Below are 102,093 nucleotides of genomic sequence, written 5' to 3'. Positions count from 1 at the left end.
ACACTGAACCTACTTAAAATGTGACAAAACAGAAAGAAACAATGCAAATGAAACTCTCACTCACAACAAAGCTGATTCAACGGAAACTATAACGGAACTAAAACTAGCAAATGTCATTTGAAAAGTGAAGGTGACATTTAAGAAAATAAAGCAAAAATAAAACTGATAGTATTGGTAAAACTATAGCAACCCTGGTGGATGCTTATACAGCACAGTCATGCCTTCATAAGCATTTATTAAGAGGAGTTATGAACAACTTAGAGACGGACTTCATGTTCTGATGTTGAGTGTTTGTGGTGTTGTAAATCTCAACTCTGCTACCAAAAATGCAAACCGTGTGGAGACGCAATATAAGTTTTTGAGGAAGAAATCATTTCCTTCTGCTGATACTGAATGGACACCTCCCACTGTCCACTCCCACAGATGTGCTTGTATATCGGAGTTGGATGTTTCTTTGTAACCACAGGCCTCTCGCTAGATCCCCGATTTCTGCTTTAGACTCTTGTTTTGGATCAAAATGTGTTTCTTGATGCAGGACACCTCTTTTATGTTTTTGGCCTGGTCAGAGAGAATGAGCCGCTGATTGGCGTATGTTATCCAGCTTTAGTTTGGAACAAATTGACTCCTCCTTTCTCCCAAAAGACCAACAGGAATGAAAACACACAAGGCAGCGAGGAGGAAGCATTTCTGAGATGCCATGAAGATAAATGCTTGAATTCTTTAACTGTGAAAATTAAGGACTAGACAAAGTGTAACATCTGATTGTTTTGGTTTGCATTAAACCGCTTTTAAAGTTTACTGTAGTTCTTATCATGTCAGTGTCATTTGGTGTAAAACTGCTAAAAAGATATCAAATCTGACAGATGTTTGACCTCATCTGTCACAAACTTCACCATGGAAAAAATGTTCAAGATAACCCAAGTTACTCTGCAAGCAAAGCATGAAGCAATTAAGTCAGCATTATTTCCAGCCTCTTTGAGTTTCAGAACATCAGTTTGCTTGTTAACCTTCAATATAAGTCTGAGCTGGGTTGTGTTGACATTGGCTTTGGCAGGCTCTGAGTCAGCCTCAGTAGAAGAGACATGCCTGTTTGCTTTGGACTTCACTCTGCTACATTATCTACAGGCGGCATCAGCTCTCGACATGCAGTAAGTGGCATGCAAAAGGACAAACCTCCAAACCTGGATGTTTCAGTGCATGCTATTCCCACCTTCCCCTCTCATCTCTCACGTCAGTGCAGAAGTCACGACCTGAGAGTAAAACCCCTCCGCCTGATTGGTGCATCACTGCTGTCAAATTGAATCCTCCACGGGATTAACTTCTCTCTAATTGATGTGGTTCTCCGCAAGTTCCTGTTTGTTCTCATTTAGGCAACATAGTTGCTGTGGAGTTGCTGCACTGCAATTCTCAGGGATCACTTGTCAGTCAAACAGTGTGGGTGACACTGTGATGTCTTATTATTTCGATTTTCAGTTGGTGAATTTCTGTGGGTGCCATTCATCTGTTTATTCCAATGAAACTGCTGTTTCTGCTGTAAAACAAGACACGTTGGTGTGTGCCAGAAGAGTTTTCCCAAGAAAACACAAGCAGAGCTGCAAATGTAAAAGCTTTCATGTATTCAGGCACTCACTGGTGACATCATCTTGCACTGAGTGACCTGGTTATACGGCTTTTCACCTGAATCATCAATGTCGCTTATTCCATGAATAAACTAGTTTAGAGATTATTCCTGCCTACTTGTGGCATCCCAACTACAATTTTAAAGTTTTTTAAACATAAAATTGTGTCGCTCTACACAGTCATAGCTTACCTGTCATAGAGATAAAAGAAATGAAGATCTCAAAAGTTATATGTAGGCCTACTGTACCATCATATTGTTGACATTGTAGGCAAATATACTTTTAATGTGTCCATTAAAAAGTACTGAATGTGTCTCCTGGAGTCTGAGTTTGAGCAAATGACAATAAGTCAGAGGAGTAAAATGTTTGCATGCAACAGTAACAACAGACTGTGATGTTTTCCTTCACAATAAACTCAAACGAAGTTAGGAAATAAAATACTTAAAGTTACTCCACTAACAAGGTTAAAAAACTGTATAATATGTTGTGCATGTACTGTAAAAGAATCCTCTGAGATTCAGATCGAACACATGTAACACTGTCTGTGATCACACACAGCTGTCAGAGAGGGTTGAAGGTGGGTCTCTGAGGCCATAAGCTGGGGTCAGGAGAGCAGTGTACTGTGCTGGTGCCAGGGTGAGAGTCAAACAGTCAGTCCTGGAGAAAGAAAGGCCGTTCAGTCAGGACACACACAGACAGCTGGAAGAGGGATAAGGGATAGTGGGTTTTTTGTTGCTGTGTGAACAGCCTGCTGCCCACTTTGCAGTGTGTGTGTGTGTGTGTGTGTGTGTGTGTGTGTGTAAATGTTCATGTTCACAAGAAAGACAAAGAATCACCTTCACCCTCTTTTGCATCACTGAGATTAAGAATCACTTTTCAAGAGTGCCCTGGCCAATTAAACAATATGTGTCACAAAAATCACGATTAAACAAAAATGTGTTGAATCATAAATAAAATAAAGAATTAGCTACATAAAAGGTCCCATCATAGAAACAACTCAAGAAGAAACAAGTGGCCCCTTAAATAGCAACATAGCAGCTGAAAATCTTTTTTTACTGACCTCTAGTGATTTAACTTCTCACCTTCCTGCAGTGATGTAAAAATGTCCCCCAGGGTGTGTCAGTACACTGTGACATCATTGTTAGGTATGCAGGTGCCACATCTGACAACAGCCTGCTACAACCATCTGGGATGCTGGGTGTGATCACTCACCTACACCACACCTATCTGACTGATTTCCACATCCCATCTCTTTTTACATTTCAGAGTAAATGCTTTGTAAATAATATAATTAATTTAAGCATTGTAGCTTTTGTGTCTCTCCCATCATTTTATGCTCTTATGAGCCCGTCATGACAGAACATACAAATCATACGGACGGACAGCAGAGAAGTAATGTATGCTGCTGTCATTGGAGAAGTTTCTGCGGAAGTTTTGATTCTTTTATAACTGTGAAAACCTGTCACCATCAGGATTTATAAGCCTGACATAATTCCGCGTGGCCACTGCTGCTCCAAATCACAAATGTCTTACGGCCACCTGTCAAGCCTGCAGGGACTGAGAATTTGATATTCAAAACAGATTTTTTTGGTTGAGTATCATTTTAATGGAAGATCTCCATTATGTCACTCACTGAGGCCACCATCTAGTTGTAACCTGTTGAATACTTCAGGAAGTAGGATTACCAGTGCTCTAGATAATTATCCTGAAGACTGACTAATTCTGTTGAATTGTTGCTTAAACCTGAGTATTAGCATGTTGTTTAACAAATGTCTTGAAGTAGTATCGCTGATGTCTCACCCTTCAGAATGTATAACAAGTAACTTTCAGTCACCTAATTTTAAAGCCTTTCAAAACATCCCACTGATTTTTCATCTGTTAACTGAAGACATGTTATTTTGGGGGAAATGTCAACTTTGCTAAGTATTAAATAACACTGAAAGGAGGAAGAGGGAGGATGACATACAGTAGTCTATATGACAAAGCCAATGAGACCTTTAAGGCTCTAGGTTATGTTGTGTTGTTCTGTACTGTGAAAACCCTACATACTGTAGTTTGTATGCCTCCCCTCGAACCATTAACCACGTCCCCAAGCCACATTCCATTCACAGTAGGCTACATATAACATCTAATTAGATTTACATTAACTCTTTGTAGGAAGGCTCTTACACACTAACCTGACTATCAAGGAAACATGTTTAGTGGCTGGAGGACAGCAACTTAACTGAGGATAAGTTCTCTCATATTTAGAGTTAGCTTAGCTTCCTCAGAGGTTTGGTAACCTTCGTACTTCCTTTAAAAGGTCTGTGCTAGAAAACATTATACTGACGATTTATTTTGGATTTTTTTATTATTCTTTGTTAATATTTTGGGAAATATATGCTTTTTTGCTCTTTTGGTGAGAGTTAGATGAGAAGATTAACACCACTCTCATGTTTGTACGCTAAATATGAAGCAGGAGCCAGCAGGCGCTTAGCTTAGCTTAGCTTAGCAAAGACTGGAAACGGGGTAACAAACAGAGAGCAGCAGAACCGCGAACACATAGAATCCCCGACCCTAGCACATTTGCCTATTTACCGTCAAGACCAAGCACAGAAAAACTGAGACGCGTAAAGAAAAACTGTGACTTGCAAACCAGAAGTAAGAAACGCAAACCAAAAGACAGGCAACACAGTCACACTGAGGCTGGGATTTTCGATGCACATTTCTTTGCATTTCACATTGTAGCTCTTTGTCATATTTTGGAATAATAGTAATTTTGGGTTGCAGTTTTTGTTGGATGGTTTGCGATCCCACATTTCTTTGCGTTTTTGTTAACAGACAAAATGAACCCCATACCCTCAGCTCTACGGAGCTTTATCGTGTCTTTCAGTTCCTTTTTTTGGTTTTCCAGCAACTTTTGTTTCTCTCTCACCGCTCTCATTAGTGTCATTGTCAGCCGCAGCAGGCAGCGATTTTCAGCAGAAAGGTTATACTGTACATTACCTGCCCTGCACCAAATGGCACACAAAGTTAGTTAAAATCTGCCTATATCAGCACCTTGTAAAGCTCAATAGTTAATACAGTATAATCTCATTTGTTTCATTTGTACCCAAACAGAAACGTAAAAAAGTGGTGGTTTTAGAGAGCGCAGGAACTGCTTCTTGGCCTGGGCAAAGTGATTTCCTGGAAGATTCCAGGGAAGCATGTTGCTTATGATCCCCATTGCACAGCAAGTACATTAAGTCAAAGTTGAACCAGAGGGTTTGTCTGTAAACTGTGATGGATGTTTGGTAATATCTTTCCACTCATCTTTGTTGTCACCACCAAAACAATTTTGCTGCTTATGTTTCTTCTTCTTCTTTTTAGCAATATAGCCAAGTTCCCAAATAACTTGTTGAGTACCGTGCTATTATTTTACTTACAAACAATGACCAAAAATAAGAACCAAGTTGTAATAAACTTATCCTTTAAGGGTACATGTGGGTTAAAATAAGGGTACCCAACCTTTATGACATCAAAGTTATCCAGAGTGATAATCACGACTCCAGTCCGGTTTACCCCTTGTTTGCTCCAGTCACCTTCTTTTGGGAAGGTTTCTAGTGGTTGATATGGTTTAGAACAAAATGCAACTATAGCACAGTTTCTCAGCCTTTTCCCATTAAGACCCAACACTACAGCAACTGATTTCCAGTGATTTCTACTGATTGAAAGTAAATTACACACAATTCATTCCTCAGCTCGCCACAGACCCCCACCAGTGAGATGCTGCCTGGACGCCAGCTTGCCCCAGAAGTCATTGCACGGCTTATTTGGTTTTGTGGCCTGACCGGCGGAGCAGATGATTCCTCGGGTCCAGCGCTGAGCAAGACTTTCACCCTCTCCTCCTCTGTGAGAAATGCGCTGTGGTCACCCTGCTTTGTTACTCCCACTGACTGGAACACTATTGTCATGGAAATCTCTGTTGTGTTTTGCTTGTGTGAGTGTGTGTGTGTGTGTGTGCATGTAATACCCTACAGTGGGGTGGGACAGACTACTGAGAGAGCCAAGAACAGCACAGCGCAGGTCTAATATTGCCTACCGCAGTCCTTTCATCCCTCCCTCCATTGCACCTCATCTTTCTCCCCTCCTTCACCACCCACCCTCCATCCTCACCATCCCCTCATCCGCCCTAATGCCCTCCAAAACTACAGAGAGAGGCCAAGAGTCTGGACTGGGCAGGAAATCACCAGGGTGCACCCCTCCCTAAAAGCTGGGGGGGTCCTTCAGATCTGGTTTGTGTCGTTGCTCTGTCCAGCTGATAGGGTGGAGCTCTCCTTCCAGGGTTTATTGTGTCACTACATGAAGCCAGGAAACAAATTGCATCAGTTTGAATGCACACATGCATGAAAAATGCAAAACAGGTTTTTTGTATCTTTTCCTCAGTGGAGAATATGACAAATACTCCACACAGTGATGATGTTCTGCTTATTGGCAGGCAGTTGTTTTTACAAGTTTCAGTCCTTGTTATTTTCGAAGGCGGGTTTGTGATTAAGGTGAAAAGTTGTGCAAGTTCCCCCTGTTGATTTTGGAGAATGAAGGCACCAAACTGTAACATGACCAGAGGAAGTGTGGTCCTGAGGTGGTCCTGAAAGTGTATGAGCAGGGTGAGGTGGTGGTCAGATCGGGGAGGGCCGGGGTTCGACACACACAGAGACGTGGTATGCAGGACCTGACTGGGAAGTTATTTTAAGGAAGAGCCCTCCTGGAAATTCACTCAGAGCTGTCTGCCTCCACTGCTTTTCATCACTGATGTTCAGGCCACCACATAACAATTTGAAGACATACAGTGGATGGAAAAAACTGTGTTCCTCAAAAAGATGTTGAATTTAACTTTACAATGTGTACAGCATGTCAGTTTACCAAACAGAATGCACTTTAAATTCGCAACAAGTACTGAATATACAACTATTAATGTACTGCAAAGGAACGCTCGAGTGATCACTTGAGTCATTTTGGCTTGGACTGTTGAACTATTTTAACAAACATTGTTACACAACTGGCGTAGAATGTGAAAGATAATCTTCTACAATCTTTACATGTGATAATAACTAATTTTTTTTGGCCACTTGAGGAAAGCAATACAAGCTGTAAACACATCACGGACATGTCACCTTAAAAATTTGTTAGAGAACGTGTTAGCAAACACTTGCCTATTTACAGATTCAGCAAACACGGAGCAATTTATTTAGAGGTGTGTTTCTGGCTAACAAACATAAGTCCATTATTTACTCTTCATCTAGCTCTGTTTTGGTTTCCAGCAACTTCTAAGGGACTTTAGTTGGCTTTACAGCTGCTGAATGCTCCACGATGTTCAACAGCCAGTTGCTAGCTTTGTCTGCCACTTGGTGCTGGGCAGGTACAGCGTACAGTGAGTTTAACAGAGCTTTTTCGCTGAATCCAGCTGCCTTTTGCGGCTGGAAAGGAGGTTGATGAGAGCGGTGAGAATGAACCAAAACACGTAAGCTGCAGACTGTCAAGCCAAAACAATAAGCTGAAAGACACTAAAAATCTCTGTAGACCTGAGGGGAACTGCAGAGTCAGGTGATGTGGGTTCATCACAAAGAGTGACACTTTATATGTGATAAAAACATTGACACTATTGTGTTTAAAGCTGCTCTGTGTTATATGCACTATGTACATGTACTGTATATAACACTGTATAAGTGAAAAGTGAACAAATATTCATTTTCAGTCATGTTTCATTTTTATTCTGTTGTTACAGCTTTTTAAGAATTTAATGTCTTGATATTTTTACTAAGTACATTATAAAGAGTGTTTCAACTTACCATACTGAGATGAATGACATAACAAGGGAAAGAAGTTATATAAGAAAAAAGGCCAAGAACACATCTGACTGTAAAACAGCTGTTAAAGAAAGAAAGAAAGAAAGAAAGAAAGAAAGAAAGAAAGAAAGAAAGAAAGAAAGAAAGAAAGAAAGAAAGAAAAAGTTAAAGTGAAGAAAAAACCTGAAGTATGTAAAAAAGTGGGTGGACAACGTGAGAAATGAATGAATACATTAATGAAGTCACTAATGTTAAAAGTAACAAATTATTGACAATTATTTTGCATAAATTGATACACTGAATCAAGGCCAATAGCAAAGTGTTATCATATGTTCTTCAGATTCAGACTGTCCGGTATGTACAGCATGTTTAACTTGTGTGACTTTAAAACAGCCATGTTCATTCCTTTTGTTTTCTCTATGATGTTGCCGCAGCAACTGCTTTTCCACATTAGTGCTTCCAATATTCACAAGAATATTTATTGACACTTCTACTATAAAAGCTCTCTGGACGTTACAAACACCAGGAATGTGACTTGTTTACAAAGTGGGTGGATGTTTTCTCTCCTGCCATGGAGGAGGTTTCACTGGGATCTGTCTAATTACTGGCAATATATGTTCACAGTTTAGCCTCCAACCATCCAGGAATGCTTAAAACCACAATCAGAGGGAGTGTGGGGAAGAAAAAATCACCGAGCTGCAGACTGGAGGGGAAAAATGTTGGCGTCCCTCCACAGCCGAACAACCAAGGCAGAACGTTTTTTTTTTCTTCTTATCTTTTTCCCCTTGCTCTGTGTTTGGGCTCTGACATTTGCTCAGGGCGTGATGTGAGCAGATTAACCACGTCAGCGCGTACACCCCGGCATTGTATGTCACATATTTGTGCACTGTTTGATAATGCTATCTGGGACTTGTATTTTCCTACTTTAAATTTCAAGTGTTACGGGCCAACTTATTAAACTTTGTTCTCTTCCCTGAAATGACAAAGAGATATTACAGTTCTGGGCTGGGCTGCTGGACAACTTCCTGTGTAATTCTTTTTTGTTTTGTTTTTGTTTTTTTGACTTTCCTCTCATCAAGCAGCCTTTTCAAAATAAGTATCTGTGGTGTAAATCATATCTGGTGATGGTAATAACATTTGCTAATGGAATATAACTTTTCCATCTTTTAAGAAGATGACCTCAAAGTGAGTGCTTTGCCTGAAAAAAAAAATTGCTCTCAGATGCTAACAATCAGGGCTCTGCATTTTTTTTCTTTCATCATCAATAATAATGCAAATGGGAGAAGCATCTCATGCAATGTTCATGCCAAAGTCTTTCTTCTCATGCATTTTGACCAACTAGCTGCCTGCAGGAAGCTGACTGATTCTCAGATTTGGATGTTTTGTCTATGAGGGGATGAGCAGAATTTCCTTCCAACATTAGATATCCACCATTTCAAAACTGAGTCAAACTCTTACCGAAACACTCTGGGCAATGAAAGTAAAACTCACTAAACATGAATGATGTTGTACTGTATGAAATCATCTGTTCTATATTGTATATTAGGGAGCAGTTAATCGCCGTACATAGATGTCTGTGTTGTTGGAATAAAACCTTTTAATCACACTTGGCTGTATACTTTCTACAGTCTGATGTTAGTTTTCCAATGTTGACGTTTGCTCTGTCCATTTCACGGACAGATTACACCATCCCAGGGGGAGATGGGGGTGGGGGCAGTTTGGTATGAGACAGTCTGACAGAAGTGGATGGCTGAGACTGAGTCATAATTAGCACAGTCCTTCCTGTGTCTGCTTAATACATGCATTTTCCTTCTTCTCTTAAATTAAAGGGAAATGTAAGAATATTTATTGGCTGTACAACCATAACACATCTGCAGGGGTTTCTTGATCATTAACAGTGATCCAATGTTGTTGGGGGGTTTTTGGCCAGTTCTTCCCACTTATAGTACTTGAAGTTACAGAACACAATGTTACAAAGCAGACCATTGCGCAGCCACTTCCTGGTCAACTTGCTGCTGATGCCGGTTTGTTAAACGTTACGTTAAGCTGAACTGTTTGTGCAGTTTTATTATCTATAAATAGCCAATGTACTAACTGTACAGATGTTAGCTGTGGCTAGCCTGCACCATTTGCACGGACTGCGTGCGGAGTCTGCCTGTATGAGTTGATGAGACAGCTCAGACTGTGACTCCCTTTGTATTTCCCTTCGGACCCCTCCCCATTTTTCTTGACCCTATGTTCATTTGGTGGAGTCATTAAGCTCTAGGATTAGCACAAACGTTTCTCGAAAGTTGAAAAATTCTCAACTTGCCTCAACTTTGCGCTGCTTTCAGCCAATTTGTATCTTTTCACATCCACTCGCATCTTTCCACTGACTTCATATGCATTCACGCTGCATCCAAAAATCACTTTGTATTCAGTCTCAACACACGTTGGGTGAGGTTGTGGCTCATTTTCCATTTAGTTTGTGTAGTAGTACCAATCACAAGAAGATGGTTCGTGTCTGCAAGTTTCAGAATTGAAAAAAATGCCACTAAGATACACTGTGCTGTTTACGTCAACTGGCACTGTACGATAAACATCTACAGGGATTTCCAAAACTTTCCCAAATCTCTACACAACCAAAATGTCACAACCAATAGTCACATTGGACAGGATATGAGAATAAGACAAACACAGGGGTTTACCCTTTAAGCTGCTTGTCTCTTGTTGTGATAATGTGATTTTTTGTTTTTACAAGGCTAGGACACTGAAGAGGGGTTGAGGGTTTTCAGAGTCTTGCAGTGTCGAATATGAAGAGGATGTGTCAAAGGTTGTCGATAGTCAAGCTCAGGCACTGTCATGAAACTCACCTGACAGCTTCCAATAAAATGTTGAGATAATACTTTTTTGTGGCTTTTCTTTCCTAAAGCGGGAATGTTGTTTACAGGGATTGAACAGCGTCTCAGGAATGCAGACTGTGTTCTGAGGAAATGGTTGTTGACTCCAGAGGGAACTTCTACAGTCTGGCTGCAGACCCAGAGGGGACTGGCTGACAGGGACAGATTTTAGCACAAGGAGCATGTTGAACTGTTCCTTTCACATTAACAGATAATGTGATGATATAACATACCTGTTTATAACTTCTATAAACATCATCTGAGAATCATTTGTGCTCGGTCTGATACACACCAGATCAGCTAACTATGGAGACTGGTTAAAAAATAACATGACTTGTTGCCTCTTAGAAATTGCAAAAATCACTAACAACTTTTAAAGCTAGGCTTTAAACAGATAAAATGAGCATGAGTCTACAACTTTATGGCCTAAATCTTGCCTCGGATTGATTGAGAAACTGATTTAGGTGGATAGTTCAGAAGAATTGCCAGTCACAATGACAGCCACGCAATTAGTGTGATCATCCAGTTAAGTGAAGGAAGGGTTCGTGTCAGACTGTCAGGCATGTGTTGTTCAGCCTACTTGAAGTTACGTCTGTCTCAGTCAGAATCACCCGTGGTGACTTGTGGGATGGCTTTACCAGCTTCTGTGATGGAAGCAAGTGGTTCTCATTTCAACAGTGCTCAACCTCCTGTTGAGGAGCCTTTCCAAGCAGTTGGTGGATAGATGAGAGTGGTGCTGGTTAACCAGTTGCTCCTTCATATCTTTCTTGTGGGTCGCAGAGAATATTAGGTGGTTATAAACTCGCTGTTAATGAGCAAACAAGATGCTTTAATTTCTTCCAGATTTAATGTTTGAGTGGTTTTATTGTGCTTTTTGTATCTCAGTTGCCACTGAAACATACTTGTAGCAATCTTGAAGTGATCTTTTCAACACTGACTTCAACATTACAACTTAAAAGATATTTTTTAGATCAGGATATCATTAAACTACCTCTTGGCTCCCAAATGGTGAAATGACCCATCATCTCCAATCAAAACATCATCGTCACTTCCTATTGTGTATCTTATCTCTGCAAGACGTAACTCACATCATTCTCCCTCATTCTCTATCTCACATTTTTCTCTTGTAGTCACTGTATTTGTCTTAATATCTTTCGGTGTTTTTTTCCCCATCATTTCTTTCATTCGTGATCAACCAGGGTCACAGGAGTATCATCGGGGCACTATGGCATTTTATGACTACACGATTTGACTATATAATATTTAAAACAGGAATTTTGGATGGAATATCACTTTAGACTTTAAAAGGTTGGCAGTCGTATTGGATCCTTCAACACTTCATCACTTCAACAGCTCATTAGATGTGCAATCTCCAGCAGCTGTTCAGGAGCCGTCAGGTTGCAGGATGTGATCTGAAATTTCCACAAGTTCAAGTCTTTTTTGTTGCTTGCAGACACAGCAATGTTTGAACCACATCTTAGTTTCCGCTTGTGCTCTTATTTGCTGAAACCCCATGAACTTTCTCAACTTCACATGAATGTGTTATATACTTGTAGCCCTCTCTGGATGAATTTGGGTCAACAGAAAACAACAGGAAAATGTCCTACTCCAAATCTCAAAAATTATGATACATTTAGCAGGGCTGTATTCGAGTCCACTTAAGTCAAGTCCAAGACAAGTCCGAGACTGAGCAGTTTCAAGACGAGTCCAAATCGGGCTCAAGACCAAGTCAACGCCAAGACCAAAGACCAAAGAAACAAAACAATGTCCATTCAGTATTCTTCATACTGTTGTCTTACTGTTGTTCATAGTGAGAGTCAACTGTAAAACAGCTTCTGTCACTCAATACAGTCCTTTGGATTTAGAAAAGTCTGAAACTTTTTTATTATTATTTTCTAAAATTGGGATTACAAAAATATAATTAAATTAGAAACAAAATATTATTGTAAAAGGCTACAAGCTAGGTATGGAAGTATGAATGTTATCTATATCTTTCCACACATTTGTGCATAAAACTATGACTGTAAGTCAGAAAAGAGAATAGTTGGTTGTCACATCACACACTAAGGAAAATAACTTGCATTAAGAATTTTGAATCTTTATGGGGAATTGACACTGAAAACAAGTCAACTGGACAGTCCAAAGACTGTGATAGGCAAGACCAAGGGCCGAGACTGAGTCAAGCACGATTTAAAACACCCACAAGACCAAGACAAGTTCAAGAAAATAGACAAACTGTCTCTAGACTGAACACAGCTCTGACACTTAGTCTCATAAAGTTTTCATCAAAATGTGTTAATTAGCATGTAATGCTGTAAAAATACAACTACTGTGGCCACTGACATTCTACGCTTACTTTATGTGCATTTCACAACTTAGGACACTGTTGCGAAGTTTAATTTTGCTTTCTGAAATAGATTGGACGTTCAAATGTGTATGGAAAAGGAATTTAGTTATATAACAAAGGTGACGGTTGATAAAAGGTTTATAAAGATACAGAAGTGCTCAGATTAGAACTACCACCACTGCAGTTTCCATGTGATGACTCAGCAGTGCTAAGACTAAACTTTCGTCTTAGTCAATTAAAGACTGCAGTCCGCATTTTGTGTCCTGGCAGAATAGCTTACAGACCTTGTATTTGTCTGATCTAAGCCTGAGCTGTCTCTCTTTATTTTCCCAGCAGTCCCTGCAATTTAGCTACCGGGTGTCTGACTCGCTTGCTATCTAAAGATCTTTGGATTTCACAATCTCTTCACTTCCCTGCAGAAAAACAAGTCTTTGCCATGTGACCTCCTGAAAACGCTCAGCAGAGAAACTATTCACACACAACACATGCATTACCTGTCCGGGCCTGTGGCAAGGAAAAGATTTCATCATTTTAAAGCAAAACACACCAGCACGCACACACGTATACATTCACAACCCAATTAGACATCTGTAAAAGTACCAGGATTCGTGTATCACATGTTTTCCTCCCAGGTACAAATTCTGTAAGAGCAAACCAAAAGGACAGGGATTACTGTGTGTATAAAGTATGTTATCTTGAAATGCACTCTAATGAGACAGCACTCTGGCACACAAGGCAATGGGTATTTCCTACTGTCATTCATAACTAAAAACCAGTTGGAGGAGTTTGTCACACCCTGTATTCTGATGTCACATTAACATACTGCCTCACAGTTAGGGATCTGTGGTTTAGAACCATTAGCACATGCATATACAATATGTATATACAATATAATGCTGGTTCATGAATTTGGTAGATAAGTCCATAAAATCAGTTTTCTTTCCACTGTCTGTGGAGCTGCTTCAGGCTGTACTTGTTGGCTCTTGTTTTTCATTTTGCCAAAGAATTGTTCATGTCGATTAATGCTGAGTGGACTATCCTAAGAGCAAATCGATGAGTCACTATTCAAATATCTGTTTTTATTGTGCAGCAGAGGGAACAGAGAATACATTTTCATGATACATCCTGTCCTCTGTGGACACCACTGATGTCACCCAGCGGTGACAACCATGTTGAGGCTGTTGTGGCCTGATTAACTTGTCAGGAGTTATAGTTGAAAAAAAAAACAGCACCAGCAAAACATTTTGTTGGGACTTTCCGGAAGAATGTGGAAGCATTTTGGGTCCAACCCACTGGAATGTCCTCTCTCGTAGCCAGGCAAAGTGTTAGAGACCAGCTTGGCTTTGGATCGGAATATAGGGTGTTTTTTTTTGCATCTGTACTAGGTGTGTATAAGAAAACAAGTGTTAATGTGAACCTAAGATGGATACTTTTATCCAAAGTGCCCTCCCGGGCCATCAAATCAAACATTCATTGTAACAGTGGAGCCAGTGGAGATGTGACCTTGGTTACACCAAAGTCTGCCTACAGATAGTTTATAGGGTATTTGTAACATCTCAACAGCTTATTAGTCGAGATTACAGAACAAATACTGAGTGGCAGTGGTGTATGAGTTGTAATTATTATTATTAAGAGTAATTATTAAGAGTTCTGTGCAGCTGACACAAATGGTACTGACACTGCCAAGGTGAAAAGTCCCATTTCCAATGCCTTCACCAAGCCATTTGTTGTCTAAGCATGTTTTCACTTGTACTGTGGGGCAGGCAAGACATATGTTTTAGGTGGAATGACTAACTCCAATATGGAATTGCTACTGGGTAGAAGAAAGCCCCTCAGCCACCTGATGTGCACTTTTTTGATGGGTCTGGCAATAACATCTGGATCCAGTCAGTCTGAAGTCTGGGTCACCCCTCCCCCTTATCAATGTGTAAGTGGAGGGCAATAAGACAGCGAGGTGAAGGAGGGCAGACAGAAAGACAGAGACAGACACAGAATTAGATACAAAGACAGCCATACCTTTCATCTAACGCCATCATCAGGTACGGCCTCACTTTTGTGTTTAGTGCTAATTAGCAAATGTTAGTGTGCTAACACAATTAACCAAGATGGTGAACATGCAAAAAATCTGCATGTCAGCATTGTCATAGTCACAATGTTGCTGACGTTAGCATTTAGCTCAAAGCACAGCTGTGTACAGCCTCGCAAAGCTGCCAGCATGGCTAAAGACTCTTAGTCTCATTTCATGTTTTTAACTGTTTTCATTCATTCTTTCCATTTATTTAACTGGAACTTAATGAACCCTTGTCATCTATAAATTAAACTATTAGCTGACATGTCAAACACTGACTGAATTTAGGCAACACGAGTTCTACTAACTACATCTGCATACCATGTACTGTTTATTTTCTAAGGGCTTTGATTCAGGATGAAGAATGAATGTTCAAGTTAAGAAGAAACATGACTCATTGTTTGCTGAGAGACTTGGTTCCCTGCACACATGTGTCAGTTTATAACAGTTTAGAAATAAATAACCCATTTTCTGGAGAGGTTTCAAATTTGCTTCACAAAGTGACAGCTTAGCATTTTACAGGAGCTGTATGACCCCCAAGGGGTCCCAATATATATATTGAGGGGTCACAACATGATTAAAGGAAAAGGGAGGAAATTCAACTTTTCTGTTGCATCAAATCATGTTTTTCTGACTCTATCTCATTTTGTTGTGAAATGTTTCTACCTCTTCAGGCCTTCAAAAATCCTTCAAATGAATCAATCTGAGAAAGAAAGAATTACTCTTTGGTTGACAACTCATGTCCACACTAAAAGGCCACATAACCTGGGTTTTATGGTCACAAGTAGACAGGCCTATTGCTTCTAGGTATCTAGGAGGTGTCTGGATAATACCATATGTTTCTGCATAAAATTGAATGAGAAAAACATTTATCATGACCTCTCTGGAAAGGTCAAAATAAGACTTTTCCATGATTGCTCATATCAGAAATTCAGTGAATGGGCAATAATCACCCCCATAGTCTTGCAACGCCAGGATTCCTCTACCAAACTAACTCAGTAGAGCCACTAATCTGTTTTGAATGTTGGCTTTTGGCCCCTGCAGCAAGCAGCAGGAGCAGGAGGAGGAGGGATTACCAAACCCACCATGTGTGTTGATTGGACCATCTGTTGTCTTTGTTTCCTTCAGATTTTCAGGGAGGAGGACGCTATAATCCTCTGCGCCGTGGAGGTCAAGTCCGTGTCAGTCCAGTCAGTCCAGGAGTGAGACAACAATCCCGTCTGGTCATCCATGAAAGTGATAGCAACGACACATTCTTAAATCAAGTATCCTTTTTATTGTTGTACATACAGACCACATACTTTAGGTAAGCTTACTTAAATGGGTGGGAAATTTGACATTTAAAACTTGGAATCTTGACGTGTTTGAAAAAGTCATGTGTGATTCATGTCTGCAGTCAAACCATTGATGCAGACAGCTGTAATGCTGCTGGGACCTAAACACATTTGCTGCTGTGCTCTGGAGCTCAGACTGATTTTTCATTAAGGGAAACAAATGAGGACTATGGGTACGCCGTGTCCTCTGAGGTATCCTGTCGAGGGGCTGGAGGTGCAGTTTTCCTCCCCAGACTATGCAGACATGAAACTGCTCCTTTCCTTCACTCAGCATCTTGTTTTTTCTTTTTTTCTTTTATAGACATCTGCTGGCACTTTGGGCTATAACGCTTTTACCATATGCCCCTGCAGCAGCACTGCAGACCTAAAAGAAATCCACGCTTTCCCCTTTAGACGGGTCAGTTGCTTTGGAAGTTTAGGACATGAAAAGAAGTTAAGAATGTGCTAAGTAATGTAAATGTGACTTGCAACATGACACCCAAACATGACCAGATCAGTAGCAAAATGTACATTACAGTGTGATAACTGAAATAATGCTTTGCTTCCAGATATTTTGAGTTTTTTATGACACAACTTCCATTTTCGCACCACGCTGGAGCCGTTTCAAGAACTGTTCCCTTGTCCTGGAAAAGAGGTAGTTAGCTCATCCAGGCTTCAGCTGTGTCTGATGGAAAAAGCCTAAAAGAAGGCAAAGTTAACTGGTTTTCATCTCCCCCACTTCCTCGCTCACACAAATTGGGTTGCTGCGAAGAAGTGCAATGTTAGCATTATTTTGGCAATACCTCAAGTTTTTGGAACTTTTTCTAAGGTGTCATTTTACTGCCTTTCTGCTTCACTAATACTCTGTGGTGTACATCGTAGAAGTGTGTGGCAGACAAACTTAATTAGACTGAAAATAGCTCCTAAATTTGCTTTCACCACTCTAATTAGTGTGGTGATTTATGCTTTACATTTAAATTTTCATTCCTCTGTCAGTCTTGGGTTTCTAAGTGATCTTGATGATGTCTCCTCATGGCACATGTCATGAAGGTGACATCATCCTGCTGCTCCAGTTGCATACCAAAACCTGAGAGAGCCTGAAACATTACCATCAGACCCAGGCAAGGGGTTCAAATATAAACATCTAGATTTTCTTTTTAAATTGAAAAGACCGCAAGCCATCAAGTGCATCTGTAAAGTGCACTGATACTTTGTTCTTGACAGCCACTGGAGCAACTGTGATCCTTTAGCATCACTGTATGTCGACACAAAGGAACTGTTACTATAAAGGTACAAACTAGTGTTGTTAAGACACCTGTTGTCAGGGTGAAAACAGAAGAGGGAGCTCAATATTCACGAAGTCTATGCCAACACCTCATTCACTTTAACAACAGAGCTGATGATTTGAGCCGTCCAAATGAAATGTTTGCTTCAGAAACATCTGGAACACATTAAAGAGAAACGCCTGGGTTTCACTTTAACATATTATTCTAGTCTATAGTTTGGCATCTATCAGCTGTCTCCAAGAATTAACCCAGCAGGAGAGCCTCACTCATATCAGGAAACTTTCAATAAAATGTTCTTAGACTAAAAGTTAATATCAGAATGGGTTTAAACCCATAAGAACGAGTCTCATAAGTTCAAATAACTATACTTAAACAAGAATAAATATTGAAACAAGGCCAAGAGTCTACAGCCATGCTAGTGGCTCTGTGAGGGTATACTTATGGGCACAGTGGTGCTTTGAGCTAAATGCTAATTAGCACTAAACACAGTACAACTGAGGGAATATCAGTAGTTCTGCAGGTCATTAATCAAAATATTGGACAAATTAAATGTTTGACCTGATGGTGTTAGATGATAAATTAAGGGTTCGCAAAAGTTAGTAGAATTCATCCGCTAGGGACCTTAAATATCTGTAGCAAATTTCACAGATATCCATCCAGTAACTGTCTACATATTTTACTCAAAACCAAAACTGTCAACCTCAGTGGTGGCACTGGAGGAAAGGTCAGGGGATCACAAACCTCAGTAGCCTTCATCTTGTGGGGAACAGAAATGCCATGGCTAAAATATAGTAACACGTGCTTTCTGCTCAAAACATACAGATAATAGACCTAACAGATTGCCTACTCCAACCCAAACCTTGAATTTGATGTTAAAAATTCTGCTCTATTCAGACTTCTGGCAAGATGTGCACATATTTCTGTCATTAATTTTCATATAATGTCACTGTCTCAGAATGTTTACATGCATGCAGAATTTTGGATAACAACTTTGTTATCACTTGTACTTGCTCTTGTACTTGTTTTGGATATATTCAGGACAAACTGTTTGTGTGTGTCATCACAAATATCGTGATGAGAGTAATGATAGAAGAAACTGTAGTGGATGCATGCTTCAGTGTCCCAGTTTTTCATCAGTGTTTCCTCTGAAAATGATTTGTGTTTTTTTATACTTGAGGTAGGGGTTATATGGGTTATTGTTAGCAAAATATGATGCTCACATGTTCCAACTATAACACAGAATACTTGAATAGTCTAGATATAATGTGTGCATGGAAACAAACTGACAATGCTGCTATAGTATCAAATGGTACTTCAAATGATTACTGATTGATATTCCAGTTATACAAATCCACAAAGAAGAGAAAGACAGTAAGTGATCACCATCATTACTTTTATTAAGACTTTTAGGTCCCCTTCCCTTAAATCAAGTGACAAATTACTTACTGAAAATCACCATCTGTTATTTCAGAGACTGAAACTAAAGCGTTACTGCAACTCACCAGGTCACACATCCATGTTAAGATACAATCACTTGTGTGAAATGTCTGGCATTTAACTTATCATGCAGCTTTGAAACATGAGAGGAGAGTGTCATTATGAAACCTGATTGGGGCTGCAAGCACTTCTCTGAATGGTTCTTCTCTCGTTCTGCACCTTGCATGTCTTTCTTTTGCCCAAAATCTGTCTTTGCCTTTGGTCTCCTTTGCAGTTTCTTTGTGGAATGTTTCTTTACTTTTTCCAAATGATGTCTTCACATTTTCCTCAGAGTAGAACAGATTCAATTACAAAACCAGAGAGCACATTCACTTTCACTACAACCATACAGAGTAAAAAAGGAAGCCCAGTAGAAAATGTCTGACTTCTTTGGTCTTGGAGAAACTGCGATGAGTGCAAATGCTGACAGAAATTAAAAAAAATAAAATGCAGAAGTACGAAAAGCAAACATTTGTTCAAAAATAAACAAACATAAACAACACCACATTTAGACAGCAATGAGTTAAAGACTGCAGATGTGGACTGAACAGTACCAGTAACTGATACGACATATCTCATATCTGAGTCACGCACATACAGGGACCGTTTGTTTACTGAGAAACCTGCACTCTGAATCAGCGCTTCTTTGTTATGGGAGAACCATTATATGGTTCTCACTTCAAATTCTGAAACTTACAAAACAGACACAGATGTCACAAAATCATTTTTCCTTTCACTTTTCATCCACAACTAAACACACCACTGAGAGATCAAACCCTCTTCCATCAAAATGAAGAATCAGTGTCTCACAACTGACACATGGACACTGGGAATTGCTTGAGGAAAGGCGTGTGAAGCTCACAAAAACAGTCCCTACACTTCTTGAGGTAATGCTTATAATTGCAACGCAGACTCCATAAAAACCTCTAAGGTTAACACGACGCTAAAGATAGTCTCATCAAACCACAAGTTGCCATGAAATGTTTCTCTCGTTAAGCAGGATGAGTAATTACTGAGTTATTGGAACAACTCTTATTTAGAAATAAACACTCACTCAAACCAAATACAATAGGGAAATGGCAAGTTGATGTTCTGCCTCAGACAACTAGTTAACCCACTTCAACTATCTGACTACTTTTCATACTAGCTGACTGGATAAACCTGCTGCTACATACGAAGGCATCACTTTTTGTTTTTCACTGTGGAAAAGGGGATTGATCAGCACAGTAGTTGACTCATTTCACTCGCTCACGCACACATAAACGCACCCCTACATTATGACCCACTAGTATATAAAAACATGTGCAAACTTGTTTCTAAATACAACTCATTCCAAAAAAGTTGCCCTATAAAACACAAAGCATGCTACAGACAAATGGTCCATTTAAAAGTATTTTCATTCCATCAGAATGCCTCAGATCCTTAAAGGTACTTGCTGAATGAAGAAAGTAAGAAAATGACATTACTAAACTGAATTACATGGTAACAGTGAGTCGTCCACATGGTGCAAAGTTCAGACAGACATTTGTGACCTGTTCTAAGAGATATCAGAGAAACTGACATGAATAAATGTCATGATGTTGGAGAGAAGGGGACCATTTTAAAACAGAACCCGTTTCATGGCGTGTGTTACACTATAGAATATTCAACTATAGATTCGCTATGAATTTGAAACCTATATTCTTATGTTAATGTTACAAACACCTTAAATTATGTAAAATAAACAATATGCTGTGACATTGCCTATGTGATGTGTATGTCAGAACTAAAAGGTACAGTAGGTCTCTAAAAAAACAAAAAATGTGACTTTGAATCCATCAAAGCGAAAGACTGACTTTGTCTTTCCAGTAACTACTGCTTCATTTATCTGCAAGTCTTTTCAAACTGAACCAAACAGGACCAACACAAAACGCCTTGATAAAAGAGTCAAGACTTCTCTTGTGTGATTTTTGGCATCTTGAACTGGGCAGCAGTTCGGTGTCTTTACAGACAGTCGTACATGCGCAGGGTGCGCTCCAGTTGCTGGACAACACGTTGGTAAAAGGCTATCTGCTCCTTGAGGTAGGCCTGCATCATGTCTTTGAAGTCCACCTCTCGCTGCTGATGGAAGTGGCTCATCTCTGCCTGAAGGGCAAACCCAACAGTCCGGCAGCGTTTCCTAATGCCGTCGGCCTCGTCTTGGTCCATCTTCCCTTCGTCACTCATCCGCTGGCTCTCCTTCACCTTGGCAAAGGCACCTGGGTTAACAGAAAAAGTTATATTATTTCAGGAGGCTGCTTAGAGGCCAAAATGAACACTACAAGTTAAAAGGTCAGTTCACCCAAAAGACAAAAAAACAAAACATCTCGTTCTCATTTACCTCTAGTGGTGTGTTAGTTAGTTTCGAGTTAGTTCTGAGATATCCATCTCTGAGGTTATGCCTCCACCCAAATACAACAAAAATATTTCATCACTTACACATACTGGTTGTTTTATTTCTTAGCTTTTCAGATTTTCTTCTCTTAATATTTCTGGCTCCATCCCAGTTGTTTGTTTTTACGGAAACATTCTGTACTGGTTGCTCTGGATAATTCACAGAACACACTGTCAACAGTTTTCATATAGGGACTACTTCCTACCAGTATAGTCACTATGACAACTGTTGAAAGTGTTCAGGGGACTGATTGTTGCTGCTGTTTGCTGTTAAATTTTGAATTAACATTTTTTATGCTGTGAGCAGCACAAATCAGTTTCTATGCACCACCATTGTATTGGGGTGAAAGCATAAATCTTAAACAGACAGATACAACCAAACTGGGTAAATACAACCAAAACTACCTGAATGGCTACATAAGTGAGAAATTATGGGGGTTTTTTGTATTTGGTTGGACTGACCTTTTAATGTCATTATCAACTAAATAGTCACTATTTTCAGACAATTTATAGTCACTGAAAAGCCGTAAAATGTGCTTCTGATAAAAGGATAACACAAAAACCCTAAAACAAAAGTTGTAATAAAAGTTACATATAATTCAAAAAAACCTCTCAGATCTCAGATTTGTATTGCTCTTTGGGTGGGTCTCTTTTACTGTACGTTGTGGTATATGAAGAAAAGAAACTGCTACAGTAATGTTATGCCAATATCTCAGCAGTAAAGACCAACATCGTAACTTTTCCCCCAGATATTAACTACTGCAAAGCTGTACCCTTTATAGGTAGAGCAGAGAACACGCCACACAATTACTTTTTGTTTCATTGCATACCAAACGTCTAGTTTCAACCACAGTCACCCAGACTGCCATGATGTCACTTTCCAAGTTAAGAACATGGCAACCTAATGGCTGCATTTCCCATCAGATTAGTGAGTCTTTCTCAATCTCATACCAGCTGAGCTCGAAACCAGCAAGACTGATTTTAGTCAAACATCACGTAGATAAAGCTAGCTAGCAGAACTAGTTAGACATGCTAGTTGTTCTGTCTTTAATGTATCCGCTGCAGTATACAGGTTTTATCCATTAACTCTATCTGTGAGTTCATGCTGCCCTGGATTTTGTATGGAATTCCTGGCAGAAGTCTGGGAAAGCATGAACAGCAATTCCACTCTGTTCCAGCGAGGAGGCGTATGGAGGTCTGTGGTGCTGACCTACATTCATGTATTCTGTTTTCCATATGAGAGGAGAATGTGCATCACCAGATAGCATGTCTGTGGGACATAAAGGAAAGGTGCTCGTGGTTGTGTGTATGCGTGTGGAGTGAGAAATAATGGAGCGTTAAATCAACATTTTTGGATCAGCTAATGCAAAATCTCATCACAAAGAAAGTTTGATGTGCTCTACCTCACAGCAAAAATCTGCTCTCTAACTTGATGCAAAACTATGCCATTACAGCCGCAAAACACAGGTTTAAAAAAGAAAAAAATGTGACATAATTAAAAAGCAAGGCTGTTTACGTTTTCTTCTATTGTAAAACTCAATTCCTCTTTCAACATGTTTGGATCAGCTAATGCAAAATCTCATCCCAAAGACAGCTTGATGCGCTCTTCCTCGCAGCTAAATCTGCTAACTAACTTGATGCAAAACTATACTATTAAAGCCACAAAATACAAGCTACAAAAAGAAAAACTGTGAAAGAATAAAAGGCAAAGCTGTGTAGGTTTCCTACTATTCTAAAAAACAATAAGCTTTCTGCCTCTTTTTCCCAGGTTAACAAATGCTCTATGAGACATGGCCAGTGGTCTGGAAAGTCACCAGATTTGTTTATCTTGCCCAACCAGACTGGCTACCACGTTTTATGGCTGGGGCCAAAGAAAGAATTGAACTATTTCACATGTGACAGCTTCATGGGTCTGTGCTGAGTAGACATTAGTACTCTGTAGGGGATTAAGAAGGGGTGAGAGGAGAGGAGAGGAGGACGACAGTGTTTAGGGGAGCTTAAAACACACACATGGCTTTCTAGCAGGGTTTCTGCAGGGTTCACCAAGTTAAATTTAAGACCTTTTTAATACAACACAGAATACAGACAATATGGCCTAGAATTATTTATTATTATATCGTTTTTTTTCAATACTTCCAAGCAGTATATAAAAATAGTTCCTAATGATATAAATAATTAAATCAAGCGACCTGGACCCACATATGTGGCAGGAAAGTGGGTGAGTGGATAAACCATTTAGAAAATCATTAATACATTAAGTTAATTTAAGGTGTCGCTAAACTCAACACTTGCCCATTATGACAGAATGAGCTTTCTGCCCACTGTAGCTAGCTGTAGCGGCAGTGTTAGCCACAGGTCTGATGGTGCTGACTGAAACTCCACAAAAAAAGGATTGAACAGCCTCCTGCAGCACAATCCACTGTTACAACAATACCACCTTTAGTTCATAAGTGTGTAATGTCCCCCGACAAGCCCTTTTTTGAGGGGACTGAATTCCATGCTTTTTAAGACCTTTCAAGACCAATAAATACCCTGCCTAGTTGAATAAGTCATACAGTATGTGCAAATATGAGACAGAGAGAAAAAGAATGAGGACAGTCGAGATTAACTATGACCACAAGCCTCCGGGCGACTAAACTCAGGCATCTGCTATATTCCCCATTCCCACAGCCCTCCCTGGGCGCGAGGTCAGGAAGTATAGCACTTCTCTACGTCTACATCAGTCTTCTATCCGTTTGACACAAACATGAAATTTAAGAACAGATATGTCCCTTTTTAAGTTATTTGTTTTTGTTTACAGAGACAGGGCACTTGTGTGCTTGTATTTATGTATTAGTGGGGATGACATTTCCAAATTCCCTATGGCTGAGTTCCTTTTTAAGCAAAGCCAGCATTATTTTTCTCCACAGACTGCTGATTTTTTTAAGAACATTAGAACACAGCAGTTTTAAGACAAGTGTGTGTCTAATTTTAACTCATTCTCATCTGGGACCAGTCAGCGCTAATTAAATCATTCTTCCTGTTTAATCATAAGGTGGAGGCATTATTAGACTGGAGTGGAGCCAGTTTGACCCCTGTAAATATAACATGGCCTGGTAGGTGGTGTGCTAGTATCAACTGTTTGACAAGAGATTTTACTGGAATGGGTGTCTTTAGGAAGCCATGTAGCATGACTTAATTCATCAGAGTAACTAGTAAGCTGAAAGTCAACAGTCAAAATGTTTTTTCATATTCAAAATCCAACTTCTTACAGTATTGTAGCCCATGGTTGTGCTGTGCTGTTTTATTTGTCTTACAAAGTAACTAGCCTTTTTATCTTCCTCTGGCAATAATAATTATATTTCCAAAACAAAGACATTAGGAAGCTGTTATTTGGGATGAACTGAAATGACCCCAGCATTACAAATCAACATATGCTTCCTCAAAAGTTGTACTTTCCCTTTAGAGGTTAAGTTGAATAATATCTCCAATTATGAAAAATATTGTTTATTGCTTCACAATCCTCTCGAGGTATGTGAGTTTGTGTGGGTGTGAGGAGTGAAACAGTGTTGGGCTAATATGTGAAAGCGTAGCCACTAGTATGTAATGACTTCACTGCTGCAATGCAAACCACAAAACACACAACACTCCCATTTTTCCTTTAAGACTTGGAACTGGGCTAAAAAAAATTTTTTTTGCAAAGTAAAAGTAAAAAATATTTGGCCGGTAATGGCATGACATTTTAAAATCCAAGATAATGTGCTATGGTTTGGTGAATCAAGTGACTGAAATAGCCATTACGCGTGTACATTATAATATACTATAGTACCTTATATATACCCTTAAACTGCTTTAAATCCAAATATTGACAAGAAAATGTGGTGTAGTATTCCATTTCGAATTTGCATAATCAGAATGACTCAACAGTGCACTGTAAAATAAACTAATCTGTGAATTTGGTTTAGTGACTTCAAACACAGGAAGACCTAACGTGACTGAGTGAGATTAGTGGGTGTTATTCACATTGGAGTGGACAGACAAGTAAACAGAAACATTTTTCAACTGAGGACAAATGAGGCTTGTCACCATAACACACTGACCATTAGTAAAGGGCTCTGAGTGTGTGTGTGAGATTGTGTGTGAGTGTGTGGAGGGGCTGACGTCTGTGTCTAGCACCACAGTGAACTGATGAGATATTTGTTTTCTGTTGATCTCTCAAAAAATGTGAATGAAAATTGGAACAGAAAAAAGACTTCTTACTGCAACATATTGATGTTACTCTTAGCTGAGGTCTTATAGACCACAAGAAAGTGCCATGGAGTCTATGGGAAATAGGCAACGCTAGAGGCTGGGTGACGTAGGGAACTCACAGGGTTAAGGTTAGTTGGTGAGCTAGTGAGCTAATACACTAGCAAGTCAAAAAATATGCTAGTGCTAATCAGTCACAATAGCTCTCTGGGCCTCTTTCTATTTTCTTTGTATTGTGGTGTCATTTTCTTCTCAAGATTGTACAACATTTCATTAAATAATAAGTTATTGAATAGGGGGAAAAAAGCTTAGCTAGGAGAGCTAGCTAGCTGACAATTAGTTAGCTAGCTAGATAACTGCTGTGTCTCAATTCACGTTCCTCCGTACATACACTTGCTATTTTGAGTGCATATGTGCGTTCATACTAACAAATAAGGCAAAATGCAGTGCACTATGAGTATCCAGATGGTGTACTCATAACGGTCAAAAAGCTGAGTGTTGAACGCTAATGGATATATTATTCGAACTGGATACTGGACCCAATGATGATTCCAATGAGAACTGCTCACCTGGCGCATACGCTAAAAAAGTTTTCTAGCTTCCGGCTTTACTTCCGGGGTGTGCTGCCCACTGAATACGTGCAGTAGTGTTTCTCCCGCTGGCCCCGCCCGCGAGTTCCTGCTCGGCCCGTGGACTTTACATTGTGATGTCGTCACGGATGTTTAAATCGGAATCCGAATTGCGACGCAGCATAACTGTCAGTTAACTGGCATTAACTTTCAGTTAGCAAGCTTGTTAGCTTGGTCTCTAATTGGAAAATAAGTTCACACAGTTAATTCAAAAGACATATTTGTATCATTGACTCCTGTCTCATAACTATTCCTCATTTGTGGAGAAGTTTATACTCTGACAGAGGAAGGTCAAGTAAAAGTGGATGGAGCAACACAGCTAATAAGCTACGATAGCTTTCTCTATTTTGGACTCTGTGGCTTTCCGTTCCGTCAAAGGTGAGCACTGTCAAGAAGGCACAAATTTCGACTGTTAAAGTTCACTAAAGTTGAACTTGAAGCAAAAAATAGTGCATATTTACTTCTCCCCCACGAGTGAAATTAGTCTACTAATTGCCGTGATTCCATTAAAATTCATTGATTTCACTTCAAAATGTTGCCATTTCAAATGCTGGTATTATCTTTGGTCGATAATGACAAGACAGATCAAGGTAAATACTGACATTTAATCTTGACGGAGGAGAGGAGAGGAAAGGAGAAAAGGAAAGGAAGGGAAAAGACAGGACAGGAAAGAAACAACATGTGCAGAAGCGCTAAAAAAAAAATTGAGAGGAAAGGGAGGTTTTAGAAGAGAAGAAAAGAGAAGAAGAAAAACTGAGACACAGCTTCAAGAATGCATGACAGGGTCAAAAGGACTCAGCAATATCTGCCAGTGTTTAAAGTGGGCCTTAAAAGCCCAGAGGATACACAAACATGAAAAAACCCACTGCTGAGTAAGCTAACAGTAATAGTGTTTACAGCAGCCAATCAGATACACAGATAAAAACAGAGCTGGAGTCCATATCCTGAACTGAAATGAGCTCAGCCGGTTTTAGTCATCTCAAGTATCTTTTGTCCACTTATCTTCAAGGCTAATTTTTACTCTGAAGAGTGGCTATGGGACACTGAAACAAATATTTCCAATTCTTTGATTTTTTTTATTACTTCAGGGATCAGGAATGTTCAAAACAGAACCACCCTCTCTAGCCTGCACAGGGAATTAGTTACCAGAAATTTTTCATCTGTGACCGGGCAACTTCCTCTGCACGCTCAATATTACTTTGTGAACGGCCACTACGTTTTTGACCATGACTTCAACTGTTACACTTGCAGAAATAAGACACAGAGCTTGCAACAGCTCCAAAGCTCATACTGAAGTTTTTAATTGAAGCAATGCAAAAAGATGTTCAATAGATGTTCTTTTTCTAATATGAGAGAATCTTATCCAAAACTATTATATACCGCACTTCACTTCACAGATGGTGTTATAAATCCCACGCTTGTGTCAGACATGTTCCTATCAAGATGCACTTGTTTATTAAAAGAGATATGCTCAGCACTGATCTTGAAGGGAAGTACAATTCATCTCCACTGCTAATAGCCCTGTTAGTTTATTACACAACGTTCCTCTGCAGGGGGATTTATTTCATCCTTTTTCATCTCAGATTTCCTATATTTGTATGGAAAAAAAAGGGTGCTGTCACAGCGAAATCAAAAGTTGAACTGCATATGGATACAAATATTTGGGATTTCCAGCCACCATTTGGAACTAAATGACCAGCTTTATTATGGTTTTGGCTTTTCAAATTCAGCCAACCTCACAAAGTTAAGACATTAAAAACACATCTAAAGTACACAAGTAAAACAAATGACCTGTATCAACATTAACTGTGACATTATAATTCCTTTGTATAACTTATTTTTATTACTTTAATCTTTGTGAGACAAGAGTTGTGATGTCCTGAAATCCCTCCGGGTCTAAAGGCTTTCTGTTCTGTTTCTGATTGTGACATCAAATTCATTTATAGAAATTCAGCTCTGTTGTCATGGAACAGATGTATTATTTCCTCTGTGTGTTTGCCCTGTAACTTTTGTCAACTGAGAAGTGTTGCAATGGCTTGATAGAGACAGCACTAATCAAAAATGTAAGATGTTCCTATGATGAAAGACGTTTGGCTGATCAGAATGCTAGTTGTACTTGCCATCACAATAACTTCATCCCTGCAATGTGGATGTCCAACGATTGGGAGACTGATGGGGTAAATACTGCCTTTCAACTTAACACAAAGAAGATTAAGTTTTAGTTCTGGGATACTTTAGCTGCACTTTAGCTGCACTGGGGGACTTAATGGACAGAGCCAGAAAAACAATTAATCTGTGAGCTAACTGGTGAACATGATGCCAAAGAATGAATTGATCAAAACATGAACAAATACAGATGGCACTGACTTCTATTTTCCATTTATTCATGGCAATGTAAGCATTTGGAGAGTCAACCTCCAAAACCACTTAGCCTGTAAAGCGTCGACAGGGAGTGAAGCCTTTCCCAACATGCACTGAGCAAGAGGCTGGGTACACCCTGCACAGGTTGTCAGTCTATCACAAGGCTGAAACATACAGACAGACAAACATGCACATCTATAGGCATCTTGAGGTTTTCTAGTTAACCCAACCTGCCTTTCTTTGGGCCTGAGGAAACCCATGCAGACAGAGGAAGACCATGCAAACCCCACACAGAAAGCCTCCAGCTGGCTTGGTCAGCTCCAGCTGTGAGGCGATGGTGCTAACCACCATTTTCACACTGAAAATAGCACTGCGTTTAAGCAGCAATCATTTATTTTTGGCCACTTGGGGGCAGTGGAACAAGCTGAAAACACAAAGCTGTTATATCAAACATGTTAGCATGCAGCTGCCTATTCACACATCCAGCAGATACAGAGCAACATTAACATGCATTTGGAGTTGTGTTTTATCTCTGTTGTGGTCTCTTCTTCTTCTTGAGAAAAATATCTTGCTCTTTAGCTGCTAAATGCTTCACTCTTTTCAACAGCTAGTTGCTAACTTTGCCTGTTCACCATTTGGTGCTGGGCAGGTAGCATACAGAGAGTTTATCACAGCTTTTTTTTTTTTAAACTAAAAACCACTACCTGCTTCACCTGGAAACAGGGATAATGAGAGCAGTGAGAACAAAACAGAAAAGTTGTGGGTCGTAAAACCAAAACAATGAGCTGAAGGACACCAATAAGCCCCCAATCTTACCATGGATGAGTGCTTACATGCACTTTATTGGCTAATGGCCAAATGACGTTGCCTTGCGTTGAGGCAAAATTTAAGCAAGATTCAACTTGGCAGAAGCCGATGCCAATGCAGTGGTCCCATTGAAATGGGCCTTTTTCAGTCTAATGCCACTTAGCCACAAAATCTGTGGAGGAGGGAGGTGTCGGTGGTAAAGACTGCGTTCTTGGAGACATCTGTAATCTCCTTCAGTGTGAAATTGCACTGGGCCAACACAGACAGGAATGCAGAAGCATGTGGACAGACAGTGTGTGTGAAGACGAAGGCCTAGCCTTTGTCAAGATTTATGAGTATGCAAACAGGAGAGAGAAAACATTTGCTCTCCATAGTCACCACAGTCAGCACAGGGGACTGTAGCCAACAAAATAACATGCGATCAACATTCACAAGGTAACGTGACTGGGCCACTGCACGCTTCTGAAACCCAAGCCTGGTTTCACATATACAGGTTTGTCTACCTGCTGACAGCGCCGTATTTTCTTGTGTGTCGTAACCAGTGTATGGAATGTTAATCTGTAACATGTCGGTCTGACAATATACACACGCCATGAGCTCCTGGTCAAAGACATTCATGTGTGTATGCAGGCGCAATCCCAAAACCTGAAGTTAGACGACCCTCTGTTATCGGTGCAGATCAAGGGGGCACACACATTTCCTCAGAACTGGCAACAAAATATCTTTTCCTTCAAACTAATAGAGCCTGCATGTATTTTTGTAATGTGTTGCCATATAGAGGACAACTAACCTCTTGTCCAGATTAAAAGTCTGGCTGGCGTCCCAGGAGAGCTAGCTCATTCTCAAACTGAATAATGCTCTGCTCTGGTGTGGGTTTTATTACACTATCAGCAATAGCTGATGGGGGGAGAGACAAACCACCACACTTTCTATAATTTAGAACAATCGAAATGCCAAAAAAACGAGTCAAGATAAAAGGAGAACAGCTAAAGTCTGTTGCATTTTATTTAGAAAAATGCACTGCAGATTACCACAGCACATTTGTCATAGCTTTTGCTTTGGTTTTATGTAATTTATAACCTTCTTCAGGATTTATTCCAGTGTGGCCTTTTCTAGATAACCCACAAGTTCAATTTAATGTAGAAAGTCATCATTGTTTTGGTTCGTTCACAAGAATTTAACAGTGATTGTTGCCTTACTTTCCACAACACGTCATTCTCTGGACAGAGATGGTGCACATCCAGACCTCATGCAGAGCCAGCGCCTCAGATCTCATCTTACACAACATGTGATCAGATCAGACTGAACTGATACCCACACAGCAGGCGGGTTAGTTTCACTCTATTGTGTACCCTTTGGTGTTTCTTCAAAGCTTCAAGAGGTGGTTTTGTCTCAGATTAGTGAGTCCGTTGTTATCAGGTACAAAATCTACACAATACACATTTAATATTTCAGACCAAATTGATACCAGACCAGCATTGCTCGTTTTATGATTATGTACAATAATTCAAAATAAGTATTACTCATTCAACAGGAGACAGCACAATACAATTCAGAGACCAGGATTGACAACAAACAAGTAACTGTAACAGGCAATGCGGTTGTAGCGGCAGTGCTAGCATCTGCCTCTCACCCAAACGCCTCAGAGGCCCTCTATTCTATAGCAGTGCAATGTAATTAACCCTTCAGGTCAAGATTTTCAATTGTATTCAAACGAGATCAAGGTACAGTAGTGCACTGTTAACAGTCTAAGCCTTCGGACCAGACTAGATTTATTTTCTCTATAATTAAAGCCAGGCCGCTGCCCAGACCGCCAATTTTGATATGGGTGTCTTTAAGTGGAACCAGGAGGGAAAAAGATGAAAAGAAGAAGACAGACGTGATGAGGATAACAAAACAGAGGTGAAGCTTTTGTGACAGACTGACCTCCAGATTGAGCAACAGCAGAGGCCAAAATAGAAGAGACTCAAAGATCTGTCGAGTAAAAGCCAAAACACGACAGAGAAAATGGGAGAAAGACATGTATGGAACACACCCTGATATTTTTCTGACATTACCGAAAATGTTCTCTTCCCTTGATCCATTTTATCAAGGCCACATGCAGTCACTGTCCAACACCACATCTCAAAGACAGTTAACATTCCTGCAGCTCACATGCTCACCAGGATCACAGTTAGAAAGCAGCTCCTATAGACCTCAGTGAAGGGCAAAGTCAGCCAGGAAAGAAGCAATGAGGAGATGAAGAGGAGGAGGAGTGCACCGGAAAAGGTTGACCTCAGTTCTGTATGTTCCGAGTGTTGCCACAGCTGTATCTGGTTCAGCAGAACACAAGTCACATTAAGGGGAGTTATCTGGCAGGCAGGGAATACTCAGCAGAGGAAAAAGGTCTCTGCCTGCACAAAAACACTGCTGCACAACCTCCCCGTGTGCAGTATTCGCTGTCTCTTGGCTATTCAATTCTATTGCGAATAAGTTAATTTTGGTATCGTCACCAAAATTATTTTTTTATTCCTTACGGAGTCTCCGCTGGTTACCTGGCAACCTATCGCTGGCAACAAGACTCCAGGAAGCTACTGCAGACGGCCAAAAAATAGTCTGACACAGCAAACGAGATATAACGTGTTAATTGGTGAGCTTTAGAGTTGCTGGTAGGAGGATTTTGTTACCTTTGGACAGAGCCAGGCTGGCTGTTTCCGCCTGCTTCCAGCCTTTATGCTAAGCTAAGCTAAGCTAAGCGTCTCCCGGCTCCAGGAGAGTGATATCAATCTTCTCATCTAACTCTCAGCAAGAAAGTGAATAGATGTATTTCCCAAAATGAAACTATTCCTTTAACAAAATAAGCAAAACTTTTCATCATCCTTTGAGGGTAAAACCCCTGAAATACCTGTATACTTTCTCTCTCTTCATTTCCTCCTAGTTTTGATAATGTTCCTTTAAAGTGACACCATGTAACTTGTGGCTATGGTTGAAAAGTACAAGATAATCATAAAACATACGGAGTGTAACAGTAGCACAAGTAGAGACGCGTCATAAAGCCAGAACACTGACTCAGTAATGTCACTTACACAGCAATATCCAGCTAAACTTCAGCTAACATTAGCATCGAGCAGGAGTGTGTGTTATTGCTTCATTTGGAAGATGAAGAACATGTTATTTCTTCTTTCAAACATTACACAGTGTTACTTTAAAAGGTCAGTCACCAAAATTTCCACCTTCGTCATCCCAATATAATGGGAGTGAATGAAATTTCCTCTGTGCTGCTCCAAGCATTGAAAAATTTTATTTCAGAGCCAGATAGCTCAAATCTTCGGCATGTGAAACTAAAACTATCTGCATGGCCTTACACCACCAGGGTTCATTAATAATGATAAGTGTTTGTGATTTGGGGGGACTGACCCTTTAATGACATTCAGATGGCTTTGTTTTTCTCATGTATTCCTGCGTGGAGTGACTGCCTGTAACTAGCTGAACTGTATCACGAATGTGATAATGAGCGCCAGCTGTTAGAAGGCGATAACATTTACCAACAGCATTATTCCACACTGGTAGCAGCCCATTCCTTCCCCCTGAACTAACCCCAATCAGCTGATACGGTTATTTGTTTGAGAGCTGACACAGAATGCCGATATGCCGGTGCTCTGACTGTCTTGGACCAAAATCTAACAAGGCTCACTGGAGAACTAATATTTCCCAGTGGGGTTTATGAAAATCAGCCATCACAAACACAACCATGACAGTTACAGGACAATGGCATGCTTTATGATTTTAGGTCAATAAGGTTACTGATAAAAAAAACAGCTGCTGACAGGAATATGTTTGAAGTTAATAAAAGATAACATTGATATACAGTATATCGTGACGATGCAACCACTGGAAAAAGGATAAAGATGTCAACAAGCGAGTCTCTGAGAACCATCAAATTAAAAGACCACAGGAATGACTGCTGAGCACCAAGTATGTCAGCAAAATAAATTAAAAAAAAACTTTATTTCAAGGATTACAACTTTATATCCTACTGTGATACTTTATGTTCACTCAAGGCTGAACTGTGAATTTACCAGTTTCATCAGTTCAAAAGATATTCAATTACACTTTGAACCTACAGAACTAACCAAAATACTGAGGAAGGCCAAGGTCACAAAGGTTAAGCTAACCTGATAACAAGCCTTATTCCGACTGCCCAGTCCAGAAGCCACATCCCTGCCTAGGTCACTCAGGTGTCCTTGTCACATGATGGCTGCTGGTTGTAACATTACACTGCAACAAAGCTCTTGCCTGTTTGTCTCATCAAACTTTTAACAGAACCCAGAGGAATCTTAGGTGAACATCCACAACAAAAGCAAACAGAAATTAAACATAATAGTAATGTTAGGTAAATAGTTGGATCATTTCCAGTCTCTGATGTCAGCTGTTGTAGAAACACTTTGCATAATGTCAGTAATATTATTAAATAGAGCTTTTGATATAAAAACAAAGTGACACCTACTCTTAAAAAGTAAGCTCCTTGATGCATACACAGTTTGAAATATATATACTTAAGAGATATTGACTATTACACTTCGATGTAATTTCCTTTAGAATATGATCAGAATTAGTGCTGCAACTAACGATTTTTTTCATTATCGATCTGCCGATTATTTTCTCAATTAATTGTTTAATCTATAAAATGTTTAAGAAGATGAAATGCCATTTACAATTCCTCCTAGCCCACTGGGATGTCTTTACTTTGCTTGTTTTGCGCGACCAACAGTGGGAAACCTAAAGATATTAAATTTACTGTCATATAGGACAAAGAACAGCAGCAAATCCTCACATCTGAGAGGCTAAAACCAGAGAATGTTTGGCATTTTTGCTTGAAAAATGACTGAAACGATTAATCAATTATCAAAATAGTTGCCGACAAATTTTCTGTCGAACGACTAATCGATCGATTGATTAATCATGCAGATCTAATCGGTATATAGGGTTGACACCTGACAAGGGATGAATAAATTATTTATCTAATACTCCACCACCTTCTCTTCAAAAACCTGTTTGCAAAGTATTTGTTGAGAATGTGGTAGAGTGTGTGTGTGTGTGTGTGTGTGGGGCTGGGTGGGGATCAAGGAGGTGGAGCGTATTACCTCAGTTGCTCTGACCTAATATTCACCCCCATACTAACACTATGTTTCATTCTTGGGTTCAAATGGTGCATGTGTGAGGGGAAAGGAGATGCTGGAAGCAAAACCCAACCGAATCTGTCATCCAGTTTGTTCCCATTACACTGAGTGTGTTATTCTTAATAATTACTGAAGCTTTTGCAACACTTTCCCAGTGTAGCTGCTGCTTGTCTCAATTGTAGGATGTGCCAGCACTATGCAGCTGGGAGACCTGTTACAAAGTTATTATTGGTTCATTAATAATCTCCCAGAACCTTGTAGAGCCGTCTCCCTTCAACACAGCCATATCTTCTGATAAATTCTAATTGATGTGACATGAAAAGCCCATTATGTGGGCTGATGGCTGGAAAAAGTTATAATTTTGTCGTTTCAATAGGGAGCTGTCTTTGGACATTCAGTTAAAATATGAATGAAGCTGCAGGAATACAAATCGGATGGGAGGCTGAGGATACATCCAAACATCTGTGTTGATTGTGAACGTAATCATCATCAACATTTGTGATTTCCCTTTAATGGAGTTTGCATGCAGGACATCAGAGAAATCTCTCACACACTGAAACTACTCAGGGGCAATTTTACCTTTCTGTAGATGAATAATGTCGGGGAAGTTGGCGAGCAGGCCTTGGTAGAGCGACAGTTTGTCCAGCATATGGAAGAGGTCATACTTAGGTTGCTCTGCAAACATCTCTCCAATGTTCTCATAGGTGCGGCCTGTATGGGAGATGGCGTTGTTGAAGGTGTCTGAACTGTGGGGAGGGTCCAGCATGAACGCCTGGCTGATAGACTGGAAGGCATTTCCCAGCCGCTGGAACTCCTTCCTGAACCCACCCAGGTGCTTACGCACCAGCTCCGAGGCGACATGTGTGAGCTGCATCACACTGTCATCCATTTTCTTAGCGAAGGCCTTGAAGGAGTCGACCCGCTCCTCTACGTCCTGAAGGTCCTGGTGCTCGTTAGGGATCTGGAGAGTCAGCATGAAATGGGCACCCACCATCTCGTCCTTCTCCGCCCGTCTCTTGCCCAGTTTCCACTGCTTGTCATCAGCACACATCAGAAAGTGCTCAAAGCCTTCATACTGGGAGAGGACTGGGTGACTGGTCATGTGGTTCATCCACAGTATCAGTCGTCTCTTACGCTTCTCGATGAAGTCTTCCTCAAATCGCCCCGTGGCCTGCTTCTCAGGCAGGTGAGGCACGGAGATAACAGTGAACTTGTGCAGTAAGCGGTTGTACAGCCAGTCAAAGTGTTTGTAGCGCCTGTAGACGGGATGCCCCGTGTGGCTCGGCGTGACCCGGTATGAAATGTACGTCTTGATGCCCTTGAACTTTGTCTGTTTAGTGGGGTCTTCGATGGAGCAGGAGAACGGCTGTGGGCTCTCCTTCCACCGGGGCCCCAGGGGACCCATATCGATGGTGTACGACTCAGCTATCTTTGCCATCATGGGTACATCACCCAACACGAACGCTTCTACCCCTGAGCGGACAAAGCTGGAAAATCTGTTCAAGTTCCTGCCCACCATGCTGCCTTTCCTGGAGCTGGAGATGCTGTCCTGTCTCTCCATGTGTGGTTTGGCCCGGTAGTGCACATTGGGGTTGTTGGACAGTGGGCTCTGATTGGCATGTCCATTGGCACCAGGGCTCCTAGAGGGGTCAGCATCGTCCACCACTGTCGATCTGTCGTCCCAGTCGTCCCAGTCATCGTCGTCGTCGTCATAGTAACTCTGCTGCAAATGCAGAGGGGTGATTGGGGTTGAGGGGAAATAGGAGGAGTCATTTCCTAAAGATCCTGCCGGGCTTATGGAGCAGTCAGTCACGTTGGAGTTTGAGCGAGTGCGAATAATTTCCACATAGGACGCAGGGAAGAGACCCCTCTCTCCTCGGCTGTTCTCCCCCTGAAACCAGCCGTCCACTGAGTTCTCATCAAAGATAACCAGTTCCTCATTCTCCTGGATGCTGATCTCCTCTTTGTTTTCACTTAGAAAAGTGTAGATTGCTTTGGCTTTCACTGACATTTTGATACTCCAGTGGGTCCTAAAGCAACAAATTCTACATGCACATAGTGCCTAGTTTATATTGATGCCACTGTCTTGATGCATGCCGTGTTGGAAACATCTAGACACTAGCTCACTGTAATATTTAAACTCATCTCAAATTACATGGCAGCTGTTGGAGCAAGTGTGCAACAGCACAGCAGGAACTGTGCAAACTTTAATGATCTGACACTTAAACACAGGAGAAGTCAACAGTTATGCAAATGTTATTCTATCACTTCTATCCGCCAAAAAAAAAAAAGTCTAAAATATGCAGACTGTGACCACTAGCATCCTCAGCCCATTGAGTCGATCGCTCTATTGTCTTATTATCTATTATGCCTAAAAGTCTAACAATACCTTCAGGCTACACAGGCTCTATAACACATTAACTCCCTCATAACAGACTCTCTACCTCCTTACACATCACAAACACAGCAGGTTCAAAAACAAAACTGGTTTCACCGAAGAGCTTCTCCAAAAGCACCGAGGGAGGTTTTAATCCTCAGAAACTGGTCTGCAAAGTCGCGGTGTTGACTTTCCGGACACTTGTTTCTCATTACGGAGCCTAAAAAATGATCCTTGATTAAAAAAAAATATTTCCAAGACAAAGTGGCCTGGCGTGAAGAAAAACAGAGGGATGAGTGATGGTGCCCCTGTGCAGTTTGAGCCTGGTCCGCATTCCCTCAGACTGAAACTTGCTGCGTTTTCCTTGTAAACAGGTTCCTGTCCATCTTCAGCCGATCCTTTAAATATAACAAAAAAGCAGAATCACCAACGAAACAGTCTCCTTCTACAGAGCATCAACACGCACCACGGGCCAGAATTGTTTCTTTGGGTTGGTTCCTGTGCGCGCTACAACAAAGTAACTCTTTCCATGACGTTAGGCTTGGACAATTGAAGGCAACTTCGCCTTTTTTTCATCAGCTCCTTTATTTTCTACGAAAGAGGAGAAACTGGCTCAACACCGCCCCCAGCAGGAGAAACTGATTATGACCTACAGCACAGATCACAACATCCACGGGAAACTTTATGTAATCAGGCTTCAGAGATGATGATGATGATGATGATGATGACAATGATGACGATTAAATAGCTATTATTAGTAGTAGTAGTACTAGTAGTGGTAATATGTCTTCCTGCATATATGTTCATATTATAGCCTCGATAACTTGATTTCAACAGAATAAAACTGTGCATTTGTTAGTGAAAGCCACCGCTATAATGCCACTATAAAGTTATATATAGCCTTGGCCTACTTAGTTCACATCCTAAACAGATATTTACTAACCATAAGATGTTCAAATTCAACTTCGCATTTTGTTTGTATTGCACCATTTCATGTTAAAGCAGTTCAAAGTGCTTCACAGGGCAATGAAACAAAGCAGAGACCAAATCAGAATCAAACATCAGAGTAAACTGATGCACAGTACAGTACAGTTTTAAGTATTTCCGTTTTATGCTACTTTATACCTTAATTCCACTACATGTAGTTTTTACATACAAATCATATGATGATCAGTTTATAATAATTATTATCACAATTAATAATGTATATTGTTATGGATTAAACTGTCCAACAGGATGTAAAGTTGTTAAAATTAGCTCCACCTACTACATTACTGTACTGCTTATATTAATTTATCAATAATAATGATGCAATATTGAAATAATTTAACACTTACAGGGGCCATTCTGCATGAGTAGGCCTACTTTTACTTTTGACACTTCAAGTCCATTTTGTTTACAATAATTACGCTACTTTGAAGACTTCTAGTGTTTATATTGTGGTACTGCTACTTTTACTTAATGATCTAAATACTTCTTCCACGTCTGCAAACATGTATTTATACACATACATACACACACTTGGTTAAACAAAAGTAGTTTTAGAGAAATCGCCAAGTGCCAGTCAGCCCTGTGTGCAGTATTTCTATGAAGTGCAGAGGTTTGCGCAGTATAACTCCGGGTTAGTTTTAATCGGCCAACTAAAAGTCGCCACTGGTGGGAAAGATGACAGCGTGACGTTTCAGCAGCAGCCGCCTTGAATGTCCAAGGTATGTATTCAGCTAACGTTATCTGACCAAACCTCCTTTCCACTAGTTACGTTGGGCCTCGTAATTATGTGTAGCTAGTTAAATTAAAGCGGTAACGTCACGTTTTCGTATCAGTGTTGCTAACGGCTGTTTGGCCCACGCTATGCTAGCATGTTTAGCAAGATGCTAGCTGCTAAGACAACTGACTGGCTAGATGTAACGTTAGCAGAGTCCCCGGGGTTTAGACCCCCCCCAGACCAGATGAGGGTTTATCGCCCGTTTCAGAAGACTTTTCTTGTCCGGGTGGATTATATGTGCGAAGATTAATTTGCATTGATGTGGGTGAAACCTCCTGTCAAACAGTCAACTTTACATTTTGTCGTAGTTACTAATTCAGTATGTAAGTTAACTAACCAAGTGAAGCCTTTACTTCTTCTGTGGTGCCTGAACTCCATTTGGGGAACCACTGGCCGAGGGTCCAGACAGGGACAAATAAATGATGTGAGCACATAATCTTCAACAGGTTAACTGATAATGAAATTAATTGTTAGTTGCAGCCCTAATCTATACATATACATCAGGACATAAACATACTCCTAAAAGGGCAAAATGATCTTTCAGAAAGCGGTTTAGAATTATATTCTGTACTTGTACTGCCTTTTTTTTTAAAGGCTTTCAGTTTCACAGAGGTTTAAAGGCAACTGAGATAAATCCCTGTGTGAACCAAAGTACACAGAGTTTGAGTCACACACAAACAGTAACATGTGTGCCATCATGCAAATGTCAAACAGATGTTAACTGGCAAAAGGCTGTTTAAAAAAAAAAAAAGTGCCAGAATAATAAAAATTACATAATAAATACAGCTTTGCCTCAGAATCACAAAAGACAGCATCGCTGTTGTAGTGCAATGCCCCACTTGCATTGTATGTATAATTTTGCACACCATTCTTCTGAGTTTACAAGTGTTGTGGCAAACGGAAATGGAGCCAATCCTGCAAGCTGCTCCTGAAGATTATGAATGGCCTGTTCCACTAATAATGCCACTATTTTCATTTTCAGGCTTGCATATAGCGATTATTCATGAATTCATCCACCACTTTTCCTTACGATATAAGCACCTTCAGTAGTCTCAGTGAAGGGGATGGTCAATCTCAGAGAGAGGGGGAAAAAACGCATATAAGCTTACATAACCACTCATATACTGATTTACAGAGTCCCCATGGATGACCTGACCAAAGCCCTCTCGACCAGCTTTGCTGTGTCCAAGGAACCCAACAATACGGCCGCCCCCCACCCTCGGCTGGCCCAGTACAAGAGCAAGTACAGCGTGCTGGAGCAGAGCGAGCGACGCCGGCGCTTCCTTGACCTGCAGAAAAGGTAAATGTCCTTACATTTCAGTATTTGACCCTGGAGTTTTTAATTGAAGAAGGGATGTTAGTTCACAGTACGGAGCCTATCCCTTCTTGGTTAGAATTCCTCCGATCTAGAGTCACTACTCCAAATGAATCTTAGGTTAATGCATAGTGGATACTTAAGATAATGGTTTTCTGCCCCTCTTAGAATAAGTTTTTACCAGTGAGGGCTCATTACTGCTAAGTGGTGAAAGGCTACCACTGTATTTACAGAATGCACTAGAGACCTTTTTCCATTCACTTCTGCTTTTAACTGTTTTCAGCTGCATACTTACAACTACAGTAACAGTCGTCAGCTACATCCTAGACACGATCATGCTCAGTTCTAGAAAGCTCTTAAAGATGGCTTCCTTTCAGCTTGACAGAATTGGTCAACTAAAGAATGCATAATCTCAGTAAAAGGTTAAACTACGTCAACCATGCGCGGCGTCTGGCTGATGGGGACTGGACAGGGGCAGACAGCGATGGAGAGGAGGACATGGAGAAACCAGAGGAGGGGGAACGGGACCAAGATGGCAACACAGAGGAAGAGGGGATGGAGATTGAGAGGAGGAAGCTGCCAAAACATTATGCAAACCAGGTCAGTGTTTGATGTGTAATTACCCAGAGATATTATTCCTATTCATGTGTGAAGGACAGCACATTACGCCATGTGTTTTTCTGTTGCATTCTTCATCGTGGCCAGCAGAGGGCGCATTAGTTTCTCAAATGACAGCCCAACGAGCTTGTTGAATGCCAACAGATTTGACATTATCGATGATGCCAATAGATTTGACATAATTCCTCTTCCTCCTTAGCTCATGCTGTCAGAGTGGCTGGTGGACGTGCCATCAGAATTGGACACTGATTGGCTGATGGTGGTCTGTCCAATGGGGAAAAGGTCTCTCATTGTTGCCTCCAAGGTAAGAACCTGTTACTGCTCTTCTATTATTTCACACAATCTGTTGCTGCAGTCCCTGAATTTTAGAATTCAGGAAGGAAGAAGATAATTATTTTAACATACCACCACATAAATAATTCACCACATACAGAACTGTCAAACAAATACAGTTGGGATTCTGTGAGCTGCTTCTTATTGGCTTTTGAACTAGTTTCCATCTCTGCTGTTTTTGATGTGTCATCTTCCAGCCCTGATCAAAAGTCTTATCATTTTCAAAATTTGATTAACATGAACAACAGCAGTCAGGATCTTCTCTAATTTGAATGCACTGTCACGGCTGTACTCAGTCAGTATCTTGAGGGGATTATTGTACTTTGCATTTATTGCTTGTAAATTCCGCACTGCATTCCTGGTATTGGGGAGAATGAGGTGAGTTGTGCCTGTAAGTAAGATGAGCCACCTTGTCTAGGCACCCCTACACAAAATGAATAATGTGGGTTGGTTACAGTTAGGAAGAATTTCCCTGAATCTGTGACAGAGAAAGCAGTAAGCCTTAAATGATTTCATTATAATACTGTAAAGTGGATTTATGTATGAGAGGTACAAAATGAGTAACATATGAATCATAAAATTTGAATCATTTTGAGTCTGAGTTGCTATGTGAAGCAGTTTTATCATTATAAAATATGCAGCTGCATATATAATCACTGGCATATAATTGTTTTAAACACTTAAGAACATAAGTATGCTCATGTTTGGCCTTTACACCGAAGAAGTATTGAGAAAATTTGGAAATAAGAGAAGTTTTCATCATGCTGATGTAAACATGAATTATATCATTGTTTTGTCATTCAGTTTACTGTCACATGACAAAGAAACAGCAAATCATTACATCTCGAAACATTAGATTTTATTTATTTTTTTGGTCGTGGCCCCTAAACCACCCCGCTAACAAAGAATATAAATACAGTCCGTTGTGCAAAAAAGTTTTGGAAAATGTTGGGAGTTTGGATTTACACTTATCACCATCTTGTCAGTTGTTGGAAACAAAAAATCCAAATTTGGGAGACAGGTTGGATCCAGGGTGACGCTGATTAGAAGCAGGTGAGTGGCAGTCACCTGGGCTCTGTGTTGAATCATGAGAAACCTGTCAGTCAAATTAAACACACCCCCAAACCATCCCTTCTTTAAAGGTGGGGTATGCGATTCTTTTCCAGTGCACGTCTTTCTGTCAAATTCAGCAAATATCTGCTCACGGTCTGCTAGCTGTCCGTTCAGTGTGTGTGCTGAAAAAAACACACACTGTACACAGCCCTGGCTCTGTAAATAGGAAATAAACAAAGTGTCTCAGGCCGAGCCACACAACACTATGCCAGCAATGATTTGTGTGTCAAGTAACGTTAAATGACTTGCCCACAGACATTCAGTTTACTTTCTAGTTTGCCAAGATTTGCTGTTGTTGTGACGTTAGCTATAGCAGCAGGAGAGTTGTGAGTATCGCTGTCTGGAGCTGCTGTGCTCGCTCTGGGAAACGTCTCGTCCTCTCTGGCTGTTAGCTTCGCAGCAGCAGCTGTAGGGACAGTTTGCTAACCCACAACCTTGCCAACGTTAGTTCCAGTACTTGCTGTGTCGTTGTTCGCTCTCTATCATAGTAATTGTCATGGTATTTTGATTTCTCCAGAATTGCATACCCCACCTTTTCTGCCTTAATATCTTCTACAGTATTACAGTATAAATCATCGAGACATATCGTCACCATGACATAAAGAAGAAGTGAAAATAGCTATCGATAACTTCTTGTAAACATGTAGTCATAACTTTGGGGGTTTTTCCAATTTACTTACTTACAACATCACGTTTTTTTCTGTGGAAGTGTCAAAAATGTAAAACTACTACCAGGTTTACCTAATATCAGTTTTGTTGTTTATGAGTAATGAAAAGGCTTATCAGCATTAGATGCAGATTACTGGTAATGGGGTACAACATGCCTGTTCTGGCATGCTGGCCCTAGACCACAGTTTTCCTCTCCCTGCACACACAAACCTTTTGATGTACCTTTTGATGTTTGTGTCACTGGCACTCCACACCCTGTGATGCAACCATCTATCACATCATAATGACAGTCGCCTGGTTCCTCATTCATTATTTCAGACCTCGACCTCATTGACGACAAAACTGTGAAACACCGTGGCACAGCGCTCTTTACAAAGACTCTGAAAAACTGAAACAACAGATGGTTTCTGTTGCTTGAGGAAAACTGAATGAGACATGTTTCATCTGCTCGTAAGCATTCACGTTCATTTGTCAGAGTTACCTAATGTGACACGTTTAACTTTCTCCCCAAAGTTCCTGTCCAGGAGGAATAATTATCTATCATAATTTCAATGAGATCATATTGCGACGATTAACTAATCAAATAATCGACTCATCATTTCAGCTCAAGCGACAAAATGATTATATTGGGGTTTTTTTTTACTAAATTCTGTTGTTTTAAATGAATGATTCCAATTATAATTAAAAACTAACAAAATGAGCCATTACAGTTTTTGTTTTACAAATGTGAAGAGTTTTGCCTCATGTAATGCGTAATAGTGGAACACGGTTCATTGTATTGAACATCAGTTTCATCATTTTATGTGTGAGTTTTGCCACTATTTGCCACATCGTATTATATATCAGCCCTAATTTAACACATATTTCATCCAAATCATCAATATATCATTATTGTAAATCTCCCATGACCTTGTAGGTGACCTTACATAGGGTCCTGTATCTAAGGTTTAGAAAAACCTAAGCTTTGAGTAGTCAGAAAGACTAGAAAGGCGCTATATAAGTACAGTCCATTTACCATGTGTCACATAGTTTCACAATGCTGCATATACATGAATGCCTTTTTTAAAGCATGTGGAAGATAAGGCCGACTAGTAGAAGAAACCAAATTATCCAATGTTCTGATGTTTGTCTCTTTTTTTTTTTTTATAACCAACAACATATGGTTAAAATGACAGTGCTCTGGGGAGTAGCTGACGTTGTGGTAACAGTTGTCTCTTCCCTCATGTGTGGTCTCTGTTTTTTATTTATTTTTTTCCTGAAGGGTTCCACTGCAGCGTACACTAAAAGCGGCTACTGTGTGAACCGTTTCCCCTCCCTGCTGCCCGGTGGGAACCGTCACAATTCAGCCATGGGAAAAGGTAGGTGGGCCTGTTGTATGTGTAGCGCAGCGGTTTATTATAGTGGGCCACTCAAAGACGGTGTTTCACCAACAGTAGGTTCTCCCATTGGCTCCTATTCACCTGTGAGTTTATTCCCATTTCAGGCTATGGTCTAGCCAAGATGTAGTACAACAACATTGAAAGAACTTGAAATGTAATAATCACAGACAAAGCTTTTTAACCTCTGAAACCCCACCTACTGGCTGGTGGGACAGTAGTACAAACTCATACCATGGAGCCAAGCTTTGTTCAAATTCACAGAACTTTATTTTACTTTATTTTTGCCCGGACAGACCAGGGACTGGTCAGTCAAGTTGCCCTGCATAAATTTGTACTGGCCCCCGGGCCATTGGTTATGCCGTCACTAATGCTAACTCCTCAGGGATTGAAGCTGTTATTTTTCTAATTTTGACAATCTAAACGGTGACAACACATTAGTTAAGGTTGTAAGGGCTATGGCTGTTGGTAGTTGTTGTTTATTTTGTTTAAATATGCAGAACTGTATTTTATGGATTATTGTTGTTCGGACGATTAAGCTAAGATAGCTAATATGTGCTAACGTCAGTGTCCGTTTTTTCCACACTAACTGGCAGCTATACCACGTGATACCAACGTCGTTATACTACTGGCTCATATGCCTTGTTAGAAGCAGGAACTAAACATTCATTTTGGATCCGTCAAATATTTTTAAATGATTACTTCACAATCTTTTTTTTTTTTTTTTTTTTTTAGGAAAAGTGATCATCTGTGGATGTTTTTTTCCCCGTCTACATAAAAATGTTATCAATATAACGTTTAAAGCTACTTAAGGGGAAATAAAAGGGGAAACGTGGACATTAAGGGGGTCAATTAGAGCAGAGATCCAACTAAAACACCTAGTGAAGAGTTGTTACAGTCATACTGTTTTGTATTTGGCTGTTTTTTAGCCTTCGTTGGTAAAATGTCTTGCAGCACTGGTTGTGGGTGGAGGTTGGTTAGATCCTATTCCCATCAAACCCTTTGAAGATACAGTATGTTGAGGTAATTTTGTACTATGAGGTTGTAAAAATCTTCTTATTGCATTTTATTTAGAAAATAATAGTTGATATAATATGTGATTATGAATACGTTTCATACTAGTGTATGCTGTATATTTGTAAATGGCCCTTTTTATGTGCCCTATGCAGACTACACGATTCTGGACTGCGTTTACAGTGAGGTGGACAGAACATACTACATCCTGGATGTCATGTGCTGGAGAGGCCACCCGGTGTACGATTGCCCAGTAAGACTGCCTTCTAATCCTCCAGCAATCCAGGAATGCTTGTCTAATTGCTTAAGTAGCAAAGTCTGGGCCACAGATGTGCTTTTTTGCCACGTTGCCCATCTCATTGGCTCGAGATTCGAAAAGAAGTCGTCTTGTTTACAGTGCTTGTTCTTTCATCAACAGACCGAGTTCCGTTTCTACTGGCTCCAGTCCAAAGTCCAAGAGACGGACGGCCTATCAGAAATCGCCAAACGTAACCCTGTGAGTAACAGCGCCAGGAATAGAGCCTCTTCACTTCATACCCTATTTTTGCTTCCTAGTTTCCAGTATTATTTGCGACACTGTAACATTATTATTCAGTCTTTGGTTTTCTGCATTTTGTTGTGCTTTCTACCTTGCTGCACCTTATTTCCACATATGGGATAAATAAAGTCCTGAACTTGAATTTAAACCTCATCAGGGGGAAATGAGACAAAGGATAATCAAAGGCAAACTCCCATTAACGTCTTCAGTTGGGTTCGAAAGTGATTACTGCACACAAATCCTGAAGCTTATGGTGCTTGTAGGAAGCCTGAGTGAACTTCAAGTTCAAGTTCCACCTCTTAATCTTCAGTGTTTGTGTAGTACAGCCCAGTAGGAGCTAAATCAGGCTTTGTCCTTGTAGAGTAAACTCGCCATTGGAAAGCAATTTCTCACATTTGACAAGAAGACAAATTGTTATTTGGAACTAACAACATGGTGCTCTGGTTTTGTTTGGTCCAACAGTTCCGGTTTGTGAGCCTCCAAAGCACTGACTGCACAGCAGAGTTGATTCAGAAAGCGCTGGCAGCTGAGTACAGCTTCAGCGTAAGAAAAGTTCTCTTGTCCTTCAACCATTTCCTGCAAACACCTACGGCTGCACATTGCAAATAGTTTCAGATAGATAAATGTTAAAAATGCAATGTGTAATGATGTATTATATAGTATTTAGAGTAATATAGTATTACAGTAATTCATTATCTTTTTATGAAACACAAACAAATACATTTTGTTTGCTTCTCATTAGGCTTTGATTATTTTAAATCTGAATTTCTATCTACAGGTGGATGGTCTCCTCTTCTACCACCGGCAGACCCACTACACCCCTGGCAGCACCCCTCTGGTGGGCTGGCTTCGCCCCTACATGGTCACCGACATCCTGGGCATAGAGGTTCCTGTAGGACCCCTCACAACCAAGCCTGAGTATGCCAGCCACCAGCTGCAGCAAATCCTGGAACACAAAAAAACATCAAGTGAAGTCCGCCCAGCCAACAGAAGCGGAGGCTATGAGTTAGAGTACCTGTCCACCCCGAGCCAGGACAGCGGGGACACTCTGAACTTTTTGAATCAAAAGCCAATAAGGGAAGCACACATGGAGCTCTGACTGGGAGGCTTAACAAGATGCAAATTTCTAACTCTGTGTTTCTGAGTGGTGGCGGCCCACATATGGCTTTTTAGAATGTCCGCTGTATGGTTTTGCAGATCTGACCAATTGCAAAGCATGGCTAATTCTAATCCGGCACTGCTCAGGACGCCCTCGGAGTGCAGATCAGTAGAGCTGTCTTATATGTGTGTTTTGTATGGCTAAAAATTCAAGTCATCCATTTACATATTTAGTTCTACCTGCTGCAGAACTCCGAAGCAGATTAGTTTCCTTGAGAATAATTGGTACAGTATTTAGCCTCTATAATTACTTAGTCACGGTCTGTTATGCAGAACCCTTACATAACACCATACCTAGTCACAAATGATTTGTTTCTTATGTGAGATATACTGCAAAGTGCAGCACGGTACATTTTGTGGTCAAGTGTTATTTTGCTGCTCTGCACTTTCTGCATGTAAAACGGATCTCACATAAGAAACATCTTTACTGTTGTCAGGTGTTTGCATGTTTTCTACAACTATCACTGATACCCACTCACCAAAAAAATCCATTGGTGATTTTTGAGCGGATCGTTAGTTTGAGCAACAGCAGTGGAGAGTTTGCAGGATGCACTCAGTGTTTTGGAAGGTGGGGTGTTCCTGGCTGGTCAGAACCTGTGAGTTGCGATCATGCTGAACAGCAGCACTGACATGGACTTTTACAATTGAATGTTAAATTTAAAATTGCTTAGAAGATGTTTTAAAGTGTTTTCTAAATAAATGTTTTTTATTGGCCTGCAATCTCTGTGTACTGTGTTACCACAGGTCGTTAGATTTCTGCCTTTTTTTAGGTCAGAATCAGTTCAGTCCTCTAGGACAGACATTTGACATAGGGTTGTTGTTTTTTTTTTCTCGATAGACTTCAAGAGGAGCAAGTCTTCAACAGAAAGTTTAGACATTTGTAACATGCTCATTTAATTTGATTCTGGTTGTTTTTCACCACTTGTTTTTTGAATGCAATTAAAAGCATTATACCATTCACAAATAAATACATTTTAGGGAATGGACATGTAAATTTAGTCTGTCAAGTCCATTACTAAATAGCGGTGTTTCTCTGATAAAGCAATGATTTGATATGTAAAATTAAGCTAGAAAAAAACAAAATTTTACAGTTTACATTATTTATACAATGAAGTAAAGTGAACTCAGACTTGACTGTACACACACTGTCAATATATCTGCAAGTAGCTGGTGTTCCAGTATATGGTAAGACTTGATTCATACTGCTGATACCAGCCCTCAGCAGAATTCATGAGCATCTTTTCCCCTCTGCAACGAGTTTACTCTGCCATTTGCGTTACTGAAGAGCTGGGCGGAAACTGTCAACAGGAAAAGATGTGAAAGTGTCTGGTGGGGCTGTGAACTTGCGACCTGTTCCAACACATCCTCTGAGAAAGAACAGCTAAGATCAGATCTTGGGTGTATGAAGTAGTTTACAATATCTTAAGAAGGGAGGCAACCTGATTTTCTTTTTTCTTTTGTTTCAGCTTTTAGTGAGAATACAGTTTTGAAGTAGTGCCATCAGCACATCAAAGTTTTAACTTATCCTGTGAAATATCTCTACATCAACTTGATGGGATTTGCACAGATTTTTGTACAGATGTTTCTAGTCCCCAGATGATGTATCCTAATGACTTTATATCGATATCCTGATTTTTCCTCTAGCGCCACCATGAGGTTGACATTGGTGGTTCTGAGTGAAATGTCTCGACAACTTTTAGATGGATTGCCATGAAAGTTGGTACACATAGTCATGTCTCCCTTGGGATGAATTGTAATCACTTCAGTGATCCCTTCACTTTTTATTTAATGCCATCATCAAGTTATAATGTGTCCAGTTTTGGTTTATCACCAAATACCGCTAAACTGACATTCCTTTCCACCTCAGCTGTACTTTTTAGTCTTTTAGTCTTGTTGTAAGTCTTAGTCTTTAGAGCACTTTAATATCATTTTTGGGCTTAGTTTGTCATTTGGAGATACAGTATATTTTATGTCCCAATCAACATCAACATGATCAATCACAATCACACAGTAAAAAAAATGATTGTAGAAAAGGCATAGTTATTTTCACCACTTGCAGCCTCACTAGATCAGCATGCACTGCAGCTACTACTCACTCTTTCTACGCTGGAAAAAAAAAATCTTGTTTTCTCCTTTTCTTGCTCTTGGTATCGCTATTGCTCTCACCACCTACACGGAACATCACCAGGTGAAGATAACACGCTCACAACCCTTCTGTGGGGATTGTTATAAGTCATTCTGGGAAACATGAGTGGAGGAAGGTGCACAATGCAGCTGAAGGAAACTCAGTATACCACAATTACAGTACCTCATCACTCGATAACTCCTGGAAAGCATCAAACATCACAGACTGAGAGTCTATAACAGTTATAGTAGATAACAGGATTTAGTAGTAGCAGGTTCTGATAATCTTTTGCTTATCTGCTTTTTAGTGAGATTTCAGTTCAACCTAAATGTAGACAAGGAAATAAAAATGGTTATAGCATATAACAGTGTTGATGTGGTTTGTGATCAATCAGATTTAAAGTACTTGAATTTCCTGTCAATGATACTCCAGAAAACACATGATCAGTGTTTCCACATGGTTTTAGGTTTCCTCTCCCATTGTTTCATTGCATCTGTAGTCAAATACAGCATATGCCAAACTTCTACAAAAAGGTCCAATGTTTGTTCATCGAGTACAGTCGGATGTTTTTTCTTTCACATTCAGTCACCCCTAAACCGAGTGCCCTGTCAAAGAGAGCAAAGTCAGGCTTGTGGTTACTGCAAGAATTCAGCTATTAGTCAGCAGCAGCAATCACTTTCCAGGAACTGAGCACCTGTCAGTCCACAGTTACACTTTTCAGAGCGCTCTCAGTCATATATGTACACACACACGTTCAATGTTGGTTAGTTTAGGCCACTCTGATCACCATGAAAACCCTGTCAAGACTTCTGAGGAGGGAAGTAGATTTGTGTCTCTCCTGCAACTCTCCAGAACCCGTCAGACATATGATGCTGAGCCTACGTGGTTAGTAAACACTCCTGCTGAAAACAATGAAGTAAGCTGCATAATGATTTGTGGGTTCACACAGGGCTGTAAAAAACTGAGGTCACATCCAAATTCCAAGAAGCACCACTCCATCCTCTGAAGAAATGTGTTCTAGTTTTTTTCTGAATATTTAAATAGTGATTAAAATGCATAAATATTATGGGGTCAGGAGTGGGGCCAGAGGAATCCACACACTGCACATTAGACAATATCTTGTAAAAAACAGATTTTTTTGGAAACTATGAATAACTTCATCTCCAGCTTTTACTAACTGCTACGGTGAGTCAAATCAGGCCTTCATCTCTTTAATGTTTGATGCATTGAGAGACTATTCTGGGTCAGGGTTACATGGGCAGGGCTAAGGGTTTACCAATCACATTTTTCCAAATGACATGATGTCAGCTGGTTTCACAGGAAGTCTATTGTTGTCCACTCCCTTTTCCCTTTGGTTTTCAGGCCAGACTTTCTCACGCCTCATTATTTACATTTCGCCTATTGTGAGATGTTTTTTTTTTGTGGGGGAGAAAATAAAAATAAACAGCATTTAAATGTACCGATAATTTCCGACCTTTTCTTACAAAAACACTTCAAAGTCAGAGAAATGAATAGCCTAACTGTCTCAAAATGCTTTTCCTTCATTATCTACAGGTATAACAAGATATATATGATGTGAAGGTTACCACAGCATTGAGAATTCTTACCAACTTCTCTCACACACTCTCCCTGTTTTGCATCACATTACTTTTACAGCCTCATTAAAATCACATCAAAGTATGAATTAAAGGCCATCAATAGTCTTGCAGGAAATGCAATCTCCTGACTGTACTAGAACTAACCTCCCTGCTGAAATATATCAGCATCCTATAATATTCCTGTGGAGACCTGCAGTGTGTTTGTGGGTCATATTACAGTGACTTTATCGTACTGTCGGTTACTTTCTGTTTCCTATGATGTCATGCAATTCCTGTAAAGTGTACTGAATTATAATGTAGCCTGGGGGATGCATGGTTAAGAGTTTCACTAATTAAATTGCTATTCTTGCAACCAACTATCACGGAAGAACCTGCTCCTATTATTAGTTATTTCCTCTCACTTTACATGCATTAGTAATGTGCAGTGATAGTTTGAAGAGTGCTGCTGTGATGTAGACCTATAGCTAATACAAAGACGTGCACAAAAACTGTATATTTTAAATACAGACTACAGTGACAGATAAGTAATATATTAAATATCCCCTCCAGACATGTGTTAAGACATAAAAGAGACAAATAATATTTTGTCTGTTTTTCCACAAAAAAAGTTCAATAAAGTAGCCTACTTACACATTCTTAAAAGCATGCTTAACCGCTTCTCCCTCATTGCAAAAATGTACAAACCTGTGAATATGCAAATATGCTTAGTTTCCAACACTTAACTGCTATCCAGTCTCATATGTGCACTGGAGGCTTCAAGTTTCTGCATCACACTTGTGTCAGTTGCATATTTGACCACAATTGGCCTCCAAACTAGCTGTGATGTCACAAAGTCATGCTTGGAAATGTACTTCTTAAACTGAGACTAAAAGCAACATTTTTGGAAATACACTTATGTGGGGGTTATGTGCCATACTATTTCTTGGCTAGAGCAGTAACTTCCTGTGGTCTCTGCTGGTTGCCTGGCAACTGCTCAGAGCAGTCCACTACATAGCCCCGTAAAATGGCAGATTTTTGTTTTTACACTTCGGTTTTATCATAGATTAAACAAACAATGTATAACATATTAATTATTGATCTTTAGAAGTGACTGTGGGCAGATTTTTTGCCTTTGGACAGAGCCATGCTAGCTGTTTTCTGTCTTTATGTTAAGCTAACCGGCTGCTGGCTGTAGCTAGCTTGACATTTAACAACGGTCAATTACTCGAGCGGTATCAGACTTCTCATCTAGGTTAACATTAGTTAGCTAGTTCTTGGAAAGCAAGCAAATAAGCTTTTATCATATTTACCAAAATGGCGAACTTTTGCTTATAGGTAAGTTAAGTCAAACGTTTCTCCTCCGCAGATGAATTTAAAAAGTATCTCCCGGTGTCTCTGCACATAATGTTAAAAAATGTTCAAATTACAGTCAAACATCCAAGTTATCCAAGGAGACGACCGTTTTATAGTCGGCTACAATAAGTGAAAGTTAGTTTATTGTTTCAAATTCATACAGCCTCCTGAATTTCAAAGTCCTCCTCATGACTAGATGCAAACTGACACTCAAAATGGTGATTTTCCTGTTTGGTTTCCTATTTTTATGAATGAAGGCGGAGGTCGTGAGCTTTTGTCATTTTCCGGTCTTAACCACCAGGGGGTAGAGCAATATGCAGAAAGACCAGCCTCCAACCTCTCTCACTGTTCAGAGCTCTGTGTGTGTGTGTGTGTGTGTGTGTGTGTGTGTGTGTGTGTGTGTGTGTCTCCCTCACAACATAAAGGCGACGTTCAGGGCTAAAAACTTGCAATTCATGGCATGGAGGAGTCAGCGCACAGCCGCAGCCCTCTGATCTGTACAAGGGTCGGTGAATGAGCAGCAGATCATGGTCTGAACCCAGTTATCATCGAGCCGAAACAAAGCCTCGTCTAGCTGCTCGAGTGTAGTCCACTTTGTTTGTTTTTTCCCCCTCCTCTGCTTTTTCTTCTCGGTGAAATCTGACACACCATCAGCGGCTTTTCTCTCTAGTTTGGATGGCAGATTCGGGTAAATTGTCCTGAGCGTTTCGCAGTCAAACAGTATCAAGAGAAAAGAAACATTCAGCTCATACTGCAGCGTTTCAGATGCCTTCAACTTTGAGCCAGAGGGACAACCCCTAAACCCCGTTTTCACACGAGGGACAGACGCACAGACATCTCCGTCATCTTCCACTTTATGTGAAGAACGCGTCTCGGTAAACGGTGATCAGAGAACTGACGGGGGCCATGGCAGCTACTTTATCGGCGGAGGAAGAACAGGTAGGCCTTAACAGTCTTTATGCTTACACGTATTCCTGCCTATGTTACATCGCCCTAAATGTTCCAGCCTCGGCCCGACCTGGAGGTATTTTGGCCCTGCGCATTGCGTGTGCGCACCGAAGCGAGTGGCGATGGCGGTGCGCAATGGATTTGTTGCGAAATGCTCCTGAATGTGGAGCGGAAATATTGTATCGATTTCTGGCGCTTTATTGCTCTCGTTGCTTTGCTGTCTCTCCAGCGGCTGAGCTGAAAGTGTTGCGAAACAGGCCGAGCTCGCCTTTATCAGCCTCCACACATGTCAAATATTCTTTAATTCACTTCAATCTAAGGTTGTTCATTCGTGGGCACAGACCGTGATATTACACCGGGAAAGGTTTTGGGGGAGATTTGGAAACGCTGTCTGGTTCCACATTTGGCCCATTCAGGAATGTAATAGTGGAAACTTGGTTTATACTGTCATGCTATGTGGCTATGAAAAACTGGGTAAACTGTAACATCTAAGTATAATATGAGTCACACATTCACACATATAAACCAATATCAAGGATAGGAAATGCAGTTTCCTTAATTTTTAGGTCTTATCAAGGTCAAAATGAGTTTCACGCTACTTTATAATGGGAATTATTTAGCCTAAACTTTAGTTTGCCTTTTGTTACATCCCGGCTCCCTGCATGTGAAGATTTTGGTATAAAAACAGTAAGTGGCCAAAACAAAACTTTAAAAAAAAAGTAGCCAAGTCATCACATCACTTAGCCCCAATATGTTTTAGATATTATTCTGCATGTTGGAGGCCAAATGAGGAATTTGATCATTTTTCCAAGAGTTGTTTAATCTGCAGATTATTTTCTCAATGGATCATTCAATCTAAAAAATTTCAACAAATAGTGAAAAATATATAGGCATCACAGTTTCCCCTAGTCCCCAAATCCAAAGTTATTTAGTTCATGACGTTAATGAAGACAACCAGCAAATATTCACATTGGACAAACTGGAACTAAGGAAGTTTAACTTTTTTAAAAATGATTTAAATGATTACTCGATTGTTAGACTTGTTGCAGATCAACTGATTTCTGTCAATCGGTGAACTGAATAATCGTTTCAGTTTGAGTATTATGTACCTGAAGTATCCTTCATGGATTCAGGCCCTGAATAATTGACTTACTTTTTGGATTGAAATACCAAATCTGAATCTTTCTAGGTCAACCTGGATTGCTAAACTCATATTTATTAGTGCACTTTAAATACACCTCCAGCTAAAAGTAATGTAGACTAATACAATGGTCCTGCAATAAATCCTACCATCATGAAGGTTATAATTGTTGAAACTGTTTGTGTTGATTCAACTTTAATGGTCATTGTGGAGGCTGTAGTTTTTGGTGCTGTTTATTTGTATTGTGTTATACTGAGAGGTGTCTCTAATATTTTGTCCACCTCATTTTATATCAATGAGGGTCGACCTTAAAGTGGAGTCAACACCTCTCTAAAACAGTTTCAACAAACACTGAACATTACAACCTTCATGAAGGTTGTATCAGACTGGATTAGTTTTAGCTAGGTGTACCTAATAAAACGGCACCTGAGTGTAAATTATAGCATTTATCTTGGTTTATAGTTTAAACATAACCAGTCAAAGCTTTAGGGGCATAAACCGTACCAAATCATAAGAAATCCAACATGAGCAGAGCAAATAGACTGTTGTTAGTGTTTTTTGTACATTGTTCATTTAACTCTTAACACAGAATAGTTACTGTGGAGGAGGAATAATCAGTTTGCACCAGCTAGATTTTGAATCTATGTATGATTTCTTGGGAATCTTCTTCTTTGGTGCTGGTCATGCTCGTGCCTTCTCTTCCTGCTGACTCCTCTCATCATCTGGCCAGCAGAAAGCCTTATCTGGCTACTCCATTTCCTGTGTGAGCCAGGGCCCCCGCTAGGGTACCGGACGCCCTTATTACATCCACAGCCTTGTGGGGGTGTGTGTGTGTGTGTGTGGCTCTCGGGAGCATACACAAGTGTTGTGGAACTTCATTCTAAAGGCAGCTGTTAAAAGCATTTCCACTAGACTCGGGGGAAGTGGGAGTTTATGAGTTACAGAGTGCGTGTGTGTCTATCATGTGCTTTAGAGAAAATGTATGTGTTGTTTGTGTGTGTTGAGTCTACTCCCAGGAAGCAGTGGAGTGAGAGAAATTGGGGAATAGGGAGAGAGTGACGTTATTGACTTCCTGTTTTGGTATTGACTCGTGCCAAATGGGACTCACTGGAGTGAAGCGAAGCCGCTTGGCAACAGCAGTCCTATATTTGTAAATAGATTAGAATGGCATCTGTAATCAAATAGATTCTGGAGAGACAATGTCATAAAACATAACAATAAAGAAATGCATTAGCCCTGTCTGTAGGATGTAATCATGACGCTGCAGTCACCCTCCACAACTTCCTACAACCCTTCAATAGAATTTCCTTCAGCTGAGACAATAATACAGTCACCATGTACAGTGTGACGCCTTCTGGCTGGAATGTGAATACAATAGACATTATGTCGATACTGAGATATTAATGACCCAATAGTTGTAACAAAGGATCATGATGGTAGTAAGTAAAAACGATCATCCCGTTTTGTGCCAGTAAACCAGCATGTACAATACCGTCGTCCTGGCACCGACGCATCTAAATGAAATGCAGCTATTAATAACAATTATGTTATTGTTAAATGAGCACCATGAGGATAGTCTATCAAATTGTATTAGTGGTTGGCAATATGGATAAAATCATCTATCACAGTAAAGGGAGTTTTAAATCTTAATACACAAAATTTTATGGAAATTCAGTTTAGCTTTTTTTTTTTTTGCTAAGTGGCAAATTATGTAGAGCTGACACAATTAGTCAATTAAATAATAAGTAAATCGACAGAAACTTAATTGGCAACAATGCTAATGTATCACTCATTTACTGTTAAGTAATTATTTTAAGCGATCATGCCGAAAATTCACTGGTTCCAGCATCTCAAATATGAATAATTGCTGGTTTTCATAGTCTTTCCTGATAGTTAACTGAATATCTTTGGGTTTTGTACTATTGGTCAGGCAAAACAAGCACTCTGCAGACTTCTGAGTGTCTATTATCATTTACTAGGGAGTCGTAAATGAGTGAATAAGGGAGTGATTTCAGACACAGCCCCCGTCTCCCTGTGGCATTTTCCTCTGATGTCATAGTTGTTCTCTGGGGCAGGGTCTTCAACCTTTTTGGACCTGTGGACTTGGTTTTAGGGCTGTTTGGCGAAGAACCAATCACAGCTTCATCCAATAACTCCCAACACAGTGAACTGAATCAATTAGTTATCGACAGTCCGTGTCAACACCACCAATGAACAACCCCCTGACAACAAACAGGATTATGTAATGTCAGCGGTTTATTGGAAGGCTTGTTTAAAATGTCTCACTCAGCATTTCAGAACAACAAAATGAGGACATAAAGGCAGCTAAACCAGTAAAAAAGTAAAGACTTGTGATCAGATACAGACTAATTCTGTACTTCTGTACCAATCTCTGTCTATTTAGATTCATGTCAGGCAGTATAAGCCAGAATTAAGTGTTTTCAAATGAGTTAAGAACTTCAAGGAAAATATCTCCTTCCATATCAGAACTGGAGCAAGTCAAGCAAATATTTATGTATCCTCCAGGAATTGAATAAGTCACTCCTCCGCAGTGAGTCTTCCACTGCAGTCTGGTGTGCTATGATGAAAACAAACTGGTTCATCCTCAAATTCCATTCTGGCGGATATGGCCCCTAGTGCAGAAAAACCAAACAAGACTGGCTTCTCCAGGAACAGGGGTCACTGCCTGGAGTTGGCAGGCTCGCCTTAAAAGGCTCAGAGAGAGAGAGAGAGAGAGAGAGAGAGAGAGAGAGAGAGAGAGAGAGAGAGAGAGAGAGAGAGAGAGAGAGAGAGAGAGAGAGAGAGAGAGAGAGAGAGAGAGAGAGAGAGAGAGAGAGAGAGAGAGAGAGAGAGAGAGAGAGAGAGAGAGAGAGAGAGAGAGAGAGAGAGAGAGAGAGAGAGAGAGAGAGAGAGAGAGAGAGAGAGAGAGAGAGAGAGAGAGAGAGAGAGAGAGAGAGAGAGAGAGAGAGAGAGAGAGAGAGAGAGAGAGAGAGAGAGAGAGAGAGAGAGAGAGAGAGAGAGAGAGAGAGAGAGAGAGAGAGAGAGAGAGAGAGAGAGAGAGAGAGAGAGAGAGAGAGAGAGAGAGAGAGAGAGAAGCTGTCAGGCTATTGAAATCTTGGAAACTCAAGTGTACCTGACAGCAATCTGACAGGAAGTTGTCTTTGGCCGACACCGAAGGATTAACGCTTCACAGTGCAACAACAAAGAGCAGACGGCCCACATTAGATGGAACTAGTGGACTTTATGTTAAAAGACAGTACCACAAAATTTGATGATTCATTAGATTAGATTAAAGAGTTTCCCCTCGGGGATCAATAAAGTATTTCTGATTCTGATTAGATAGAGGATTAGGATACTGACTTTGTAGATGCACAGAACTACGAAGTACAGAAACAAAATATGCCGTCTTGTCCCCAGAAGAAAACCTTGTTAACCTTTTCATCAAATACATTTTTCTTCTTGACATCATATATCAGTCTTACTGAAGTCTTACTAAATAATTTTGCAATAATAAGACAAATCATTGCTCGAAGTGCATACAGTATCTTTCCTCCTCAAGTCTTTTTCTATTTGTCTTGTTTAGTAAGTTGACAGAGCTTGATTTTGCAGCAGTCCAGCTTGAACCAACTTGAGCCAAACCCACTTTCAGAGTCAGGAAGTCAGCCACTGTCATCAGTTGTCTGAAGCCCTGAATCATCATCATCATCATCATCTTGGTGATTTCCATCAGATCAGTGGCATCAACTAATTGCACACCCACTAAACTCCCTAGATAATGAAAAAACAGTAAGTAAAAAGTAAAACAGTAAAAATAGTAAGTACACCCAGTGACCCAATGAAAATTTGATAAAATGGAGAATTCCCCAAAAACATGTCAAAATACATTTTGTGAAACACATCGCCCCTTCTCAGTGGTCTTCTTCAGTGACTAGAGCTGCCTAAGCTGCAGGTCCAATGTTTTACACCTAGGTCACATGATAAGATGTGGTCATATGTTCAAAGGTGTCAAAGGTCTATGGTTAGGGATGTGTGACCTCCTTGATTTTTGTCTGGTGGTCCACTGGCTCCTGGTCAATGACCGATCCTTTCCCAGTTGATGTTCAACACTCCATTTGCCGAAGAAGACCATGAGATGTGGTTGAAAACGCTGAAAAGCAAGTGGACCTTTTGATCTTCGATTGATTTATTTTTTTTTACACATACTGTTCCCAAAAGTCAAAAAGAAACTTTTTACTCGAAGTTTAGTATAGTTATACTGGACTGAAAAGAGACACCTGCTAACACAATGAAGTATTTGTTGAGTTTTCTGTCATAGTAATGCACCCAGTTTTCCCTGTAAAATAGGTAACTGTAGGAGTGTAAAGTGTAGTTCGAAGTTGAGAGGTCTGAAACATTTACTGGTCAATTTATGTTTAAATAGTCAATAGTTTATGTCAATATTGTGGAATCTGCTTGAAATGATCACAGATCATTCTCTACTGCACTGAAAGGCTAGAATTCACAATTATACCCCTCCGCATTTTCCCCCATGAGAATCGGATATGAAACAACATCAGCCCTGTCAGGTGCAATCATCCCTCATCCCTTGCATGTTAAGGCATCTGAACAGAGCAGAAACTACAGGCCCTCCTGTCTGTGAAAGCACTGGCTTTCCTGAGGAGAGACAGTGGCATCCTGTCTAGGCTCAGGGCTCGTCAGTGATCGTTTTGTATTTCTAAAGAGCCGTGGACTCCCAGAACTTGACTTCCTGTCTCCCATGCATGCCCCACCGCTGCTGTGCCTCATCAGAGAAGCGGAACCCTGTGTTTAAAGTTAAAGCTTTCATTGCCTCCTCTGTCGCCTTTTGACGATTCACTGGGTGCTGACTCGCTAATTCTGCGGGTGCTGAGGGGGTGGGGGTGGTTTTCTGAGGGAGTGTATAATAAGAGCACAGGGGAGGACAGGAAGCCCCTGAAAGGGCTGTTGGCTAAATGCACAAGTTATTTGCAAGATGGGTAGAAGGCCTGTATGGTAAACACATTTTCCAAATTACAGGTGCAGTGTACGATATGAGATTTATTGGTTGTTTTTAGATTTGAACCAGCGTCTTAACATTGTTTGATTTTATAAAAAAAAAAATTAAAAAAACATTTTGTAAGCTTGAAACTTTTTTCTAATTAGTTAACATTACTTTAAAGTGTGGGATGAAACCACAGAGAATTATCACCCAACTGTTTTGGTTTTACAGCCTGCAACTTAACTGTTTTGCTTCACTCTCACCGCTCTCAAGCACTAAAAACCCACTATACACTACCTTTCCAGCACCAAATGACAAACTGACACAGTTAGCGACTAGCTGGTGAACATACACAGATCAGCCATAACATTATGACCACTGACAGGTGAAGTGAATAACACTGATAATCGTTATCATGATGCAAGCTTCTTTTTTTTTAATTTTAAAAACTATATAATATACTTAAATCTCACTAAGACTTAATATGAAACTAAATACTAAAGAACAGTCATCTTGCTTGTTTGTTTGTTTTTTTATCATATATGGGGGTCTAATTACATCATAACGTCAGTTGTCGTTTTTAGCTCTGGGTTCTTTCCTGTGGCTGCAGCCAGATTTCACAAGAAACTAATTAGCATCTTCATCCTGAAACATGTTAGATGCACATGTGTAAGCTTTACCATCACAGAGTTTGATGGCCAATTAATCATCTTGTTCCTGGTGAAGAGGAATAGAAAACCAGAATTGGGTTCAGATAACAAATCAAACAAATAAAAACCTAAAACCCTTTTAATTTCATTGCCAATGAAGAACTGTTTTATTAGTGGATATCTCAGTACATGACAACTAGACATGACTGGCTTTACTGCAAAGTGCAATTAAAAGTTTGTGTATGTTGCTCTGTCATTATTGCAGCTTCATGTCTTAAACACCAGTTGAGTAGGATTCCATCTTCTTCCCCTCTCATGCTCTTGGACTTTTTATAAAAACTTTCTGAACATTGTTTGCGCTAAACTGGAAGTTTTCTTTTACTGAACAAAATTCCATGCTCATCTATATGCTGCCGTTTACATGCATCACTCCTCAGTTTTTCTTTTTAGCTCAGTCATGCACTGCTATTTTTTATTTTTTTGTCCTTTCATGGGTTCCACAAAGTGCCAAAACTTTCCCCAAGATAGCTGTGGTTAACACACGAGATGAACGAGAGACACTGAGGAATAACTTGTGTAAAACCAGTCTTTTTGGTTGCCTGCACAAATTACAGTTCACACATTTTATTTTGTACCTCCATGTGTATATTCAGTACTTTTCTATAAACACACTCAAAGTGAGCAGGGCTTCGATCATCCTTCAGACTATACAGCAGCATATGAAAAACTATTGTAGACGTCTTACCAGGCCATAAAATTGTCAAATATTCTGTGAGGCCGTAGATAGCACTTCCTCTGAGGGTGAAGTTTAAAGCCCAGTTTCACTTCCTTCCTGTTTGACCCTTCGATTATAGGAGTAAAAAGTTTGACCACATCTGTGTCTGTTTCAGGCTACAAGGCAGTTTCTGGAGGAAATCAACAAGTGGACCAGTCAGCATGGAGTGTCACCGTTGTCCAGAGAATTGGCCGTCAAGTTCCTCATGGCTCGCAAGTTTGACGTCCTCCGAGCCATCGAGCTATTCCACAGCTACAGAGTAAGAAGAGACAAGAGAAGCAACTTACAAATTAACTAGATGTTTCTAATGTTCTGTCTGATGTTCACTCTGGTTATGGCTGTCACTGCAGCCCTTAAAGTCCTCAATGATATCATTTCTGCTTTAGATTCTAAACAGTATTGTGCAGTAATCCTTATTGATTTAACTAAAGCCTTTGACACTGCCGATCATTCTATCCTTGTTGGCAGGCTGGGCAGCATTGGGGACTGGCATGGTTCTCTAACTACCTCACAGATAGGGTGCAATGTGTTAGATCAGAACAATTCTTCTCTCAGCCCCTCCCTGTCACTAAGGGTGTACCCCAGGGCTCAATCCTAGGCCCCACACTATTCAGTCCTTTATGCTGTTGGTCCCTCCCCAGATGCTGTACTTGCATCACTTCAGGATAGTCCTCCCCCCCGACTATTATCTTTGTCTCTTTCTGTGAGACCTCGGTAAGCTATGGCTTCTGTCAGCAGGTTTGACCAAAGCTAACAAAAACCCAAAGCTGCTTGCTTTAACAATTAGAAAGTTATATTATGTGAAAAAAATGTTTTAGAGGAGCTGACTCATCTCAAGCTATAACTCTGGTTGTTTGGTAAAAACAGTTTCCAGTTTTCTGTAACCTAAATTTAGAAACATATCTAACTCATCAGTTTAAACAATTTCTGTTTCAACGTTATTCTAGGAATCTACACCCACATTGGAAAAATCTTATTTTCTTGCTCATTATACTGAATATCAGCCATTATTTCCACAGAACCAATTGTATTATATTAGCCTCTTGTTTGGACCGGATTATGACACAACTGCTAAGTCTGTAACAAGTTGCTTGTGACACATAACTGCAGTTTACTACTTTTCTGATTATTTCAGATGGACAGAAATAACTTATGACAATGTTACAAATTACAAATGTAACAAATAATGTTACATGCTACATTGTTGTTATATCTGCTGCATTTGGTCCATTGGAAAACTATTAAACTATTAAAATGCCTTTTCAAAACAAAAGATAGCAGTTAAACAACACAGAGATACAGGTTGACCCAGAGGTAGAAAAGTAAAGGTCACGTAGAGCATCTTCATCACACCCACAGCACAGTAACTCAAGGCCTTTTTTTATTGAACAAATGTCTTCGGAAGCTCTAGCCAAGCAAGAGATCGCCTAAACAGATGCACCAAAAGCCAGGAGCCAGACGCACACACACTCTCTCACTGAATTATACACGGGGGGATATTTCAAGAAGCAGCATGCAGGCTTATTCAGCTTTCCAGAGCGCTTGAAGAATATCACAAAATAAGTGTTGGTTGGTTGGTACAGCAGAGGCTAAGAGTTATGAGGTTACATTAAATGAGGAACATAAAGTTTCACAGGGTAGGGTATGTTGGGCTCGCATGGCAAACAATATTAAACACAATGATAGAGTTGAATATTTCTAATGTCTGCATAAAATTAAAGAGTTGGAATTTGGTTTCTCTGTACATATAGGTCATTTATTTTTAAAGCATAGCACAACTGCTATGCATTTCTATTGAATATGGTTTATCTTCTCCTTTTTGTTTCCTGTTTGTTTGCTTTGCTCTTAACCACCTCCCTGGGGAGGTGATCTGAAACATGCATAGAAGTATATCTATAGCAGCCAACTGTATCTATAAGTATCTGCTATAGAGACGTTGAGAGGGCACCTGCCTGTGTGCCACAGTTGAGAACAAGATGAGTGGAGTTTGAGGACTCACTGAGTGCAGAACATAATCGAATGTAGCAGAGAAAAGATGGCTGTTCCCTACATATCACAGAAATAGCAGTTGGTGACCTTTTGTGATATTATTATCATCAAACCGGAAAATGATGATCAAGATGAAACCTCGAGGGCAGGGGCAGTGGATCAGACTGCAGGTCTCATTTATTTTATGATCTGAAAATAACATCTAGATAATAACATAATCAAGACCTTCTCCTCCGAGCCACATAATAACCAGGGAGTTGAAGATAATGTCTCATTTTGTCCCGAAATGGTCTTTACTGCTGTAAATTTCATTCTGGCCAAATTTGAATGCAAAATAGGATTTATCTGCTCAGATCTGCTCCGGTTTATCCCGTGGAGCAAATGGAAAGTTCCCAGACGTCTCGCACAGACTCTAATGACCTGAATAGCTTCAAGACGGGGCAGGATTTTACCCCCTACCTTTTAGTAAAGTCACTTAAATCACCAAGGTGGGTTCTTATTTCTGCAATGAATAGTTGGCCTGCATAAACGCGACTCATTTATGAATGCCTTGAATGTGACTTTGAGAAGGATTAGTCTCCCCTGCCATGCCACAGTTCATTTAACTCAGTTTAATGCTGCGTCAGCACAAGGACAGAGGCTGGGTACAAGTAATTTGTCAGAACAAACTAAGGAGGAAAGTTTCCAGTAAAGTGTTTGTTGGGTCGTGGGGGACATACAAACAGGCCAAGCTGGCATTTAAACTGAGGTGAATGGTCGTGTGAATAGGGCCTGGTATGAAAAATCTGTGTTCATCTACTGTAACTGCAGAGTGAATAGTTTCAGCTAAGACTTGCTGTATTTTAATGAATCACTTAGATAAACTAATAAGTGTCACATATACAAAAAAAGTTACAATTTTAATTTAGTTTCACTGATGCCCATGCATTTTTCCATATATACATATTTATACAAAATCACATAACAAAATTCTACTACTCGTTAATCCAGCACAATTTTAATATTCTACAGAACAGATTTTAAGCCAAAAAGCTGTTTCTTAATAACAGAAATCTGTGTTTAGTGCCAAGAACATGGTATAACTAAAGATCTTCAAATATACTTACTGTAGATGGTGTTATTAAAAAGGGTAAACGCAGGTTTGGCCATTCTTTATACTTTAGTTCCAAATATTGTTTTTCATTTAATCTCAGGGGAAAAAATGTCATTCATCTGTTGATGCCTATTTCACTATTGATTATGCTAGTATTGTTACACTACAAAGTTCCATCTTTAAAAAGTCAAAGTCATTCTATGGTTCTCAGCAGGGAGGTGGTTAAGAGCATACCAAACAAACTGGAAACAAAAAGGAGATCAGCAATGTTCATGTTATGAGCCTGATATGTTTAAAGGAATAATTAAACATTTCTGGAAATATGCTTATTCACCTTCTTGCCGAAGTTGGATGAGAAGATTAAACCCACTCTCATGTCTGTCGATTCAATATAAAGCTACAGCCAGCAGCCAGTTAACTTAGCTTAGCTTAGCAGAAAAACTGGAAATGGGGAGAAGGCTAGGCTGGCTCTGTATAAAGCTCACTGATTGACATGTTATATCTTGTTTGTTTAATCCGTACAAAAAGTAAAGTGTAAAAATGACACGTTGCTGTGTTATGAGGGGTTACGTGTGGGACTATTTCTTGGCTGGGTGCAGTAACGTCTTAGAGTCTTTTCGTCACAGTCAGGTTGCCAGGCAACCAACAGAGATTCCAGGAAGTTACTGCCCCCGACCAAGATAGATTCCAGAACATAACCCCTATAACACCGCATTTTTACACTTTGGTTTTTGTATGGATTAAACAAACAAGATATAACATGTTAATTAGTGAGTATAAGAGGTGCTGGTAGGTGGATTTCCTTGGTCCCAGGTCATTTTAACTTGTCATTGTCAAACATTTCCCTTTGTTTCAGTGTCATCAACCATTCTCTAGACATTAAGGCTCAATCTCAGTTGTCAGGTACACATTTTACATTAAGGCATTAGGTCTATCTGCAGAGCTCTGATATTACATTACTTGGAATATGGCTCCCCTCCAGAAAAAAATATATACATTATGTTTCTTTTTAAACTGCTTATATCAGTACATGTTAGTCTTTCTTTCACATTTGTTTCCCATTACAAATAACACATGATTGATTAAAGAAACATTTAAAAAGAAGAAGAAATAAGAGAGCTGCAGTAAATGTGATATCAATCAATAGATGCAGTTTTCTCAATTGAGTGGAAAAGCCTCTATGAAAACCAAACCCTCTGTTAGGATCAGTGTAAGTGAAAATATTTTGGGTTAGGTAGGTTCTCAGGTCCTCCAGATAGGTTAGCTTCATCCCATATTTATCACTTGTGAAGGCCACATTATTTAAAAGACCAAAACAGTAAATTGGCCGTTAGAATGAGTTGGAGGGTGGAAACCTTGCAGAGAGGGATCCTCCTGGCAGGAAAGTCAGACGGGTAATTCTCTATTGTTCACAGAAAGGAACTCACCTCAAAGTTGACTGCCTGCTAAAGTTATTCCACCGCCTGACTTCACCTGCTGTGATCTGTTGTTTTCAGGAAACGCGTCTTAAAGAAGGAATCGTCAGACTTCAGCCTCAGGAAGAACCTCTGCGCTCGGAGCTGCTCAGTGGAAAGTTCACTGTGTTGGTAAGAGTCTCCTATAAATCTCCTCTACATTTGGCATCCCTTAAAAGGAAAGGTCCAGTCTGATGTCACATTACAGAACAATTAAAGTATAAGGCAGGCAATATTCTACAATTTCATTACTATAAACAAATCAAATGAAAAGACCAAAACCAACACTGACGAAATCCTTCTGACAGTATTGTCTGTGTATCCAAAGCCTGATATAGCTTATTCCTCTGTCCCCTAGACCTCCATTGTTGTCCAAAAACTGTTGAAAACACATGTCCAATGAGACCGATTGTTGCACTGTGACATGTTCTTTCGTTATTATGATAAATAGGTACTGTAGTTTGTGTTTGGTTTTTTTGTTGATCCCAAATACACCGTCTTGGTGTCATGTATGCTTACTAGAGAACCAAAAGTGTATTAATCTGTAGCTGAAATTAGTCTCCAACAAACACACTATTTACTCCTATTGAGTAACATTTGCTAAAAGAGCTAGGCAACGCAGGCCTAGCTCTTTTAGGAAATTACTTGGCCTTTTTTAAAACTGAAACTGTATACTTGTGATCTGTTTTTAAAGACTGACATCTTCAGTAGAAACTAATGGGTTTGGGTCAGAGTGCCACAGGCACGGTGGGAAGTCAGAAAGTATTGAGACAGGCATTGTTGGGTTTTTGGTAATTTCACAGATGTTGTTGACAAGAAGAATATAGAACAACAACATGCTTGTCCTTTTTAACGTCTGAGCTTACAGTCCCATATTCAGCTGTTGTTTATCACGTTTTTTGTGTAATTATTGTTGTAAAATGTTGCTTCTATGCTTTTGGTTTCAGTTCAGTCTTTTCCGATAGCATGATGGAGGATACAGTTAAACATGCTTCAGTCTTGTATTGAATACAATTACTCAGGTTATGACAAAGATAACAAAAATGTTCCATATTGAACATGTTAAGATTGTTGGGTTGTCTTGCTTAGGATCTGTTTCCTCTTCCTGATGTGTTACCTTTCAGACATTTAAGTTCTTCTGGACTTGGTCAAGGAAGCAGCTTAGTTTGAGGATCAATCAGTCAATAACTTACACTTCAGAGGATCCCAACTTGCTAATTGACAAGAAGGTTAAGGGTACAAATTCTGAAAGCAAGCTCTCATAATGAGGAATTAAGGGTCATTTTGGGGTACAAGTTGTTGATTGACTGATGTGCCATATGGATTTCCTCTGCCAGATACATTTTCCTTTTGTCAGCCAAATCACAACCACAAACGATGCCCTTCTCCCAGCACACACACACACACACACACACACACACACACACTGTCCTGCATTTCCCCTCTTCCTTCCCCATTGACATGCCACAGAGGCATTGATGCTGCACATCCTCTTGTCTGACGTCGGAGGTCTCCAGCCTCAGCAGAGGGCTTCATATCCTGTGTGAGGTATTTTTAGCCCCCATGCCCGAGAACACAGGCTTATTTGCTTACAAAGGACGGTACCATAGTATCTTTGGTCAGCAGCTTCATTCAAGTGAAAAGCCTCTAGTTCTTTTGACACCAGCAGCCTTAACACTGATCAGGTTTGACATGAAAAATATGTTCTGTGTCCCACTTATGAAGAAAAAAGAGCTGTCAGACCTGCAGCATCATTATTGACAATAATTGTTCCTACTGCTGAATTGTTGACAGCCCTTTTTGGCAGCGTGCCAGTAACCAGCATATGAACTTAAGTGCCCCCCTGTGGTCATTGTTCATCCTTCATTTTTGCAGAGCTTCCATTTGGCAGCCTTGTTGTCACACTTTAAACCAGCCCGAGTGAACTCATTCAAGTGGCTAAAAGCACCATTTGATTTCTATGAAAAACACATCTCAGTCAATCCACTGGTAACATTTTCTTTACAGGCATCATAGTTCATGCATCTAATAAGAAATCCAATGATAGTTATTGGAGATGCAGAAAAAATGAAGATAAAAGAAACCTTCAGAATACAAAGAGAGCTCACGTTTAGCTGCCTTGCTCAAGAGAACCAAGGGATGCATAGAGGGGAATTAATCCAGTGCTAATATTGTCAACAGTTTAGTACAGGGAGTTTGAGTTGGTAGTGAAAAGAGAGTAAACAAGTTACACTAGTTTGAATACTGATATAACCTGTTAGTTTTGTGTATTCCAGAGTGTACGGGACCCTTCTGGGGCATCTATTGCCTTGTACACGGCCAAACTTCATCACCCAAACAAGACAGGCAACCATGTGGTGCTTCAGGCGCTCTTCTACCTCCTGGATCGGGCCGTGGAAAGGTAAGGACCGTGGATAGGTAGATAGCTTGAATATAAAATAAACTGTAATAAAATAGCTAAATTTTTGCTTGAAATCATTAGTGAAATGTTATCTGATCAATACTGGGCATCCATTTTTCCCTAGAGTAATGTATCCAACTTTAGCATTGGAATCTGGTGCAGCATTTTACTTTAAACTATAAACCAAACACTTCACCCGTCTTCCATGGCAGCTATACTGTATTTGAAGTTGTAAGTGGTATTTTAATATGCTGTTTATTCACTGTGTTGGAGAAAAAAAAACTGCACTTGTTGCTTGCCTACACGAGTTAGCTGTTACCTGACCTGTTTGTTAAGATATCCAAAACATTAACTTCTGTTTGCCCACAGCTTTGAGACCCAGAGGAATGGCTTGGTGTTCATCTACGACATGGCAGGCTCCAACTACACAAACTTTGAGCTGGACCTGAGCAAGAAGATCCTCAACCTGCTCAAGGTTGGAATTACAGTGCTGCATTTTACATATATACATATACAGATTGGATTTTCTGTCATTGTTGAAAATGATTCACTCCTTTCCAGAGCCAGGTTAATACATAACTGACGAGTTATGTCCTTCATCCTGTGAAGAAGCAGACTGATTAAAACTGAGTTGGTGTCTTCAAGGAATTTAGTCCCGGTCCAAAGGGCAAAATGAATGGCTCACCGAATGGGTCGACAAGCAAAAGAATGATTTAATCCACACAGCATGACTGTGTTATACTCAGAGTGGTGCTTATTTTGGCAGGTACCTGCAAGTATGCCTACATCTAAGTGATCTGTGCTTTAAGGGTCTAGTAGTATTTCATCGACTGTATAAATCATGACTTTCAAAGAAGAATGAAATGAATTCTGTTGAATATGCAATGTAAATTGTAGTTTTTCATAAGTTGTGCTGTCCCATCTCCACCAGGGGGCATTCCCTGCCAGGCTGAAGAAGGTGTTGATTGTCGGGGCCCCTGTTTGGTTTCGAGTGCCCTACAATCTGCTCAGCCTGCTTCTCAAGGAGAAACTTAGGGAGAGGGTAAATGACGGGGCTTGTTGCTCCATGTTTATGATAATACTTTATTAAGAGTTTTGAAAATGTCTGTTTACTTTTTTGGAGTGGCATACAATGATTGAGCAGGCACTTAAGTGTCATTGATTGTTGTAAGTGATCATTTGATTAGGGGGTTCTCTCTAACCACTAATCCACCCTGCTGCCTCATGTGTCCCTGGGATATTAATGCTTGAATCACTGGAGTAAATCACCCTACCACATTACTGTCCCTGAAGAATTTCATTAGTATGGATTTCTTTAGAGTCTCCTGATGGTCTACTGTTAATTGTTTCAGGATTATTCATGTAATCAAGAATAAACAAACAAACAAATACTGTTTGACACAAAAAGTGAAAAACAAAACAAATATTGAATACCGGTTGTCAGCAACTTCAGCCCTCCAGCAAAGGATACCAGAGTTGACAAAAATGTTTTCCAACTTATTCACATCTTATTTGATAGTTACACGTTCAGCACAAGCAGAAGCCTGAATTTTGCCTTTACTGGGTCCTGTCGGTCCCTTTTTCTTCTAACTCCAGGTTCAGATGGTGAAAATGGCCGAGCTGCGCCAACACCTCCCCAGAGACTGTCTCCCCCAGCACCTCGGCGGCCTGCTGCCTCTGGAAGCATACAGCTGGAACCAGCAGCTACTGGCGGGCCAGAATGGCCGGGTAGACCCAGTGGACGAGCTGGTGGGCATTCCCGTGGAAGATGCTTCCATTCACGTCTCCGGACCAGAGTCCATGCGCCCGCAGGAGCTGCTGACACACCTCGGCAGGCTTCAGCGCTCAGGCATCCATCAAGAGTATGAGGAGCTTCGCAAAGAACCGCCGCCTGGAACTTTCCACTGTGCACAGTGAGTTTACAGCAGCAGACATGCGTATCTGCTAAAAACTTTAGGGCTAACATTTGGAGCTCTGGATTTTCATTACAAACATGGTATCATTACTCAAAACAAGGAATTATTACAGCATTCCCTCACTTATTACTTTTTGTAAAAGCAATGAATTTGTTTAGTTTTACACCCTAAAACGATTGTCCCAGTTTAGGCTACTTGTGATCACTGGGAAAATAATTATTGTGGACCTAAACTCACACAACTAGCAGTTTCAGTCATTTTTAAAGCAAAAATGCCAATGATGGTTTCAGCTTCTCAACGTGAGGATTTGATGTCTGCCTTTGTCATGTATGATAGTAAATTGAATATTTTTGGATTTTGCCATATAAAACAAGCTATTTAAATATGCCGCTTTGTGAAATTATAATGGGCAGATATGATTCAAACCTGGGACATCTGGTTTACCATTTGTAGATTGTGTCATTTTTAAGTATTGGTGGAAGCTGGCTACAACAGTTAAGTGTCATGACAAATGTTTGGTATTATTTGTCTACAGATCAGCCTACAATCAGGAGAGGAATCGCTATGGAGACGTGCTGTGCCTTGATCAAACAAGAGTTCGTTTGAAAGCCAGAAGGAATGAGGTTTGTGCTTTTTTTTTTTTTTTAATCTGTATATTACAGGTGTCATTCATATCAAAAGAAAAAGGCTGCCAGTTCCATTCACTCTCAGCGGCCAAGAAATGTGCCAAGCTTCAATGTTTTGAAAGGCTGCCACACTGCCAGTATTGTGATTTACAAGCTAGTTGGTATTTGTCCAGCCTGAGAATGAGTGTAACCAAAGTATTTTTATTCTGTTGTGTTTACTCCTCTAAAATAATGCAATACTCCATCAGCCCCATGTAGACAACTCAGCTGTACAGTCTCCTTCGGTTCACCTTTTTAGTGTTTTCTTGAACTGACATGATATACTTCATATTTTGCAAGGGTTACTTCCATCTTTGTAACAAAGCTTTGTTGTTCCCACAGAGATCAGACTACATCAATGCGAGCTTCATGGACGGCTATAAACAGAGGAATGCATACATTGGTACTCAAGGTATGACAACTGTCACATATTTTTAGTTCATGCTCGCTGGTAGTATTTAAAGAGATACTTAAATATTCATTTGTGTTTATGGATGGTTACATGGATATTTTTGCAAACAAAAGTTCAAATGTACCCAATTAAATTGGACAGTCGGCTCAGAAAACCCAAACCAACAACCCTACAAACCTTTTTAGTTTAACATTGAAAACTGACATATCAGCACAAGATTTAAACAAGAGGTAGAACAGAAAATTGTCAATAGCAATGGACCAAGCACTGACCCTTGTGGTACACCAACAATAACTTAAGTACATTCAGAGATGATGATTTGTGAAACTTGCACAACATAAGGTGGAAATTTGAAATTGTAATATTGTTTAGGATATCAGTATTCAGCTTAGTGTTTACACAGAGATTTAATTATCACTCCTTCGAGAGAAGATGGCCAAATGTATTAAGTGAGGCAGAATAAGCTGGTGGACCTACAGGTACAGGATGTACATACAATACACACTGAGGTCAATTTTGTGATTTAAAGAATTGTTAGCAGTAAATGAAGAGTTAAGAACTGGGAAAGATCTCAAGTTAATTTTCACTACCACGTTGTAAAGTAATGGTTGTCTTTATTAGTACAAGTTGTACAGAGTGTAGCTCTGCTATTCTATGCAATCAAATTGATATACTCCATTACACTGATCACTGACTGAACTGAACTAAGTAATTTTAATGTGCTTTGAATCTCCTGTTGTTGCTGTACAGGACCACTGGAAAAGACCTACAGTGATTTCTGGAGAATGGTTTGGGAACAAAACGTGCTTGTTATCGTCATGACAACCAGGTAATTTGAGTTGATTTTTTTTTTTTTTAAATGCCAAAAATAATTCATACTTGTTTGTTGAGACAAAAAAGGTTTCTCCTTTTAAAGTTAGTCAGAATTAGTGTCTTAAATTTATTTAATCAAGAATGTTAATCAAGTATATCTTCTCTCTGTGCTGCAGGACAGATGAGGGCAGTCGGAGGAAGTGTGGACAGTATTGGCCTCTGGAGGAAGGGGGACAGGAGGTCTATGGCCATATGGCAGTGGTTAACCAAAGGGTTGATCACCACACCCACTACAACCACACCACCCTCGAACTGCACAACACTGAGGTACAGCCATGGACCACTGTAAGAATATGTATTGCAACAGGATTGTGCATACCGGGGAGGTTTTTCATGTAGCAAGTAGCAACAACATTCAGTTTGGAGAGAATAAAAAAAAAAGCAAACTAGGTAAATATGCAAAGTGGAGTCAAAGATATTTTTCAGTGGAAGTTCTGGCCAACAAATTGCTATAGTGAGATCCATTTTCCTCTCTTTATCCAGGTCAGATGAAAGCAGGATAAGCAATGTACACCAGACGCCCTTTTCCTCCCTGAACTCTGCTGGAACTATTTCTTGGTTGGGCACAGTGTCTTGTCGCCACCATGAGGTTGCCAGGAAACCAGCAAAGACTCCAGGAAGTCACTGCTCCTGGCCAAGAAATAGTTCTAGCACATAACAACCTGTAAAACCACAACATATCGTTTTTACATATCTGTCTGAGTACGGATTAAACAAATGAGTTACATTAAATATAAGTGTTAATTAGTAAAATTTAGAGATGCGGTTAGGTGTTGTTTTTTTGTTTGTTTTTTTACTTTGCACAGAGCTAAGCTAGCTTTTTCCCCTTTTTCTAGTCTTTACTTTATGCTAAGCTAATCACTTGCTGCACTTGCTGGCTCCAGCTTTATATATATATATATATATATATATATATATATATATATATATATATATATATATATATATATATATATATATATATATATATATATATATATATATATATATATAATATTACATATATATATATATATATAATAACCATGAAAGTGGTATTGTTCTTCTCATCTAACGTGCATTCATCTAATGGTGCATTCAAGCCATATTTTAAGAGCAGAATGTAATTTTCAATGTTACGAGTATCGTAGAAAAGGTTTCAGTTGTAGTCATCTGGACACTGTTTTCAGAATCAAGACATTTCGGCTCCCATCCGGAAGTCATTCTGTTACGAGTAATACACAACAAGCACATAACTAAAAATCTTTTTTTATCCATTCAGACATGTGAACAGAGACAAGTGAGTCATTTCCAGTACCTCAGCTGGCCTGACTATGGCGTTCCCACTTCAGCAGTGACTCTCATTGACTTCCTGGGAGCTGTGAAGAGACAACAGAGGAAAATGGTGAAGGCCTTGGGACTTCAGTGGACAGGCCACCCACTGGGACCCCCAATGGTGGTCCACTGCAGTGCAGGGATTGGGAGAACAGGTGAGATCGTGAGATTGTATTTTTCCAAAAGCTTGACGTCTAATTATTGGCATTTATCATTATGTCTTCATCAGATTGTTTTCAGACAAAATTATTATTTTGTAAAACGCACATATTTCAGGGACTGACACCCAGTTTTGAAATTATACTATGAGCTTCAAGGCTCAGTAACAGAGTTGATGAGATTGTAAAGCTTTAGACCAAATATGAACACAAAAAGCCTCAAGTTAGCTCAAAATGTTTAAGACGGCATTAACAATTGTACTTCATTGTCAATAATCGCTTAAAAGTGTCACTGCTAACGAGCCCTGTTGTTGGCAGGTACCTTCTGTGCCCTGGACATCTGTCTGTCCCAGCTACAGGACGTAGGCTCACTAAATGTATGCCAGACGGTGCGACGCATGAGAACACAAAGGGCCTTCAGCATTCAAACCCCAGACCAGTACTACTTCTGCTACAATGCCATTTTGGAGCACGCCCAAAGGCAGGGCCTGCTTCCAGCCAATCAGTGAGCTTCAGCCCTGACTTCCCAAACCAATCCATGAGCCCTGACATTTCTGCAGTCAATCTGTTAACCCCAAGCCGTGTTGTGTGACCAATTAGTGAGCCCAGGAAAGGTAACTTCCTCACAGAAGCTGTCCTTTGAAACTAGGCCATTCTTCTTCTGCAAGCCAGACCAAGACAAGACAGTGACAAAGAAAGGCTTGAGTGTTGACATTATGATGTTTCAATGTGATAACATTCTCGCTTCCAACAATGTGACGTTTTGTTTTTGCTGAACATATCTCAGAAAATACATGGTGGCGTGAACAAACTGCTCCTTTGCAGTTTTGTAGTGTGATCAAGATAGTGTTCATCAACCTTTTTATTTATTTGCCACTTTAAACTGATGGTTTGAAAGGAGCAGTTCACCCTAAAATAAAAAATCAGTCATTATCCACTCATCCCGTATCAGTTAAAACTCCACTAAAGTTTGTATGACTGCAAAACAATTAGGTTTATTTGTAGCCAAATGAATGCCCCATAGGCATAATTACTGTACACGGACAATATCTTGGTCAGATGCATGACGTAACCACTGTAGTTCCATGCCAAGTGCTTAACTTTTATGCTTTTTATGTACAAATTGTATTTATTGGCGTTTCAAGTGACATGGGTGAGACATAAGTTACTGACACAATTTTCATTTTGGGGTGAAATGATCCTTTTAACTAAGTACACCATTTTCATTCCAAACAGGGAGCAACAATAAAAGGTTTTAGATATATTGCGTTCAATGTAGTACATTTTTAGAACATGGTATGTGTCACATAGATGGTACGAGGTAGTTCTACCTAGTCTCAGGAGTGTCATACTGAACACAAGGATGTGAAACTGCCCAACTTGTTGCCAAAAAACAACTTAGTCAAAAAGTCTTTTGCCAAGAAGTTGTTGTATTCCTTTGAGGTTGCATGATGCATTCTCTGCTGCCTAAGTAAATATCTCTGAATGGCAGTAAAGAGAGGTAAAGCACATCCAAAATGATCAGGCTGTAAACTCCCAAATGGACATTACATCCCCTCTGTGATCACTCATTAAATTGCTGTCCATGTGAATTCCTCCTTTAGTTTTTTGTTTTGTTTTTCCAAACGTATCCATTGAAACCCAGACCTTCCATCTCACCTAAATATTGAGATTGCCTGACTTGCAGTACAGACAATGACCAGTGTCTGGCCGCCTATGCTCACTAGCAGTGCCATTATGCTTTAGTGATTGTGGGAATGTATTGCTAAGCGCCCACACACATGCACACGCACACATTTTAGAGCAGTCTGCAGTGACTATGCCATTGAGGCATGCATCCGTGGAAGTCATCAGTTAAGACCTCACGAGTAGTGCAATACTTTTTTTTTCTCCTTTTTTTTGTTTTTACACAAATCATGTCTTAGCACTTTTAAATAACTATTCCCAATGTGCTCTGAGATTAGTCATCATGGCGATAGGATGGGATGACAAATAAAATTACTCAATAGTAATTCTGTAGGTCTACATGTGATGCTGGGATAACTTGATTGTCATTGTTAAATTTAGTAATGCTTAAATATAATACATTTAGTGACACTTTGGACTTACTGTAAACATCTGCATAGAGCTTTATTGGGACAAATCAAGAGGATTTTACAGGGAAACCATGAATTAATGATAGAATCGCTGAATAAGCATGCACAAATCTGTGCCTACGCCCTATAAAGTCCTTCTTGGGCACTTGAGTCAGAAATTTTGTTTGAAGTATATTTTCATTATTATTGTTACTTTAAGTTCTACAGACTGTGGTTGTAATCAGTGATTTCATCTGGTCCCAGTATCTTGCCATTATTATAGAGTACATGTACAAAAACTGAGTGTCTGTGTCCTACGTTGCATTATGTTGTTGCCGGGTGAAAAAAAAAAATGTGTTCTTTACTACAGAATTCATATTGAATTTGCTTGTAGTGAAGCATTTTTAAGTCTGCCATCCTCATGCACTCTGATTTTAGAATTATGTTTCCTTTCAATGGTGGACGCAAAATGTGCCCTTTTTTATTTTTCTATTGTATTCAACAACTGTTTTCATACGATTACCCAGGATATACAGTTATCTACATTAATTTTATATTTGTTCAATTATAACCTATTACTTTATCATTCGTATGACTATTGAATCAAGCTATACTGTATTAAATACGAACTATGTCAGTGTATTCGTTTGTAAAGGTGTGTGTTTGTTGGCATACAACGCTGATTTAGTAGAACTGCCCTGCAGTTTTATTGGGAATGTAATGTTTCTCATTTTCCAATCAATTAGTTTTTTGATTATGGTATTTTCAATTTGGCAATCACAGTTTGACTGTCTTGTATATTATACATTTATGAAGACTTCCCTAAAGCAAGGCATAAAAAAAAGTGTAAACCAGTAAAGAACAGAAAATATAAAGCAAACAAACATATGGAGAGATAAGAAATTAAGTTAAATTTAATGTCACTAAAACAAAATCAAAAAGGTGTGTGAATCGGGTTTTACATGTTTTTAATAAGTAACTTTACAGCTGCACTAATCGATATTTTTATATTAACAATGGGTCAAATGACAAAGCAGGCAGTTGTTTCCAGCAAAAACAAAGCTCTAAGAAACCCACCTGCCCAGCACCAGATGGCGGACAGACAAAGCTAGCGATTAGCTTGTGAACATAGCGGAGCATTTAGCCACTAGGAGCAGCATATTTCCCTCAAGAGCTGCTGGAGACCAAAACAGAGCCAAAAGGAGTGAATATTGGACTTACATTTGTCGAGCGTTTAGAAAAATAACTCCAAATGAGTGCAAATGTTGCTCTGTATCTGTCAATTGTGTAAATACAGTAAGTAACTGTTTGCCAACACGTTCGCCGTAAGGACTTTATGAAGTGATAATGTGTTACTGTTGAGTCTACAGCTTGTTCTGCTGCTCCCAAGCAACCAAAAAAAATAATCGATTAATGCAGGTTTAAAGAATTAGATCAGTGGGGTTTTTAAAGTTTGTCATTTCTGTCTAGATTAGAGTATACAAAAAACCCAAATACTGATAAATGAGTGGAGAAATACAACAAATAGAGATGCGGGCCTATCAAAACAGGAAAGCAGGGAATATATTTTGGAAGAATTAACTCTGCTGGAAGGATTAACACCAAAGTTCAGTACAGTCACTCATCTGTATCTACATTCATCTTCAACTCTCATTACAAGGCTAGGTAATGATTACCAGTCATTTCAGCTGCCAACTGAAGGTCCAAAACATCACTTTTCTCTTAAAATACAGAGCTAGTGGTTGCAGTACTACTCCTAAACTGCTGCATATGCTCAACAAATACAGTGAATTTAGCTAGACTGTGGGGCTTACCACCACACCAAAGAGAGCAGTGTAAACAACAGCATTGAAAAGGGAATACCAACAAAATGATGTGTACTCCCACTACGGTGAAACACTGCAACTGTGAAGCATGCTGGGAGCTGAATTCAGCAGAGTGTGGGTATTTCTTTCTCAACAATGCTTATTTTGGGGTGTGGTATGATGTCCTCGGGGCAAATTATTGCTGTATATTGCAGCAGTAAAGCTTACCGAGGGTAAGATTCAGTGTATGCATATTCCTTCCATTTAATATTGATCCCATTTTACTGTGAAGCAGACACTGCTTTCTCTCCTTAGCAACATTAAAATGTGAAATTGCTAAAAAAAAAAAAAAAAAACAACCTTTTATGCTTTTATCTGACAGTATCCTCTCAGTCGAGGCCGCCATCCATCATGAGCCTTATTAGACAGTGCCCCGCTTGTCTTAGTGGAGCACCTTTTATACTGACAATTTTCAAACTTATTTTTATTTATCGTTAAACTACATGCCAATATTCCTGTATTACACGTCACTGCATCACAGGCTCTGAATCCTACACGACGATTCATTTGAGATCCAAGACCTCTGATCGTCCTCTTTCCCACATCAAACTTTGGATCAAGAATTCTGTTTCTTGTTGTTACTGCTCAGCCCTTGACTGCGTCAATCTGGGACCAAGAATGCAGAAAAAGCCTGAAAATCTTTGGAACTATACATTTTAACCACACGTGACTTCATTTTGTAGTTTTTAACTGCGAGACTTTCATGAATGCACAACCTAATAATGAAAAAAGGTCGATCCTAAACAGAATTCATGTAGCATTTCTAGAATCTTGGACAAATAGACTGTACGAGTCTCCTTCCATCAAGCAACCGTTTTTGGATCTGCAGGAAGATTTTCAAGGCTTGGGGGAAGGTTTTCCAATAAAATAAAGTACTCAGGAGTGTAAATGCTCAAAACAAGTATTTCAAGATCTTAGAGACAATTCTATACATGAATGAAGCTGCTCCATCAAGTATGAAATTAGGAGTCTTGGGGCTGGATTTACTAACCTTCTTCAGGAAACACTCATTATTTGTGTATTTTTCATAAGGTTATTCTTCAGAATCAAAGTTAATCAAAATGGCATTCATAAAAATAGGCAACTTTCCCAATTTCACCATTGTGTTACCTTAAGAAAGGCCTTGGAAATAAAAGATTTAAAAGCAAAGTTTACAAATGTGTTACTGTTTTTTCTTAGCCCATATACGTTTTTTTTACTGATCATTTAAATAAATGTACCTCATTTATCTTAACTTTTCTTTATTCAGTGCGATTGTCATATTGCAAGTGAGAAATGTAGACATTTACATATAACACAAATCTTTAGGTGAAGAGAAAAAGCATGATTTAGAGTACTTTCACTAATGGTTTAAGTAGACCATTAGCCACTCTTAACAGCAATAACTGCACTACAGTTGCATCTATGGAGTACCGCCCACTGCCGGAACTGCTTACAAAGGCCCTTATAGGAACCTATAGGTGATAAGAGATGAGACTAACGTCAAGAAATAGAAACATTCTTCTGCTGTAATGTGTGTTAAGAGAGGTATTCTCTTGAGGTGTGGTAGCTCGAACGAAGAGCTTAGGAATTGAATACAGTATCAGAAAGACTAGACTAAAGCTACAAGATGCACACATATTTGAGTTAGACCAAACTCTAATAATAAGCCATTTTATATTTACAGCAACAAGAAGGTTTAATTCTATTAGAAATAATAATGCAACACAATCATATTTATTAAACATAATTTTATCTGCTGCAATGTACTGCACAGGTCAAATGTAAAGGAGGCCCACAATAATCCCAGCGCAATTATTTTTCATAGAAATGAAAGGTGTATGTGGAGTTTGGGTTATACTATATTCCCTCGGGGGTCCCAGATTTGACGCCTTTGTTAGCAATAATTACGGAAAATACAAATACAAAAGCATTGTTGGATTAAAAGTTAATTTATTCAGCGAGTGCAATAAATGCACAGACCGTTGTCACAGTGTTATGAGTTGACATGCAAATGCCAATTAACAAAATCCAGCAATCGGTGGTGGAAGAAGTACTCAGATATTTTACTTTTCAATAAAAGCAGTCATAACACAATGTAAAAATACTTTGGTATGAGTAAAAGTCCTCGTTTAAATGGCTCCTTTTAGTATTATTTTATTGTATATATTTAAGTGGATTATTACTGATCCATTAACATGTAACAATGATGTCGCTGGTCATCTGAACAAGACATAAGTTTAATTATAACAACAGTTATATTTTATTTGTTGATCGCGTGTTTTGTGTGTAAAAACTGAATCTGCCAAGTAACTGCTGTCAAAAAAAAAATGTAGTGGAGTTAAAAGTACAGTAGAGTAAAAGAATAAAATCTAAATAAAAGCACTAAGAACTTAAGTACAGAACTAAATGTCCTTGATTATTTCCCATCGCTGTTCCCAGTCCTTTTCTTCCTCTGTAAGGATGCTGAGTTGAGATGATGGCCATGCCTACACAGCTTTTATCAAATGGAGACACTGCTGCTGCCTCGGTTTTAGCGGGTGATATTCAAAATAAAATGACGTGTATTGGAGTGTGCGCCAATGCCAACGGAGGGGGGCGGCTCCAACTATTTTGTTACAAACACGAATCCGGAGTAAGGAGTCTTTTTCCTGGGTATGTAACAGCTGGTTAAACTAAATAATATTCACAGGATTGCTGCTAGAACATGTGAACGATGTTTATTTAGAATCGGAGAGCGGTTAGTGGTCAGTCGCGCCTTTTGTGTCTTTAAATGAATTGAAGGGGGCTTTTTATGGTCGCAAACGGCTACAGAATAGCCACACACACACACACACACAAAAAACCCCATAACGTGGTAGATGGCCAAAACTGCAGGACGTCATTTTGTCTGCTAGTAAACAGTCTCCCCCCCGGGCTGTGTGACGATAATCTGAGGCATCCCGATGTCTGGAAGTCGAAACATTTTGTCTGCATCGTTGTGTGAGCATGTAACGCTAAATGGATCGGCAGGGGGAGGGAGTTGTTGTGGTGAGGCAGGTTAGACATTTTACTCCCGACTAGTGAAGTAAACAAAGAATATGATTTGTTAAGAGCGCGGTCGTGCTCTCTGCGGGAAAATGGGGCTGATCGGCTGCGTTTGTTTTATTTTGGAGAATGGCGTGGCTCCGCCGCGACGACGTGTTTCCATAAAGCGACGCCGTAGTTCCCGTTTCGTTTGACTTTGGCATTGTTTAGTAAGGGCAACTGGCTCAGCTCTTGCCGCCTAGAAAAGATGCAGCGTTAGGGTTAGCCGCCCAGGCCCTACCTCGCCGTGCCCCGTCAGTTACCAGATGATGCATTTTAGTGCCATGAACCTTTTGTTTGGAGGCTAAGCGCAGCCTGCACATACCCAGAGTGCGCGGGCTAGCCGTGTAGTTCGGTGCCGAGGGGATCTCCACAGCCCGCACTGCGTTGTCTTGCATGCTTTTGCACAAAACTTAAAAACACACTTGTTAAGCTGCCAAGGAATACTCTTATATTGTGCGTTCGAAGCATTTAAAACCAGGCGTTATTGTTAGTCAAATGCTTTGGTTGGTTTCGGTCTGTTTTGCAAAGATGCACGCACTTATGTGGGGGAAAGCAGCCGGGACAGTGGAGCACTGTGTGCGCGCCGCAGCCCACGGTCACTGCTGAGTCCTCCGCCTGGGCTGGAAGGAGGAATCCCGGGCTGGGGTTGCAGCTCCGCCTGTCGTGGGCGATGGTTTATTTTGGAAGTTCCACCTTTTTTGGGATTTGTAATGACGGTTGCATGCAATGATTGGCTGAAATGTCCATAAAGAGGAGGGGCACAAGTGCAAAGGCAGAGTCCCTTCCTACTAAGTCACGTGTTACCAAACTCCAGGAAGTAGCTAGTTGTGTGGATAGATCTTATCCAATAGATAGATAGGACACTCGAACTCTAAATATATCCAATAATTGTGCCTGTTTTTTGCTGTAGCCTACATGGTTAGTGCAAGTCTAGTCTATACTATGTTGCATTGTGTTTCATCAAATTACCACAGACTAACTGACATACAGAAAACCTCGGGCCATATTATGAGTACTATTTGTTTTGGGAGTCTTTGTGCAAAATATTATGAAGCTGTTATCTATAGTGTGCTGGGAACGGTACGTTTTTGCCCAGGGCTCCACAACACAATACAAAAAAATAAATAAATATCACAGTTGTGGTTTTGAAAGTACAAATGGACAGTATTTATTCAGTATTCATTCAACAATGAATACATTATTATTATAGTAAATCATTATTGAATGAACAGAGATAAATATATATAATGAATGCACGTGTAGGCTAGCCTATGTTACCAGTTTGTCTTTGTTTAACGGAAAAAGAAGAGCCCGACGCTTCACTGTCAGAGGAAATATCTACTCATTTAAGAAATACACAATGATTACAGTCGCCTGACTACAATTATTAGTCATTACTATTGTTATTAATACATGGAGAGAGAGAGTGTGTGTTTGTGTGTACTGGGGGAGAAGGCAGAAGGTGTATTTTTCCTGTCAAAAAACAAAGTATAATTTGAAGACATGACAACACATACTTACATTACCAGGGGGCTTACACCTCAATCATACAGTTACCTAAAATGTTATACTGCCCACACATACTAAAAGCGGGACTCTTATAACTGCTGGCATTGTCGCGCTTCAAGTCAAAATGGGCGTGCTTTGTAACTGTGCGATAAATCCTTGATTGACAGTTCAGATTCACAACCCGGGTCCGTCGCCCCGCCCTTCCATGGAGCCGCTGGACGAACTGACCAATGGCGCCTGCCGGGGGGCGGGACCATATCTGAAAACCCCGCCTCCCTCCACAGCTAACCGAACGGAGATTGTTTTCCTCTCACGGGGAGATTTCTACTTTGCAGTCAGCTTGTATTGTTTATTTTAAAATCACACGCCACTTATAAGTTGCTTTTAGCACATACGTCACTTTGGTATCTTTCCCAGCCAGAGGTGTAGCGGTTAACCCACAAATAACGGATTATCAAAGCATCATTTGGGATCTTCGGCTGTTTAGGAGAGGGGTGAGTTCAGCTGAATTCATTCAGCATGCTAATACAGCTAGCTACCTACCTACCGTTAGCAGACGTTTTAAGTGAACCACACCGGGAATCGAGGTTTCTTTGTATATCACTCGCTCGTAACTAGTCGTGATATGAGTACTCCAATAAATCGATAGCTAATGCTAGTTTCATACAGCCTCTTTCAGCAACAGCGAATCAGATCGATAATGATTAGCTGCATGTGCTTCCCTGCTAGCCCCGGACGGTGCTCGGTGTCGGGCTACTCATGTTGTTTACATTAGCCAGCAGCTAACTGGCAGCTCACAGCCCCTGTCGACAAAATAAGTTCCCGGCGTAGTTATTAGAAAAAACGCTTTCATAGACTTTCCAGATGGGTAGGCAGTCAAACGGCTAGCAAGTCAGCTACTTTTCGTGCTTACCTGCTTGAAATGGAGTGTAATTTGCTGCACTCCTGCGCGACGCTCTAAATGGCGGGCGTGGGGAAAACGTCGTGCTGTAACTCGAGGTCGGTGCTTGTGTTGCCAGGCCATAAAGGGGATGGTGAATCGCTGTTGTCGGCTAACGACTGTTAGCATGTAGCTAGCAGACATAACTGTATGCCTCTACGTGACTATAACGTTACTACACCAAGTGAAGCCGCGGTGTCTATAAATACTGCAGCCTCGCTTGCTTTGACCGCGGCTGTTAAGAGCGAGACTTAAGTTGGCGAACAGCTCAGCACAGCTCCACTGTCGGAAGACCGAGCGTCACTTAGTACACGGGCACTTCACTTTGACAGTTTTTATGACACCATTGCTCGATGTTCGGGTTTAAAACGTAATTTATTCCCCCCCGTCGTGTTTCTAGCTTTGTCTTTCGAGAACGCCATTCATTCAGATGCTTAGCAGTTGTTGCTGTCTTGAGGAAGTTGTGAATGGGAGACTGACTCCCACGTTCCCAGAGCACCTGTTTGTTGCACCGGTGACGTAGTCTGTCTGTATTTCATTGGCTACGGGGACTGCAAGTTTTACATTCAGTACATGTTAACATTTAGATGCATTTAAAGTGTGCCTCTCATTATAAGTCATGGCTTTAGCACTGAGCACCTCAAATCGTTGACAGTATAAGAAAGGCATTTGTGTGCAGCACTGTGCAGTATACACCCATTCTTTATCATATGTAAACCCCAAACTGTTTGTAGGGTATTCACAAGGGTTTTTCACAAGTTATGCAGTTCCAAATGATTGAGATTTGATTCAACTTTAGGCAGAACACAAGTCTTCAATGAATGAAACTATTCTTCATAACAAGGAGGGTGACATGTATGAAAGGTAATAACCCCACGATTTTTTAGTGGGCCTTTTTGAGAGTTTTTCCCTTTTTATCAAGTCAAATTATCCAAAAAAGAGAATAGTTACACAAAAATACACAAAATTAAAACAAAAGAGACGGTCCATAAAAAGAACAAAAGCTGTACATTGTTGTTTCCGGGTGCTCTGTCTTGTACATTCTTCTTGTGCACACACAAAGTTTCCTCGTTTTCATACTGTTGTGCCACTAAAGTGTAATCAGACACTTGAAGTCAGTCTGCACTCAGACTTAATCTTCTGTCAGTGTAACTTTAGCGTAGTTCCTGGGGGGAAAAACACCCCAAAAGTATAACACAAACTAAAACTTACATGCGCTATCACAAGTTAGTAAATCAATTCGGTCTCAAGTAGTTGACCTGTAAACCCCCCAGGCTTCTTTGTGCTGCTAAAAGCATTGGATGTTTCATTGGCTATATGGTCAGAGACCATATAATAGTTTTCTTCCTAAGCCAAACAACAGAAGTGGCTAGCTGGCACTGTGTGTATCCATAAATTCACAGTTGAAGTGGAAAAAAGTATTGCCATATGTTCCTCAACAAATTATTGAATGAAATCAAGAGGCTGGTTTAATGGATTCTGATAACTTGACAGAGATTTGCCAGTGTGAAATAGGTTCCATATGCTCTTTATTCCCAGGTCTCTCAGCTCTTATGAGTATGAGTTCATAATGAAGCGGCGACTGGAGGATCAGGAAACGGTTTTTGCGTCCCAGCAGCGGCGCCTCGCTGGCAACGCGGAGGCTTTCCAGCATCGTGTCCTGGCCTCTGCTCCAGCCCCAGCTGTGTATGAGGCCGTGTCTGACAACATGCAGCCCACAGCAGGCGTCCAGTACTCCGTCCCCCAGGGATACCAGGTATACTGTGCTTGTGCACTGCAGATTTGTTTTAAGCTTACCGTGTTTTAGAGTTTAAACTAGGTCAAATACAGCAGTTTTAAGTCACTTGTCGCTCATAACTCAGGCCGTCATTTTAACCCCTGCCAGTTTGCGGTGCCTGTCAGATACAGCGACTGGAGCTCTGTTTTTCTTTCTGTAAGCCATCAGCATGCCTCACTTTTTCTGAAGATAAATTGCTGTACACTCCTTGTATGTGGTGATTTAAATGATTCTACCTAAAGGGTCGTAGCTGATGGCTAGCACCATCAGATATCCTTCTACTAGAGTTTACTATTTGCCATCATTGTTATAAGTGTCTTTGCTTTCCCAGGTTCCCACCGTGGCCCAGAACAGTGGCGGGCACGGGCACACTCCGAGCCCAGCCGTCCATGGCGGGTCACACCACCACAGTCCGGCAGTCCAGTCCCATGGGCCCTCAGTGATGTCAGGGCACAGTCATACTGCTGCTCCTCAAGCCTCTGCACAGGGCCAGCAGCAGTTCCAGAGGCTCAAGGTTCGTCAGGCAGTTTTATTTTGACAAGTTCTTACAGTTGTCGCGTCCCTCGTATAACCTGCAAATTTAAAGGAGTTTTCATGCCAAAGAAGTTAGTGAAAATAAATATACAGACATTATTAGAAGTTTTAGAAAAAAATTGTATTTTTAGCCAATTGAATGTTTAGTTGATTGGTTGGTTGGTTGCTGGTAGTTTGTGCACATCTTTTCTGGTTAGTTAAATGGCCGGTTCACCCTTATCACAAAAAATCAGATTTTCCCCTTTAACCCTAGTTGTATCTAGCCATGCAGATGGTTCATCATGGTCCACGGGGAAGCATTTAACCAAAATATGCTGTAGTAGAGAACTTTTAATTAACCTTTTAAGACCTGGGTTCAATTCTGATTTATTTACTTCTTTACTCCCCATTGTCTGTCCAGATTTCAAAATGCGATGGTTTGGTTAATGGCCATTGTTGATTTATCTAAGTTATAGTTCCGTTACTGTAAGAATGCTTGGTGTTAAATATCGGAATCAGGGCACTGCTGCCAAAAGTGAATGTAGAAGAAAAACAGATTGGCAGATTGATGAAATTGACTTTCCCTCTTCTCTGTCCCTAAGGTGGAAGATGCTTTGTCCTACTTGGACCAAGTGAAACTGCAGTTTGGCAACCAGCCTCAGGTCTACAATGACTTTCTGGATATAATGAAAGAGTTCAAGTCTCAGAGGTAAGGCCACTGTTTGATTTTACAGAAAAATACTGTTAGTTATTAGGATGCACATCAAGGTCGGCCAACGTTCTAGTTCAAAATGTACATTTTATGAGTTCTTACTCTTTCAGTCCTACCTTGGACAACAGTGTTATTGTACAACTAATTTGCACAATGCCGTACTACTACTACTACTACTACTACTACTAATAATAATAATTAACTTGTCTAACTTGCAGAAGATGAAGGATAAACTAATATGTGATATACATCAGGCCACAAATTCCATTCAGATTTTTTGTAAGATAAAATATTATTTAACCAGAAAGATTGCCATGTGTCCCAAAAAACATGAAAAGTTTTTGACTAGTCTTTCAATCTGGAATCTGGAAAAATTGTGAAACATTTTTTGCCTCCATAAAGATAATTAGCATATTTTCACTGTCCCCATGTGCTGAGAACAACCAGCCTGTTATCCCTGTCACAGATGGTAGCTAAATGTTGGCATTTGTTCAGAACAATCTAAAGTTCAAAGGGTACGAGCCGCTCTTGATTTGGTAAAACTCTTAATGCCCCAAAATGTTGGCAGCATTTGAATGCACTCTGAGTCACCTCCCAGGTACATCAGGATCACAGTTGATGCGAGACAGTTTGCTTTGATGGCTTGTGTTTTTTCCTTCATGAGCCAGGTGCTGATAAAGTTTGATACAGTACAAAATGAATGACAGAATGTAGATACGACAGTGCTACAACACTCGACTGGTTAAATCACTGATCTATAAATCAGTTCCTACACTGTGGGCATAATTGAACCTGAGTGTTATTCCTTTCTTTCACCAACACAACTTCACAGACTAGCAAACTTTCATTTGTTGAGTCAGAGTTATTCATGTAACTATTGTTGTTGCAGCCATGAACGATCTTGTTTGGCTTGTATCTATGTTTTGTTTTCATGCAAATTACAGAAGTTTTCGACAGTATGACAGCCAGGGTAGGTTTGAATTCATTCTGTCTGTATTTGTTTTTCCAGTATTGACACCCCTGGGGTCATCAGCAGAGTGTCACAGCTCTTCAAAGGTCACCCCGACCTCATTATGGGCTTCAACACCTTCCTGCCCCCTGGCTACAAGATCGAGGTCCAAAATCACGACCTGGTGAACGTGACCACGCCTGGTCAGATCCACCACATCACCCCGCATGGTATTTCAGTCCAGAACATCCCCATAACGGCAGCAGCTACCCAACATCAGGCCCAGCTCCCGTCTGCTGCAACCACCACCGCTCCGCCCCTTCTGACGCAGCCCACCCCTGCCAAGATGAGCAAGGTTAGTGATTGACGGATGCCAGCAGAGTTGTACAACCAAAAAAAATATTATTATTCCCATCTCGCTCGAGTAAAAAAGAAAATCTATTGTTTTGTGGTGCAGCATCTGGTTAAATACCCCTAAAACCTTCAATGTTGTGGCCTTTCCCAGCCTCTTCAGCCCCAAGCGTTGACACCGAGCAGTCAGAGCAATCCGTCCATCCCTGCGTACACCTCTCCTCGCTCCCCGCCCATGCAGCTCCATCCGCCACTCAGCGGGACCCCCACTGGGCCACCCATTCAGAACAACCAGCCTGTGGAGTTCAACCACGCCATCAACTACGTCAACAAGATCAAGAACCGCTTCCAGGGCCAGCCAGACATCTACAAAGCCTTCCTGGAGATCCTCCACACGTACCAGGTCAGTGGCCACAGCTGAAAGCTTAGTGATACTTTGGCATAAAGTACTATTGTGGCTTAAATAGATCAAGGGACACTGGAAAGACTCACTGACCATTGCTCAGTAGCATGGACATCGACTTAGAGCTGGTAGTCAGAACTACTGAAGCCAGCGAAGAGGAATAAATCTCGTTCATGTACGACATCGGTTTTCCACCGGCGTTTATTAGGGTAGCTAATGCTAACGCTACCAGCAGCTACGTGTGACAGGTACAAACTGGGGCTACAGTCAGCGTTCTGCTATTTATACTCGGCGCGGCAGCTGACATACTAAACAGACCTCGGAGTCTTGCCTATTTCATCGCGGTTCGGGAGGGGCCACAGAATTCGGCTGAACTGAACTTTCAAATCCAAGTAGACACACACAAGCTGATTTTACACGCAACATGTGTTTTCTGGGAAAAGTCATCTGTACAAACATCATATGCCAATAAGAATCTAATTGACTGTGTACAGTGCAAAAAAAAAAAAAAATTGTGTGGAGTTGACTTCACAGTAAACTTGTGTTCTCCATTACAGAAGGAGCAGCGTAATGCTAAGGAGGCTGGTGGGAACTACACACCGGCTCTGACGGAGCAGGAGGTGTACGCTCAGGTGGCTAGGCTCTTCAAGAACCAAGAGGACCTGCTGTCAGAGTTTGGGCAATTTCTCCCTGACGCCAACAGTTCAGTGGTGAGCAGTCTCCATATTAAGGAGACCCTTCACTTCGCTTTAGTACAGATGTACTAGGACTTACTTCAAGTATTGAGTAAAAGCGATACTTTTATTATGTGCTGCCTTATTTAAATACTTTGTTTTCGTTATATTATGTGAGTGGGTATATTTTCAATGCTTTTTCAGCTTTGTTGGCAGTTCATCAGGAGTGTAGGATCACCAGTTAAACAGTTCACATAAACCTTGTTCTTAACAATGACCTGCTGGAATAATCCCATTGCATCGGTAGTTCTGGAGATCCAGAGTTCAAGAGAGCATATTCATGGACCCTCTTCTTAATCAGTGTTGCGTATTCTCCATAGCTGTTAAGTAAGACCACAGCTGAGAAGGCAGAGTCTGTGCGGAACGACCACGGCGGTACTGCCAAAAAGCTGCAGCTCAACAACAAACAGAGGCCCAATCAGAACGGCTGCCCGATCCGTCGTCATCCAACTCCGGGGACCACACCCCCCGTCAAGGTACATACATGCATTCTCACACACTGCTGAAGCTATAGTCGACTCCTGTTTCCATTTTTATTTCCTCGTTTCACGTCTGCCATTGTTGAATTGTTTTGTAATTATTGTACCCGTGTCTTCTCATTGCCATTTTGGTAATGCTACAGAAGAAGCCCAAGTTACTGAATTTGAAAGATTCCTCAGTGGCAGAGGCCAGCAAGCATGGAGTCGGAACAGAATCTCTGTTCTTTGAGAAGGTGAGATTTGAATATGTTTTGTCTTTTTGTGTACGTGACAAGCAAACAGTCATTACATGAAAGGATATGAACTCAAGGTATGAAGGAAGAGAACAAATCACTAAGTTATGCAGATAGCATTTTAAATCAAAGCAAAAGCTTCAAAAAGCAAGGCGGAGACTCAGGTTTTAGGGTATGGTATCAAGAATTCCACTTAACCTAAGACAATAACACTGTTTTAATATTAATTGTTTAATCAAATATGTGTCTCTTTGGAACGCATAAGAAAAAAACACTACCTAATCTAATATAATTATAACATGTAAACTGTAAATATTGAAATAGTGAAATTTGTAATACTTTCTAATGTGACTAAAGAGAACTATAGTATGCTGTAGTATTTTGGACATTTTATGTACCTCCACTCGGCTCTGTCACGTACTGTTCTTACATTTATTTCCCACCACAGGTGCGCAAAGCCTTGCGAAGTGCAGAGGCCTACGACAACTTCTTGCGGTGTCTGGTCATCTTTAATCAGGAGGTGATCTCCAGGGCTGAACTAGTGCAGCTGGTGCTGCCCTTTTTAGGGTGAGTGCTCAATCGCTCACCTGGTAAATAACATAAATGTTGTTTTTCACAGTACACTGTATATATCATACATGTGTTTTTCACTTCATTATGTTATACAGAAAATTCCCTGAGCTGTTCAACTGGTTTAAAAACTTCCTGGGATATCGGGAAATGTCCCACATCGAAACATACCCTAAGGAACGGGCCACCGAGGGCATCGCCATGGAGATTGATTATGCTTCCTGTAAGAGACTAGGCTCCAGTTACAGAGCCCTGCCCAAAAGCTACCAACAGCCCAAGTGCACCGGAAGAACTCCACTTTGTAAAGAGGTGAGAGCGGCAGGAAAAGTTGAGAGAGAAACAAAAAGAGTAGAGATCAAAAAGATTTAGAAAATGTCATAAACTGCATCATCATTTGTGTGTAATAAGTCAGGTTTAGTTCTAAACACTATGGCAAATGTTTTGATTACTGATACTCCAGTTGTCCTATCTCTATCCAGTCAAAAACATATCCAACTTAATGATTTAACAAAAATCCTTAAATGTGGACGCTGGCAAACGTGCATGAAAATTGCCTCATACATTGTAAAATAGTTACTGTACGGAAAAGACGAGATTTTGTTGGCAAAAATGTGCAAAAACAACACAAGAGCACATCATAAGGTAGATGTTACACGTGAGTAACAGTGGGAATAGGATACTTTTTTAATCTTTTAGATCAATAAGTGCTAAAGCTACCAGTTAGTGCCATTCAGTGACATCATTCATTGAGTGTGGACCTTAAAGACGACACTGTTTGCTTCTGCTGCGTCCAGGTCTTGAATGACACCTGGGTCTCCTTCCCCTCCTGGTCTGAGGACTCCACGTTTGTCAGCTCCAAGAAGACTCAGTACGAGGAGCACATCTACAGATGTGAGGATGAACGCTTTGAGGTGAGCAGGAACATTAAACATTTACGACTTGTCTGTTGATGTCACCACAGGGGTGATATCCCAGGATGAAAAATAATTTATTACAATTGATGTCACGTTTTTTTTTTTTCTTTCTCATCTTTGTCCTAAAACATCCCTGAACAAAGACTTTAGAATTACTGTAGTGAAATTGCTCAGTGGCGAACAGCAGCAGATGAGAATATTTATATATAAATGAAGAAACATTATGAGCTTTTTAATTGAAAATAAAGGGCATGCACACACATCAATGGATATTAAAACCGCCGTGTTTTCTTGCCCACAGTTGGATGTAGTGCTGGAGACCAACCTGGCTACCATCAGAGTCCTGGAGACAGTACAGCGGAAGTTGTCCCGTATGTCTGCGGAGGAGCAGGCCAAGTTCCGCTTGGACAACACAATGGGCGGCTCGTCGGAGGTCGTACACCGCAAGGCCATCCAGAGGATATACGGAGACAAGGCGCCTGACATCATCGATGGCCTGAAGAAAAACCCTGCTGTTTCTGTCCCCATTGTGTTAAAGAGGTGGGAGTCAAACCTACTGCTGCATGATGTTATCTGTTACCTCTCATATTTCCTTTTTAATTAAATAATAATTTAGTCGTGTGTTTGGAAATCAAAGCTGTTTTTAGTTGAGAGATCTTTAAATAGAGGGTTTCTGGTTTGATCATGTAGTTTTAATAGTATGGTGAAGAAGCAAGGTGCGCATATGCTAAAACACAAACGTGTGGGATTCACAAGCTCTCTGTTTACATAGTGCAGTAAATGTGTGTACACCAGCTTCTTTTGGGTCCAGACTGAGGTTATGAACCACAGCTATAAACCCACTAATCCACACAGGGAAGGAAAAGCCAATATGATGCTGGAGTGGCGGATTTATAAATGCCTCCTGAGATTTAATGTGTGCTTTTATAGACCACATTCTCCCTTGCTGCAAAAGGATTTGAAAAGACGTCACTCCTATAACAGTATTTTATGTTTGTACTGCTGCCTGAAATGCATAACGTTGCAGCAGATTCTGTCACCTTTGCTGTAGTTTGAGTGTGAAAGTTGCACATGTTTAAAATGTGTCATTCACACACTGTGCGCGCGTACATTACTTGACTTTCTTGCATTCTTTTCTAACCAGGTTAAAGACCAAGGAGGAGGAGTGGCGGGAAGCGCAACGAGGCTTCAACAAGATCTGGAGGGAGCAGAACGAGAAGTATTACCTCAAGTCTCTCGACCATCAAGGCATCAACTTCAAACAGAATGACACCAAAGTGCTTCGATCCAAGTCCCTGCTGAATGAAATCGAAAGCCTTTATGATGAGGTACATTAAACACAAAATATGGAATAAGACATTCATTTACAAAATGCCATTGTTAGCATTTTGTCAGTGTTAAAATGTCACAGGAGACTGTAGAACCTAAACTTAATTTCAAGGTCGGCATCACACAAAATTCTATGTTCTGTGCGTCCAAAATGCTGATATTGAATTGTTTTTGCTATGCAGCGCCAGGAGCAGGCATCTGAGGAGAACGCCTCTCCACCCACAGGCCACCACCTGACACTGGCATACGAGGACAGCCAGATCCTGGAGGATGCAGCAGCACTCATCATCCACCACGTCAAGAGGCAGACCAGCATTCAGAAGGAGGACAAATACAAGATCAAACAGATCATCTACCACTTCATCCCCGACATGCTGTTCTCTCAGCGCGGCGAGCTCTCCGACGTAGAGGAGGAGGAGGAAGAGGAGCTGGATCTGGAGGAAGGCGCTTCCAAAAAGCACAATGGCGTCCCCGGCAGCGGGAGCCCCTCCAAGTCCAAGCTGCTGTTCAGCAACACGGCGGCACAGAAGCTGCGTGGCTGTGACGACGCATACAACCTCTTCTACGTCAACAACAACTGGTACATCTTCTTGCGGCTGCACCAGACGCTGTGCTCGCGTCTGCTGCGGCTGTACGGGCAGGCGGAGCGACAGATAGAAGAAGAGGTCAGAGAACGAGACTGGGAGAGGGAAGTCCTGGGAATGAAGAAGGAGAAGAACGATAATCCAGCCATTCAGCTGAGACTGAAGGAGCCCAGTGAGTAACAACAGACGCTCACATGTTTTCTGTGTTCTTTAATAACGGTATTGTGTTTGTTTCCTATTGAGGACAGAGTAGAAATCCTCTGTTTCCACTGACTTTTGGGCCACATTCCTGCTCTCTAACACATAATTCAAATAATTCCACATTCCTCTTTTTTCCTAGAGAAAATCAGAAAAATATTTTAAAAATGTTTTTAGGCTTATTGCAAACAATGGATATTGCAAAAGAAGGGGATCAACAGTTTTATTGAAACAGATGATTAAATAACAACGTGAATAAACAAAAATTGGCAAGAAAGTGAGTAAAGGAAACTAAAAGTGGATGACAGTACAAAAACTTGCTGTATATTGAACTACAGAACTTGGAAAATTAAAGTGCTGCCAAAATGAGCACCGCTTGCCAAAGATGATTGATTTGAAATGCCGCCAGTCTTTCTGTCATGTGCTTATCCACTTAGCCATTTGATGTTTGATAACATTTCTTCTCTCTAGTGGACATTGAGGTGGAAGATTACTACTCAGCCTTCTTGGAGATGGTTAGGAATTTGCTGGATGGAAATATGGAGGCTTCTCAGTATGAGGACTCGTTGAGGGAAATGTTCACCATTCACGCTTACATCGCCTTCACAATGGACAAGCTCATCCAAAGCATCGTGCGGCAGGTAAGCAAGCATCTGTTTGTTCCCTCCCCTCCAGTTTTCTTGTGTCATTTGGCGGTTAATTAAGCCTCCATTAGCACAGTGAGAGCAATTCTGACACTTTTAAATAGTTGTTTTCCACTTTAAGACAATTCCTTCTCTCCATCCAGCTCCAGCACATCGTGAGTGATGAGATCTGTGTCCAAGTAACAGACCTCTACCTCTCGGAGAGCGCTAACGGCGCCAGCGGAGGAACCATGTCCACCCAGTCTTCAAGGAGCTCCGCAGAGGCCATCTACCAGCGGAAAGCCGAGCAGCTCATGTCTGATGAGAACTGCTTCAAGGTAAATACACGACGCTCCTGCAATCATTGGAAAACTGGGGAGATGGTGCCATCAGATTATGGGAGATGAAACATTGTGCAGACATTTTTAAAATATGGAAATAAGTTCAGTTAAAGTTAATTTAAGAAGAAGTGCTTTCTAATTTCTAACTAATTTTCCATAAGGCGGCAGGAGTGGTTGCTGTAATTAATCCAGATATGGAAGTTTGCTTGCAGCAGAGAGGAACATCCACCCTTAACAACTGAGACCATGAGGATTTCTTGTATTGTTTTTCATTTAAATTCTGTTCTCGGGCCAATCAATCTTCTCCACGCGTCTCCACATTGTAACAAATTATGAGTGAAACACAAGAAGTGCCGTGCATGGTCGTCTGTTAGGAGAAAGCTGTACTCACCAGCGTTGGATCTTTTTTCCTTGTCCCTTGGCATCTAAAGAGTCTAAAATGAGGTCTAAAAAGTTACAAACAGCCAGCCTGGAAATGTGCTGAATGCAGCTTACCAATTATTAGAACATGAGATCATTTTTTAAAGTTATACTTACTCTCATATAGCACTGGCACTGTGTAAAGCAGCTTAAGGCCACCTGCCACCCACAAGTGAATTTCCCTTTGACCTACTTGGAAAGCTTCATTTTGCAGTTGATAACCTGCTCGGTTCACACAAGTTTATTCAGTTTTGTCAAATAAATATATAACAGATCCAATTTTGAAAACGATGACTTAAAAGTAAATTGTCGTGCAGTGACAGTTATTGAAAAATGACTTCAGGTAGTTATGTGCACTCTAGTTAGATGGAAAAGGGAAGTGAGAGATGTTCCACAAAATGCAGCTTTCAAAATTTTCGTTTTTATGCTATTTTCTTCTTTTTTTTTGATTATCATTTTTCAAGTTGTTTTCTTGGCATGTTCACATTTATTAAACACTAGCCAGAAGAATGAACTGCTGAAAGTTTGGGAAAGATGGCATGACTTATAACAAAAATTCTGGATTCCAACCAACTACGATTCTGATGTTGCAGATTCCTGGCTTCTCTGAGCTCTCAGGACATCCTGTCTTTTTTAAAATCTCACACACATTTTGCCTCACACTTGTTCCGGGTCTGCCACTTTCTCAGGTGATGTTTCTGAGGAACAGAGGGCAGGTGCAGCTCACAGTGGAGCTGCTCGACACAGAGGAGGAGAACTCAGACGAGCCCATGGAGGCCGAGGTAAGAAACTGTTGAACCCTGTCAGTTTCAAGGTTTGGCTTGTGAGCAAAGACTAATAAATGCGGGGAAATCACTTCTTAATTCACAAGCCACACTATAATTCCAAAATACATAAGCTTTTTTTTTTCTACAAGCCAATTGGGATTTTTAAATCAAATAGAGCCTCTGTGATGGCTGGTAAACTGCTAAAATTAGTAAGTTAATAAGTTGTGCAAATTGCCAACCACGGTGTTTGGCTTTCGACTCTTATAAGTAATATATTTGAGTATTATCTTCATATCATATGAGGGAACTAAATATACAGTGAATAACTGCAAATAAAAGTTGTTGTCATTGTTTTTACATTTTGTCTAGTAAGAAGGTCCACTTTTCCAGCTGGAGTGGACATACTAGTAAGGACCTATTGCCAACCTTTTGGTAATACTGGTGTTAGTAGTTGTTTATAGACCTAATCTGTGTCTTAAATTTGTTTGTTTTTTTGTGTTTTGTTTGCAGCGTTGGTCTGATTATGTTGGACGCTACTTAAACCCAGATTCCACCACACCTGAGTTGAGGGAGCACCTCGCTCAGAAGCCAGTTTTTCTTCCCAGGTGAGTGAGTCAGGATGAGGTCTTTTTTTTTTTTTTGAAAATCCTTTTTTGAATTGCGAATGTAGTTTTATTTCTTTTAACTCAGAAAAAATAGGGTGATGTTAACGGTCAGGTATTGTTTTGTTTTTATGCCTCCACTCGGCCGATAGCCGTGGCCGGAGGCGTTATGTTTTCAGGTTGTCCGCCCGTCCCATTCTCGTGAACGCGACGTCTCAGGAACGCCTTGAGAGAATTTCTTCAAATTTGGCACAAACGTCCACTTGAATTTGGTTGTCAAAGGTCACTGTGGCCTCAAAACATGTTTTTGGTCATAACTGAAGAATTGATGACCGTATTTCACAGTGGGTTGGACAATGAATTGGTGACACTTTTGACTCAAAGGTCAAAGGTCACTGTAACCTTAAAATTACTTTGACAAACACGTTTTTGGCTATAACTCAAGAATTGATGCGTTAATTATGACAAAATTTCACACAGATGTTTAATGGCATACAAGGATGAAGTAATGACATGTTTTACCCAAAAGGTCAAAGGTTTATATTCACACTAAAACACTTTGTATTATTCAACACCATAACTCAGGAACAGAAGGGGAGATTGTGACCGTACTCCACAGTGGGTCGGACAGTGAATAGGTGACACTTTTGATTGATAGGTCAAAGGTCATTGTGACCTCAAAATAGGTTTTTAGCCATAATTTAAGAATGAACTGGGCGATTCCAGGTTTCACACACGTGTTGACTGGGACGACACAATGAGTAAACAATAACTAGCACAGTACGGGCTTTCCTCCATCTCGTCCATTCTGCCTTTCACTTCCTGCCTCATTCTGACTTTCGAATCGGAATCACGATTGCAAACGCCGTATTGGAGCGCGCCTGGCTAATCGTGATGAGAGAGGCTTCAAAATAAAAGCACCACTTTTTGTGTAGCTATACTCTATAAGAATCCATCTTTACATAGTAATCAAGTACATGTGTACCTGTTTAACCAATACATCTATGATCATCCTTCATTAATCAGTTCAACAATGTATATTCACTGGAATCATACATACTGTATGTATCATCAAATTAGTGATAACTTACATTTAGCCAAAAAATACACTTCCTTCCAAGTGTTCACTACATATGATATGAGTCTGGACAGAAGTGGATGTAAATTGCAACTTGACTGGTTGGCAGAGGCATATACAACCACAGGGGGGTAATTCTAGGTTTTCCTGCATTACATCAGAGTATCTTGTTCAGTAAGCTGTGTGACAAATCTCTTCCTGTGAAAGTCAAATGCAAAAGTCAAACATGAGTCCTTTTGATTAAATTAACTCCAATCGATTTGTTCTGGCACGTTCCTGCTGGGTCTTATTAGTCACTCTCATCACGTTTGTCTTTGCGCTCGTGACCAGGAATCTGAGACGGATCAGGAAGTACCAGAAGGGCAGAGAGCAGCTGGACAAAGAGGCCTGTGAGGGTGGCAAGAAATCCCTGGAAAAGGAGAAAATGGAATGCATGTTCAAACTCAACTCTTACAAGATGGTCTACGTCTTTAAGTCTGAGGATTACATGTACCGACGCACTGCCCTGCTGCGAGCTCACCAGGTATTCACTGCTTTTTCCCGCTACTGTTACCAGGCATCTTACTGGCCTCCAAATGACCTCCTCCTCCTTTAAGGTGTAGCGGGAACAGTGAGGGTGTTATATGATTTGAGAGCCTTTGTTAAAACATTATTTACTTTTCTTTTCTTTTTTTATTCACAGTTCAAAAATGTTTTTGGCCAAGAGACTGAAACGCTAAAGTTTTTGCAACTTTTGCAACACATAATTTCGTTACACATATCTAATTACTGCAAAGACATGCAAGTAATTTAATATTTTTGAAACCCTGTCAGATGGTGAGTGGCAAAACAATCTGACTCAATAAATCCAAATCCAGTATTTGAATGTAACAGTAAGCAGTTCAGCAGGTTGTTACACAGCTCCTTATTAGGTGTCAAGCTATTTCAAACCTGCACATCACAGTGGTTAAGCATAAGACATTCTTTGGGAAATCTTCTTGTTAAAGCATTTAAATTCACATTTTAAGCAGAGGTGACCTATAGAGGTAGAAAATTACAGATCGCTTTGCTAATTAAAATAATTCCCTTCAGCTTGAAGACTTGAAGACTGACTGTCCTCAGTTCAGTCTGTTGCTGTACAAACTGTTTAGTTAAAGGAATAGTTTGACATTCTGGGAAATACGCTTATTCGCTTTCTTGCTGAGAGTTAGATGAGAAGACTGATACTGCTGTCATATCTGTCTGGTAAATATGTAGCTGGAGCCAGCAGCGGTTAGCTTAGCTTAGCATACAGACTGAAAACGGGGGGAAACGGCCACCTTCAGCTCTGTCCGAAGGTGGCTGTTGACCGTACAGATATGAGAGTGATATCAATCTTTCTTTCAAATTTTCAGCAAGAAAGCATTTAGCATAGATCCCAAAATGTCAAACTATTCCTTTAAGTTCAGTACAAACTAGGCCTGTGTTTATAGGGCTGATATCCTTATAAATATTAACCTAACATACTGTATATCACGCACAATCTGACATGTTAAATGTTGGGGCTTTTAGTCACCAGTGAGGGGAGCTCTAATGCAAAAAGTTACTCAATCAATCAGTGACGCTGATGATTCAAGCTAGAGGGCTCAGTGTTAAAGATTTGGTCTTTCATGTACTAACCATCTCTAGTCACTTTAAGAGTCATATCCCTAACCATGGGAGTGTAAATGTCCTTGTCTACACACTTGGTATTATAACAACTTAGTGACAAGAATGTCCATCTCGTTTTTTCCTCAGTCACATGAGAGGGTGAGCACACGGCTGCACAAACGCTTCCAGGCCTGGGTGGATGCCTGGGCTAAGGAGCACGTCACCCGCGACATGAGCGCCGAGACCAACAAGTGGCTGATGGGCGAAGGGCGTGACGGCCTATTACCCTGCACCACCGCCCGCCAGCCAGAGGTCCTTCACTTCATGCACATCAACAAGTACCGAGTCAAATACGGCACGCCCAGCAAGGCGCCGTAGCTGAGGAGAAATGGGGGGAGAGACTGATTTCTGGGGGTGTTTGGTCTGAAGTCAAACAGGTCAGGAGTAGAGGTAGGGACGAGGGCTTATTAATGTGTTTTTAAGGCCGACATGGGAGCACAATTAAGCTAGCTACCGTGTATGTTGCACCCGGGGCGGCAGGATTACTGATTTTACCAGCGTTTTTAGCTGGGCCCATTTTTGCGCAGGGCCTTCGGTGCCAAAACTTAGGAATCGTCATGATCCAGTCGCAGACCTGAGCTCTTACCAGCACTCAGAGCCACTTCTCAAACAAACTTCCCTGAGCCTTTTCGACAGGGCTTAGCGACGTAAACAGTGAGCCTGTGAGAGATAGAGTGGTGCTTTTTGTACTTTATCACAACTGAGCTTCGGTTTAGCTTTTGACTGACCATTTTGTCTGAAGCCATCAGAGTAAGAGCGCCATCAAAATCAGTGGTACAGGGATTTCTTTATGATAGTGTTATTCTACAATATCCATGAAAAACAATATGGTGGACAAGTGCACTTATTTAGGAAGAGGAAAATGTCGTTTCAAAAGTTTTGTTTCCCAGATTGAAGGTTTGGAAGGGAGCACAACAAAGTCTGAGAGATCTGGTTCAGACATTCCTGTGTTACGGCCAAATCACAATTATGTACCTATCACTAGACGGAAAGAGGGTTACATTTCCTTTTTCCAAAACACATGGCAGCATTATTAGAAACTGTGCCTGAGCCCCACACAGTATTGTCGGGTTAACATCAAAAAGCACTGTTACATTTATGTAAAAAAGAAAGAGGGGAAAGAATTTGCCTCACAACACTGTTTGGTCTCAGACTGTAAAATTGTATAGCTTGTGAATGTCAGATACTGACATGTATTCCAGTGTATGTGTTGTGTATATATATTATATATAGTTCTATTAACACAAATGATCCTAGCCGCCCTGGAAGTCAACCTTTTTAAACTGCCCTCCGCCAATACACCAGCTTGTACACACAACACACACACACACACACACACACACACACACACACACACACACACTCGTCTCATTCTGGGAGGACTGTCCACATGCCGCTCAAGTTGTAAATACACTGTATATAGTCTCAGACTTTTTATGACAGATCTGTGTTGTTGTGCTAGTAATAACTTTCCAAGCTTACTGTGGACTTTAGTGATAAATGGCTAAAGTTAGTATGTATATGAAAAAGAAATGCAAGACCATTTATTACAGTTTTTACCAAAGGGAGTTGATTATAAAAATAGCTGTTTTCCCCCCTTTGTGTGTTCCTTTATGTCTTTTCTTTTTAATTTCTGTAGTAAAAACGTGGAAAAGTAGAAATGTATCCAGGTCTTTGAGTTTTTATATATGAAAAATATCTTCTTTTTTTTCTCTTCTGAATGTGACATTTGGTTGGTAAAAATCAATGCCCCCTTTTGACAACTGACACCGTCCGTGGTGATGGTGGGACTCATTTCAAAGTTCAGTCTTCAGATGAACAAGACTCCACAACGGTCTCACCTTGTGATTCACGCTTCCCTCCCTGGATAGATTTCTGCTGAAAACATCACCCCGACACCATATTTTTGATAATGGAAGAAGTCACAAGCATGTCTTTAGTCCCTTTATTTAGACATTATTTAAAGTAATAATAAAAATGACATTTGTAGCCGACAGAGCCCTTTGTGGAGTTGTTGAGTGATTTATTTTTCCCACTTTCATGTGTTACCTTCAGCCATTTATGTTCCATTAAACTGGCAGGAAAGCCGAAGCAGAATCTTCTGTGTTTACCTCTTATCAAACACTTGGCCACTTTTACACAATAAATATACACGGATTAGTCGTGGTTTTCTTGTCAGATACAGTTTTGAAATTGTACTCCCTGGTATTTAAAAATCTTTGGAATATTTTCTCTTTTTTTGAAATGCCAAAAGCTTAAAGCTGTCATTCTGCATTCAGTTCCTCAAGTCTTAAAGCATTGAAGTCAGTTTAAAGGCCTTAGAAGGTATTAAAAAGTCTGAAGTTCAATTTAAAAAGGTCTCGAATATTTTCCTCTTGCCTGCTGTAGGCAGTAATGCTAGTTATAAAATGTTTTTGTATCTGATTGTTGGCTTTCAGGAGACGTTACACACATATAAACTAAAAGTGGGATTGTTTCGATCGTGGACTGTGCTGCAGGAGGCTGTTCAATCATTTTTTGTGGAGTTTCAGTCAGCACCATCAGACCTGTGGCTAACACTCACTACTGCTAGCTACAGCAGCTAGGAAGCTCATTGTCTCATAATGGGCAAGCGTCCACTTTAGCTAAGACTTAAATTAATGAATACTTTTTAATTAGTTAATTAATCCATCCATTTTCTGTCGCTTATCCAGATCCAGGTCAAGTTAATTAAATTATTTACATCATTAGGAATTATTGTATACTGCTGGGAAGTACTGAAAAAATGCGATTTAATAATAAATCATTCTAGGCCATATTGTCCCTACTGGTTTTCCATCATACTTTAATAGTTTGGCCCATATAACTGAAACAGGTAAATTGAATTCTGTGTTGTATTAAAAAGGCCTTAAATTTAACTTGGTGAACCCTGCAGAAACCCTGATTTAATTTCCAAAATATGTTAATGTAGAGAGAGAGAGATGATTTTAAAAAAGGTATTTCTGAACATGCGTCAGCAAGTGGTGTTCAGTACAGAGGTGGTGTTTAGCAAACACCACCATCAAATGATCTATTCTCTTCAACTCCTGCAGAGGGAGTCCTCTAACTGTCCACCAACATAAAGAGCTCCTTGCATCTTGCACACACAGTATTGTTTTTACATGGGTGAATATTAAGCTGCCTTGAAGATGAATTGAAGACACTTAAGGATTTGATTTCATCACAGCTTCATGATCTTATTTTACAGGTTATTAATTAGCTGGTTAAGTATGTGTAATCCTTCCAACGTCATCACGACTGGAGATTCTCTGGTTTCTTCCCTCCATGATTATTGGACCAGTGTCAGTTTTCATCACACCAGCAGCAGAAAACTCCAGGCAGTAGTTGGCCTTTGGCATCAGGACTAATACTCATTTCTATTTGCATTAATGAGTTTACATATGAGTTTATTTATTCTATTGTTTAGTCTATAAAATGTGAAAATGCCCATTACAAATTACACAGTCCAAGGCAATCTCCAAATAGCTTATGTTGTACGGCCAGCAGTCCAAAAGTATTCAATTGAATTACATTAAAGCAAAGCATTAAACAAAGAAAAAGACTGATAATTATTTTAACAAAAATGTATATTTTTGCAGTTATCCTGCTTCGACTTCAACCAATGCTAACAGGCAAAATTAGCTTTTGAAAATATATAACAAATGCTGTCACCAGGTCTACAAATGTGACGGCTGATCAGTGAACTCCTATACACAGCTATGAGAATTGAAAATGATGGTGGTGGTTTCACATTAGAATTAATTTTCTCTCTATGACCCAATCATGCAAAATGCTGCACACTGATACATATTTTCACTAGTTCAGAAACTAGCAAAAGCACATTTCGGGTAACACTGGTTGTCATCTCAACACATCATACTTCTTTGGTGTGATTTGGTGCAGCTGTTTCAGCCTACTAGAGGCACCAAACTGGTGGTCTTCAAGACATTAGGAGCGCTCAAATGATATCTTGGTGAAAGTCAATCAAAACTATAAATACTTTCATATGATCAAAGCGTTTGGTATGTGGAAAACGAACCCCCGTCTAACTCCTTATTCTTAAACATCTTTTCTCACAGGTTTTTAATGACCTGAGAGACGAGACTTGAAGGGGTTTACTCAGTGACTGTTGAGAGAGACAGGGCAGACATCTCTTGGCAGATTTGTGTGAGATTCAGATCTGATGGGGGACAATCGCTCTGTGATGCAAACAGTGAATTCCACAGGGAAACTGGCCAGACTCCACCAGGCCTCTATGGGTGGTCCCACATACTGTACAATGAGGGTAGAGAGAAGTGAAGCTGAACATGCTCCAAACCCAAACGTCACCTCACTTACAGTACCTGCAGCTCTCAGACCCTTAACACAACACATCCACTCAAAGACGCACACCCTTTACCAACTTGGCCGTCGCGGTGCTGAGGCCCTGACGAGGAGTGAGGTCGACACATGCCAGCAGAGCCCTCCATGTCTCACACTGGCAGCGCAAACAATGAGTTCCTCAAAGGCAAATGAGTTCCCCCCCCACCCCACCCCCCAAGCTCTTCTGCATGATTTCTTCCTTGGAGTGCACACTCCTGAACTTTCAGCAGCTTTCAGCTCCCTAATGTCGGCGCTTCCGCAACTTCTGACTCAGAGAGCGGAGCTATTGTCACAACTACAGAGCCGGTATTGTCCTTCAAGCTTGGAGGCCTTGGCACTCACAATGCAGAGTAATTAACTCACTAAGAGTGACCACATAGATTTCTGTTCTTTATTCTTGTATGTGGGGAGGTGTTTTTTTCTTTTTTTACAGTGTTTGCTTTATTTCAAAATTCAACAGGCACTTTCACTCTTTTATAGGCTACAGTGCTTTTAAGAGGAACAAAACATGTGAATACTTGTCCAGCA

General features: G+C 40.4%; 4 protein-coding genes across 10 annotated transcripts; 3 read left to right on the top strand and 1 right to left on the bottom strand.

The window, feature by feature from the left end:
• Window positions 1–18,692: 18,692 nt before the first annotated feature.
• On the bottom strand, window positions 18,693–37,358 carry snx33 (sorting nexin 33). The gene is made up of 2 exons (XM_044193709.1): window positions 34,967–37,358; window positions 18,693–21,029 (listed from the first exon to the last, which is right to left on the bottom strand). Exons 1-2 carry the CDS (start codon window positions 36,396–36,398, stop codon window positions 20,776–20,778), a joined length of 1,686 nt encoding a protein of 561 aa, XP_044049644.1. The 5' UTR covers window positions 36,399–37,358; the 3' UTR covers window positions 18,693–20,775.
• A 957-nt stretch (window positions 37,359–38,315) lies between these two features.
• On the top strand, window positions 38,316–47,383 carry snupn (snurportin 1). The gene is made up of 9 exons (XM_044191848.1): window positions 38,316–38,473; window positions 39,665–39,829; window positions 40,261–40,444; window positions 40,662–40,766; window positions 43,839–43,935; window positions 45,123–45,220; window positions 45,386–45,463; window positions 45,968–46,048; window positions 46,284–47,383. Exons 2-9 carry the CDS (start codon window positions 39,672–39,674, stop codon window positions 46,602–46,604), a joined length of 1,122 nt encoding a protein of 373 aa, XP_044047783.1. The 5' UTR covers window positions 38,316–38,473; window positions 39,665–39,671; the 3' UTR covers window positions 46,605–47,383.
• A 4,687-nt stretch (window positions 47,384–52,070) lies between these two features.
• On the top strand, window positions 52,071–75,220 carry ptpn9a (protein tyrosine phosphatase non-receptor type 9a). Its single transcript, XM_044191847.1, has 13 exons — window positions 52,071–52,657; window positions 60,344–60,487; window positions 64,807–64,896; window positions 67,041–67,165; window positions 67,535–67,640; window positions 68,097–68,207; window positions 68,762–69,078; window positions 69,617–69,704; window positions 70,089–70,158; window positions 70,909–70,987; window positions 71,148–71,298; window positions 72,293–72,500; window positions 72,822–75,220. Exons 1-13 carry the CDS (start codon window positions 52,625–52,627, stop codon window positions 73,010–73,012), a joined length of 1,713 nt encoding a protein of 570 aa, XP_044047782.1. The 5' UTR covers window positions 52,071–52,624; the 3' UTR covers window positions 73,013–75,220.
• Window positions 75,221–78,947: 3,727 nt separating this feature from the next.
• On the top strand, window positions 78,948–99,183 carry sin3aa (SIN3 transcription regulator family member Aa). Of its 7 annotated transcripts, none has more exons than XM_044191840.1 (21): window positions 78,948–79,077; window positions 83,480–83,696; window positions 84,049–84,231; window positions 84,833–84,939; window positions 85,952–86,246; window positions 86,397–86,645; window positions 87,203–87,355; window positions 87,700–87,855; window positions 88,005–88,091; window positions 88,540–88,658; window positions 88,760–88,970; window positions 89,456–89,572; window positions 89,877–90,115; window positions 90,720–90,903; window positions 91,087–91,660; window positions 92,158–92,327; window positions 92,474–92,647; window positions 93,760–93,852; window positions 94,348–94,442; window positions 95,848–96,040; window positions 97,273–99,183. In XM_044191840.1, the coding sequence occupies exons 1-21, from the start codon at window positions 78,980–78,982 to the stop codon at window positions 97,501–97,503; spliced, it is 3,945 nt and encodes a 1,314-aa protein (XP_044047775.1). In that variant the 5' UTR covers window positions 78,948–78,979; the 3' UTR covers window positions 97,504–99,183. The 7 variants fall into 7 exon arrangements, with proteins under 7 accessions (XP_044047775.1, XP_044047774.1, XP_044047778.1 ...); XM_044191839.1 differs by having other exon boundaries at window positions 88,002–88,091; XM_044191842.1 differs by lacking the exon at window positions 78,948–79,077 and adding an exon at window positions 81,216–81,494 and having other exon boundaries at window positions 88,002–88,091.
• Window positions 99,184–102,093: the final 2,910 nt, after the last annotated feature.

Source organism: Siniperca chuatsi, linkage group LG4 (genome assembly GCF_020085105.1).
Source record: "Siniperca chuatsi isolate FFG_IHB_CAS linkage group LG4, ASM2008510v1, whole genome shotgun sequence".
NCBI lineage: Eukaryota > Metazoa > Chordata > Actinopteri > Centrarchiformes > Sinipercidae > Siniperca > Siniperca chuatsi.
Note: the sequence above shows the minus strand (reverse complement) of the source record. Positions and strands in the feature narration are given on the sequence as shown.

Excerpts from the sequence above, each read along its gene's own strand:
- snx33 (XM_044193709.1), bottom strand. The coding sequence starts at position 36,398 with ATGTCAGTGAAAGCCAAAGCAATCTACACTTTTCTAAGTGAAAACAAA. Across the intron at positions 21,030-34,966 it reads CATTATTCATCTACAGAAAG|GTGCCTTTGCCAAGGTGAAG; the intron begins GTAAAATTGCCC and ends CTGTTAACCCAG.
- snupn (XM_044191848.1), top strand. The coding sequence starts at position 39,672 with ATGGATGACCTGACCAAAGCCCTCTCGACCAGCTTTGCTGTGTCCAAG. Across the intron at positions 40,445-40,661 it reads CAAAACATTATGCAAACCAG|CTCATGCTGTCAGAGTGGCT; the intron begins GTCAGTGTTTGA and ends CTTCCTCCTTAG. Across the intron at positions 46,049-46,283 it reads CAGCTGAGTACAGCTTCAGC|GTGGATGGTCTCCTCTTCTA; the intron begins GTAAGAAAAGTT and ends TTCTATCTACAG.
- ptpn9a (XM_044191847.1), top strand. The coding sequence starts at position 52,625 with ATGGCAGCTACTTTATCGGCGGAGGAAGAACAG. Across the intron at positions 52,658-60,343 it reads TATCGGCGGAGGAAGAACAG|GCTACAAGGCAGTTTCTGGA; the intron begins GTAGGCCTTAAC and ends TGTCTGTTTCAG. Across the intron at positions 60,488-64,806 it reads AGCTATTCCACAGCTACAGA|GAAACGCGTCTTAAAGAAGG; the intron begins GTAAGAAGAGAC and ends TGTTGTTTTCAG.
- sin3aa (XM_044191839.1), top strand. The coding sequence starts at position 78,980 with ATGACGTGTATTGGAGTGTGCGCCAATGCCAACGGAGGGGGGCGGCTC. Across the intron at positions 86,646-87,202 it reads AGATCCTCCACACGTACCAG|AAGGAGCAGCGTAATGCTAA; the intron begins GTCAGTGGCCAC and ends TCTCCATTACAG. Across the intron at positions 92,648-93,759 it reads CTGATGAGAACTGCTTCAAG|GTGATGTTTCTGAGGAACAG; the intron begins GTAAATACACGA and ends CCACTTTCTCAG.